Source organism: Sparus aurata, chromosome 10 (genome assembly GCF_900880675.1).
Source record: "Sparus aurata chromosome 10, fSpaAur1.1, whole genome shotgun sequence".
In the NCBI taxonomy this organism is placed as follows: Eukaryota; Metazoa; Chordata; class Actinopteri; order Spariformes; family Sparidae; genus Sparus; species Sparus aurata.
In genome coordinates, this window is record NC_044196.1 from 17595385 (window position 1) to 17697995 (window position 102611).

General features: G+C 42.0%; 7 protein-coding genes and 1 long non-coding RNA gene across 12 annotated transcripts in view; 7 read left to right on the top strand and 1 right to left on the bottom strand.

Annotated features, from left to right (window-relative positions):
• LOC115589500 (uncharacterized) overlaps window positions 1–2561 on the top strand; it is a 14717-nt gene extending 12156 nt beyond the window's left edge. For 3 of the 4 annotated variants that reach the window (XM_030430415.1, XM_030430418.1, XM_030430416.1), the window contains 3 exons: window positions 1–1618; window positions 1717–2364; window positions 2457–2561. The exon at window positions 1–1618 is cut by the window's left edge and continues 6091 nt beyond it. In XM_030430415.1, coding sequence (XP_030286275.1) covers window positions 1–833 — 833 coding nt within the window. In that variant the 3' untranslated portion in view covers window positions 834–1618; window positions 1717–2364; window positions 2457–2561. The remainder of the gene's footprint in view (window positions 1619–1716; window positions 2365–2456) is intronic. The other variant, XM_030430417.1, reaches the window with a different exon arrangement.
• A 9946-nt stretch (window positions 2562–12507) lies between these two features.
• Window positions 12508–18443, top strand: LOC115589416 (uncharacterized). The gene is made up of 11 exons (XM_030430256.1): window positions 12508–12711; window positions 12836–12960; window positions 13217–14728; window positions 14817–15053; window positions 15886–16110; window positions 16203–16257; window positions 16366–16512; window positions 17201–17263; window positions 17342–17518; window positions 17615–17797; window positions 17932–18443. The coding sequence occupies exons 1-11, from the start codon at window positions 12540–12542 to the stop codon at window positions 18441–18443; spliced, it is 3408 nt and encodes a 1135-aa protein (XP_030286116.1). The 5' UTR covers window positions 12508–12539.
• A 1201-nt stretch (window positions 18444–19644) lies between these two features.
• Window positions 19645–22927, top strand: LOC115589417 (protein mono-ADP-ribosyltransferase PARP15-like). Its single transcript, XM_030430257.1, has 3 exons — window positions 19645–19723; window positions 19864–20173; window positions 22918–22927. The coding sequence occupies exons 1-3, from the start codon at window positions 19684–19686 to the stop codon at window positions 22925–22927; spliced, it is 360 nt and encodes a 119-aa protein (XP_030286117.1). The 5' UTR covers window positions 19645–19683.
• A 3654-nt stretch (window positions 22928–26581) lies between these two features.
• Window positions 26582–27119, top strand: LOC115589505 (uncharacterized). The gene is made up of 3 exons (XR_003985535.1): window positions 26582–26615; window positions 26702–26756; window positions 27023–27119. It is a non-coding gene; the product is annotated as an uncharacterized LOC115589505 (long non-coding RNA).
• Window positions 27120–27968: 849 nt separating this feature from the next.
• LOC115589504 (protein mono-ADP-ribosyltransferase PARP15-like) lies at window positions 27969–30409 on the top strand. The gene is made up of 6 exons (XM_030430422.1): window positions 27969–28139; window positions 28221–28403; window positions 28523–29149; window positions 29378–29514; window positions 29773–29953; window positions 30095–30409. The coding sequence occupies exons 2-6, from the start codon at window positions 28370–28372 to the stop codon at window positions 30379–30381; spliced, it is 1266 nt and encodes a 421-aa protein (XP_030286282.1). The 5' UTR covers window positions 27969–28139; window positions 28221–28369; the 3' UTR covers window positions 30382–30409.
• Window positions 30410–33818: 3409 nt separating this feature from the next.
• LOC115589501 (uncharacterized) lies at window positions 33819–50187 on the top strand. Its single transcript, XM_030430419.1, has 22 exons — window positions 33819–34029; window positions 34121–34245; window positions 37849–38001; window positions 38179–39123; window positions 39207–39443; window positions 40344–40568; window positions 40964–41018; window positions 42288–42902; window positions 43434–43568; window positions 43644–43768; window positions 43953–44906; window positions 44997–45233; window positions 45622–45846; window positions 45933–45987; window positions 46271–46417; window positions 46599–46661; window positions 46742–46912; window positions 46993–47175; window positions 47308–47937; window positions 48166–48302; window positions 48543–48723; window positions 48876–50187. Exons 1-22 carry the CDS (start codon window positions 33858–33860, stop codon window positions 49160–49162), a joined length of 6057 nt encoding a protein of 2018 aa, XP_030286279.1. The 5' UTR covers window positions 33819–33857; the 3' UTR covers window positions 49163–50187.
• Window positions 50188–50328: 141 nt separating this feature from the next.
• On the bottom strand, window positions 50329–62367 carry LOC115589503 (coagulation factor XIII A chain-like). The gene is made up of 15 exons (XM_030430421.1): window positions 62254–62367; window positions 58420–58643; window positions 57087–57275; window positions 56480–56728; window positions 56267–56385; window positions 56082–56189; window positions 55543–55717; window positions 55161–55299; window positions 54737–54840; window positions 54468–54556; window positions 54160–54313; window positions 52960–53235; window positions 52648–52808; window positions 52274–52410; window positions 50329–52001 (listed from the first exon to the last, which is right to left on the bottom strand). Exons 2-15 carry the CDS (start codon window positions 58604–58606, stop codon window positions 51860–51862), a joined length of 2229 nt encoding a protein of 742 aa, XP_030286281.1. The 5' UTR covers window positions 58607–58643; window positions 62254–62367; the 3' UTR covers window positions 50329–51859.
• A 4522-nt stretch (window positions 62368–66889) lies between these two features.
• On the top strand, window positions 66890–76992 carry LOC115590321 (trichohyalin). 2 transcript variants are annotated; one of them, XM_030431660.1, is made up of 3 exons: window positions 66890–67085; window positions 67345–68169; window positions 70552–76992. In XM_030431660.1, exons 1-3 carry the CDS (start codon window positions 67025–67027, stop codon window positions 76839–76841), a joined length of 7176 nt encoding a protein of 2391 aa, XP_030287520.1. In that variant the 5' UTR covers window positions 66890–67024; the 3' UTR covers window positions 76842–76992. The 2 variants fall into 2 exon arrangements, with proteins under 2 accessions (XP_030287520.1, XP_030287521.1); XM_030431661.1 differs by having other exon boundaries at window positions 67393–68169.
• Window positions 76993–102611: the final 25619 nt, after the last annotated feature.

The window sequence follows — 102611 nt, forward strand, 5'->3', positions numbered from 1 at the left end:
GCCGCACAACCTCGCTTCAAGGTCTCACCATCCTTGACTTTGATGAGAAAAAAATTTACGCAAACCCCAAGATCAAGACAGCTCTGGAAAGTATGCCTCATGCGTCTTTCCAGAGCTGTAGACCATTGTTAACGCTTTTAAAATCTGTACAACAAACTCCAAAGGTTTTGACAATTGTCCACCACAACACGCAGGGTCTGCCATGTCACATGGTGGACCTCAAAGCACATCACGAGCTCCAACAAGCAGATGTGCTTTGCCTTACAGAGACACATTTGTCGGGGTCCTCTGTAGCTGAAATGTTTCAATTGGAGGGGTACACCATGTTCACACGTAGCAGACAGCTGTCTTACAACAGCTGTGTGAACATGGCCAAAAAAGAGGGAGGTGGAGTTGCCATGTACTGTAGAGACACTGTTCAAGCAGAGCCTCGCAGGTACATGCAACAGGTCACTGATTTGGAGTTTGTTGTCCTTAAAATTGAGGCTCCAGTCAAAGTGCTAATAGCGACTGTGTACAAACCGCCAAGTTTTCAACTGGGAGTCTTTCTCCAAAACTTGAAAAACCTCTTGGACTCGTTGGACATGTTAAATCACCAGCCCATCATTGTTTGTGGCGATTTTAATGAGGACCTCCTTTCAAAAGGAAAAAAAAGTATCAAAGATTTGTTTCAGTCCAGAGGTTACACTCAATTAGTAGCAAATTCGACAACAGAAAAGAACACACTGATTGACCACATTTACATTTCACATCCTGATAAATGTCTTCAATCAGGTGTTCTCCAAACGTATTACAGTTACCACAGTCCAGTTTATTGTATTTTGACTGACTAATGGGCTCTCAATTTTTTTCAGGATTTAGTCTTGTTTAGTCTTTTAGTGTGTAGTCTTAATGTAATTGTTTTTCATATGTATGTTGTTAAAGTGGCATGTCTTGGCTGGAAATGGTTTAATCTTGTGTAAATGTCTTTATCTGTATTTATATATTTGTGTATTTATTTTAAAATGGAGTCAGCAATTTTTTTTCATGTCCTTCTTATCATCTCTCGAGATGATGAGAACAACTGGGCCAGTGTGTTAAATGTATTGTAATTAATCATTTTATAAATACCTTTCAACATTTTTTTTATATATATTCATTTGTATGTATTTATTGACATTGTTTGTGATATCTTAACTCATGTTCTTCTCATCTATTTAGATGAGAATGGCATGTGTAAGATATAATGTAAGCTGCAATGTAATAGCTAAGCTAATATAAGTTATTACATTAACTAAGCTAAGCTTACATAAGTTATCATGTAATTTAAGGATGTATGTTTAATGAATCATTTATTTTGTATGTATTTTTATTTTGTTTTTTAATTCTTTATCTTGTAATGTAATTGTATTTTTTATTGTATGGTTTTTTTTTTTCCTTTTTCTTTTTTTCTGCTGGGTTGTTGTCACTAAATTAGCTAAGATAATCCCTTACATTAGCTAAGATTATTTTAGCTAATGTAAGAGCTACATTGGCTAAGATTATCTTAGTTAATGTAGTGCAGGAGTTGCAGGGAGGAAGCTGAACGTCCAGCTGAGATGCAGACCAAGCTGCATGTCAAACCCAGGTCCATCACAAAGTAAGTATGTTTTTTTTTTTTTGTTTTTTTAAAGTGATTCACTTGCATTGAGTGATTTAACTCAATGACTATGTCATTGTCTTTCTTGGATGATCCAGTGAGAAGGACCCCCAGAGGACTGCAGCAGATCTCTCTCCAACGAAGACAACAACCCAGAAGAAAATAAGGGAAGTAATATTTCATTAAATTCTCAACTTTCAATTTAAATATTTACATCAGTCTTTGAACTCTGTAACTAATTTATGTCTTTTAAATCTGGCAACATTTATACAGACTACAGGAAGAAGACCTCAGAGGACTGCAGCAACAATAAGGGAAGTAATATTTCATTAAATTCTCAACTTTCACTTCAAATGTTTACATCAGTCTTTGAAATCTGTAACTAATTTATGTCTTAAATCTGGCAACATTTATACAGACTACAGGAAGAAGACCTCCAGAAGACTGCAGCAACAATAAGGGAAGTAATATTTTTGTAAAATGTATACATTTTCTTGTCAAATGTTTACATCAATCTTTGGAACCTGTAACTAATTAATGTCCTTTAAATCTACCAACAGTGATCCAGGAAGAAGACCTCCAGAGGACTGCAGCAAAATAAGGGAAGTAATATTGTTTTCTCTTCAAATGTTTATGCGATGATTTTAAACTAATTCATGTTTCTTTTTAAATTCAGCAACAGTGATCCAGGAAGAAGACTGCAGCAGCTCACTCTCCACTGAAGACGTCAACCCAGCAGCAGAGAAGTAAGGGACATTTAACATTGTATCTTCATTGATCAAGTGCTTAGAGAACACTTCCAACCTACCTGACTAAATGAATGTGTTTAATATTTTAGGAAGAACAACAACTCACAGACTCAGGATGAAGACCTCCAGGGAGAAGGCCTCTGCTTTTTCTTTTTTTTTTTGGGGAGAAAATAAATTTTATCTCTGTTACAAGATGTCAGTGTATGCCTGTTGAATTATTATTAATTATGTTCCAAGTTTAGTTTTCCTTTGTAACAAGGACCATAGATGAAGATGCTGAGAATGAATGGTAGGTGGTGAAATGAATACAATGTAGCATTGCATTGTAGTATCATGGTATCATATCAAAGCATTGGCAATCCTCATTTCCCGTTGACAATGGAGCTGAGGGAAAAAAATGAATCTTTGTTTTTCAAAGGTCGACATCTCTGGCATACTTTGACGAGACACACCATTGAAACTTTAAAATGTAGATAAAAGTCCAAATTATCAACGTGGGATTCAACTTTTGCTGTAGCTTTCATAGTTTTTTCGTCACGGGGCAAAGCGCACAGCCCACTCTCGCGATTTCCCGGCGGGGAATTGTCTAGTATTATTATTCTTCCTCCCGCTACTTTTTGGCACTTTTCACGCCTCGCACCGTTGAGCAAATACCAACAAAAAATATATCAAAACGTGCGGCTCGGGCGGACTCGGTATGCTATTATTTTTCTCAGGAAAATATGAATTTTTCGCGACGTGAGTCGCGAAAAACTGCGACAAATTTCCCATAAGGAATGAATGGGGCGAGGTCAAAAAAGTCGCAAATCTGCGACGTTTTTCAAACATCTCCTGCTCGGGCATACGTTCACGTAGAAACACCATTCCAGCTTTAAAATGTAGGCACAAGTCCTGAGTATTTAAGTTGTATTTGAACCTTTTTCCTATGTTGTGTAGTTTTTGAACTGTGATCCTTGAATGAAGGTGAGTGATTTTGGAATAATTCAGGGTTTTCAATGATTGTGTATGGCGGAATGTTCGTGCAGCAGAGCAGAGAGGGCCAACTGACAGAGTGAGAGAGATTCAAAAATTCGCTCCGAGATTTTCTCTTTCCGTGACGATCCTGGCCACAAATTAGGCTCAAAAACAGTGATATTTTCCAGAGTTGTAGCCACACTTGTCTTCTTTCTCCCAATGTGTCCACTTTATCGGTAGGATTTACGGTTTTTGAATTATCGACCGCTAACCGACAAGAGTAGCTCTGAAATGCTCCATTTACTCCAATGTAAATCGGGAGAAGGATTTCCAAAACTGCAACCCTTTTTTAACTCGCTGCCATTTCCACATTTCTGAAGCTAGGACCACAAAACTTAATGAGTGTGTTCTTTAAGGCCTTTCTGGCTCGATCGTGAAAAAAAATTGTCGATATCATGTATGATTTTGACCAAATAGCACTAGTTTGACGTCCGAGATGTGAGGCAGAAATTGCTCTCAAATCACCTCCCTCACAGGCCGTTGCTACGGCCCTTGCCAACGGTCACCTAGCAACCAAAAACAGCTGGGCCAAGAGAGAGAGTGACAGACAGACAGACACGAGACACACATCAGACAGACAGACAGACAGACAGACAGGAGACACACATCAGACAGACAGACAGACAGGAGACACACATCAGACAGACAGACGGACAGACAGACAGAGCGACATGTAGACACACACACAGAGCTGCTTAAGCGTGCTCTCACATGCACACAGACGCACACACACAGTATATTTCCCAGACAGGAGACATACATCAGACAGACAGACAGACAGACAGACGGACAGGAGACACACATGAGACAGACAGACAGACAGACAGACAGACAGGAGACACACATGAGACAGACAGACAGACAGAGAGACATGTACACACACACACACACACACACACACACACACACACACACACACACACGCACACACAGCAATGCTTAAGCGTGCACTCACATGCCCACAAACGCACACACACAGTATATTTCCCAACATTTAAACTACATTTAATGATTATTTTTTTCGCTCATTCAATGTGCGGCTCGATCGTACTCGGGTTGCTATTATTCAGCTTTACGAAATATTTATTTTACGCGACGTAAGTCACGAAAAACTGCAATAAATTTCCCATAAGGAATGAATGGGGCGAGGTCAAAACAGTCGCAAATCTGCGTATGTGTATGGCGGAATGTTCGTGCAGCAGAGTGGAGAGGGCCAACTGACAGAGTGAGAGGGATCCAAAAATTTGCTCAGAAATGTTCTCTTTCCATGACGATCCTGGCCACAAATTAGGCTCAAAAACAGTGATATTTTCCAGAGTTCTAGCCACACTTGTCTTCTTTCTCCCAATGTGTCTACTTTATCGGTAGGATTTACGGTTTTTGAATTATCGACCGCTAACCGACAAGAGTAGCTCTCAAATGCTCCATTTACTCCAATGTAAATCGGGAGGAGAAATTTCAAAACTGCACCCTTTTTTAACTCGCTGCCATTTCCACATTTCTGAAGCTAGGACCACAAAACGTGATGTGTGTGTTCCTTAAGGCCTTTCCCGCTTGATGGTGAGGAAACTTTGCTGATGCCATGTTTGCTTTTTCGTCACGGGGCAAAGCGCACAGCCCACTCTCGCGATTTCCCGGCGGGGAATTGTCTAGTTAGTGGGCTGTGCTCGCCAGCCCACTATGGACACCTCTATAGCAGAGCTATAGGTGTCCATAGTGGGCTGTGCGGAGCACAGCCCACTATTGTTATTGCTCGCGCCTCTTTTTATTATTTTTCTTCTACCGTCCTTTTTTTGGTACTTTTCACGCCCCGCACCGTTGAGCGAATACCAACAAAAAATACATCAAAACGTGCGGCTCGGGCGGACTCGGTATGCTATTATTTTTCTCAGGAAAATATGAATTTTTCGCGACGTACATCGCGAAAAACTGCGACGAATGTCCCATAAGGAATGAATGGGACGAGGTCAAAAAACTCGCAAATCTGCGATGTTTTTCAAACATCTCCTGCTCGGGCATACGTTCACGTGGAAACACCATTCCAGCTTTAAAATGTAGGCACAAGTCCTGAGTATTTTTGTTGTATTTGAACTTTTTCCTACGATGTGTAGTTTTTGAACTGTGACCCTTGAATGGCGGTGAGTGATTTTGGAGAAATTCAGGGTTTTCAATGAGTGTGTATGGCGGAATGTTCGTGCAGCACAGTGGAGAGGACCAACTGACAGAGTGAGGGAGATTCAAAAATTCGCTCCGAGATTTTCTCTTTCCGTGACGATCCTGGCCACAAATTAGGCTCAAAAACAGTGATACTTTCCAGAGTTGTAGCCACACTTGTCTTCTTTCTCCCAATGTGTCCACTTTATCGGTAGGATTTACGGTTTTTGAATTATCGACCGCTAACCGACAAGAGTAGCTCTGAAATGCTCCATTTACTCCAATGTAAATCGGGAGAAGGATTTCCAAAACTGCACTCTTTTTTAACTCGCTGCCATTTCCACATTTCTGAAGCTAGGACCACAAAACTTAATGAGTGTGTTCTTTAAGGCCTTTCTGGCTCGATCGTGAAAAAAAATTGTTGATATCATGTAAGATTTTGACCAAATAGCACTAGTTTGACGTCCTAGATGTGAGGCAGAAATTGCTCTCAAATCAGCTCCCTCACAGGCCGTTGCTACGGCCCTTGCCAACGGTCACCTAGCAACCAAAAACAGCTGGGCCAAGAGAGAGAGTGACAGACAGACAGACACTAGACACACATCAGACAGACAGACAGACAGACAGACACACAGGAGACACACATCAGACAGACAGAAGACAGACAGGAGACACACATCAGACAGACAGACGGACAGACAGACAGAGCGACATGTAGACACACACACAGAGCTGCTTAAGCGTGCTCTCACATGCACACAGACGCACACACACAGTATATTTCCCAGCATTTAAACGACATTAAACGATCATTTTTTCACTCATTCAATGTGCGGCTTGATCGGACTCTGTATGCTATAATTCAGTTTCTCTAGAATATTAATCTTTCGCGTCGTAAGACGCGAACAGCTGCGAGACACTTCCCATAAGGAATGAATGGGATGAGGTCAAAAAACTCGCAAATCTGCGATGTTTTTCAAACATCTCCTGCTCTGGCATACATTCAGCTAGAAACACCATTCCAGCTTTAAAATGTAGGCACAGGTCTTGAGTATTTTTGTTTATTTGAACTTTTTTCCTATGATGTGTAGTTTTTGAACTGTGATCCTTGAACGATGGTGAGTGATTTTGGAGAAATTCTGGGTTTTCAATGATTGTGTATGGGGAATGTTCGTGCAGCAGAGTGGAGAGGGCCAACTGACTCCCTCACAGTCCGTTGCTACGGCCCCTGCCAACTGTCACCTAGCAACCGAAATCAGCTGGGCAAAGAGAGAGAGTGACAGACATACAGACAGGAGACATACATCAGACAGACGGACAGACAGGAGACACACATCGGACAGACAGACAGACAGACAGACAGGAGACACACATGAGACAGACAGACAGACAGAGAGACATGTACACACACACACACACACACACACAGCAATGCTTAAAGCGTGCACTCACATCCACACAAACGCACACACAGTATATTTCCCAACATTTAAACTACATTTAATGATTATTTTTTTGTTCATTCAATGTGCAGCTCGATCGGACTCGGGTTGCTATTATTCAGCTTTACGAAATGTTAATTTTTCGCGACATAAGTCGCGAAAACTGCGATAAAATTTCCCATAAGGAATGAATGGGGGGAGGTCAAAAAAGTTGCAAATCTGCAACGTTTTTCAAACATCTCCTGCTCTGGCATACGTTCACGTAGAAACACCATTTCAGCTTTAAAATGTAGGCACAAGTCCTGAGTATTTAAGTTGTATTTGAACCTTTTTCCTATGATGTGTAGTTTTTGAACTGTGATCCTTGAATGACGGTGAGTGATTTTGGAAAAATTCAGGGTTTTCAATGATTGTGTATGGCGGAATGTTCGTGCAGCAGAGTGGAGAGGGCCAACTGACAGAGTGAGCGAGATTCAAAAATTCGCTCCGAGATTTACTCTTTCCGTGACGATCCTGGCCACAAATTAGGCTCAAAAACAGTGATACTTTCCAGAGTTGTAGCCACACTTGTCTTCTTTCTCCCAATGTGTCTACTTTATCGGTAGGATTTATGGTTTTGGATTGATCTGCCTCTAACCGACAAGAGTAGTTCTCAACTGCTCCATTCACTCCAATGTAAATCGGGAAGAGGATTTGCAAAACTGCGCCTTTTTTAACTCGCTCCTATTACCACATTTCTGAAACTAGGACCACAAAACTTAATGTGTGTGTTCCTTAAGGCCTTTCCCGCTTGATGGTGAGGAAACTTTGCTGATGCCATGTTTGCTTTTTCTTCACGGGGCAAAGCGCACAGCCCACTCTCGCGATTTCCCGGCGGGGAATTGTCTAGTTATTTTTCTTCTTCCGTCCTTTTTTTGGCACTTTTCACGCCCCGCACCGTTGAGCGAATACCAACAAAAAATACATCAAAACGTGCGGCTCGGGCGGACTCGGTATGCTATTATTTTTCTCAGGAAAATATGAATTTTTCGCGACGTACGTCGCGAAAAACTGCGACAAATTTCCCATAAGGAATGAATGGGACGAGGTCAAAAAACTCGCAAATCTGCGATGTTTTTCAAACATCTCCTGCTCGGGCATACGTTCACGTGGAAACACCATTCCAGCTTTAAAATGTAGGCACAAGTCCTGAGTATTTTTGTTGTATTTGAACTTTTTTCCTACGATGTGTAGTTTTTGAACTGTGACCCTTGAATGGCGGTGAGTGATTTTGGAGAAATTCAGGGTTTTCAATGAGTGTGTATGGCGGAATGTTCGTGCAGCACAGTGGAGAGGACCAACTGACAGAGTGAGCGAGATTCAAAAATTCGCTCAGAGATTTTCTCTTTCCGTGACGATCCTGGCCACAAATTAGGCTCAAAAACAGTGATACTTTCCAGAGTTGTAGCCACACTTGTCTTCTTTCTCCCAATGTGTCCACTTTATCGGTAGGATTTACGGTTTTTGAATTATCGACCGCTAACCGACAAGAGTAGCTCTGAAATGCTCCATTTACTCCAATGTAAATCGGGAGAAGGATTTCCAAAACTGCACTCTTTTTTAACTCGCTGCCATTTCCACATTTCTGAAGCTAGGACCACAAAACTTAATGAGTGTGTTCTTTAAGGCCTTTCTGGCTCGATCGTGAAAAAAAATTGTCGATATCATGTATGATTTTGACCAAATAGCACTAGTTTGACGTCCTAGATGTGAGGCAGAAATTGCTCTCAAATCAGCTCCCTCACAGGCCGTTGCTACGGCCCTTGCCAACGGTCACCTAGCAACCAAAAACAGCTGGGCCAAGAGAGAGAGTGACAGACAGACAGACACTAGACACACATCAGACAGACAGACAGACAGACACACAGGAGACGCACATCAGACAGACAGACAGACACACAGGAGACGCACATCAGACAGACAGAAAGACAGACAGGAGACACACATCAGACAGACAGACGGACAGACAGACAGAGCGACATGTAGACACACACACAGAGCTGCTTAAGCGTGCTCTCACATGCACACAGACGCACACACACAGTATATTTCCCAACATTTAAACTACATTAAACGATTATTTTTTCACTCATTCAATGTGCGGCTTGATCGGACTCTGTATGCTATAATTCAGTTTTCTAGAATATTAATCTTTCGCGTCGTAAGACGCGAACAGCTGCGAGACACTTCCCATAAGGAATGAATGGGGCGAGGTCAAAAAAGTCGCAAATCTGCAACGTTTTTCAAACATCTGCTGCTCTGGCATACGTTCACGTAGAAACACCATTCCAGCTTTAAAATGTAGGCACAGGTCTTGAGTAGTTTTGTTGTATTTGAACTTTTTCCCTATGATGTGTAGTTTTTGAACTGTGATCCTTGAACGATGGTGAGTGATTTTGGAGAAATTCAGGGTTTTCAATGATTGTGTATGGCGGAATGTTCGTGCAGCAGCGTGGAGAGGGCCAACTGACAGAGTGAGAGAGACTCAAAAATTTGCTCCGAAATTTTCTCTTTCCGTGACGATCCTGACCACAAATTGGGCTCAAAAACAGTGATATTTCCCAGAGTTGTAGCCACACTTGTCTTCTTTCTCCCAATGTGTCTACTTTATCGGTAGGATTTACGGTTTTTAAATTATCGACCGCTAACCGACAAGAGTAGCTCTGAAATGCTCCATTTACTCCAATGTAAATCGGGAGAAGGATTTCCAAAACTGCACGCTTTTTTAACTCGCTGCCATTTCCACATTTCTGAAGCTAGGACCACAAAACTTAATGAGTGTGTTCTTTAAGGCCTTTCTGGCTCGATCGTGAAAAAAAATTGTTGATATCATGTAAGATTTTGACCAAATAGCACTAGTTTGACGTCCTAGATGTGAGGCAGAAATTGCTCTCAAATCAGCTCCCTCACAGGCCGTTGCTACGGCCCTTGCCAACGGTCACCTAGCAACCAAAAACAGCTGGGCCAAGAGAGAGAGTGACAGACAGACAGACACTAGACACACATCAGACAGACAGACAGACAGACAGACACACAGGAGACACACATCAGACAGACAGAAAGACAGACAGGAGACACACATCAGACAGACAGACGGACAGACAGACAGAGCGACATGTAGACACACACACAGAGCTGCTTAAGCGTGCTCTCACATGCACACAGACGCACACACACAGTATATTTCCCAGCATTTAAACGACATTAAACGATCATTTTTTCACTCATTCAATGTGCGGCTTGATCGGACTCTGTATGCTATAATTCAGTTCTCTAGAATATTAATCTTTCGCGTCGTAAGACGCGAACAGCTGCGAGACACTTCCCATAAGGAATGAATGGGATGAGGTCAAAAAACTCGCAAGTCTGCGATGTTTTTCAAACATCTCCTGCTCTGGCATACATTCAGCTAGAAACACCATTCCAGCTTTAAAATGTAGGCACAGGTCTTGAGTATTTTTGTTGTATTTGAACTTTTTTCCTATGATGTGTAGTTTTTGAACTGTGATCCTTGAACGATGGTGAGTGATTTTGGAGAAATTCTGGGTTTTCAATGATTGTGTATGGGGGAATGTTCGTGCAGCAGAGTGGAGAGGGCCAACTGACTCCGTCACAGTCCGTTGCTACGGCCCCTGCCAACTGTCACCTAGCAACCGAAATCAGCTGGGCAAAGAGAGAGAGTGACAGACAGACAGACAGACAGGAGACAGACAGACAGGAGACATACATCAGACAGACAGACAGACAGACAGGAGACACACATCGGACAGACAGACAGACAGACAGACAGGAGACACACATGAGACAGACAGACAGACAGAGAGACATGTACACACACACACACACACACACACACACACACACAGCAATGCTTAAGCGTGCACTCACATGCCCACAAACGCACACACAGTATATTTCCCAATATTTAAACTACATTTAATGATTATTTTTTTGCTCATTCAATGTGCGGCTCGATCGGACTCGGGTTGCTATTATTCAGCTTTACGAAATGTTAATTTTTCACGACATAAGTCGCGAAAACTGCGATAAAGTTTCCCATAAGGAATGAATGGGGGGAGGCCAAAAAAGTCGCAAATCTGCAACGTTTTTCAAACATCTCCTGCTCTGGCATACGTTCACGTAGAAACACCATTTCAGCTTTAAAATGTAGGCACAAGTACTGAGTATTTAAATTGTATTTGAACTTTTTTCCTATGATGTGTAGTTTTTGAACTGTGATCCTTGAATGACGGTGAGTGATTTTGGAAAAATTCTGGGTTTTCAATGATTGTGTATGGCGGAATGTTCGTGCAGCAGAGTGGAGAGGGCCAACTGACAGAGTGAGAGAACCGTGATTCCGTGATGATCCTGGCCACAAATTAGGCTCAAAAACAGTGATATTTTCCAGAGTTTTAGCCACACGTGTCTTCTTTCTCTCAAGTAGCTCTCAACTGCTCCATTCACTCCAATGTAAATCGGGAAGAGGATTTGCAAAACTGCGGCCTTTTTTAACTCGCTCCTATTACCACATTTCTGAAACTAGGACCACAAAACTTAATGTGTGTGTTCCTTAAGGCCTTTCCCGCTTGATGGTGAGGAAACTTTGCTGATGCCATGTTTGCTTTTTCGTCACGGGGCAAAGCGCACAGCCCACTCTCGCGATTTCCCGGCGGGGAATTGTCTAGTTTATTCTGTTATTCATTCATTTATTTATTTACATATACATTTATTTCAGTATTTTATACATTCATTTATTTATGCATTTATGTATTTATTTATATATTTATTCATGCATTTATTTATTTATTCATTCATTTATTTCAGCATTTATTTATTTATTTCTTTATGTATGTATTTATTTATTTATTTATTTCAGCATTTATTAATACATCTATTTATTTATTTATTCATACTTAAGTCAGGTTTAGTCCTCCGTACAAAACACATAAACTTGAGAAACTGTCAGAAACAACTGACGCCTGGCACAACCACCCCTGACACAGGCAAAAATATTGCAGAATGCAAACTAAATGATAAGTCAAACTAAAGGCGACAATGCGGGCAAAACACAAAACTAAACTAAAGGGAAAAATGTGGGCTAAACAGCAGTGGTCAATAATCTGATCATTGCAGCCTCACAAGACCAACTAGGGCAGACATGTCCAAACTATTCCAAAAAGGGCTGTGTGACACAGTTTGCCCAATGAACTTTCTGAAGACTGAGATCAGTTAATTAAATGAGTCAGGTCTGGTGTGCTGCTGCTTGGTTGAAAAGAAAACCTGCAGCCACATCGGCCCTTTGTGGAATAGTTTGGACATGGCTGAACAAGGGGAATGACTTCTTAAGACTAAAAATAAACACTCCATTTGCTTGGGTGTGTTCATTTACAGGTAGGTATGACAGCATTTCCAGTAAGTGAAAGTGAAACGAAATAAGTCAGTTCACAGCAGACGACGCGCTCAGGAGGCATCCAGGCACAGTTAGTAGTGCTCTGCTTTTTTAGGTGTAGAATTGTAGGTAAAATGGATGAATACCAATATCCGTTGTTCTTTGAAGCCAGAGATTTGACAGAAAGAGAGAAGGGGAAGGTCACGAGACACTTTCAGAAAAGAAAGGATTCTGGGGGAGGTGAATGTTTGACCATTGCAAAGGCTGGAGCAAAAACATACAAAGTATGTTTCAAGGAAAAAGAAGGTAAGGAATCACATTTGTTCAATATGAGTTAAAGGCAGTCTATACTTACTGAAAAACACAATATTATATGTAGTTCTGGCTTAAATCCAGTGTCTTGTTTGGACGTTGGCCTTGTTTGTTACAGACCAGGAAAGGGTTTTGCAGAGGAAGTTTCACACCATCCCCCTTCCTGACGGAGAACTGCGTCTGACTGTGAGTCGAACCGATTCGCCACAGACCTTTGATCAGCCCTCAACCAGTCAATCCCAGGTGAGCTGCCCAGAAACGTCGATTGACACTTTATGATTGTGGTAAACAAAAGTGTCAGAACTAAATCTGGCTCGACCAGTTTGAGGGGGATTTCTGGGCAGAGTCAACATCTGATGATTCAAATGTTGTAAATGCCATTGTGCTGGCTGTAGTGGTAACACATTTTTATGCTATCTGTTTAGAATTTTTAGATGAACAGATGTAGTTTCTTACAAATAAACTCATACATTTGTTTGATATTGCTTTTCTCCTTTAGACATTCACAAAACCAAACACAAAAACCCTTGAGAAGATTTTCAAGCCAGATATTTTCCTCCTGTTCTACCTGAGAGACAACCTAAAAGCAAATAAGCTTTTACAGAAACAACTCTCTGCTATCGGCTGCACAGTGGAGTTTGATCTAGATGAAGAGTGGGCAGTGGTTAGGGGGGATGTGGATAAAGGGTCTGGAGGTGCCTTTGTCAGTGCTGCTGAGAACTGGGAGATACAGGTGGATAGGGTCTTCATCAGTCTAACTGAGAGCTACCTCTGCTATCATGTGGTTGAGCCAAAACAAGCCAAAATCCTCATGCAGGACCTCACCTTTGTGACTGATGATATCAAAGTGTACACAGAGAGTGGTTATCCTGTGGTTGTGGGAGACAATGACGCCGTGAAGGACAGGATAGCGATACTGGAAAAGAGCCTGCCCACTCGGAAGGAATTACCAATTGCGGAGAGGCAGTTCAAAGTGGTGGAAGAAGAGTTTAGTCGAGAAATTTGTACACATTGCCCAGAGGTTAAAATCCACAGAGGCAATGCCACAATCACCCTGGAGGGCCCTGACAAGGAGGTGAAGTTAGGAGCTACAAAACTTGATGAACTGATCAGAAAGGTAAAAGAAAAGAGAGTCAAACTTCCTTCAGCAATACTTACCTTCTTGACATCCAGCGGTGCCATCTCCAAGTACCAAGCCCGCTTCCAGCAGAGCCTCAGAAATCCTGTTTTGATAGAGGTTGGGTCAGACCTGGCTCTGTCCAGTTTGTCCGCAGATGCCCTGGATGAAGCTGAGGCTGCACTACAGAGAGACCTGAGTCTGGACAATGTTCAGCTGCAGGGAGCTGCAGCTGTGCCTCCAGATATTGACAGAGTGGAAGAAATCCTGATAAAAGCCAAGAATGAGGCAAACCTTCGAGAGCTCAGAGTGGATGTCAGCTTCATCCCAGGACCCAGTGGAGCTGCAGTCACTAAAGTACGACTGGTGGGCTACAGTGACAATGTGAACAAACTCAAAGAAGTTCTGCACAACTACCAGATGAACCAAGTTGGGACACAAGAACTGCTGAGTCTACCGCATCCTGAACTGGTTGACTGCTTTCCAGACGTCTTAAAAATGATTGGCATGAAGCAGAACAAGGTGACCTTAGAAGCCTCACATTTTCCGTACCCTTCTGTTCTTGTGTCTGGCCCCCGCTGTCTGGTCAAGGATGTCCAAACACAATTAAATGCAAGTCTAGCCAGTCTGACAAAAGACACATTGGTTCTAGATGGACCAGCAGCACAGCGGTACTTCCAAGAAGAGGGCAAAATCAACAAGGAGCTAGTGGAGAGCTCCTGTCAGGTTATTATCAGGGAACAGCAAGGTGTGTCAGGAACCACCAGCAGCCCTGGCACCACCACCGTGACGCCCAGACTGTCCTTCACCAGACTAAGCTACAACACTGCTGGGAGCACTGCGGTTAACAAGACGAGCCTCGAGATCAAGCTTGGCAATTTGGTGGATGAGCAGGTTCAACAATTTCCGTTCTGTTTTTCCAAGAAGTAGTACAGCAGCAATGAAACACTCCCATTTATATTATTCCATGTTATTTTCACAGGTGAATGTGTTGGTGGCCCCTATGATCAACGGGCAGCTTGCTTCTACAAATATTGGCTCATGTCTCATAAAGAAAGCAGGGAATGCAATCAACTCAAAGTTTGACTCGGCAGCAGCGAATCGCACCTTCGCCCCTGGTGACGTTCTGCAGGTTGATGCGCCTCCATCCTTGGGCTGCTCCAAGCTGTTCTTCATTGAATGCTTTCCATGGGACGGAGTCAGAGGACAGAGCATGCAGGTAAAGTAGTCAGTCTTGAATCTCCATCTCATCGAACCTTCACGTAAGTTAACTGACTGGCAGATCCGCTCTGTGTGAACAAACAGTAGATGCAATAGAGTGATGTAGCCAACTAGATAGTGATGCTGATTGGTGAAATCCCTTCATCTAGCTCTTTCTTGGGTGACTTATTGCAAATAATGCAACACAAGTTAAAGTTTAAAAATGATGTATGAGGAGCTCGTGCTAGAAAAGAAGAGAATATTACTGAAATATTGTGTTTTAATGGTGCGAATAAAAAAATTCATAGGCTTTTTCAAGTCTAGCTATAGTTGACAGCATAAAACTCAATTACAATTCAGATCAGGGATCTGGATTGCAATTAAATGGATCATGGAGTTTTTATTAGGCCAGTTGCCCACTTATCAATGCACAAATCTTGATGGCTGTCTTTGAGGATGTGACTGTATAAATATATATAACAGTTTATTGTCTATTGTCTTATTGTCCAGTTTAAGATTCTACCTGGTAATAGCAAGCAGAATCAAAATGATATCCAATGGCAAGAGCCCTCCTTGCTCTTATGCTTGGTTAGGTTTCTCTCTTAAGTTTCTCCTCAAAGATATTTGTGGTGCAATGGTTATTTGCATTTATGAAAATAAGAAATACTAATGCTGCATTCAGTGTAGTTTTGAGCCCTAAGACAGCAGTTATACAGTCTTGTTTCAAGAGGCTTCAGTCAAAATATGTCTTAATTAGAAAAACTCTGGTTAATCCATCTAAAATTTAAATCTGCTTCATGCTGTATGCTTACAAAAACACTATCGATATGTCTTCTTTTTTATTTTTTCAGGCCCTCGGCAAAGGCCTGAAGACGTGTTTGGACCTATGTGTGCAGCAGAGGGTGTGCTCAGTGGCCTTTCCAATTATCGGACCTGGAATTCTGTTAAAATACCCGCTGAGAGTAGCCATTGAAGTGCTAACTGAGAATATTCGACTTTTTGGATTATCTGCCTCCACTGGTTCTCTCTCGAGCATTCACATTGTCATCAAACCAGGATATCCTGACTCTGAGGAGGTGAATATTAGCACTCAAACAACTGGTTTTTAAGATGAGTGTGTGTAGGATTCATTGATGAGAGGGTTTAATGCTGGCGTTTTTATTTGCAGTGCTACCATGATGTGTACAAACACCTCAGCTCAAATATAAACCAGGGAGGCCAAGGTAAACCAAACACAATATGAATATGCAGCATTTAAAGAAAAACCTTCAAGGAATCACGGATTAACAGTTCAATATCTGTATAAAACATGTTGGTGTTCTCCTTCTCAGCAATCTTCAAGTCCCTCACTAGTGACCTTGATGACATCACAATGACAGTGGGAGGCGGGGTTAAACTACAGCTGGTGTTTGGTGACATCACCAATGAGATTACAGACGTCGTGGTGAACACGACCGACTTCGCAAATTTCCAGAACGGTGGGTGAGAGCTGCTGTACACGACCGAAAGGCCACGTTATGACATTTTTGGCCACTTTAGCGGCTTTAGACTCATGACTTTGTTCTAGACTAAAATGACAATCAGATGGATTGTCATCAAATTAGGCGCATATATTCATGGTGCCCAGAGTTTTTCTTTGGTCAGAATTTCAATGTGTACAATACTTTGGTACGACCTAATCTAAAACTGAATGCACCCCCCCCCCCCCCCCCCCCCCCCCCCCAGCCTCAGGTTTGCTTATTAGAATATGTGTACATCCCAATCTAAGAACATGGTAAACAAGGTAAACAAGGTAAACATCAGCTACACATCCGCCAGCATTGTCTCTGTGAGCATGTTAGCATACTGATGTTAGCATTCAGCTGTTTTTTTTTTTTTGGGCTGTGAATTATCGCAGAAATTCTTTAAGGATATTACTGAAGATATTGTTTTGGTCCAATACTTTAACAACATTCTTATGAGCCTCAGCTGTAGGATACTAAGTACATACTGTTTTGTTCTAATTAGTTTATGTTAGCAAGCTGAGGCCATAGACTAAGATGGTAAACATGGCCTCTGCTCTGTCACTCGTATTTAGCTCGAAGCAGTCTAATTACAGCCTCACAGATCTGCTAGAATGGCTGTAAACTGTTGTTGTGTTCTGTCAATCTAATCTCTTCTCTGCAGATGGTGTGTGCAAAGACATCTTGACTGTAGCTGGACCAGAGGTGGAGGCTGAACTTAGAGCAGGTGAGAAAGAAGAACAAGCGAGACATTTTGAAGCCACACAGGTTGAACAGCTTCTTACTTATGTTGTCTTGTGTGTAGCAAACGTGAAAAAAGGAGAGATTTTTGTGTCCGAGTCTGGATCGTTCCCTTGTGACGCCCTCTTACATGTGTGTGGAGAAAAGGACGCAGGTATCGTCGAACAACTGGTGTGTGACATCATCAGACATTGTGAAAACTATGGATTCATGTCTGTAGCCATTCCTGCCATCTGTGCTGGTACGTATTTTGTGAGACTTTCTAGACGTGCAATTGATAAAAACAAACAAACATCGGTTTTGATTCTGGCAGTAAACTTTCAAACTGTTCATGCAGGAGCTGGAGGGTTGGACCCTGGTGTTGTGGCAGGTGCAATCCTCCGAGGGGTGAAGGCTGCCACGTCATCTACTTCTCTTTACTCTCTCACCAACATCCGCCTTGTCCTGATTAAGATCAATGTCTTCTTGGCGTTTAAAGAGGAAGCAACTCAAATGTTTCCTACCGCTGTAATCAACCGAGGTAACAGGAAGTTTCACAAGCAGGCTTCTTCTACTTTTGTGTTTGCTTGTAAATATCTTTTTCAAAAAAGAGATATTTTTTTTTGTTCCATTGTAATTTTTCACTTATTGTTACCTTTGGATCGTTCTTTGCAGTGTCAGTGGCCTCAGAGGCTCATGTACAACAACAACAGCAACAACCGCCCTCGTTGTCAGTGAGCACAGACCTAAGCATCCTCCATTCCACCTCCACAAGTCAGAAGTCTGTCTTCGTCTTCCTGGGTCTCTCCAGACAGGATGTTGACAATGCCATGACAAAGCTGAAGGATACGTATCAGGCTCAGTGCTCCACTCAAACCTTCAGAAAGGAGGATCTGGTAGGCCTCACTCAGGACGATTTGGAGGATCTGAGGCAGCTGGTGGAGTCGCATGGTCTAAACATACAGAGGGATCAGTCCGGGCAGGGAAGCTTAACAGTGAGTGGGTTAAAAGATGGAGTCAACCAGGTGACAAAAAAAATCAATGACTCTCTGCAAGAGAATCTCAGAAGAGAGGTGAGAGCCAGGGAGGAGGAGGAGCTGTTCAGCCGTGTGGTTTGGTGCATCCTGGGAAATAACGGCAAACTGGGAGAGACTCCCAAAACAGCCAATTACAACTGGAAAATATGATATAGCTGGAGGGGTTGTTGATGCACAGGGCACCGAGTGGAGTGTGGATGCACAGAGGTCGGGTGCTTCAAGACCAATAAGTGGCCAAACGACGAAGCTGAAGCGACTTGTGAATCTTCCAGGTGAGAAGATTGTTGTTGATCAGCATTTACGTTAAAATCTCAATGGTGGTACTTGGAACAAATGCAAAACTTAAAACTTAGAGCTTCTCATTCCTTGCCTACAGATTATTTGGTAGCTGTTCTGGAGTATTGATAATATAACATGTTCACTTTTAAGACTTTTTTTGGCATCAAATTGAGTTTCAAAATAAAAATGTTTACTACAGTTGATAGAAATCATTTGCTAGTAAAACACTGATTTCTTCTGCAGTATGCTGCTTGCAATTATATTTGCACATTTGTCCATCTGCAAAAACTCTTACGATGACTTTGGAGTGGACACCTACAGAACACGTCAACTATTAATTAGTTAAACATGAATGGTAAACTGTAATTCAGTGTAGTACAAATGTATTCATTTTCCTTAAATTACATAGTTGTGTTTACAGTGACATTGGGAGGGGACTAATCATATTTTTCTAGGGATGCAGGGGTTCTGTCCAACATAAACTTAGGGGTTCCATTTCAGGTTTTGTGTAATTTATAAAAAAGTCACAGTGCAGAAGCAAATTTTGTATTTTGTTGGTTTTGGAAACAAAACACATTTACATTGATTATCTGACATTTTCTATGTTGTCCGCGCCTCACTTTTTCAGACTTCACCCTCCCTCGTCGAATGGGACAACATGGCTGCTGGTGAATCTTTCAAGGTGGTTGCACTGCAGCCTTCTTCTGCCGAGTACAGTCGGTGAAGGAGGGCTTCAAACGGACTTGTCGCCAAGACTGTGATGAAGGTGGGGAGACATTTCATTGCCTGTAGACATTTCTCGTGTTAAATTGTAAGGGTTTCCCTTACAATTTAAGTCTCTATTTAGTTAATTGAACAATATCTGTGTTGTTAACACACATTTGAAAAGAGTCAACATACTGTATTTACATCCTTCCGAGCTGCATTTGGAAGCTCAATATATTTTGTTGTTTTGGTGCATTTCCTGACAGATCGAGCGCCTGCAGAACGTTCATCTGCGGCGCGCCTATGAAGCGCAGAAGAAGCAGATTTCTGATAACAGAAGACAGGAGGGTGGAGCATTTGAAAGCTTCTGTACCACGGGACGACCCAGGAAAACTGTGACTCCATCATGAAAACTGGGTTCAACAGGCGCTTTGCAGGACAGAACGGTAAAGATCGTCCTCCTCTGTTTTTACCTGCCCATTTATATCCTTTAACTAGTGAAGTGTAACGATCACATGAATGACTTTTGAAGGTGTTGCTTAGATTTGAGCCTTCTTTTTAAATTCCCCATTTCCTCTATTCTCAGCTACTGTGTACGGTCACGGAACCTACTTTGCTGTGAACGCCAGCTACTCAGCCCACCCCACCTACTCGAAGCCAGCGGCTGATGGTTCTCAGTTAATGTTTGTGGCCCGAGTCCTGACTGGCGTCTACACTCTGGGAAGCGGCGACATGAAGGTTCCTCCTCCTCGCAGTAACAGTCAGCCCCACGACCGCTGTGACAGTGGTGGTGGACAAAATAGACAACCCATCGATGTATGTTGTGTTCCACGACAACCAAGCGTACCCAGACTACCTCATCACCTTCAAGTGAGGATGTTAAGGATGGAGGACGGGTGCAGAAGGATTGTTTATGATGGACTATTTTGGCAACAAATTAATTGCACATTACACACACCCGCACAGAGGGCCTTACATCCAACCAATGGGAGAAATTAAATGAAACCAGGAGCTGCTTAAGCAAAAATGAGAGCGGCACAATTTTTGGCACAAAAACATCTCTGAAGGGTAGAAGTACTCTCATTAAATGAAATGAATGAATGAATGACCTCGATTATCTTAGCATTTAGCATGTATGATGGTTACTGATTCGGGGTCACTTTCGGGGTAGATGCAACCTTTCTTTTCCTTTATCACCGCTGAGGTACAATCATGTTAACCTCAACCCATAACGACGCCGTTCTGTATCCTATTGCATTAATGTACTGCGAACAGACTGCCAGCTGCCACTGCCACTTTCACACCTCCTCACACTCCTGTGATGATGGCTGTAATATTTGAACTAATACAGAGCACAAAAAGTTGTCCAGCTTTGGAGTTACATCCCGGCTATGGGACGCACTGACCTACCCCCTGCTCGGCCATAGATTACAAAATCGCTTCTCAGGGCTTTTACGAACATGAAACCTCAGTGGTTAAAAAAATTCAGATTCCGCAGGGGAATTTTTGTTGCAATATGTGAGACGCCCCTGGGCAGAATTGGAAGCGAGGCCAAGCACTGCCGACATGACAGATTCACGGTTATTACGGCTCCTTGAAGGGAAGTTGTAAATGCTACGTCGCTTCCAAGAGCTGTTCAAAAGAACGGCTCATCTTCAAGTTTGAGGGAAATAATCACGAGGATAATGATATAAGAATTATATCAGATTCAGACTTAGACATTTCTCCAATATAATTTCATTTTTTTCAAATGTAGGCCAGGTTTAGCACCACTAAAATACTGATCTGCTTTGTAAACATTACACAAGGTAACGCCACATCCCTATGCTTTGTTTGAACTTACTACTTTGAATTCACCCACCACATGACAATTATATGCAAATCAAGCGGCCCTGTTTTGAGTGCAACACTTAATATTGTTGCTGTTCATGTGAAGGAAACTGGATTTAGGCAGGCACTTGTTCATACCACAGAGCCGTTTAAAAGAACCAGCACACCGTGACACTTGGTTAGTGAACGTACACATTTAAACATGTGTGTTCAGGTCAGCAGCTTCTTTTTTTTATGCTGCAGCTGCTTATTTGGACCTTTTCTGTTGTTTGATTCTCACACAGTTTGTCATAACTTTTTTTATGTGAATTTGTTTTCAATCTGTGAGGAATGTGACTTGAAATGTAGCATGAATTGCAATAATTGAGATAAACAAACAAAAAAGACTCAAAAGTACAAGTAGCGAGAGTAAACAGTTTTGTTTAGTAATTTCTTGAACTAAAAATGCTATTTTTTTTCTGTTTTTTCAAGAATTATGTCTGATTGTGTGTTTGCTTGGGAATTCATGGCTTAATTACCAATCTGATTATTAAAAAAAACTGCCAAATCATTGATGGTGTTACATTGAAGTTTTGGACTTTCACAACATACATAAACACACACCAACAGTACAGACAGTATTTTATTTGGTTGACGTATGGATCCAGCCCTGTTTCTAAATCCAGCTCTGATAAATTCTCTAAACTACATACAAAGCAGCAGACAGACAAAGTTTGCAACGAGCTGGTGAATACAATTGAACATTTGTCAAATCATGACCATTATCATTATGTTTCTCCAAACTTGGTGAAGACTGAAATACGAGTCAAGGGGATTGATTGGACTACTTGAGTGGGGCCGTAAGAAGAGTCAGCTAACTGGACCACTAGCTGCATGGTTAACTAAACTAACTAGCTCAATGGCAGCTATAGTTACCCATAGTTGGTGGTTAATTTAGCAACAAGTAAAGCTTCATGAATCACAGGAGGCAGAGCAGCCGGAGGACGTCACAGGGAAAACCAGACTATATTTTCTCCAATACTGATGCCAAGATGCAAAAAAAAAAGAGTATAAATTCACGATATTTGCAATCAATATAATGTTGCTTGAAGTCTAGACGAAAAATCTTAATTTCTCACATACAGTCATACAATGTAAAACGTTCTTCATTTAAACCATGGTGGAGGGGCAGTGGTCAGCCAACGAACGGACGTCACCCAGAGACCAGAGAATTAACCTTATACGCATGTTTGAACATGGAGAAAACCTGGAGGAAACCCACACAATCACAGGGAGAACATGCACACTGCATCCCCAGCTTCTGCACATCCAACATGTCCACCACTAGATGGCCATGAAACACTACCAACAGCACATCAAATATGACCATTGGCCAAGTCAACAACACACCCCCGGAGGTCAAGCCTCTGCCACCTTTACTAAACTGCTCAATAAAGGAAAGGGAATGTAGAGCAACTTTGACATGGTGAGCCTCTTCACTGGCGATGTTTGAGGTGTTTGGGTAGATGAAGGAATTGAGGCTGTTTTAAGACTCAGCCTCATATTTTACATTACAGGATCATTCATTTGAAAATAAATGTTAAAATTAAATTACAGTAAATGACAGTATTGTGATACATTTTCCTCATTAATCAAATCTGATGAATTTGTTTGAATGGCCTCTAAACCAACAAAGCAGTAATTAAAGTTCTTAAAGTCAAGGATGTAAAATGATAACCAATTATCACGTCAAATACATAATCAGTGTTGTCAAATAATTATACAGTTTTCAACTTTTTGTTTGCTTAAAATTTGTATTTTCCTCAAATAGTGAATACTGATCTCACTAAGAAAAACACAAGACAAGAGGAATATCAAAATCTGCAGCTCTATGGACATTTTTAATTCATTTGAAACTGTGGTAAATGGTGTCATCATCTCAACTGCTGTAAGGATTCTTATTATGTAAACATATTTTTTTTTTATAAATTATGTAAACATCATTCATAAAAAAATAATGATTTATTGTTTTTTCATCATCCTGACATTACACTAACCAGAGAAATGCTAAACCGAAAGCTAAAAATACAAGAAACTGTGACACGCCCAAACTATGTGTTTGGGTGTGTCAGTTTCGAGAATATGTATCATTTCAAATGAAGAAGTAATTAGGGACAAAAGGCAACTTACAGTAAATGAAAGGGAAACTAAATAGAAACACTTCAGTGCACACTCTTCACTCAAGAGGGATGGAGGTACACTGAGAAGCGTCACACTTGCTGAAAGTTTTACTGTCAGTTAAGACTTGTAGGTAAAATGGATGAATACCAACATCCTTTGTACTTTGAAGCCAGAGATTTGACAGACAAAGAGGAACAAAAGGTGCGGAGACACTTCCATAAAAGACGAGTTTCTGGGGGAGGTGACTGTGGAATGATTGAAAAGGATGGAGCCAACACATATAAAATCTGTTTCAAGGAAAAAGAAGGTAAGGAATCCCAATGGGTTGAAATGAGTTTAAGGCAAAATATACTTAAGGAGGATTTTGTTGGAAACTTGGACATTGTTGTTTCTTCCAGACCAGGAAAGGGTTAGTCAAAGGAAGTTTCACACCATCTCTCTTCCTGCAAGAAAACTTCGCCTGACTGTAACGAGAATAAGTCAGCCACAGAACTCAGATCAGCCCTCTTCTAACCAATCACAGGTGAGAAATTTTGCCCTTTGGTACCCTCAGCTGACAGTAAACACAAACAAGCCAGGGCTGGTCCTTGGACTTTGGTTGCCAGAGACGCTCCAAGCCTGATCAAATCAGACACAGTGCTCATAACTGAATCAGCACACGCACACAATAGAGATCAATTAATGAATAACAAATGATGATCCTGGTGCAACAGAGGTTGCTCCAAAATATGATATGATTGCTTTCATGGCCTGCCCTTATTTTTGGACATAAGCTTGGTTATTAAAGCTTGCTTATGGTGTCTGTGAGCTACCTGTCTTTTGTGTCTGCATTTGGGTCCTGACCTTTCTTCAAACCTTAAGAGCGTCTTCTGATGAAAAACAGCTAAAATTGATAATGTATTTTTTCCTTTCTAGTCAGCTTTTCAGGATAAAACTGTTCTGTTTGTATCAATCAAAAGCAACTTTTTTGCAGGAAAAAATGACTGCAAAATGAATTACTCAATTTGAAAACAAACATTTACATTCAGGACCTTCAACCTATTTTATCCTACCCTTGAGTGTCAGTCCTAGAGTTTCTGTTTGAGCCATTTGTGTAACACAACGAACTAACTACAAACACTAACTAACACAAACTATTATTTCTTTTATTTGTCATCCAACCATTGATCTTTTCAAGGTCCCAGACAAGGAGGTAAAGTCAGGAGCTACACAACTTCATACTAAACTGAAGTTCCACACAATCTCTCTTCCATCTGGAAATCAGGTCTGACCTCAAGTCGAACCAGTTTGCCACAGAAACCCAATTCAGCCTCCATGAAGTCAATCACAGGTTGAGAAAATATTTCCCTTTAGAAGTTACTAGATAGAGACATCAGAGTCAATGATCTGGACCGAACACTTGTGAGGATCTCTGAGCAGGGTCAACGTATGCTTATGGAAAACATTGACAATTGTCATGAGATTATTTTATATTTTCTCTATAATCAAACCATATGTCATCTTGAAGGGCCCAGACCAGGAGGGTTGAAGTCAGGAGCAACACAACTGATGAAACTGTTCAAACTGAAAAGAGAGTTAAACTTCCTACAGCGTTACTTACCTTCATAACATCCAGCGATGCCATCTCCAGTACCAAGTTTCACTTCCAGCAAGGCCTCCGTTTTCCTGTTTCCATAGAGGGTGGGGTCAGACCCTGGTTATGTCCAGTGTGTCCATAGATGCCCTGGATGAAGCTGAGGCAACAATAAAGAGAGACCTGAGTCTGGACAATGTGAGGCTGCAGGGAGCTGCAGCTATACCTCCAGATCTCGACAGAGTGAAAGCGATCCTGCTGAAAGCCAAAAACGAGGCAAACCCTTCGAGAGCTCAGAGTGGATGTCAGCTTCATCCCAGGACCACAGCGGAAGCTGCAGTCACCAAAGTAAGACTGGTGGGCTACAGTGAGAATGTGAACAAGCTCAAAGAAATTCTGCTCAACTACCAGATGAACCAATTCCGGACAAAAGAACTGCTCAAACTACCACATCCTGAACTGGTCCGCCTGTTTGATCAAAATTTTAGATCTGATTGGCATGAAGCAGAACAAGGTGGACCTTTAAAGCCCTTGCGTTTTCGGTCCCCTTCTGTGCTTGTTGCTGGCCCCCGCTGTCTGGTCCCGAGGTTCAGGCAACTTGAGAGCAACTCTTGCCAGTCTGACGATAGACACACTGGTTCTAGATTGGTCCAGGTGCTCAGCGGTACTTCCAAGCAGAGGGTAAAGTCAGCAAGGAACTGGTGGAGAGCTCCTGTAGGATAATTATCAGGGAACAACAAGGTGTGTTCTCCCCAAAGGTGAAAAGCTCCAGCAACAGCAGTGTCAGAACCAAGGCTGCCACCAGACAGCACTGCAACACTCCTTTCAGCAATTTGTTCCACAAGACGAGCCTGGAGATCAAACTTGGGAGCTTGGTGGATGAGCAGGTTGGACACTAGCTGATCTATTTGACAAAAAAAGGAGCACGGTACCCAAGTTACACTCACATTGATGTTTATTGAAATTATTTCCACAGGTGAATGTTTTGGTGGCCCCCATGATCAACAGACAGCTAAATTCTACACAAATTGGTAAATGTCTGTTGAAGAAAACAGGGAATGCAATCAACTCAAAATTTTACTTGAAAAACAGCAAATCGCAACCTTCGCTCCTGGTGATGTTCTTCAGGTTGATGCGCCTCCGTCTCTGGGCTGCTCCAAGCTCTTCTTCATTGAATGCTCGCCATGGGATGGGGTCAGCGGATGGAGTGTGCAGGTATTGAGTGTGCACTTGAAGTTTCCTCTTAAAGGCTTTGATGGGCACGACATCTGTTTGAATGCAAATACACAGACTAAGGTAGTACTTTTCCAGAAGACTATCAAAATAAGTTTAAGAGAAAAGTTGTGATCCTGCCTATCCTGGCGAATAGTATTTATAGTATAAGCTTCAGATTATCAGTTATATGGTCTTATGCCCTTTCCCAGGGCTTCAGTTCTCGATCAGAATAACTGTGGTATTTTTAATCTATAGCCCCACACCATGTTAGATTAGCTCACATTGTCAATGGGGAGGTGAAAACACTGAGGAAATGTTTGATTTTTGTTTTGTAGGCTCTTAGAAAAGGCCTGAAGAGGTGTTTGAACCTTGTGCACAGCAGCATTTGTGCTCAGTGGCCTTTCCAGTTATCGGACCGGGAAAGGTTTTAAAATACCCGCTGAGTGAAGCCATTCAGGTGCTGACCGAGACCCTTCGCCAGTTTGGATTATCGCACTCCTCTGGTTGTCTCTCCCACCATCCACATCGTCATTCAACCAGGCTATCCAGAATCTGAGGAGGTGACTATCAACACAACTGGTATGTAAGATGAATGCTTGTAGGATTTATCAATGAGATTTTTAAAAACTGTTGTTTTTACTTGCAGTGCTATCATGACGTCTCCAGGCACCTCAGTTTAAATATGAACCAAGGAGGCCAAGGTAAGCTGTACATATGCTCAGAATAAATGTAGAAATATACCTACATATATACAACCTACCCTATTCCAAAAAACGCTGGGTAAAACATGAATAAAATGAATCATCTGCAAATGATCTCTGTTAATCAAAACCTGTAAGAATATTGTTTTATTCAACCATGTGTGTCAGAAAAAATGGTGACCCGCATCCCATCCTTATATATTCACAAAAACCAAAGTTGCTGATGAGGTAGAACATTAAATCAAACACGTGGTTCTTCATCTCAGCAATCTTCAGATCACTCACCAGTGACCTCGATGACATCACAATGACAGTGGGAGGCGGGGCTAAACTACAGCTGGTGTTCGGTGACATCACTAATGAGACTACAGATATTTGTTGTGAACACAACCAACTTTGTTGATTTTCACAGTGGTGAGTTCGGAATCAGTTTGGTCTCAGTATTTTGAATGTGCAAAGGAGGATAGTCTCTTACAAACTTATTTTTTCAGTGTGCACAAAATATGTATTGCCGTGAATATAGACACAAATACATATCTAATCTTTTCCATGTTTTGTATGTAAATAGTCAGAGCACTCTGGTGCGCACATGCTTGGATAGGAATCAAAGACGCTATTTTGCTTCTCTAAAGAAAGCTCAAGATCTTTGTTGTCGATGTGTTGTGTTAAATTTAGCTAACGTTAGATTAGAACTGCAGACACATTCAGTGGCTAACAATAAAACAAAGCGCACAGGCCCTGAGCCAAAGAACAGTGTTGCCGCAGCAACAGATTTGTTCAGCTACTGATCCAGTTAGCACAAAGCACACACCCACAGCAGACTAACTGTCCTGCCTGATTGCGAAACTACAAGTAGTGTTTGAGGACATCACTAATAAGACAACAGATGTCTTATTAGTGATGTCAACTTGGTGATTTTCACATAGAAATGTTATGAATATGACCTTTAAAATCTAAACCTGACATTGATGACATTATGAGTATGTTAGCACGCTGACATTAGCATTAAGCTCATGACTGAAGACCCTTGTAGTTTTGTTCTAACATAAACTTTTCTCTGCAGATGGTGTGTGCAAAGACATCTTAGCCTTAGCTGGACCAGAAGTGGAGGCTAAAACTTAGAGCAGGTGAGAAAAGATGTTGACATTTTCAAGCAACATACATTTTAGCTTCTTCATTCATGTTGGTCTTGTCTCTTGTGTATAGCAAACATCAAGCGAAGGAGCAGTTTTGTATCCCGGTCTGGATGGCTGCCCTGTAAAGCCATTTGGCATGTGTCTGGAAGAGGGGATGCAGGTACCATCGAACAACTGGTGTGCGACATCGTTAGATATTGTGAAAACTATGGATATAAGTCTGTAGCCATTCCTGCCATCTGTGCTGGTAGGTATTCTGTATGAGGTATAAAACTTTCTAGATGTGCAATTTTAATTCTACCAGTAAACATTCAAACTGTTCATGCAGGAGCTGGAGGGTTGGACCCTGGTGTTGTGGCAAGTGCAATCCTCCGAGGGGTGAAGATTGCAACGTCATATACTTCTTTTCACTATATCACCAACATCCGCCTTGTCCTGATTAAGATCAATGTCTTCTTGGCGTTTAAAGAGGAAGCAATGCAAATCTTTTCCACTGCTGTAATCAACAGAGGTAACAGGAAGTTTCACAAACATTCTCATGTTTGCTTGTCTTGTTTTCTTGGGTTTTTTGCAAATCAGAATTCTCTTGTACCATTGTAAATTTTCACTGATTGTTATCTTTTGATCCAGTGTCAGTGCCTCAGATGCCTCATGTACAACAACAAGACCCCTCTTTGACAGTGAGCACAGACCTAAGCATCCTCCCTTCCACCTCCACAAGTCAGAAGTCCGAATTCCTCTTCCTGGGTCTCTCCAGACAGGATGTTGACGATGCCATGACAAAGCTAAAGTTTTCTTATCAGTCTCAGTGTTCCACTCAAACCCTCAGAAATGAGGAACTGGTTTGTCTCACCCAGGACGACGTGGAGGATCTGAGGCAGCTGGTGGAGTCGCATGGTCTGAACATAGAGAGGGATCAGTCCAAGCCGGAAAGCTTAACAGTGAGTGGGTTAAAAGATGGAGTCAACCAGGTGACAAAAAAGATCAATAACTCTCTGCAAAAGTGTCTCAGAAGAGAGGTGAGAGTCAGAGAGGAGGAGGAGCTGTTCAGCCATGTGGTTTGGTGCATCCTGGCACACAACGGCAACTGGGAGAGACTCCCCAAAACAGCCAATTACAACCTTGAAAATAACGATATAGCAGGAGGGATAGTGGACGCACAGGGCGTCCTGTGGAGTGTGGATGCACAGAGGTTGGAGGCTTCAACACGAGTATCTGGACAGACGACAAAGCTCAAACGACTTGTGAATCTTCCAGGTGAAGAGATTGTTGTTGCTGAACATTTATGTTTTAAAGGAACCTGAATGATACCGTAGTTTGAGACCAACAGCAATATTGATACTTGATTTTGTATTTAATGACAATAGAAACAACTAAGTATAATTCTGCTTTACCCTTTAAATAGAAAACATTTGTTTTGGATATAACACACATTTAGTCTGAATTTCTGGCATTTTTCTCTTTTGTCCTACAACCTTTTTTCAGACTTCACCCTCCCTCTCTACTGGGACAGCATGACTCATGGTGAAGCTTTCAAGGTGGTTGCACTGCAGCCGTCTTCTGCTGAGTACAAGTCAGTGAAGGAGGGCTTCAAACGGACTGTCAGCAAGACTGTAATGAAGGTGGGGAGACATTTCATTGCCTCTAGTCATGGAACAAAAGTAGTTAATAGGTTAGATTAATGGCTTTTATTCACATTAATGAAACCACTTTATATCAGGGTATCTCTTACATATGTTTCCATATTGAGTTACTGTACAATATCTGTGTTCTTAGCGTGTAAACAACACAGTACAGTTGAAAGGAGTGAAGATATTTCCGTCCATTGGAAGTAATATTGGTAGCTCGTTACTTATTGTGTTTTGTTATTTTCCTGACAGATCGAATGCCTGCAGAACGTTCATCTGCGCAAGTCCTATGAGGTACAAAAGAAGCACATTTGTGATAACAGAAGACAGGAGGGTGGAGCACGTGAAAAGCTTCTGTACCACGGGACGACCCTGGACAACTGCGACTCCATCATGAAAACTGGGTTCAACAGACGCTTTGCAGGACAGAACGGTACAAATCTTCCCTTTTCTCGTCTCCCATTTCAATTTAATTTCCGTGAACTATTGAAGTGTAACAATCACATGGATGATTCTGAAAGACGTGTAGATTTGAGGACTTATTTTTAAATTCCCCATTTCCACTCACTCTCAGGAACCTCATACGGTCGTGGAACCTACTTTGCTGTAAGCGCCAGCTACTCAGCCCACCCCACCTACTCGAAGCCAGCGGCTGATGGTTCTCAGTTACTGTTTGTGGCCCGAGTCCTGACTGGCGTCTCCACTCTGGGAAGCAGCGACATGAAGGTTCCTCCTCCTCGCAGTAACAGTCAGCCCCACGACCGCTATGACAGTGTGGTGGACAGAATAGACAACCCCAGGATGTATGTTGTGTTCCACGACAACCAAGCGTACCCAGACTACCTCATCACCTTCAAGTGAGGGAGGCTGCAGTAAAGATTGTTTATGATGATGGACTATTTTTGCAACAAAATAAATTGCACATATACACACCACACCACAGAGGTCTTACGTCCAAACCAATGAGAGAAATTAAATGAACCAGGAGCTGTTTGGCACAAAAACCTTACTGAGGGACGAAGTTTCTCATTGAATGAATGAATGATCGACCCTGATTATCTTAGCATTTAGCATGCATGATGTGTCTGATTTGGGGTCACTTTCGGTGCATTAAATCACTGCCTATTTAAAGTAGATGCAACCTTTCTTTTCTCATATCAACGCCGAGGTACAATCATGTTAACCTCAACCCATAACGTCACAGTACTATATTGTATTGCATTTCGATATTGCACTGACTTACTTACTGCTCGGCCCATAGACTTTACATTGTGATGACGTCACAGATTACAAAATCGCTTCTCAGGGCTCAAGCTAAGTTTTATGAATGTGAAACCTTAAAAATTTCAGAATGCTAAGAGTCATAATCTACCTTGTTTGTTATTTGATGTGTTCTGCCGTTTTATAGATGTCTCTTTTGTTGCAATAATATGAGCAGAATTGGAAGCAAGGCCAAGCGCTGCTAACATAACAGAGTCACAGTTATTACGGCTCTTTGAAGGGAAGTTGTAAATGCTACGTTGCTTCCAAGAGCTGTTCAAAAGAACGGCTCATCTTCAAGTTTGAGGGAAATAATCACGAGGATAATTTCATTTTTTCAAATGTAGGCCAGGTTTAGCACCACTAAAATACTGATCTACATTGTAGACATTACACAAGGTAACGCCACATCTCTATGCTTTGTTTGAACTTACCACTTTGAATTCACCCACCACATGACAATTATATGTAAATCAAGGCCCTGCCTTGAGTGCAACACTTGCCATTGTAGCTGTTCATGTGAAGGAAACTGGATTTAGGCAGGCACTTTAGTTCATACCACAGAGCCGTTTAAAAAGAACCAGCACACCGTGACACTTGGTTAGTGAACGTACACATTTAAACATGTGTGTTCAGGTCAGCAACTTCTTTTTTATGCTGCAGCTGCTTATTTTGACCTTTTCTGTTGTTTGATTCTCACACAGTTTGTCATAACTTTTTTTTTATGTGAATTTGTTTCAATCTGTGAGGAATGTGACTTGAAATGTAACATGAATTGCAATAATTGAGATAAAAAAAACCAAAAAAGACTCCAAAAGTACAAGTAGTGGGAGTAAACATAGTTTTGTTGATAGTAATTTGTTGAACTAAAATGCTATTTTTTCATTTTTTTTCAAGAATTATGTCTGATTGTGTGTTTGCTTGGGAATTCATGGTTTAATTACCAATCTGATTATTAATAAAAAATTGCCAAATCACTCATGGTGTCACAATGAAGTTTTGGACTTTCACCACTGACATACACCAACAGCGCAGACAGTATTTTATTTAGTTGACGTATGTTATTATTACTATGCTTTGTAGCCCTTTTTAGCATAGTGTTTTGGGTACTGTTTTGATTAGATTTACTGCCCTAATCAGCCGTGTTTCTAAATCCAGCTCTGATAAATTCTCTAAACTACATACAAAGCAGCAGACAGACAAAGTTAGCAACTAGCTGGTGAATATAATTGAACATTTGTCAAATCATGAACATTATCATTATGTTTCTTCGAACTTGGTGAAGACTGAAATACGAGTCAAGGGAACTGAATATTAGACTACTTGAGTGGGGCCGTAAGAAGAGTCAGCTAACTGTACCACTAGCTGCATGGTTAACTAAACTAACTAGCTCAATGGCAGCTATAGTTACCCATAGTTAGTGGTTAATTTAGCAACAAGTAAAGCTTCATGAATCACAGGAGGCAGAGCAGCCGGAGGACGTCACAGGGAAAACCAGACTATATTTTCTCCAATACTGATGCCAAGATGCAAAAAAAAAGAGTATAAATTCACGATATTTGCAATCAATATAATGTTGCTTTAAAAGTCTTGAAGTCTAGAAGAAAAATCTTAATTTCTCACATACAATCATACAATGTAAAACATACTGAGACTCTTCATTTATACCATGGTGGAGGGGCAGTGGGCAGCCAACGAATGGACGTCACCCAGGGACCAGAGAATTAACCTTATACGCATGTTTGAACATGGAGAAAACCGGAGCACCTGGAGGAAACCCACACAATCACAGGGAGAACTTGCACACTCCACACAGAAAAGCACTTACTCAGCCCAGAGTCAAACCCTTCTTACTGATAGGCAATAGTGCTAACACTCAAATTTTGCCAGCTTGGAATCAGACAGTTCGGTTCTATGTAGACGGACCAGGAGGCAGAGAAGACTACAAGATGTTGGTAAGGAGTTACTATGAGGAGGTCCTAACCCTCCAACATATAGAGTCTCAAATCTAAAGAAAATTATACAAAACAGCAGCATCCCCAGCTTCTGCACATCCAACATGTCCACCACTAGATGGCCATGAAACACTACCAACAGCACATCAAATATGACGATTGGCCAAGTCAACAACACACCCCTGGAGGTCAAGCCTCTGCCACCTCGACTAAACTGCTCAATGAAGGAAAGGGAATGTAGAGCAACTTTGACATGGTGAGCCTCTTCACTGGTGATGTTTGAGCTGTTCGGGTAGTTGAAGGAATTGAGGCCATTTTAAGACTCAGCCTTATATTTTACATTACAGGATCATTCATTTGAAAATAAATGTTAAAATTAAATTACAGGAAATGACAGTATCGTGATAAATCTTCCTTCCTGATTAATCACATCTAATGAATTTGTTTGAATGGCCTCTAAACCAACAAAGCAGTAATTAAAGTTATTAAAGTCAAGGATGTAAAATGATAACCAATTATCACTACATATTCAGTGTTGTCAAATGACTATGCAGTTTTCAACTTTATGTTTGGTTAAAATTTGTATTTTCCTCAAATAGGTTAGATTTTGTATGTTATGTAGAGGCCAACTGTATGAATGCGCATTTTAGTGTGATTAAAATAAACACTGATCTCACTAAGAAAAACATAAAAAAAGATGAATATCAAAATCTGCAGCCCTATGGAAATGTTTAATTCATTTGAAACTGTGGCAAATGGAGTCATCATCTCAACTGCTGTAAGGATTCTTATTATGTAAACATCATTCATAAAAAATATGATGATTAATTGTTTTTTCATCATCATTACATCACACTGATCAATGTATCTGCACAAGACTAACTAGAGAAATGCTCCACTGAAAGCTGAAAATACAAGAAACTTTATGTTTGGGTGTCAATTGGAAAAATATGCATCATTTGAAATGAGGAAGCAAGTAGGGCCAAAAGTAACTTCCAGTAAATGAAAGTGAAACTAAATAAAACACTTAAGTGCACGCTCTTCACTCAAGAGGGATGGAGGTACACTGAGAAGCGTCACACTTGCTGAAAGTTTTACTGTCAGTTAAGACTTGTAGGTAAAATGGATGAATACCAACATCCTTTGTACTTTGAAGCCAAAGATTTGACAGACAAAGAGGAACAAAAGGTGCGGGGACACTTTCAGAAAAGACGAGTTTCTGGGGGAGGTGACTGTGGAATGATTCAAAAGGATGGAGCCAACACATATAAAATCTGTTTCAAGGAAAAAGAAGGTAAGGAATCCCTATGGGTTGAAATGAGTTTAAGGCAGAATATGCTTAAGGAGGATTTTGTTGGAAACTTGGACATTGTTGTTTCTTCCAGACCAGGAAAGGGTTATTCACAGGAAGTTTCACACCATCTCCCTTCCTGCCAAAAAACTATGCCTGACTGTGAGTAGAATTAGTCAGCCACAGAACTCGGATCAGCCCTCTTCTAACCAATCACAGGTGAGAAATATTGCCTTTTAGTAACCTCAGCTGACACTAAACACAAACAAGCCAGGGCTGGTCCTCTGACTAGATGATCCTGGTGCAACAGATGTTGCAACAAAATGGACCGCGCCACCAGGTGTGACGTAGGTGAAAGCTTTTGATAAGTTTTGTCCGCAGATGCTACTTACAAATTTTGTTGCAAATCAATCAAATGGCCGAGGAGGATTTCGAAAAAGTAAGTTTATCATTTCTTCACAGATCCTTAGGGGCTCATGGGGAAAAAGTCACCTGATTTTCATGTCATTCAGACAGATCAATGTGGAGATATGCAACAGTTCATGTTTTGAACAAAATGTACAGGAATTTGTTATTTAATAACTTGAGTATTATTTGGAATATCAAAATTCTTTTGTTTCAAACATGTTTATTGGGAAACCAATCACTTAACAGAGAAATTAACAGTCGACAGTTATTTTCCTTTGTTTTTTACAGAAGGTGAGAAAAAGTAATCCCTGACAAAAAGGACTAATGGCAAAAATGAATAGCAAGTAAACAAGCAGAGCCCTGCACCAACAAAGCAACAAAGCAGGTGAAACAAAAAGGACAGGACAAGAAAAAAAAAAAAAAAGGGGGGAATATCAAAATTCTTTCAGCAACTTTTTGTCAGGAGGGTCCACAGATGCTGTGTGCAAAGTTTTGTGCAAATAGGTTTGCAACATTTCACGAATTTTAGGAAAAAAAATTGGTAGGCGGAAATGGGCGTGGCCTATATGAAGAGATTCAGCACAACACGTGGATATAAGGCTTTTGAATGTGCAACAAAGTATATGTGAGTTGTAAGCTACAACACACTTTCCTTGATTATAGCGCCACCTAGTGGTGGAAATTGAGGACGACAATAGATTAGAATAGGCAGGTGTGACGTATATTCCAAGTTTGGTGAGTTTTGAGGTATGTTGAGGCAGTAAAAAATGCCATAATTTGAGATGAAAAAGGTCGTCATTCGAAATACAACAGGGACCTCGCAGGTCGAGACCTGCTCGGGCCCTAATAATGAAAATGCCTGACTTCCTGTTGGAGTTACAGTTTGGTATGGTGGATGTTTTTTTTGTATCTGGTGATGATACATATGCGTATCGAATTTTGTTCATGTATGTGCATTGAGGAGGCGGGGCTTGGCTTGTTAATATTCCAGGGGGCGCTATAGAGTCCCCTGGTAATGCCTTTCATCAGCTATCGTCAGGGGGGCATTGTCAATGATTCTACCAAGTTTCGTCTTAATCCGACCCACCGATGTGGAGATATAAAATACTTCAATTTAAACAGCGCCAACTGGTGGTCATCTGCCAAAATTTTGCACAGAGCCTCAGGGGCTCATGGGGAAGTAGTCATTTGAGTTTCATGTCATTCGCACGGACCAATGTGGAGATATGCAACACTTTGTGATTTGAGCAAAATGTTGTTATTTTATATCTTGAGTATTGTTTGGAATAACAAAATTATTTTAATAATTTTTTGTCAGGAGGGTCCACAGATGCTGTGTGCAAAGTTTTGTGCAAATAGGTTTGCAACATTTCACGAATTTTAGGAAAAAAAATTGGTAGGCGGAAATGGGCGTGGCCTATATGAAGAGATTCAGCACAACACGTGGATATAAGGCTTTTGAATGTGCAACAAAGTATATGTGAGTTGTAAGCTACAACACACTTTCCTTGATTATAGCGCCACCTAGTGGTGGAAATTGAGGACGACAATAGATTAGAATAGGCAGGTGTGACGTATATTCCAAGTTTGGTGAGTTTTGAGGTATGTTGAGGCAGTAAAAAATGCCATAATTTGAGATGAAAAAGGTCGTCATTCGAAATACAACAGGGACCTCGCAGGTCGAGACCTGCTCGGGCCCTAATAATGAAAATGCCTGACTTCCTGTTGGAGTTACAGTTTGGTATGGTGGATGTTTTTTTTGTATCTGGTGATGATACATATGCGTATCGAATTTTGTTCATGTATGTGCATTGAGGAGGCGGGGCTTGGCTTGTTAATATTCCAGGGGGCGCTATAGAGTCCCCTGGTAATGCCTTTCATCAGCTATCGTCAGGGGGGCATTGTCAATGATTCTACCAAGTTTCGTCTTAATCCGACCCACCGATGTGGAGATATAAAATACTTCAATTTAAACAGCGCCAACTGGTGGTCATCTGCCAAAATTTTGCACAGAGCCTCAGGGGCTCATGGGGAAGTAGTCATTTGAGTTTCATGTCATTCGCACGGACCAATGTGGAGATATGCAACACTTTGTGATTTGAGCAAAATGTTGTTATTTTATATCTTGAGTATTGTTTGGAATAACAAAATTATTTTAATAATTTTTTGTCAGGAGGGTCCACAGATGCTGTGTGCAAAGTTTCATGCAAATTGGTGAAATCACCTGGGAGGAGTTTGAAAAAGTAGGTTTGCGACATTTTGCGAATTTGCGGAAGAAAATGCTAGACGGAAATGGGCGTGGCCTATATGACAAGATTTGGCACAATTCAGTGAATGCGTGGATATAAGGTTTTTGAATGTGCGACAAAGTGAGCTATACGCCAGAATGTTGAGGTGTGAAAAATGCGATCATTTGGGACAAAAAAGTCTTCATTCGAAAAATAATAGGGACCACGCAGGTAAAAACCTCCTCGGGCCCTAATTACACGTTTGATACATTTTATTGAATGCGTGTATCTATTAGCCCCACAACATATGCAATTTTGCAAATGATCCAGTTGTGTAAATATGTCCAGATTTGATCTACAAAAACACATTTTAACAGTGCTAGAGAGTAAATGGTCACCCTGAAACTATGAGGTTATGTATTTATATAATAAATCAAAAGAAATATAAGAAAACATGCCAGTTAATTAACAAGCCAAGTTAGCCTTTATAAATTATAAATTATGTTTGCAATCCTTTCCTTGGTTAGTAAGCAAATAGTTAGAAATGAAGCTTGTGTCTTGTGTGTTTTGGGTTTTTAGTTCAGTTATTTCCTGTTTAATTTTGTAGGTTTCATCCTCTTGTGTCATATTTTATGCTTCCTGTCTTTGTGTGTTTTCTGCCTTTTCTGATTGCCTTTATTTGGTACACCTGTCCCTCAATAGTCCTTCCTCCTTAATGTATTTACGTCTTGGTTTTTCCCTCACTTTTTGTCAGTTCATCTGTTTTCAACCTCATGTAACTTTGACGTTCTTCACACGTCCCCCAGTCCTGTCTCGCTCCCCCTGTCATACATATGTTTCACATCTGTGTACCTCGTGTTATCCTGTTTTGTACTTTTAGTTTTTTTCACCCTATTTCCTGCTAATATGGCCTGCCTTTGTTTGTGGACTTATGCTTGGTTATTAAAGCTCACTTTTTGTCTCTGTGAGCTCCCTGTCTGTTGTATCTGCATCTGCATTGGGTCCTCACCTTTCCTCAAACCACATAGTATGTTTATGCCAGAGGCCAGTCTCATGGTAGGCAGAGCCACTATATGTTAGTCAAAACGTTGTGTGCATCATTGTGCTAGCTGTTGTGACAACATAGAAGTTGACAATTGTTATATCATTTCTTTGTATTTGTCATCCAACCATTGATCTTTTCAAGGTCCCAGACAAGGAGGTGAAGTCAGGAGCTACACAACTTGATACTGAACTGAAGTTCCACACCATCTCTCTTCCATCTGGAGAACCAGATCTGACCTCAAGTCGAACCAGTTTGCCACAGAACCCCAATCAGCCCTCCATGAGTCAATCACAGGTGAGAAAATGTTGCCCTTTAGAAGTTACTAGATAGAGACATCAGAGTCAAATGATCTGGACAGAACACTTGTGAGGATCTCTGAGCAGGGTCAGCGTCTGCTAATGGAAAACATTGACAATTGTCATGATATTATTTTATATTTTCTCTATAATCAAACCATATGTCATCTTGAAGGGCCCAGACCAGGAGGTGAAGTCAGGAGCTACACAACTTGATGAACTGTTCAAAACTGTTAAAGAAAAGAGAGTTAAACTTCCTACAGCGTTACTTACCTTCATAACATCCAGCGATGCCATCTCCAAGTACCAAGCTCACTTCCAACAGAGTTTTCCTGTTTCCATAGAGGTGGGGTCAGACCTGGTTCTGTCCAGTGTGTCCATAGATGCCCTGGATGAAGCTGAGGCAACAATAAAGAGAGACCTGAGTCTGGACAATGTGAGGCTGCAGGGAGCTGCAGCTATACCTCCAGATCTCGACAGAGTGAAAGAAATCCTGATGAAAGCCAAGAACGAGGCAAACCTTCGAGAGCTCAGAGTGGACGTCAGCTTCATCCCAGGACCCAGCCGAGCTGCAGTCACCAATGTTAGACTGGTGGGCTACAGTGAGAATGTGAACAAGCTCAAAGAAGCTCTGCACAACTACCAGATGAACCAAATCCGGACAAAAGAACTGCTCAAACTACCACATCCTGAACTGGTCGACTGCTTTGATCAATTCTTAGACCTGATTGGCATGAAGCAGAACAAGATGACCTTCAAAGCCTTGCATTTTCCGTCCCCTTCTGTGCTTGTTGCTGGCCCCCGCTGTCTGGTCCCCGAGGTTCAGGCAAACTTGAAAGCAACTCTTGCCAGTCTGACGATAGACACACTGGTTCTAGATGGACCAGGTGCTCAGCGGTACTTCCAAGCAGAGGGTAAAGTCAGCAAGGAGCTGGTGGAGAGCTCCTGTCAGGTAATTATCAGGGAACAACATGGTGTGTTCTCCCCAAAGGTGAAAAGCTCCAGCACCAGCAGGGTCAGACCCAGGCCTGCCCCCAGACAGCGCCGCAACACTCCTTCCAGCATTGTGTTTGGCAAGAGGAGCCTGGAGATCAAACTTGGCAGTTTGGTGGATGAGAAGGTTCGACAATTTCTGTTTTATTTTACATAAAATAGTACAATTATAATACTCACATTGATGTTATAACACATTATTTTTTACAGATGAAAGTGTTGGTGGCCCCCATGATCAACAGGCAGCTAAATTCTACACATATTGGTGAATGTCTGTTGCAAAGAGCAGGAGTCACACTCAAGTCAAAGTTTTACTTGGCGGCAGCGAATTGCACCCTCGCCCCTGGTGACATTGTGCAGGTTGATGCACCTCCATCTCTGGGCTGCTCCAAGCTCTTCTTCATTGAATGCTTGCCATGGGATGGGGTCGGAGGACAGAGCGTGCAGGTACAGTGAAATACTTGGTGGATTCAAAAGTGTTAGAGAGAACGCACTATGGGTGATTGCAAATGGACAAGATCAAATTCAAGGTCCACTGACTCACATAAAACCAAACGTAGAGGACTGTTAGAATACTGGTTTTGCATTTAAGTGCCAGAATTTGTGAACACAAAAATACTATGGCATTCTAATGACAAACAAAATCAGAAAGGCAGAAATTTTGAGTAATCACTTTGAGCTGTAACATAAGTAATATTAATGAATTACTGAAAGTATTGTGGGGAAATTAGTACATTTACTATGTCAAGAAATGTGTTACTGTCGTTTACATTGTCATACACAACATAAAAATATGTCATGTGCTAAGAATATCATGCATGTCATAGATTTACTGTTCTGCCCATACCATCGTGCCAGTGAGGGCACTGTAACCCCTTCGGCAGCTTTGTAACGCAGCCTTGGACTGTAGGTCTTTTTGGAGACTTTGCAAAATGAATCGATAGTTATGAACTAAGCATTGAATTACTTCTGTGATTATTTAACCATTTTCTGTGTTGAAAACAGTTGTTAGCATGATTTGTAGCCGTCCACTGGCAGCCCCGCATGTGTAGACCAATCAGTAGCTGTGCTTCTGACTGAGAGCCTTCAGTTTCACCTACCACTGGACTTTTGATGCATTGCAAAAGACTTGAGCCTCACTGGTTTGATTTCTCGTTATGTCTTATAATGCTGGTTGTACTTGTGAGAGATGTTACCTTTCGTGGGAGTTAACAAGTCTCGTGATTGCATTTGTTGCAATTGGTTACACTCAGTTCCTTGTTTGCCAAGAACAAGAATGTATTCATTGAATGTGCTCATATAAAAGCCCTGCCCTATGTTAGATGACTTCTTTTTAATGTTTTGTAGGCGCTTGGGAAAGGCTTGAAGAGGTGTTTGGACCTATGTGCACAGCAGAACTTGTGCTCAGTGGCCTTTCCAGTTATTGGACCTGGAACTGTCTTAGAATACCCACTGAGAGAAGCCATTCAAGTGCTCACTGAGAACATTTGCCAGTTTGGATTATCTGCATCCTCTCAGTCTCTCTCAGCCATCCACATCGTCATTGAACCAGGATATCCTGACTCCAAGGAGGTGACTAATAACTCATTTGCTCAGCTGCTGTAAATGGTTTGTAAGACGCATGCATGCAGGATTTTGAGAATGTGTTTAACTGTTCAAACCCCAAGGTCCCCCAATTGGGGGACTTTAAAATATGCAGAACAACCACAGAGCCACTACTGCACTAATTATGAAAGAATATAGTTATATTTTATATCACATTAAACAGCAGAAGCTGGGCTACAATGTGTAAAAAACATGTTTATATGACCCAAACACAGCCCAAACACTACTCAAATAAACAACTAAACATCAACCTTATGGTTGCAGAGATATACTAATTTTATTATGGATATGCAACTTTCGAGCAGAGGCCTAGAAAATTGGCTTGGGGCTTAGAGGGTTAATGATGGTGTTTCTGATTACAGTGCTACCGTGACGTCTATAGGCACCTCAGTTTGAATATGAACCAGGGAGGCAAAGGTAAGCAGAACTTGTGTATTGGGCGTGTATGTTTTTTTCTTATTTTATTTCCTATATTTTAATATTGGTTTGAGCTCAAGTGATTATTTTCAACCCAGGTTCCCTTAAGTTTTGATTAATTTAAGTTCTCATTTTATCTCAGTCAGGCATATTTTAGAGTTTGGTTACTTGTTTCGTCATTAGTTACTTGTTTCGTGACCTTCAAGTAAAGTTAAACATGATAATGATTAGTTAACAAGTAGGGACTTTAGGTACTGATTACCAGTGTTGCCAAAGTTACCTTGAAAAAGTAATCTGATTACTGATTACTGACTACTCCTTTAAACGGTAACTAAGTTACTTTACTGATTACTTGTTTCTTAAAAGTAACTAAGTTAGATTACAAGTTACTTTATTAATTACATTCAGCAGCTGCCGACAACACCCCCACCGCCTCAACATAAAAATGACAACCGTTTTGCCAATACTCACTTTCTTGGAAGTGCATTTTTAACAGTAACACCAAGCACAGCATTGATAGTAGTAGGGATCTTGTTTATTATGGCACCAAATGAGGGTGAATCAACTGTGTTTAAGTGCAGCATTTCCTCTACAACATACCACCTGACCAACTTCTTCAATTATCCCCCACTTACTTGTTTTGCACCAAAGTCCAGCTTTTGTTGTTTGGGTGGTGGGGGACCTCCTGCAGAAGTCGAGGCTGTGGGTTTGCTCGCAGCTCTCTGCTTAACACCACCTGGTGGGACTTGCTCTGTAATCTTAACTGTGCTGCGATTCCGATTGTTTCTTCAAATTTTACGTAATATTTTTGAAGCTTGATAGTACCTTGACGCCAGCCGAGCGTACAACGAACCTTAATATCCTCATCTTTAGCTGACACAAACTCAAAATAATTAATGGCTTCCAGCTAGAAAACGCGCATCTCTCTCCTCCCTCCATTGTTGTTTGTGTTTGTGTCACTGCGTAGTGTTAAACGTGAGTTGTCCTCATGCTGAAAAATAATAGTAAATAACTAATAACTCATTACTGAGTCTACTTAGTAACTATCCAGTATTGTCTCATTTTACTTTACCAGGCACAAAATGAGTAACAAATAATTCAGTAATTAGTGGTAAATTAGTCATCATTAGTTTCTGGCTTTTTAAAGCAAGCAACACGTTTTCCAGTTCAACAGGGCTGATTGGAAGTTTCACAAACAGGTCTCTTTTATTTACGATTCTGCAATTTCATTGGCAACGTTCACTGATTGTCTTTTGATTTACCTTGCAGTGCCTCAGTCAACTCAAGGACAACAACAACAACAACCATCTTTATCTGTGAGCACAGACCTCCATACCACATTAACAAGTCAGAAGTCCATCTTCTTGTTTCTGGGTCTCTCTAGAAAGGATGTTGACGATGCCATGACAAAGCTGAAGGATCTGTATCAGGCTCAGTGCTCTACACAAACTTTGAAAAAAGAGGAGCTGACAGGCCTCATTCCACACCAAAAGGAGAATGTTAAGCAGTCAGTGGAGAAGCGGGATCTTGTCAAACAGAAGGACCAGCCCGGCCACAACAGCCTAACAGCGAGTGGTTTAAAAGGCAAGGTCAACCAGGTGACGCAGAAAATCAATCCCTCTCTGCATGGCTCCCTCAGAAGAGAGGTGAGAGTCAGGGAGGAGGAAGAGTTGTACACCCGTGTGGCTTGGTACATCCTGGGAGATTACGGCAAGTGGGAGAGACTCCCTAAAACAGCCAATTATAACCTGGAAAATAATAATGCAGCTGGAGGGGTTGTGGACGCACAGGGCACTGAGTGGAGTGTGGATGTACAGAGGTTGGAAGCCACAAGACGAATAACTGGGCACATTGCAAAGCTGAAACGACTTGTGAATCCTCAAGGTGAGTAATATTGCTCTAGATTCATAAATTAAGTCGTGAATGTTTTATTAACATCAGATCCCAGCAACACTGATCAAGGCACCTACAAGTCTCCAGTATGGTGAGGACTGCGTAGTCTGAACCCTGCACACATTCTTGTCCATTCTCTTTTCCACTCTATTGCGCTATTCTCACCCTGGAAGCTCAGCCCTGCCTAACCCAGCTTGGTTGACTTCCTGTATGATGAGGACTGCGGAGTCTAAATTCTGTGCTGAGCTGGCACCATGTAATTGCATCCTCTTACTTATTTATTATCATTTGCACTAAATTGTCCCCTGTTTTTTGTTGTACTTGAGTGCTTTGAAAGGCGCCTTCAAATAAAATGCATTATTATTATTATTATTATCATTATTTTTAAGACTAACTAGGGACATGCCCCAACTGAAATAAAAATACTGTTTATATAATTGGAGGTTCATTTGCAAATACCTAGGCTAATCATGAGTAAGTAGTCAGTAGTGGATGAATATTAACATCTGTTTTTCTCTGAAGGCAAAGATTCGGCAGACAGAGTGAAGAAGATCAGGAGAAACTCTCAGAACAGACGAGATTTTGGGGGAGCTGATTGTAGAGCAATTGAAAAGGCTGGAGCCAAAACACATCAAATCTGTGTCAAGGATAAAAAAGGTAAGACACTCAAGTGGGTTAAGTAGTTAAAATGTAGGATCTTGTTGGCAACTTGGATTTTGTAATTTTTTATAGAGCAGGTGAGCATTTTGCAGAGAAAGTTCCATACCATCTCTCTTCAATCTGGGGAACCAGGTCTGACATCGATTCAAACCAGTTTGCCACAGAACCCCGATCAGCCCTCCATAAGTCAATCAAAGGTGAGAAAAAAGTGCCTATAAGAAAATGTTGCTGACACTAACCACAGTTGTTAGAGTCAAATGATCTTGAAACACTTTTGAAGGATATCTGAGCAGGGTCAACGTCTGCTAATGCAAAAAGTTGACAACTGTCATGATATTATTTTATATTTTCTCTATTATCAAACCATCTGTCATCTTGAAGGGCCCAGACCAGGAGATGAAGTCAGGAGCTACAAAACTTGATGAACTGATCAAAAGTGTGAAAGAAAAGAGAGTTAAACTTCCTACAGCATTACTTACCTTCATAAAATCCACTGGTGCCATGTCCAAGTACCAGGCTCACTTCCAGCAGAACCTCAGAAATCCTGTTTCCATAGAGGTGGGGTCAGACCTGGTTCTGTCCAGTTTGTCCGCAGATGCCCTGGATGAAGCTGAGGAAACAATAAAGAGAGACCTGAGTCTGGACAATGTGAGGCTGCAGGGAGCTGCAGCTGTACCTCCAGATCTCGACAGAGTGAAAGAGATCCTGATAAAAGCCAAGAACGAGGCAAACCTTCGAGAGCTCAGAGTGGATGTCAGCTTCATCCCAGGACACAGCCGAGCTACAGTCACCAAAGTACGACTTGTGGGCTACAATGAGAATGTGAACAAGCTCAAAGAAGTTCTGCACAACTACCAGATGAAGGAAGGACAAAGGATAAAAGAACTGCTGAAACTACCACATCCTGAATTGGTCGACTGCTTTGATCAATTCTTAGATATGATTGGCATGAAGCAGAACAAGGTGACCTTCAAAGCCTTGCGTTTTCCGTCCCCTTCTGTGCTTGTGACTGGCCCCCGCTGTCTGGTTTTGGAGGTTCAGGTGAACTTGAAAGCAACTCTAGCCAGTCTGACGATAGACACACTGGCTCTAGATGGTCCAGGTGCTCAGCAGCACTTCCAAGCAGAGGGTAAAGTCAGCAAGGAGCTGGTGGAGAGCTCCTGTAGGGTAATTATCAGGGAACAACAAGGTTTGTTCTTCCCAAAGGTGAAAAGCTCTAGCAACAGCAGTGTCAGAACCAAGGCTGCCACCAGACAGCGCCGCAACACTCCTTCCAGCATTTTGTTCCACAAGACGAGCCTGGAGATCAAACTTGGCAGTTTGGTGGATGAGCAGGTTGGACACTTTCTGTTCTATTTGACAAAAAGTAGCACATACCGTGCTACCAAGTTACAGTCACATTGATATTTCAAATCATTTCCACAGGTGAATGCTTTGGTGGCCCCCATGATCAACAGACAGCTAAATTCTACGAAAATTGGTAAATGTCTGTTGAAGAAAGCAGGCAATGCTATCGACTCAAAGTTTAACTCTGCGGCAGCGAATCGTACCTTCGCTCCTGGTGATGTTCTTCAGGTTGATGCGCCTCCGTCTCTGGGCTGCTCCAAGCTCTTCTTCATTGAATGCTCACCATGGGATGGGGTCAGCGGGTTCAGTGTGCAGGTAAAAATAAAAAGCCTATATTGAGAGTCGTCCAAAGCAAAAGTGAATTTGCACAGCTGGCCACATTTGAAGTTTCCTCTTAAAGGCATTGATGGGCCTACATCTGTTTGAATGAAAATACACAGACCAACGTAGTAGTTTCGAGAAGACTATCAAAATAAGTTTGAGAGAAAAGTTGTGATCCTGCCTCTCCTGGCTAAATAGTATTTTCAAGAGTTTTAAGCTTCAGAATATCAGTTATATGGTTGTATGCCTTTCCCAGGGCTTCAGTTCTTGATCAGAATAACTGTGGTATTTTTAATTTATAGCCCCACACCATGTTAGATTAGCTCACAATGTCAATGCGGAGGTGAAAACATTGAGGAAATGTTTGATTTTTGTTTTGTAGGCTCTTTGGAAAGGCCTGAAGAGGTGTTTGAACCTGTGTGCACAACAGTATTTGTGCTCAGTGGCCTTTCCAGTTATCGGACCGGGAAGGGTTTTAAAATACCCGCTGAGTGAAGCCATTCAAGTGCTGACTGAGACTCTTCGCCAGTTTGGATTATCTGCATTCTCTGGTTGTCTCTCCACCATCCACATCATCATTCAACCAGGCTATCCAGAATCTGAGGAGGTGACTATCAACACAACTGGTATGTAAGGTGAATGCTTGTAGGATTTACTGATGAGAGTTTTTAAAGCTGTTGTTTTTACTTACAGTGCTATCATGACGTCTCCAGGCACCTCAGTTTAAATCTGTACCAAGAAGGCCAAGGTAAGCTGTACATATGCTCAGACTACATGGAAAAATACATTTAGAAATATACCTACATATATACAACCTATCCTATTCCAAAAAAGTAGGATGCTGGGTAAAACATAAATAAAATGAAATCATATGCAAATGAACTCTGTTTATCAAACCTGTGAGAACATCGTTTTATTCCACCATGTGTGTCAGAAAAATGGTGACCCGCGTCCCATCCTCATATATTCACAAAAACCAAAGTTGCTGATGAGGTCGAACATTAAATCAAACACATGGTTCTTCATCTCAGCAATCTTCAGATCACTCACCAGTGACCTCGATGACATCACAATGACAGTGGGAGGCGGGGCTAAACTACAGCTGGTGTTCGGTGACATCACTAATGAGACTACAGATATTGTTGTGAACACAACCAACTTTGTTGATTTTCACATAGGTGAGTTTGGATTTTTGAATGTGCAAAGAAGGATTGACATGGATTAATATTTTGTGATTTATATTTGAATGACTCTCTCTTTCAAACTTATAGCCTTAAAGCCTTCTCCATGATTTCAATGGGTGTGTAAATAGTCAGAGCACTCTTGTAGTTTTGTTCTAACATAATGTTTTCTCTGCAGATGGTGTGTGCAAAGACATCTTAGCAGTAGCTGGACCAGAGGTGGAGGCTGAACTTCGAGGAGGTGAGAAAAGATGTTCGACATTTTCAAGCAACACACACTTTAGCTTCTTCACTCATGTTGGTCTTGTCTCTTGTGTGTAGCAAACGTCAACCGAAGAAGCGTTTTTGTATCCCGGTCTGGATGGTTCCCCTGTAAAGCCATTTGCCATGTGTCTGGAAGAAGGGATACCATCGAACAACTGGTGTGCAACATCATTAGTTATTGTGAAAACTATGGATATAAGTCTGTAGCCATTCCTGCCATCTGTGCTGGTAGGTATTCTGTATAAGGTATAAAACTTTCCAGATGTGCAATTTTAATTCTACCAGTAACGTTCAAACTGTTTGCGCAGGAGCTGGAGGGTTGGACCCTGGTGTTGTGGCAAGTGCAATCCTCCGAGGGGTGAAGGCTGCCACGTCATCTACTTCTTTTCACTATATCACCAACATCCGCCTTGTCCTGATTAAGATTAATGTCTTCTTGGCATTTAAGGAGGAAGCAATGCAAATGTTTTCCACTGCTGTAATCAACAGAGGTAACAGGAAGTTTCACAAACTTGCTCGTGTTTGCTTGTCTTGTTTTCTTGGGGTTTTTTCAAATCATAATTCTCTTGTTCTATTTTACATTTTCACTGATTGTTATCTTTTGACCCTCCTTGCATTGTCAGTGCCTCAGAGGCCTCATGTACAACAACAACAACAACAACCGCCCTCTTTGTCAGTGAGCACAGACCTAAGCATCCTCCATTCCACCTCCACAAGTCAGAAGTCCGTCTTCGTCTTCCTGGGTCTCTCTAGAAAGGATGTTGACGATGCAAGGACAAAGCTGAAGTGTCTGTATCAGGCTCAGTGCTCCACTCAAACCTTCAAAAAGGAGGAACTGGTAGGCCTCACCCAGGACGACATGGAGGATCTGAAGCAGGCGGTGGAGACACAGGGTCTGTTTATACAGAGGGATCAGTCTGGGCCAGGAAGCTTAACAGTGAGTGGGTTAAAAGATGGAGTCAACCAGGTGATGCAGAAGATCAATGCCTCTCTGCAAGGCTCGCTCAGAAGAGAGGTGAGAGTCAGAGAGGAGCAGGAATTCTACACCCTTGTAGCTTGGTATATCCTGGCACATGACGGCAACTGGGAGAGACTCCCCAAAACAGCCAATTACAGCCTTGAAAATAACGATATAGCAGGAGGGATAGTGGACGCACAGGGCGTCCTGTGGAGTGTGGATGCACAGAGGTTGGAGGCTTCAACACGAGTATCTGGACAGACGACAAAGCTCAAACGACTTGAGAATCTTCCAGGTGAAGAGATTGTTGTTGCTGAACATTTATGTTTCAAAGGAACCTGATTGATACTGTAGTTTGAGACCGACAGCAATATTGATACTTTATTTTGTATTTAATGACAATAGAAATAACTAAGTATAATTCTGCTTTACCATTTAAATAGAAAACATTTGTTTTGGATATAACACACATTTAGTCTGAATTTCTGATATTTTTCTATTTTGTCCTACAACCTTTTTTCAGACTTCACCCTCCCTCTCTACTGGGACAGCATGACTCATGGTGAAGCTTTCAAGGTGGTTGCTCTGCAGCCTTCTTCTGCTGAGTACAAGTCAGTGAAGGAGGGCTTCAAACGGACTGTCAGCAAGACTGTAATGAAGGTGGGCAGCTTTCACTCGAAAAGGCATTTCATTGCCTCTAGACATGGAAGACTTGAAGTTAATTAATATGTTAATGAAACCACTTTATATCTCTTACACATGTCTCCATATTGAGTTTCGCACAATATCTATGTTCTAAACGTGTAATAATCACAGTACAGACGAAAGGAGTGAAGATACTTCCATCCATCAGAGGTAATATTGGTAGCTCATTTTTTACTTTGTTTTATCTCCTGACAGATCGAACGCCTGCAGAACGTTCATCTGCGCAAGTCCTATGAGGTACAGAAGAAGCAGATTTCTGATAACAGAAGACACAAGGGTGGAGCACGTGAAAAGCTTCTGTACCACGGGACGACCCGGAACAACTGCGACTCTATCATGAAAACTGGGTTCAACAGGAGCTTTGCAGGACAGAACGGTAAAGATCTTCCTTCTTCTCGTCTCCCATTTCCATTTAATTCCTTTAACTTGTTAAAGTTTAACTAGTGAAGTGTAACAATCACTTGGATGATTTTTAAAGACGTTGTGTAGATTTGAGGACTTAAATTTCCCATTTCCTCTTATTCTCAGGAACCTCATGCGGTCATGGAACCTACTTTGCTGTACACGCCAGCTACTCAGCCCAACCCACCTTCTCGAAGCCAGCTGCTGATGGTTCTCAGTTACTGTTTGTGGCCCGAGTCCTGACTGGGGTCTCCACTCGGGGAAGCAGCGACATGAAGGTTCCTCTTCCTCGCGGTAGACGTCAGTCCCACGACCGCTGTGACAGTGTGGTGGACAGAATAGACAACCCATCGATGTATGTTGTGTTCCACGACAACCAAGCGTACCCAGACTACCTCATCACCTTCAAGTGAAGATGATAGGGATGGAGGACGGGTGCAGAAAAGATTTTTTATGATGATGGAGTTTTGTTAGATGAAAGACCACATTGAGGCTTAAAAAATAAACTCATGTAGGTGTATACCTATCACACCACAGAGCTGTTTAGTCCAACAAAACAACATATTAAATTCAAATCGTTAGTCAGATTACTGTTCCTCGTCAGTGCACAAGTTAGCCCAGGCTGAAGAACCTCTCAGGTCAGGTGACTGTTATGCACCATGCATTAAAAGGCACCTTTAATAATTTTTTCATCAACCCATGATGCAGATAATTGACAAATGACAAATTGACACAAGTGACAATGTAATTGTCTGATTAGTAACTGTATTATGATCAGGGAATTTAGGATGTTACAGACAGATGTGTTACAGACAAATGTAGAGTGATTATAGTTATCAGCACTGCTTTACGGGTATTTTTTTTTGTATGCAACCATATTTGTGAGGGTTAGCTATCATAGTATAATGAAGAGAAACATACAATAATATTTTTTTAATCAGCAGGCACTATGTAGTTTTAGAGAAGAAATTCAAACTCAGAATTGTATTATTTCTATATCAATGAGGTAATAATACAAACACTTTTTTTTTCCATAACTGAATAGACAAGCTGTTTGAAGCTAGAAAGGTGGCAGGGTCTGCCAAATATAAACAAACTGAAACAGTTTGAATCTGTGTTGTCTGTTAAGGTCAGTTTGTTCATTCTGTAGATGCAGTCATGAAAACAAAGACAGTTTGTTTAGACATCAACAACAACAACAACAAAAATCAGGCAATGAAGATCTCCTTCCACTTCTGATTAAAATTTCTTCCCCAAAACTAAAACTGTGTTCCATTAATTGGATCCAGACAGTTTTCCGCTCGGCTGCTTTGGCAGTTCCTCGAGGGATGATGTTGTTGTTCTGCTGATGTAGTGTGTGATCATTAGATGATTCATAGTCATCAGTGTTGAATTTTGTTTGATTTTGTGTTTGTAAGAAATAAAATTTGCCAAATCACTGATGGTGTCACTGGGAAGTTTTCAGACTTTTGGACACTCACATACACACACACACACACGTCAATATTGCCAACAGGGCACTTAATTTCTGCACATCTGAACTGGGACCTCTGTTTCTGGTCATTTCGAAAAACAAAAGTATAGGGAATTTTTTATTTGGTTGATATTTGCATTTGCATCTTGTACAATGAAAACAGCGTAGAAACAGTTTTTATAGACTGATAAAGAGGTGGAAAGACCTCTTTTATACTTCAGCTGTAGCTGTAGTTGCATAGTTGGAGTACATATAAAAAATCCAAGTTCAAGCTGCATTTATCAATATTTTGTATATCAAATGAAACACAGCATGACAGAACATTATCAACCAAGGCAACTATTCTACTAAGCTTTGTAGCTCTCTAGCTCAATGTTTTGGTTACAGTCTCACTGCCCTAATCAACCCTGTTTCTAAAAGCTGCAGGAAGCCATTCTGAAGAAATTCAGCTCTAATGAATCCACTTAACTACCTGCCAAGCAGCAGACAGAGAAAGACAGCCACTAGCTGGTGAATACAATTGAATGTTCATAACAAATAATGACCTAGATATTCTTTTCAGGAGTTGGGTTGCTTAAAGTTAAAATGACTGAGTATTTTACTTAAGTGCATCAAATCACCAGAAAACCACCTGGTGGTTTGATCATTTTGCTCTGCCTCTGTTGGAGTTGTAAGGGAATGGACGTATTTCTGCCTCCTGGTGGTAATAAATTGATCAACATAAAATAAACATTGTGTCTGTAATACCTACATTTTTCACTCGATATAGCCCTGTCTTTACGCTCTGCTGTTTTGAGAGTCAAAAACTCCAAAGAAGCAATAAAAGTGTTATCCATGCCAGGTTCACTGCCATGTGCCAACAACCCCACAATGCAGGGCATCATACTTCAGACATGTGTAAGTTAACAGTGGGGGGATGGGATTATGAAATAATGAGTAATTAAACTAGTTGGAGAATTTGGAAAACATCCATGGTTTTGAGTTAAAATGAAGAAGCACGCTATAGATTTTTTTCTCCAAAATATACTTTCTTAAAATCGGTTAACATTTTTTCAGTACTTGGACCAACTTTGACTTGTAATTATTGACTTATATGGAGGACAAGAAATGCCTTAATCAATAAAAGATAGAGAAATAAATACATGGTTTTAAAATACTATTAAATGCATTAAATATACTGTACTATAAAAATAAATGTAGGCACTAACGCATGTATAAAATGTGACACAAACTGATATTTCTGATTTAATTTGCCTTTGTATTCATTTATTTTTGTATTGATCCTCCTATTTATTTGCTTTCACAGGTAATTCCCATTTTTAAAAAAGGGAATTAATAAAGGTTAAAAAAATACAAAAATTATTTAAAAAAGAAATATCAATGTATGTCACATTTACTGCCTACATTTCTTATATTGTGTTTAGTGCATTTAATGGAATATTCATTTCTTCAGTCATTTATTCATTTAGTAATTTTTTTCAGGGTTGGTCCTCCACAGCCTAAAACTATAACTTTAGTAATCATAAATGCTGAAGCTACAGATGCTAAACTGTTGTAAGCATACAGATTTGTAACCATGTTATAGGTTTATATCTGAGCTGAATGTCGTTGGCTGTCAGTGATCCTGCCGTGGTCCTCAGGGCTGGATGGTGACAGAAGCCTGGCCTCGGACCTGCCTCAGAGCAGGACAGTCCAGCGTAACCATCACTCTGGTGCTGCCAGCCCTCAGCGGGCTGAAATACTCGGTCCAGGTCAGGGTGGAGCCTGCTGGGATCAGACTGAAACCAGCAAGGGCAAAGTCAGATGTCAGAAGGATTTGGCACATTTTTGGTGTAATTTCAAAGAAAGTCAAAGACACAAGAAATATTGAATCAGTAGCAGTTTATTATCAGGGTGCAAATCTCACGCTTAAACCTGTCGTAACTGCTTTTTAAGATATAAACAGATGAATAAAAGCTGTAACATATTGAAAACTTGGTTTACTTAATTTTTACGAAAAAGATGAAGATGAGACCCACACACATGCCTATTTTATCTGTATAGAGCTCACCTGTAATATTTGGACTTGGGCATCATGAGTCCAGGCCCTTCCATGCGAATGTAGACGCCCTCCAGGCCGAAAGTGAAAGGGTTTGTAAATTCGACAGTTGCCATCATCTCTTCACTCACTCTGGCACCACCGGACAACTGATGTACACAAACGACATACATCGTTGAAAAGAAATAGACAAATCCAATGAATAAAGGCTCTTTTCGTTAACTGAACAGTGATCGTGATAATCGAATTAAAAGAATTGTAATAACATTGCTGAAAAAAGGTTTGGAGTGGAAATAAGTTTTTGCATCTTATGTACCAAAAAGCTGTTATCAACACATTTTATATTCACTGTGTGGGATAGAATAAAAGCAAGCATGATGTCAGACCTCGACGGAGAGTTTGGGATTGTGCAGGGTGACGACTTTCATGGCGGTGACGATCTGGCCGGTCTCCTTGACCTTCCCAGTGGCAATAAAATTGAGGTTGGCCTGTTCCACTAGATGCTTCATGTAGTTCTTTGACTCGACCACCACCACCTCCTTCACACCTGGAGAACACAAAGGTACAACACTGCTCTCTCTGACCTTTTTCAATTATTCTTTTTTTTTTCATGATTCAAAGCACATTTTCGAAAAGGGAATGTTTGAACATTGTTGGTTGTTGAATTAATCTGGTCAATGGAAAAACATCTTCCTCACTTTTGTTTGGGCCGATTGTCACTGTGGGATCACTGAACAGAAACTCGGTGCTGGTGACTCCGGTGTAATACACCACGCTCCCGCTGATGTAGATGTCCACAACGCGGCGCTGATCGCTGCGGTTTATGAACTCCAGGCTCAGCTCAAAGTCGTTGCCCACGGTGACCTCCAGGGTGGGCAGGACCAAGTCTACGTCAGCATCAGGAGGGTTGGACTTCTCACGTTGACAGCCGAACTCTTCTGCTTTTTCCAGAACAGTCCGCTCCTCCTTGCTGCCTGGATTGGATGATTGATATGTATTGTTTTAGTGTTCTGTGTTTAGCTAATTTAGCTTAAATTTAACGACCATCTTTACTTGCCCATTATAGCAAGCTAGCTAGCCATTGATAAGTTGAGTGAGATAGCGATTGCCATGGATACAGGCAGTCTTGTGTACATTCTAAACACAGATACAAGTATGACAGGGTGCATGTTGAATTAGATAAGATACGATAAGATAAGAAAAGGGCTCTGAGGTAAGATGGGCTGCAGCCATGAGTTTATAAAAATCCTTCTGTAATCAGAGGAAAGAATTTTTCCGAAATGAGGCCCATAACCTGTCTGCATGCCAAGTTTGCGGTTATCAAAGCCCCACAATTGGCTCAAGTACCCTGGTCCTTTTCCATGTGCCAACTTTGACCCAAACCAAGTCAAAATGATGCCAATTGGATCTGATTTACAAACCAAAAGGACCCAAGTCCCCACCCCTAAAACCTTGCCAAATCTGGCAGACACATCGAGGCACATGGCTCGTCCTCTGGTGCCAGAACGCATCCAGCTGGGCCAAACTCAGCCATCGTCATGCCAAATTAACTCTGAACCTGGCATTGTTGTATGTGAGTATGAAAAACAAATGTGCTTTGCACTGTTTTAGGGACTGCTTGTACAAGATAATCCATCACAGTAAAAATGAAGCCTTATAATGTGTCCCTGCTTGTGTGTGTTTTAGTTTTTCTGTTTTTATACAACACTGTTGCACCAACATGAGAATGTCAGTGAGCATTTCTATTCTCTCAGAATTTTTGGGCTGATTTATTGACAGTTCTTAAAAAATAAAGTTAGGGAATATCATGCAACACTGGATAAACTGAGGCTGCAGCAGAGAAAATGGTTCTGCCCAATATTAAAACACTATGATTTGTGACCGATGCATTCACTGACCCTCAGGAAACTTGTACTGATCAGTGATGTCTCGGCGAGTCACGTCTCCTGGAGCTTTGGTCAAAACCATGCGGCCCACATGAGTCTGGTTCACCTTGACCGGCTCCATGGTCCCTTCTTTACTCCGGGAGTAAAACACCACATCGCTGTTGACCTGTGGAGAGAAAGACAGAGATAATCCAGAAACACCAGTGAGGAAATAACCTAAGATGATCTTTGCATAGGAGCCCTAACAGAGAAAATGAAATACTGCTTGAATATTATATTGTCCTGTTAGAGAAACACTGAAATAACTCTTAAAGACTCACCTCAGCAAACACAAAGGCGGCATCAAATGGGTAGCACATCTGTCCATGTTTGATGGCCTGGACTGACGCAGGACCACATCTGTACATGCCTTGATGGATAAAGAGAGGAAGTATGGAGATAAATGTCAGTCCAGTGTATTTACTTTTATCCACACTCAAAACACAAAAACAGTGGTCCATTAACTGCATTGCATTTTTTAAATATAATATAAAGCAGTCTTGAAGTGTTGTTAAGAAAGCTACACCTATTTCATAACATTATTATTTACCATCACTGGTCTCCTGCGGTGTTGCATCCACAACTTGCCAGCCTCCAAAGCCAGCTGGGAGGTCTGGTCTGGACATGTAGCACTCATTCCAGCAGTGATAGTTCCTGGCAATGACAGACATTATTTTATATATCATTAGAGAAATTAGTCTAGTAAAACTCCTGTTTGTGCCTAATCAAACTTATGCGTGGCTAATCGAGGCCTTAAAATGGTCTCTCCTCCAAATTGATAACCATAGTACTGACTAACTGCTGCAGCCTATAGTGGATCTGAACCTCATAGCTTTACTAAGATTACTGGATCACTGGTTCTGTGTAAAAAACAACAACAATGGGGTCAGTTAAATCAAAAAGGTTACTTAACATGTCCAGCAAATGTGATTTGTTTATGAGATATCTGCACGTTTGGTCTGAAAATGTGTTACCAGATAGAATCTTTGGTCCGATTGCGGTCGATCCTGCCGTTGTCATGCAGGATGATGTCCGTTTTCAGGTTTCCATCATTGTCATGAGCAGAGTAGTAGTTGGTGACAACTCGCGATGGGATGCCCAAACAACGCAGGACTAGATGGACAAGCAATGGCAGAGATCATGAGTGAATAGACTGGAATAGAAGGTTCTCCACTTAATCAACAGAGCCAAATGAATGAAGAATCAACCATGGTAAGTGATTAAAAACAAGAAAAGGTGCCTCAATACTTCCATTCATATCTCTTTGAGCAAAGGAATGAAAGGAAATTGGGCATTACAACATATTTAGAAGGGTTTTTTTTTTAAAGTGCAACTGGTATTTGATCAACATCTCACAGGTGTTGAACACGGCGGCGTAGACCCAGCACTGAGCGTAGCAGACAGGCATCTTGCTGGTGGCGTAGCTGAGCAGGATTTCAGTGCTACCAGTCCAGGAAGTTGGAGCCACCCCGTATGTGTAGTCGCCGGTCCAGTTCCCCACCAGCACGCCTTCATCATCGTGGGAGTTCAGCTGAATGTGACAAAGAGCAGATTTTTTTTAAAATATTTTTTTGGCCTTTTATGGCTTTATTGATAGAACAGCTGAAGATATGACAGGAAATAGGGAGAGAGAGGGGGGGAGTGACACGCAGCGAAGGGATCCAGGCTGGGAGTCGTACCCGGGTCCACTGCAGAGCCTAAGCACATGGGATGCGCGCTCTACCCACCCAGATTTTGACACGCATTCTTATGAAGCACTGAGGTGCAACTTGGGTTCACTTGACAACCACTATGTTTCAGCTTTTGAAATGTGCTGTAGCTGTTGTATCTCATGGAAGCGTCATGCGAAAACCAACTGTGTTTTAGAGGATAACAATCCGTAAAAACTCTCTCACCATAGCAGAGGCCTTTCTGGTCACCTTGATGGGGTCTCCTCTGTTAGTGATGGGCATGGCTGCCTTGTCCATGATATACAGACAGGCATCCAGGACTCCATAGTTAAACTAGGCGGGGAAAAACTCAAGTAAAAAAAAAATCTTTGAAACTCTATCTTGATGTCTACGATCGGTCATTCTACTACCTGTCCGTAGTTCCAGTCTCTTTCAGCGATGTCATCATATGCACCATGGTAGATGATCCCCATCTCATTCATCACACACTCCTGCCTCTCAGTCTCATCATCCAAAAAGACTGCATCAGCTGAGGAACGACAGCAAGACTTGGAGATTATGAGGATGAAAGTGAGATAAAATGTTACAAAGAAGCTGTCTCTTATCAAGGAGCCTAAACCGACCTGATGCCCAGGGGTTGAAGAGGATGTAGAGGTTTCGGCTGTCGTCCTTTCTGGTCCTACGGATGCCAAAGGGTGTCACCACTGCAACATACATGTAGTACTTCCCCACAATACAGTCTGGCGTAGGAGTGATGCCCATGGTGACAGTATTCTCAGAGGTGTTTGTGATGCGGCCCGCCCAGGAGCTCTGACGCTCCTGGGTGGGGAAGACAGGAATGTAGGTGCCTTTGCTGTACTGAGGGGTGGAGCCTGGGTGAACAAGGAGAATTGGCAGATTGACACTTAGCTATGTATGGCTATGTGAACCTGCAGTTTAAAACTTTGGAGCTTATATTTTTAAAAATATTATCTCCAGGAAGCCAATTTCAACAACAACTCAATATGATATGAGAAGGAAATGTTTCTCTTAATTTTCAGATGAAAAGCTACATTTATTTAGACATAATTAAATGTTTTATTCAGTCTTGGGATCAACTAGCTTCCATACATGAAGAATACGGTCTCTAGACAAAGGTGTGAATTTGATTGACCACTTTATCCAGAATCAAGTGAATTTATGACAACTGCAAGGTGGCAAGTATCCCTTTTTAAGACCATTTAAGCTTACCGATGACAAACTCCACAGCAAACTTGTCGCTAGCAGGTTTGTAGGGACGATTGAAGGTGATCTTGACCTGGAACTCTTGTCCTCGACGGACGATGAGAGAGTCAGAGTTGTAAAACGTGGTGTGGTGTTGGGTCTTGTTGATCTCATTCGGCATCCGCATCATGTCCACATCCACGATGTCAAGAAACTCTGAATGGACAGAAAGACAGCAGGATGTGTTCAAAAACATGTGGATGGATATCTATGAGATTTTGATGGACAGGCTGCCTATTAAAAAAATGTATTGCATTATTGAAATTTCTGTCATATATTGATATCTACCACTGTGCAGCTCTTTGACAACATTACAGGGTGGACTGTGGCGACAAACTGCAGGAAGTCAGCAGAATTTATCCTGTCTGGACGTCATTCATGTGTCAGTTATGTGCAAGAACCTACTGGAAATTGTGTCACTGTCGGGAACGAGACTTTATCTTTTAACAAAGACACACTCTGAGATCTGTCTCCCCCGCTTCAATTCTGCCGTCATGAGAAACAAACTTTATATACTACTTTGTATAAATAGGAGCATAAATGGAGTAGATTTAGATTTAGATCTTCTACATCCACAATTTTTTAAGATGTTGAGTTAGGAGAAACGTAAACTTCGTATAATGCTTGTCCATTCAGCTTCATGGTTATAGAAAGTTTCATTTATCATGTGGACAATCAATTGAAATGTCTTACAATGCCTTCATGAGGGTCCATGAGGGTACATAGCGACTGAATTAAGCCACTTTAATTATTTTTGTTACTATATGAAGAAACAACCAAACAATTATTTTAACAAGTATGAAAAAAAATTACAGTGAGTAGGTTTTTTAAGAACTTTCAAACAATGCATTTTGGGAAGTGTCTTTAAAACCTAATGTAAATGTCACATATTATGCTCATTTCCAGGTTCAAACTTTTATTTTGGAAGTCCACTCGAAAATGTTTACATGCTTTAATGTTCAAAAAACACATTTATTATTCACATATGGTCCATAACTGCAGCAGTTTTATTCCCCCTCCGTTTCAGTCTCCTTAAGCCCCGCCCCTCCCAAAAAGCCTAGTATGCCCTGATTGGTCAGCTCTGACAGGCCTGAGCAGGCACCACCCACTGTGTTTCCGCACGAGCTCTGTTGGTTTGCAACTAGACTTAAGTCAGAGAAACTCATAGTTGGAAGTTCTGACATGGTCTAAAAATACAAACATAATATTAAGTTGATTAAACTTGAAACTAGAAACAGATAACAGATTTTCTGACTCCATTACGGTTTCTTTATGATGTTTATACAGTGTGATCTCTCACCAGTCAGAGGTGGAAATCCTCTCGGGCCCGGTGCACCAAAGGGCTCAAACTCAGGTACCTCTGTGGTGTCAGAGTTGGCGCTGGCGATGGGAACTGCGGTGCGGCCACGGTTCGTCACCTTTGGAGGGGGTCCGGAGGGAACAGGGGGGGCAGGAGAGGGAGTCGGGGTGCCGCTTGAATCAGACATGACGGTGATAGTTCAGGGTGGATGTTCTGTCGCAGGACTGGAGGAGGAGAGTGGAGGGAAAAGAAAACGCATTATTCCTGCAATAGACTGAAAAAATCTGAATTAACTTAATGACTTCAGATTTCAGAAAATATGCTCATTAAAGTTTGTCAACCATGCAGTGTCTAGAGCTGAATTCCCATCATGCCGGGCGAGCTGTTCTCAAACCCATCTGCTTTACATCTGTGGAAGGACTGGAAGCATGCTTGAGTATGTGTGTGTGTGTTCTGCGTGTGAAAGACAGAGTGTCTGTCCTTGTCCCTTTTATGAAAGAAGGGGAAGATTTTTAACGCAAATCACGGGCAAATAGCCTGCAAGTGATGAAACACACATGGAAGTGGTCTCCATGTGTCGTTGTGGGTTGGGTGAAGGGAGTTTCAGTCACTCCTCTCCCTGAAAGTTTCTGGTAAAGACAGACACTTTTAGGGTTTGATGATTTATTTTCATTTCACAAATATTTTGTGTTTTTGTGGTCACAGAGAAAGAAACAAGATTTAAACAGAGCATTAATCATGGCTGTTAAAAAACAAATTTACTGCAGTGAGTAATTGAGTCACCCGTGGTCATGCAGCAAAACCAAAGTTATTCTTACTGCGGTCTTCTTTAATGTTATTATTACATCATTTCACTGGTATGAATTTATTTTGAAATGCACTAACTTTAAGAAATCTTACTGTCTATCATCCTGTTCCTTATAGACCTTAATTGGCCCTTTTATATCTCAGGAGGTTGGTAATAAAACTTTTATGCAATGGGCTCCTTCTGATTATTTTAAGTTACCCTCAAATGTCTGTTCTCTGTCATCGTTTAGCTTATTTAAAAATGCTTTATTTTATCAATCTAAAACAAATTGCTGATGTGCACAATAATTCTATCACTGTGTATTTCTTTATTTATTCAGATTATTTTGTCTGAGTTTAATTGCAATCAAGCCCCAAACCTTAAAGCACTGTAGGCATCATTATGTAAGTTGTTGTGATAACTAACAGCCAAAAGGCAACAAATTATGGATTTTGGAGCACTAATGTTAATAGTAGTTGTAATTTAATGTGTGTGCAGTAATGATAGCAGCATAAAAAGAAAATACACTTCTTCTATTGGCTGCTTTTGCAGGTTGTGGACACGGTGTTGTGGTTTTAAATGAATATTTGCTGATTTTCTTCATCTCATTATGTCAGTGAATCAGATATATTTTGGTGTTGGACTGTTGACCGGACAAAGCAAGTAATCTTAAGACTTCGCCTTGATTTTCACTATTTCTTTGACACTTTATGGACCAAAAACGTAACTGAACAGCTGTGGGAAAAACTGATTAAAATAGGAGCTGTACTCCATGGTTAACCGAGTAAATAAACGCCCGACTGACCACGAGCAAGTTGAAACATATCCCTGGGTGTGAACACATCAAATTGATGTAAACAAAGTCCGTCAGTGTTGTTTCAGAATGACTCATAAAATCCATAACACATGAAACAGAACTAAAATTACATCACCCCCTCGGTCCACATGGGGTCTACCTGAAACCTGCTTCCAGACCCCGAGTAGACGCGAAGTTACTTGCATGACGATTACGTAAGCATGCGGTCAGGCTGATTTAACCATTAAACACACAACAGCTGTTTACATACGATGCTGGCAGGCTGCACGGAGTGTCAGGTTTGAGGTAAAAAACACCTGGACGAGAATAAAGCTGCTCACTGTTGCATAATGTGGGCGCGTGGCCAGGCAGGATCTGTAAGTTTGGGACGATGTTTGGCTGCATGAGTCATCGTTTAACACAGTGAGAGCTCTGTTTTCACTGTAACCACCATCAGCACAGATAGACAGGCTCATAAGTGCTGCAGACAGACAGACAGACAGACGGCAGCTAAGAAACTATAACCAGTTTCCTCAACAGTACTTAAAGCAACATTATGTAATTATTTCACCTTAAATTAACAGCTTCAAGATCTCTTTGATGGTAAAATGTCTTGTAACAGGGTGAATGGTGTCTCTGTCTCAGCCCCCCCCCCACAACCACTTGTTTCTGCACAATGTAACTTTATTGAGAGGGTAGGATCACAGTGTTGCATGTATTTGTATTTAAGTTTACCTCATTTTGGTCATAAATATCGCAGTTTTTACCCTACTGCATTTATTTGTCTCACTTTTGAGATTGATATTTTACATATTTTTACACAAGTCAGCAGTTCCACCAAAGAGTCATTTTTCCTCTGAGATTGGTAAATCTCTTGAATATTTTGCAAAGCAAATCGTAGAGAAAAGTCCAGAATATATATAAATTTAGATTTTCTGTAACACACATACTCTTATTCTTATGCTTAACAAACATTTTGATCCCTACTTCTGTACTTTGGCTGAAGTTGGAGTTTAAATGCAAGACCTTGACTTCTTATTGAGTATTTTTTGCATGACAAAGCGCCAGATCTTGTTTTAGCACGGTGACAGCACTTGATAAATCCCATAAATCATACGTCATATGTTTAATGATTAGTACATTTCAGAGTAACTTGCAAGATTCATGTCAGATCATCATTAATGTATGTGTAAGGTGGTGGAACAAGTATTTAGATAATTTACTCGGTCTGTCTACAGTTCTGTTTAAAAACGGTAAAAGGTACAAGATGTTGTAATACACAAGGGTCCTTTTCACAGAATCATGCAATAAATATTGGGAAATAAACAGTAACAAATAAAGTGGTATAGAAGCAGTATATTAATATAATGGTTGCAGTTAACTTAATGCAGTTAAATCTTTGACAGATTATATTCTGTCAAAGATTTAACTGCATTCAGTTAAGTAGCTCTAACATAATTATAGTGGACTTGCACAATACAGAGTATGATGTTTCCATTTGTAAACTTGAGGATAGAAGTGTAAACTGTAGTCCAGGATTTGACTGAATCTTCATTTACTTGCTTCACAGGTCACACCAAGTTATAACAGTGACCTAAATCACTCCCATGGCTGCGACACTTTGTGCACGCTCACACACACACGTGTTTAACACAACTTTGGCAAATGCTGACACAGGAGGAAAAAACCTCTACACAAGTTTAACAACATAACTGAGCCTCACCATAAAACTCCTGTGGAGCACACAACTCCAATTAAGAGGACAAAGATCTGCATGCATTATATAAAATACATGTATTTGAACAGTTGAAGAAGAAGGAGAGGAGTTAGATATTTCTCTGGATATTTTGTTTGTGTTTTTGTAATAATTCTACTACTACAACTACTACTAGTCTTACTACTGTATAAAAAAATGTGAGAGTAATAAGCTGGATGACAAGGAGGAGTGGACATTAATCACTCAAGAATCATCAATCACTCAAGAATGACATTTTAGACGACAGAGTGTCAACAATGTAATCATTCAGTCAAACTCCTCAAAGTTGCATGCCATAAAGTGAAGTACAACAGGCTTTGTTCCAAGTTATTTAGAGTTTGTTTAACCAAATGATCTCAGGATTACTCAACAACTGCAGAATGTTTTAAATTCTTTCAGACGTGTCATTAAAATCACTACCATCTTCACATCTGGAAGGTATAAACAAAACTAGGTTACCAAGGAATTTTTTGTAGCCATAAACCTGGGTCATACCTGTAAACTCAGTCTGAATGCAGAGTGGTGGCACCTCAGAGGATGTTGGAGTGAAGCTGCTGTCTGTTGGAGTCGGTCTGCTGCTGCTGCTGCTGCTGCTGCTGCTGCTCCGACTTATGAGACTTCTGCTCCTGCTTAAATACCCTCAGGAGGTAGGAAGAGCTGTGTGTGTGTGTGTGTGTGTGTGTGTGTGTGTGGGTGAGAGACCTTTGAGGGAAACAGTGTTGTGTAAGTGGTCAGTCCAACTTGGGAGCAGGATGTGGAATGTACCGTCTCCGTACAACCCACAGCTGGATGGAGCTCAGAGAGATAAACTGATGTTTGAGCCCGGCAGCTGTCAGATGTTTGATCTACATGCAGCTTTGATGTAACCAGGGAAACATTTATTCATTTTATTATTTTTGTATTTTCTACTGTAATCTTACAAGCCATGCAAGGGATCCACCACTTTGGTCCAGACTGAAGTATCTCCACAGGTATTTGAACAGACATTCACAGTCCCCCAGAATCAGATCATGTGATCTTGTGAATCCATCTCACCAGTTAGGGGTGCAGTTCATGTGTGACGACCAGCCAGAGAACCAACTGTTAATCTGAAAATAACAATGGCGACGGCTGAAGAGGTTGGCGCAGATGCTGCTGAAAGAAGAGCAAAGAAATTCAAGGTTTTTCCGGTTGGAAAAGATGTTTTCGCTCTTCTCTCACCTAGAGATTGGCTGGTTGAATGTAGCCTGGGATAGACAAAGATAGACAGACCGTCCATCCAATCTGCTGCATTGGATCTTTTTGAAAGTTCCTGCCTCTTTCAGTTTCCAAGAACGATTTCCAAGATGCTTCTATACAACAGACCATCTCGCACATCCATCAGCTCAAAATTGTAACTTTCTTATTTGTGCAGCACCAACCTCATATTGATTATTCTCAGTTGTACTTTATGATGCTAATATGCTAAACTAAGCTGGTGATCATGGTAAACAGTATACCTGCTTCACATGTTAGCATGTTATTGTACGCTATTGTAAAAACAGGGCTCGCCATGACTTGTAGTGTGTGTGTCACTTGGTATGAGTTACGTAACATATTAATTTAGCATTGCTTGTAACTCATGTTTGTCGTGTACCAAAGTTGTAACAGTGCGTTGTTTGCTCCCAAGAAAAGCTCTGACTGATGTCTATTTTAAAACTGTTTCTTTTATTCTATTTCAGGGTTGATTAGAGTACGTTTTAATTCTGTCTCTCCTGTTTCTAGCTGTCACACGTGTGGTCGGCGTGCCGGGAGTCCACTCACTCGGCTGTGGTTTGTGGCATGTTTACCAGTGAGATGCTTTTTAATTTGAGGTGTTGGTTTTGGTTCATGTTATCTTTACACAGGTAGGACACTCCCACTGCTCCACCGCTGGCTTCCCAGCTGTGGTGTGTTCTGTCCTATTCCTCTCCTCTTGGGTTCTGTTATAAATAAAGCGGCAGTTCTGGAGGTTAGCCACACCGACTGTTGTGGTCACTTCATTGCAGCCCGTGTGTCTCGGTTCATTTGGTAATTCCCGGCAGGTTATTTACAATTGGAGTTTCATTAATAAGCGATTGTTTGCTGGATTCTTGATGAAAGACTGGAACAGACCAGAATAGTGCCCTGGTCTGATTTAGGATGGCCTAAAGTTGGCCTGTGGTAAACTGGAGCTGATTCTCAACTGAAATAGCTTGTTTGCACATGATGTAACTACATATCTGTTGTTTTGGTGCAGAGTGCAAATGGAGGACAGAATGTGATTTATGATACATATTGATATCTGTAGTGGAACACAGGAAGCAATATCAGAAACTGCACATGATCCCTTTAACTAATCTAGCAAAAAGGCTATATTTTGGGATTGTTGGCTCACAGCTTCTGGTGCCAGAACAGAGCCAGATGTGCCAACAATGAGACGCAATCAGCTTAAATTTGGTTGTAGAATTTCAACAACAACTACTGCTTCCTGTTCTGTAATACTTCAACACATCTATATCACTTTTAACTGTGAGCACTGTTACACCATCCGCTACAGTACTCTACTGTTCTCTCACTCCTCAAGTACTTCCTCTGATACTACTTTTTCACTCATAACACCTCTCTCTGCTTTCACTCTAGCATGTTCGTACACAGTCTTATTTTCCACACTGGCACCGACACTGTGTTGAAGGGTATTAAAGAGCATGAAATGACTCCAGCGACTGTTGAAGTGTGGCTCGAGACACCACACTGCTTATGCACAATATGTTTTCCATCCATTCGTTCAACCATCTGCTGCCACCGTGAGAGGGACTTTCCATCAGCGCTTCCCAAAAACATGGGCACAGAAAACAGTTTGATTTCAAATTTATGTTTCGAGAAACTTCATCGGCTGCCCGTTTGCTTTGAAACTGATTGCAAGTCAGTGACAGATGTGAAAGCAAAGCTAAAAATATCAGCAGCAGAATCAAATAACAGAGGGAGCACTGTGCTGTATGTTCCTGGGTTTTCCTATTTCCACCACAAGCACTTATCTTCTTGATTGACCAGTTAATTTCAGGGGCATACTAATCAGCAAATGCCATTGCAAATTTATATGTTGCATTAAAAACTGGGGGCTTCGGCGTTGATGGTGGCATTTTCTGGGCTGTTTTTTATTCATGATATGGAGTCTTTTAGATGGCAGGCAGCCTCATGTTTGGAGGGAAGTGCCGCTGCTGCTGCTGCTGCTACAGCAGGGAGTCCAATAAAAAGTAATTCATTTGACATTTACAAAAAGCAGCACACATGTGAAAAGGCATCCATCATGGTAATATCCACCGAACACTTAACAGACCTCAAAACAACTCTGCTCGGGTTAATGGCGCCAAATCAATACGGCTGATTCAGTCCTTTCCATAAACATGGTTTGTTTTTATTAACCCTGATGGGTGCTGAAGGAAAAGGTGAATCATAAAGGACATGATCTAATGCGTGTGTGAGTGTGTGTTTTCATGTGACTGGACTGGACATGAGAACATGTACCATGTATGCAGCCAGGGACGTCACACAGCCAGGGCGCAGTGACAGCAGGCATGATGAAAGGATACTGGCTCTTCACACAATAAGACGACTGTTATGGAGGGATGAAAAATAGCTAATGTTTGCATAAAAACACAAATTGCGAGGGAGATTCAGAACAGAAAACAAGAGATCATGGGTAGAATTTTGCCTCAACCCCTCTTATTTACCATTTATGAACATTCATTATGGTTTATAACACACTTTATGTTAAGGTTATCACAAAAAGGGGCCTAAATGCGAGACACGATGAGGAAGGCTGGTACAAGAACAAAAGGTGAGCTTTAATAACAAAGTCCAAAACACATAATAAATAAGTATATATGGAAGTCGGAAAAGAGGTTGACAACTAAAGTAAGACAAAAACAGAGGAAGCAGGAAAATCCAAGGATTAAAAAGTGAAAAATTTACAAAAGCTATAGAAAAAAGGTAAAAACCAAGGAAGCACTGGGAACACACGGAACATGACTGACATGTAGCGATACAGAACACAGGCTCAATTTGACAGGGACTAGTTAAGAAATGAAACACAGGTAAACAGGAAAAAGGCGGGAAAAGGACATGGGGAGGAAGTGAAAAGCAAAACATGACACATCCTTAAAGGTTTAATTTTCAAAGTCAATTCCTGACCTTTACAATCACATCACGCAATAAACTGTCGCAGCGTCTGACAGCACCGAGCTCTTCTCTACACATCATCTGCCCATTTCCAGCCTGCCTCACCTGCAGCCACCCCTCACTGTGTCGCTGCCAATCCCAGTCACCTGCTCCTCTTTCTCCAATTATCCTCTCAGAATAAATAACAGCCCATTTCCACCCAGCGGCCCTGCCAGATTGTCTATTGTGCCACCACAGCTGTAGCTTCCAGCTCCCAGCCTTTTGTCTGGATCCCTGCCCACCGTTTGGACTGTTGCCCCGATCTGTGTGCCAGATCCGACTGCTTACCTGTTGCCCGCCTGATCTATCCTCTGGTTTTGACCTTGTTCTCAGTGTCTGGGAGTCATGCTTATTTAGTTTAATGAAGATCATGTTTGAATGCTCCAGAACAATGGCAAAATGGACCTCCGGGTTGGATGATTTTGCTATTTCCCGATTCCAAAGCCAAGAATAAACCTTTAAACTTAGTATTTTTGTCACTGAGGGATCATGAAAGGAGAGTTATTACTTGCTTTATTTCACATGAACATTATTTATGAACTTCCTGTGCTGTATGCTCACTTCAGCCCCTGAAGGCATTTGACAACATGAATCGAGGCAGGAAATTGTTACCACAGGGGCGAGTGTGCTCCTTTTTGCTTGTGGGTGAAGGAAACATAAGTGCCACACATTCACCACAGGACAGCGTCTGCAGCTCTCATCGTGAATCCTGCATGTGTGCTTTAGCATGCACATACATGCTCTACAAAATGTTCATACAGGAAGGAATCCATAGAAATGTGTGCAGCATGCATACGTGAAATAATGAGTCTTTTGCAGCGTGTCACAGAAGCTCGCCGTGCCATCCCCTTCACTTCCTGTCGTGTTGAATAAGAGCACGTTAGAAAACCACAGGTCACGTGACACGGCAAGTCCTCCACCGCCTGTCTGTGCTCGGTTTGCACAGCGCAGAGCCTCATTTTGGATACAACGACCAAAGTCAAAGTATTTCGGTTCTTTCACAATGGTGCTGAAGAAGGACTTCCTGTAAAAGTCGCGCAGGAAGCGAAAAGAGGAAGAGGAAGGACAAATGGACAGAGAAGTGATGGACACGTCAGATAAGAGCAGTCCAGACATCGTCACGAATGGTGGTGAGTTTACTGTGGAGGTCTTTTATTGTTTGTTCGAGTATTATACTGTAAATCTGAAATAAGCTTGTACAGAGGCATGTTGGTGTGAAAGTGAAGTGAATTCTGAGAGCAAATGTGGTTTAATCTTTAAGCATTACATGATATTTAAATTGCAAACAACAATCTATTAAGTCTTCTGAGGTCAAACAATGAAAAATAAGTTTAAAAATGCAGCTTTATAACTGATTGCTGTCACACTTCTGTGTTTCGTGTCATTCAGATTATCCGGTTCGGTGCACTGAGGAAGTACTTCTCCCTTTCTTCACAGATGACAGTCTGCAGGTCGCCATGGCCTCGCAGCACCCTCCTCCCTCCCACGGAGACCCTCCTGCTCTACCAGAACTCAGACTGGTCCTTCTGGGCAGAAAGGGAGCAGGAAAGAGCGCGGCAGGCAACACTATTCTAGGAGGTGTGGGAGGCTTCGAGAGTGGGAAGCCCACGGAGGAGTGTGTGAAAAGACGAGCTGATGTTGCGGGGAGAAAAGTCACGGTGGTGGACACCCCGGGGTGGGAGTGGTACTACCCCCTCAATAGCACCCCCAACTGGGTGAGGAGAGAGACTTTGCGGAGCGTGTCCCTTTGTCCTTCTGGTCCCCACGCTGTGCTCCTGGTGGTGCGATCCTGCGCCTCAGTAACGGAGGACTACGTCAGCGAGATAGAGGAGCACCTGCAGCCGCTTGGAAAAGAAGTGTGGAAGCATACCATGCTGCTGTTCACCAGAGGAGATGAGCTAGGCCTGGTGTCAATGGAGCAACGGATCCTGACGGGCGGCCCGGCGCTCCAGAGACTCCTCCAGATGTGCGGGAACAGATACCATGTCGTGGATAACCGCAGCAAAGGAGATGGGACGCAGGTCAAAGAGCTGATAAGGAAGCTGGAGGAGATGGTGGCGGGGAAGAGGGATGAAGGCAGTTATCTAGAGATGGAAAACTCGGTTCTGATGGGTCTGGAGGCAGACGGGAAGAGGAGAGCGAGGGAGAGGAGGAAGAAGCAGAGGCAGATGGAGGAGCAGATGCAGAGAGGGACCATCAAAGCTGCTCTCATGAGTGAGTCATTCATAAACCCTCTTAAACACATCAAATCACATCAGAATCAGGCACAGAAAACCTGTTGAATGTAATCTTATAAAAAAAAAATGTATGCGCTTGAGGGTCTTTTAAAGGTACAATATGTAAGAATTTTTGTTTCCAACATTCAAAAATCAACAAAATGTATCAACAGAATGTGTAGAAATGGATGTCTGAAGGTAGCATGCTAACCAGCTAGCCCCTAGCCACTTTATAGTGATAGTCCAATCAACACCAACACTGCCCCAGCGCTCCCAGGATATGAGTCCAGGCACAGTCAGCTAATATGGCCGACAGCTGTACAGTTAGCTTACTAGCTAACAGCAGCTACAGCTAGCAGCAGTTGTAAGCACTCTGCTGATGTGCTGCCCCGTATTTGTTTGGATTTTGACAGGTGGGAAATTCGTACAGTCTGCAACTGTCCAGAAGAAATAGACAGTCAGACACTCTAATAAACCTTCTTTACACTTCCTGTCCACCAACAAATGATAGTCAGGCAATGCTAACACCTAGCTGCTAAAAACTATGGAGCATTTAGCAGCTAAAGAGCCTGGTTTTACTTCATAAGTTGGTTGAGACCAAAACGGAGATAAAAGGAGAGTGAATATCGGACTTCAATTGATTGGGAAGCCAGAAAAATAACTCAAAGCTATATCAAACAAACAAAAAATATGAACAGGCTACTGTTTTCTAACACATTGGCCTCATGATACAACTTCCTAAAGTGAAAATGAATTAACAAACGTTTTCTGCTTGTTCTTCTGCCCCCAAGTGATGCTAATATTTTACGCACTGAATAGATATATAAACTTCACATATTTGTTTTTGGTCCAATTTTTCATGAGTTGAAGTAAAACCTTTGCCAAGCTATTCCATCCACCTGACAGGTGTTGCATATCAAGGTGCTGATTCAACAGCATGAGTAATGCACAGGTGTGCCTTGGGCTGGTTACAATAAAAAGCCACTCTAAAATGCCACAGATGTCACAAGTTTTGTCAGAGCATGCATCAAAGCTTTTGCCCAAATTCATGGCCAACAAACCTTTTGTGTTCACAGAGAAGTTTTGAACTCGTGAAAAACAGGAACAAAAACAGTATAGAGTATAAAAGGGTTACTCATGGTGCCATATTGCACAACTGACAGAGGTTTTCAGCCTCTTCAACTGTTTTGGTGTTGGATTTACTGGATGTTTGTCTCATCATTTCCAACGAGGCAAAAAGCTTTTATAAACCCACTGAACGCTACGAAGAAGAAACGTTATTCTGGTGAAGAGATTAAAAAAAATAGTTACTCAAAGACATTATATTTGACATTTCTGCAATATAATGTCCAAACAAGACTTGACCTTTCTTAGAAATTTTGTTGTGTTGTGTACTGGTGAGGCAGAGAGGAGGGAGGGGTCTGCTGACTGCAAAACTGACAGGAAGTTAGCTAAACAACAACAATGCTTAGAGCAGCTTTAACACATGACCTCACCTGTGAAAACGCAGATGAACATTCAACAGTGAAGACAACAACTCCCATAAACCAACACTACTTATGCCTTCTGTCTTAATTGAGAGACCCCCAATGGCAGAAATTCTACACTGAGCGTTTCAAGACAAATAAATTTTTAACTAAGCGCTGATAGAAACAAGAACACAACTCAAACTGAATGTTAATGTTAACTAACTAATGTTGGGTTGTGGCTTTTTATATGTTTGATTTTTTTTTTTCTTCGATCCCTGACAAATAACATCCAACTCTGCAGAACTATTGATGCTTTTAAGCCCCTTTTAATGCAACATTTTTGGTCGTATGAAACATTTCCTGCTGAGTTTATGTATGTAGTGTGTGTATGCGATCAAAAAGTGGTCACTTCTGTATCTTTTGCCAGAAGGCGGCCACAGTCCGTTTACCCTGCTGCCGTCTGCTGCAGACTACAGAACAGCTTCTTTCCTCAGACAGTGAGGCTCCTGAACTCTAGTTTTCTGACTTTATTATTAATTATTATTTAGTCTGTATAGTTTGTGTTTACTGTGTGCCTCTTTTGTTGCATAATGACAATTCAATTCATCTTGAATCTTGAACAATGTGCAGTTTAAGACAGATAATTGTATCAAAAGCTAAAAGCAAAGTGAATATTGGAGTTGAATCCATCACGTCTTCATGAAAATTACGTTGTAATGAATGTCAGGTAGCTTGCTTGCCAACACATCAGCAATAACAATGTAGAAAGACAATGAGTTAACAGTGGCCATGTGTCTGTTGGCTTGTTGTGATGGTTTTTCGGGCCCCTGGTAGCCACTTTTTGCAGTTTGAACATCAACATTCCTTCATATTATAAGAACTTAGCTCATGTCTACCTCTCCCCTATTCAGGTGATGGTCTTCAGGGTTCGGAGCTGGACGCCCACCAGTCGTTCTCCAAGGCTCCCCGACGTTTAACCGAGGTCAGGCTGGTTCTCCTGGGAGAGCGTGAAACAGGAAAGAGCTCTGCTGGGAACACCATCCTGGGGAAAACGGACTTCTTCCAGGCTGGAGCTGTAACGGAGGAGTGCGTGAGGCAGCAAGCGGAGGTGGCCATGCGGCTGGTGACGGTGGTGGACACTCCAGGCTGGGAGGCAGGCGTAGCAGGAGCCACACCTGAGAGGGTGAAGAGGGAGATCGCCAGTAGCGTGGCGTTGTGTCCACCAGGGCCCCACGCCTTCCTGCTGACTCTGAGGGTGGATACACTGGTGATGACGGGACATGTGAAGGAACATCTCGAGCTTCTGGGCGAGGGTGTTTGGAGACACACGATGTTGCTGTTCACCCATGGGGATCAGCTTCGTGAGGGGGTGGATATCGAGCAGCACATCCAGGGCGGAGGCAGGGACCTCCAGTGGCTGCTGGAGAAGTGCAGGGGCAGGTACCATGTTATCAGCAGCGTAGATGGAGGAAGAGGAAACGGAGGCTCAAATAAGGTGACAGAGCTCCTGCAGAAGGTGGAGAAGATGGCCGCGGTGAACAGGTGTGAGGCTTTCTCCAACCTGGTTCACGAGGTCAGGGATCTGAGCCGGCAACGGAACGAGAAGTTCAACCAGCGGCTGAAGGACATGGGAGACAAACTGCTTCGTCAAGAAGCGGAGTTGAAAAACCTGAGAGAGAGAGAGATGAAAAGCATCAGGTGGTTCTTCGACAGGAGGAAAAAGGTGAAATCACCCGGAAAGGCCGATGTTCAACGCGATGAAGAAGACGACGAGGACAGGAGGATTGGCGAAAGGAAGACCGACATGGGCGAGCTAGAGGAGAGGATACGATGGCTGACGGAGGATAAAGAGAGAGAAAATCAGGATCTGAGTATAGAAAAAGAGAGACTCCGTGTAGCGTTAGGCAAAAGTAGAGGAGAAAGAGATGAAGCGATGTATAACCTGGAGCTAAAAGAGAGAGAGATCGAGGAGCTGCAGGAAAGAGTCGACGAGCAGCAACTGAAGCTGCTCGACCTGGAACGTGCCGGTGTGGAAAATGAACACGAGAGGAAACAGAGGGAGACTAACATTAAAGTGGAGAAACAAGAGTGGATGAGTGTGGTGAAGAAACTGGAAGAAAACATAGAGCTGCAAAAGAAAGTCACGGCGGAGTGGCTGGAAAAAGTGGAATCCTTGAAGAAGGAAAATAACGAGACCAAAAGACACTATGATGACGCTCTCAAGAGGAAAGAAGAGGAGAAAGCCAGGGAGATGGCAGAGATGAAGGAAAAACTCAAATCAGAGATGGAAATAAAAGACAAACAGCAGGAAGAACTGAGAAAGACAGCCGCGGAGGAAAAGCAGATTGCTCTTGAAAACATAAAACACATGGAGAGGAAAGTTAACGAGATGGAATCACAACATCAGAAAGCGTTAGAGAGAAAAACCCATGAGACGGAGACAGAGATACGAAGCTTAAAACTGCAGCATGAGGAAGAAACAGCTCGCAAAATCAGCGAAGTAGAAAAAAGGATGGAGAAAATGAAAATCCAGCACCAAAAAGAAATTGATCAGAAGCTCAAAGACAATGAAAAAGACAAAGAAAGGATCAAACAGCAGCATGACGGCGAAATCAGGGACGTGCGGCAAGAAAAGCAGAGAGAGATTGAAGAGCTGAAAGTGCAGTTTGCAAAAGAAAGAAAGGAACAAATGCGAGCAAAAGAGAGAGCGGTCGCCGAGGTAGAACAGAGGTACCATGTCCAAATGGAGGGGAAAATTCTCGACAATAAAGCGGAGAGGGAAAAGATTCACCTCAATCTCAAAAAAGACCTGGCCAAAATGATGCAAGAGAAAGAAAAACAGGTCGAATTGTTAAAACTGCAGCACCAGGAGGAACTGGAAGAAATGGAAAAAGCAATGGAAGCGAGGAGAGCCGAGCACCAGGAGGAGATCGACAGAAAGGTGAAAGAAAAGGAGAGAGATGTGGAGAGGGTTCATCGGGAGTACAGCGATAAAATAAGAGACATGGAGCAAGAAAGACAAAGAGAGATTGAAGAGCTGAAACGACAGTTTGCAGAAGACATTCAGAGACAATTGCAGGAAAGACAAAAGGAGGTAAGAGAGTTAGAGCAAGCGCACGAGGCTCGAGTGCAAGAAGCGCTGCTGGAAAATGAGAAACAGAGGGAACTGATGAATCAGAGTCATCAAAACTACGTACGCGAGAGGGATCGAATAATAGAGGAGTTAAAACATCAGCACGTCAGCGAAATCAAAGAAAAACTGCAGGAAGGTGACAAGGAGAGGGAAATGATTGTCACGACTCTCAAGAAAGAGGCTGAGCAAAGACTGGAGGAAAAAGAAAGAGAGATGGGGGAGATCAAACTGAATGTCAAAGAGATGAAGGAGAAGCTGCAACGGGCCGAAGAGAAGGAAATCGGTCATTTAAATGACAAGAAAGAGATGGAGCGAAGGCTGGAGGAAAGAGAAAGAGAGATAGAAGTGATGAGAGAGCATTTGAAAGAACTTGAGGAACAACTGCAACAGGTCGAGGAAGAAAGACAAAGAGACTGTTTAAAACACAAGAAGCAGATGGATCAAACGCTGGAGGAAAAAGAAAAAGAGATGGAGGAGATAAAACAGGATGTCAAAGAAGTGAAGGAGAAGCTGCGACAGAAGGAAGAGAAAGAAGAAGACAATCTAAAGAACAAGAAAGAGATGGAGCAACAGCTTGAGGAAAAGGAAAAGGAAATTGTGACGATGAAATTAGACGTCAAGGAAATGCAGGAAACGCTGCAACAGAAGGAAGAGAGAGAAAAGGACTATTTGAATGAGATGGAGGGAAGACTGGAGGAAAGAGAAAGACAAATAGATGAGATGAGAGAAAATTTGAAGGGACTTGAGAAACGACTGCAACAGACAGAAGAAGAAAGAGAAAAAGAACATTTAAATCACAAGAAACAGATGGAGGACAAAGAAAAAGAGATGGAGGAGATAAAGCTGGATGTCAAAGAAACGAGGGAGAAGCTGCAACAGAAGGAAGAGAAAGAAAAAGACAATCTAAAGAACAAGAAAGAGATGGAGGAACAGCTGGAAGACAAAGAAAAAGCAATCGAGGAAATGAAACTAAACATCAGAGACATGCAGGAAACGCTGCGACAGAAAGAAGAGAGCGAAACGGAACATTTAAATGACAAGAAAGAGATGGAGGGAAGACTGGAGAAAAGAAAGAGAGAAATAGAAGAGATGAAAGAGAATGTAAAAGAACTTGAGAAACAACTGCAACAGAAAGAAGAAGAAAGAGAAAGGGAACATTTAAATCACAAGAAGCAGATGGATAGCAAACAAAAAGAAATGGAGGAGATAAAACTGGACGTTAATGAGACGAAGGAGAAGCTGCGACAGAAGGAAGAAAAAGAAAAAGACAATCTAAAGAACAAGAAAGAGATGGAGCAACAGCTGGAGGAAAAGGAAAAAGAAATTGCGGCGATGAAATCAGACATCAAGGAAATGCAGGAAACCCTGCGACAGAAGGAAGAGAGAGAAACGGAACATTTGAATGACAAGAAAGACCTGGAGCGAAGACTGGAGGAAAGAGAAAAAGAATACATCAATCACGAGAAGCAGACGGAGCAAAAACTACTAGAACAAGACAGACTGATAGAAAAACTGAACCAGCACATAAAGGATGTCGACGAGATCCTGCAACGGAACGAAGAGGAGCGGGGAGAGATCATCCTGAATCAGAAGAACGAGGCAGAGCGACGACTGCGAGACAGAGAGCGAGAGATGGAGGAGATGAAGCGGCAGCTGCTAGACGACACGGAGAGAAAAGTCAAAGAAAAGGAAGCCGACATCGAAAGCCTGAAACAACAGGCCGACTCCAGGGAGACGAGGTGGAGGGAAGAGCAGAGGAGGAAGGACGAGAGAGGCGAAAACGAGATGAACCGACTGATAGAAGTCATCGATCAGAAAACAAAAGAAGTCGCCGCAGCGCAGTGTCTCCTGGCTGAGAGGGACGGTGAGCTCGACGAGGCAAGAAAGACGTGCGCAAACCACTTGACAGAAATGGAAGCGCTGAAAGAAAGCTATAACAACCAAAGCTCGAGTGTCGTCGAGATACGGCAGCTCCACGTGGAGCAGGAGAGGAAAAAGGACGCTGAGGTGATGGAGAAACTTGAGGAGAAGGAGGAAGAACTCCGACGCCTGAGACAGAGAGAAGGCGAAAACGAGAAGGAGCTCGTCCAACTGAGGCTGACGATCGAGCAGACGAAGTCGGAGCTGAAGGAGCTCACCGGCAAGATGGAGAAGGAGATGACGAGTATGATTCAGGGATATGAGAAGGAGATCGCGAGACTGAACGAGAGCGTGGAATCGATCACGAAGGAGAAGGATCGCTTGGAGGACGAGAGCCGGCAGAGCATTTTGGACGTCACAGAGAAATACGAGGAGAGCCGGAGGAGAGTTGAGGAGCTGCAGGAGCAGAATGAGAAAGTGGGGAAAGAGGCGGACAATCTTAAAATCAAGTGCGAGGACATGAAGAAGGAGAGCGAAGTAGACGTTCGAAGACATCTAGAGAGTCGTGACGAAGAAGAAACCCAAAGCATTCTTAAAGAGAGAGATGAAGAGATCAGGGTGTTAAAGGAGGCGAGAGACAAACTGCAGGTAGAGATAGAAAGCATGAAAGAGAGAGAACTTGAGGCAGACAGGAAGATGGATGAAGTGAGAGAGCAATTCCAGGCTCAGCTGAAGGACAAACAAACAGAGTCTAGAGAGATCGAAGAGGAAGAAGAAGTAGAGGAAAGGGCGCGGGTTCTGAGCAGACACGAAGAAGAGCTGAGCAAAAGAGGTCACGAACTGGACGTTAAAGAGGGGAAGTTGGAAAGTAAGGAACAAGAACTTCGTGAATGGGAAGCAAGGCTTGTAAAAGAGCAAAACGAGAAAGAGAAAAAGGCGAAACACGTGCGGGATGTGAGCGAGAGGGCGCAAAATATTGAGAAAATGGAAAGGGAGCTGGAGAGCTTGCTCGGAGCTCTGGAGGGGAAACAGAAGGAGCTGAACTGTCACGGCCAGGATCTTCAGAAGAAGGTGAGAGGGCTGAAGGATCAGGGGAAAGAGCTGAAAGACAAGGAGTACCATCTGAAAAACGAGGAGCAGGAGTTGCTCAGCCTGATATCAGAGTTGCAGTCGCGCAACGAGCACGTGAGCTCGACGACGCAGCAGCTGGACGAGATGGGGAGAGGCTTGGCTTTGCTGAAGGACGAACTTCACAACAAGGAGAAAAACCTAAAGGTGTCGCTTAAGAAACTGAGCACATGGGAGCAGAATCTCAGAGAACGGGAGGAAGAGTTGCTCAGACGAGAGGGAGGACAACATGAGGTCGAGGGCAAGAGGAACGTCGATGATAGGGATCCTTTTGATCTGACAGAAGTTGAAGACGAGTTGGACTTGATGTATGAAGAGGCGCACAGGAAAGGGGAAAGGGGAAGAGGAATACACGCGAAGGATAAGGAGGATCAGAGGAAGAAGACAGCATCGTCAGCTGCAGGGAGCAACAGCTGTCATCCTGAAACACTAAAAGAGATAGAGACGAAGAAGGAAAGGGCAGAGGTCGTCCGAGGTTTCCAGTTTTTATCTGCAAGTCAACGAAGCTCAAACAACAGAGAGTCCTCCGGTTCGGACTTGAAGGTGGTGGTGCTGGGGGAGTCCTGGTCTTCGCGTTCCCCAGCTGGAGTCACCATCCTCAGTGGAGAGACATCTGAACACGACGGCTCTACCTTCAGACACTGGAGAGGCCAGATATCAGGTCGACACCTCACCATGGCAGAACCGCTCGGCCTGAGGTGGCGAGACGGACCGGATCCTTCCAACACGGCGCAAAGGAAAAGCATCCTCGACAGCATCGCCTGGTGCCACCCCGGGCCTCACGTCGTCCTCCTGCTCATGCCCGCCTTCCTGACTTGCACTCAGAAGTACAGGAGAGCAGTGGAGGAGCACGTGAGCTTGATCGGGGAAGATATTTGGCAGCGCACACTGGTGCTGTTCACATGGGGGGACATTTTGGGGGAGAGTGCAGAGCAGCACATCCTGAGGAACAGCGAGCTAACGGGGCTGGTAGAGAGGTGCGGGGGCAGGTATCATGTAGTGAGCAGGAAGAAAAACAACTCTATAATTGAGGGATTGTTTGAGAAGATGGAGGATATGTTGGCTTCGGACAATGTGTAGAACTGTTATGGGAATTTATGAAGTTGTCGTGTGAAAAGGGTTTTTTAAAATCTTGTTATGTGAATATTTTTAGAAGACGTAGATCCCTTATTCATATTATTTAAAGATGTAATATGTAACGTTTCTGCATTAAAATGTCTGAACACGACGAGACCTTTGTTATCTTGTTGACTGGTATTCATACTATATTCTAAATGTTTCAGAGAATGTTCAAACCAAGAGAGATAGATAATTCTATTTAAGGTAATTTGTGATTCATTTGGTCACCTTAAGCTTTAACTTCCAGACGAGGATGTAGGCAAGTGTGAATAAAAGTATTAAATATCACCATGTCGTCAACAATTCAGCTTTGAGTCACGTAGCTTGCTTTTCATTGGCAAGTGGAGGGTGTTTAACAATAAAGACAACAACTCCCATGATCCCGCGTTACTTCCCATCTTTTGTTTTGACTGAGGGACCCATAGAGGCAGAAATTACATACTGTCCATTCTAGTCCAAGTACCTTGCATTGTAAAAGTACACAAAAGTCGGATATCATGTTAAAATGCTGCTCCGGTAAAAGTTAAAGTGACTCATGGGATTCAAGTTCATATTTCAAAGAGTTGGTTAACAGCTGATTTATTTTACCCACATATTGTTTGTCCCTCGATTTTGTTGGGGAAGGATCCTGTTATATCCTGATATTTGGTCAGAATATTGACAATCATTCTGGGGGAAAAACCTTAACTCTTTCTAATTTTATTTAACCTAATGTCTTTCTTTTTCCTGAAGGCATTTTTTCATCAGAAGTCATAGATATGTTTGGTCTTAGTGTGTTTCTCCATGCCTCTCCCATAGACTTCAACACAACCAGCACCACAGTCTGGCCCCAGAGCAAGGTGGTGTGACATAAAGAACCCTTCTTTTTTCTTAGGGTTCTTGCATTCTGCTGACATTTAAAGTACGAGAATGATAAAATCACAAGTGAAATGCAACAGCATCATCATAACAAATCATTTTCTCAGACAATTTTCTCTAGCACAAACTTGCACAGATGTATGTCTTTTATCCTTTTGATGGAGATTCCTTTAAAACTTCACCTAAGGAAATCTCTCTTAAGAATTCGTCTCACCAGGGAGTCTGAAATGTGTTGAAATACTCTTTCCCCTCTCCATTTCTATGTCCGTCTCTCACTCAACAGTAGAGCAGATTACATGTAGCAGCAAGAAACAGGTTATGATAAATAAAAGGGGAAAAAGTCTAAAAATTGCTATGGAGTGGGAGAAATACAGGAGAACCAGGCGATGAAAAATGCGAGTCTTGCATGAATTGATTTCAAAATGTTTTTTTATCCAAGCCTTTATGTCCACACTGCTTTTGCCACTGCCACAAGTAACAAAAGGCTCCAACTAGAAAAACCTTTTTTTTGTAAAACGTCAAAAGCCAAAAAGAACTTTGGAACTTACCGTAATCTTAAATACAGTCCTGCATTTTATAAACGTAACACATTTTTTTTCGAATGTGACATCTTGATATGAAAAGTAACCATTCACTACAGCTGTCAATTAAATGCTGAGTGCAAAGTACATTTCAAATGGAAATACTCTGGTAAAATTAATTCAAAGACTTCAACATCTTGCTTACTGAATGATATATATAAATACTCAATCGTTATTCATTTAAAAACAAAAAAAAATCATATAACATTCTGAATGAGCTGCAAATCTGACATGATTTTCCAGCCGAGCCTCAGCTGACCTGCGCCGTGAGAGCCTTTCATGCTCTCTCCACAAGATGGGGACCTTGTGTCAGTGTAGAGATTACTCTCTGAGCACCAAAGTAATCAGTGTTGAAAGTCGCTGATGACAAGGAGTTGATGGTGAAAGTATAGTGAAGCTAGTCAAATACCTTTTTTTAAACCGTGTTTTACAATTTTCTGTGTAAATGGCTACTTTTAAAAGGAAGAGTACACAAAGGCTGACTAGCAGGCCTGTGCTCCATCTTGACTGGAGGCATTTTTAGGAGGACCAAACTGTCTCGCAATTATAACCCCAGGAGGCCTCCCTCACGCTGAGAGGACTCCTGCTTTGACAAGTAAATTATGACTCTTGATGAGAGGAGTGCGGCTTTCTCAGAATGCAATTTTTGACAGCCGGGAAAATACGGGTGGATACATACAACAACTTCCATCATCTGTGGAGCCAGATGCAACAGCCAAAAACACTTGTGTGCAATCATCAGGCTAAAAATTATGGAGTGTGAGTGCTGGTCCGTATCTAACATGGCAGCAATGTTTTTTAATCTGTCCATTCAATGTGAGCAGCCTTTAGAGGCGAGATGAGAGGGTGTTGTGTCAAGATGGATCCCTGCTTCTTTGATCATCTCTGCAGGGTGTGACTGTTTTCAAAGCGTCTGGGGAGAAATTAAGGGCACAAAAAAGGGAGAAGGAGGAGGAGGAGGAGGAGAAAAAAAAGTCGTCAAATTGCAGTTGATGCAGACATAATTTTCACACATTTCAGCATAATGTTTTCAAGATATCAGGTGTCCACCGAAAACTCAGCCATAATATGTCATAAGCGGCGCCCTTTTTCATTTTTAAATCCTTAGATTTGTCATCGCACGGCTCATTTATCGTACCACACTTGATTTATTGGTTAAAAGCTTGGATTGATTACAGAATGCATGATGGTTTTAAGCAAAATTCAAAGACATGGTTATTAGTGGGTTAGTTTAAATGTTTTTTAGGCTGTTTGAAGTTTAAAACTTGTCGAGCCTGCGAGACTAAACTTTTGAGTACATGATTAAATATGCATGTGGCTCAGCCAAACATAGCCTAGATAGATAGATAGATAGATAGATAGATAGATAGATAGATAGATAGATAGATAGATAGATAGATGGATAGATAGATGTCTTGCGGAGAGTTAGATGATAAAATCAATACCACTCTCATATCTGTACGGTGCTTAAATATAAATCTACGGCCATCAGGTTAGCCATCAGGTTAGCTTACCCTCCTTAAAACTACAAATTGTTCATTTTATGCTAAAGATTTTGAACACATTAAACTGCCAAGACATAGATGTTAGCAAGTGAGCTTTAGTGTTGCTAGTAGGCAGATTTTGATAGCTTTGGACCGAGCCAAGCTAGCTGTTTCCCTGGTGACCATCTTTTATGTTAAGCTTAGCTTACTGGTCTGCTGGCTGTAGCTTATTTTGCACAAACACAGACATTAGAGCGGTGTCAAACATCATTCAGGAACTCAAAAGACTGTAAATAAGAATAGTTTGAGATTTTATGATATGTTTATTTGTTTTTTTGCTGTGCACTCTTATATTTTTGCTAAATACAACACTATGCAGCCAGTTAGCTATACGCTTAGCATTACTACTGGGAAACAGGGACACCGCTAACTATGTGGAAAGTAGCAAATGCAAACCTAAACATTTTTGATTTTCTGCATGAAATATGAGCAAAAACACCATAATGTAATTTTACGGGGTTTTTATGGGTTGCTACTCTAGGCTAACTGGCTGTAGCTTCATAGCCTATTTAGCGAATGGCAAACACACAGACATAAAAGGGGTATCCAACCTCATTTAGTAACTTGAATAGGAATAGTTCAACATTTCGGAATACATTTATAAGCATTTTAGTGCACTCTTTCTACACCTTTTCTATATATTATGTAGCTGTGTAGCCGGTTAACTAAGCCTAGCATGGATACTGAAAAAGGGGGAAAAAGTTAACTGTGTGTAAATTAACAAAAATCCACCAACAAATCTATTCTAGATTACATCTCATTTTTCGGCACAGATAAAAACAAAGAGTAAAAATATTTATATACATACAATCATGATAGTTGTATCAGAGTTATCATCTAGCCTAACTCTCTGCCCTCTGTTTGATATTTACCAAAATGTCAAACTATCGCTTTAAATGTCTATCTTTTCATCAGGTCTAAGTGGCCCGAAAATACAAGGTGTCTTAATGTTTGAATGTTGGTCTCAATTTGGGTATTTTCTAGCTCAAGGAAGAGTTGGAACAAGAGGTTACAGGATATGTGGGTGTTATAATCAGTTGTTTGCCAAGTTACTTAACCTTGGCAAAATAAATAACCTTGGCAACACCGATGTCAGAGAGGCTTCGGGATGAGCGTTTAAAAAAGTAGAAACATGTAAAATGTGATTTTTTTAAAGCAAACTTTGATCTCAACAGCCATTATGTTTCTTACTTCTTTCCATTCAAGGCCATTCAGGAAGCAAAAATCACCACTATATCTGTGAGTTCAAAGGTGAGTCCTTGCTCCGTATCAGCGTCGTCACACTGAATGGTGCAAACAGTGAATGATGAAACCACTCCTGGGCACTCATTTCTGTTTTAACTGGCATTAGTTCAGATTAAGGCAACATGGTAACCCTAATTTATCTTTATTTGGAGCCTTTTAAGGGCCTGAATGAGGCTTTTTGGGAAATATGCGCCAGGCCACATTTACATGCTCGACAATAGACAGGAACAGCACCGTCAATCATGTCCGCAAATGCTGGAAACAAAATTACTGGTCTGTGTTAAAACAGAAGTTAATGGCTGGGCTGATTTCTATTAAGGTCTGTGCACTCTCATTTGAATAATGGTCTTTCAAACAATGTTTTTTCTTTTCGGTACTTGACCCAGGAGGGAAATAAATGTGATTCCGCTTTAACACCTCCATTAATATTCAAGTGGCTTTAATACTCCAGGTTTATTTCTGACTCACCATAATTAGCATGGCTGTCTGGCGCTAGTTTATGATAAATCATGTTGTGATTGTGCGTTCGGATGGTGGTGGAAACAACGATGGGTTTCATTATAGGGGGGGGGGAAAATACATAGCTATTGTGAGGAAAGAATACATAGAAGAAGGTATTTTCGTCAAAAACAAAATGATTTGTTCACTGAATACATCATTCCTTTCTTCAGTGTGTTTAAGGGCGACTCATCGTAGCACAGAATCAGATTTTTCTTGCAACTGAATATAAATACAGAAAGAAACCGTTTAATTTAGTCCCAATGGTAATCTGAATTGAAATTATATTCCTATTCTTTTATTGAAATAAGACAACCTGCTCTCTCAATTTTGCCTTAAACTATTTGAATCCCTTTGTTGTGACCTCTTTCTAATACAGCACCATTTATAGCAGGTTTATAAGACAATGAAAAAGTCAGGCGAGGTTTTGTAGTCAGCCACATTTCTGTTGAGATGAGGACTTGTTTAAAAACACAGAATATGAACATAAGGTGCAATATGCAAGTTTAAATTCATACTCCAAACAAACAGGGGGCAGCACATCACCAGACTAACCACTAACTGCTACACACCGTAGCTGCAGTCACTTAGTGGTGTGGACTAAGGACAGGCCAGGGCTAGCTGGTTAGCGTGCTAACTTCAGTAGACATCTCTGCAACACAATGCGTACATGTACCAGCCTGTGACAAAACGTCAGCACTCTCATTTCTTCACCTTCTTCCCTGTAATTTTATTTTTGACATTTAGAAGAAAACAGACCTTTTTTTCTCTCTGTACATTTTATCCAAAGCACCCAAATTTTTTTTTTTTGGGGGGGGGGGGGGGGGGATATTGACTTTATTCATTCCTTTTCTAGCAGATGCTTCATCTTAAGGAGACGCTGGCAAAGGCCAAAGTGGTGTCCCATGTGGTGGACAGGTAAATATCTGCATGATCGAGGGTGGAAAGGTCAGTATCGGTCCGCTGAGGGCAAGGATTCATATCGAATCTGATGGACCATGAGGAGTTCCAGATCTGCCCCCTCCCCTGCTCCCCTCGCTCTCGCTCTCCCTCTCCCGCTCGTCTGCCTCCCGTAGTGTACATTTAGATAACGTTAGCCTTTCAGAATGAGATAGCCCCAGTCAGACCAGTTACATAAACCACCCATGATCCCTCACAGGCCCTCTGGAGTCTGTACCCAAAATAGTTGTAGCGCAGAGGAGGGAAGTACAAAATGTTCCTGCTGGGGAGAAGAGTTGGGTAGGCATCTGCGAGAACCAAAACCTCAGCTGATCTTGAGAGATCGTTGACGTTTGATTTCTTTAATTGTGGATGTGAATAGCGGGGCTGGGTTCATTACAGACATACACATCCATTCTCAGGTAAAAAAAAAATACTGATCAAGTCTTCCACCGAAAAGCACACCAAGAGCCCTAGGGCGGACCCGAAAAATAAAGCACAAAATGTTCCTGCAGGGAATAAGGAAATGAAAGTTTTCAACCACAGCTAATAAAAAAAAAAAATAAGATCTGTTGCCTTTTTCAGTTTTAGTTTTGTGTTCCTTTTTGTGTGTTTCACTTTCTCGCCTCCGCTGCCCTCTCGATTCCTGAAGAGGGAGCAGAGAGAGACAGAGGAAGAGGAGACGATGCCGCAGATGATGAATCCCCCTCTGGACTGCATCCTTTCCGGCTGAGTGCGTCCAGTGGGCCAGAGCCAGGTCCTGGAATCTAGCTAATGAGACACACCCCCCCGAGGGCCCCGTGCCGTCCCATTGGCTGAGGGGCTGGCGGCGGCGGAGACGATTGGCTGACGGAGGGCTGTGCAAAGCAGCTGTCAGAGCGCGTTGCGAATCAAACTCCCGGTATTCATATCCAGCATGGCACAGAGTAAAGAAGCTAAATGAGCGGAGTGAAATGAGTACTCAGGCTTACATTTAAAAGACGCTACAAACTGCTGGTTGAATCCAGAAGTCGCTATAATTTAATCTTTTTATCACATATTTGATGTGCAGATGATGAAAGATATTTTAAGATATTTAAGACGATATATCCGATGAAATGGGACTCAGTCTTTTACATTTTAATTGATGACAAGCAATTTCATACACCACATTTAACTCTTTATCTACAGCAGGCTCACTGTATTGGATATTATGGGTCTTTTGCTACAGAGAATACATTTTCAGGCTGCTTTTTCCACTAGCTGTAATAAAATGTACACATATAGGTTTTATTTATTCAGTGCAATATCTGACGAGGGCATCTGACAATGAAAGCGACATGCTTTGTATCTTGCATCATGAATAAAATATTGTATTTTTCTGTGCGCAAAAGGCAGAACCTCTCATCCGGAACGTCCTACAAATAATTTTAGTTGCACTCGGAGTGAGACGAGCTGGCCTAAACGCCAGCAGGACATTTGATGCAGAGCCTTGATGTAGAGGATGTATACGCAATAAGGGAATTAAATCGTAAATGCTGAAACACATTTTTGTGTCCCGAAGGAGAGCAAGAACAAGAGGCGCGAGACTATTTCAAGATGTTGGAAAAAGTACAGCAGTCCTGCAAAAGATATGAAAAAGACAAACCTGCTGCTGCTTTTTTTTTTTCACCACGTCTTTGACATTTCGCTTCTCTGTCTCTGTGGCCTCCTCCGAGCTGTGAGGCGAGTTCAGCTGGAGGTCAGGATGCAAATAGAGGGGATGATGAACATTTCCGGTTACAAGTGAGCGCCCTCGCATCAGCTCATGGTGGCAGATGCCTGAAGGCTGAAGAACGGGAGGAAAAAAAAGAGAGCAGCAGGAGGAAGAAGACTGTTCAGATACAACCGAGAGGGGGAAAGAGGGAAAAGGGGAAACTGAAGATGTGACTTCTGCCTGGCAGGGGAAAATACCAACTGGAGCGCCAGGTTGTATTATTCTTTCAAAATTCTGTTTCTCCCTCTGCTGTAGGTGCTTAGGTTTTTGGACCTTTAAATTCTGGCTGACTTTCTGTCAAACCCCAATATAGAGGCCTTTTTTTACTTCTCTAGGGTTCCAGCTTGCAGACGCCACAGAGCGTTTCCCTCCCTCTTTGTTGTGCCACACCAAACAAATTAATCTCTCCAGCCTTTGATAAAAAAATGTCATTCTGTTATCGACTTTCTGTCTTTGACGACAGTTTGTGTGTTACTCTGGACATGTTGTGTCTCGTTGCGGTTGTTTTGTTTGTCTGTTGTCATGTTGCATCTCTTTGAAGTCGCTTCAGGTTTATTTGTGATTTTGTGTGTCTTTGTTGTTGTTTGACGTCTGCTTGTATTTTTTGCACTTCTTTGGTGTCTCTTTTTTGATGTTTTGCATCTTCTCATAGTTGTTTTGCATCACGTTGTACTCGTTTTACATCTCTTTGTTGTTGTTTTGTATCTCTATAGTTGTTTTGCATTGCTTTATTGTTGTTTCGCATCCCTCTGAACTCATTTTGCAACTCTTTGTCGTTGTTCCGCACCTCTCTGTAGTTGTTATGTACTTCTTTGTGGTCGTTTTGCACCTCTTTGAAGTTACTTTGAGTTTCTTTGGGGTTTTGTATCACTCTGTAGTCATTTCACATCTCTCTGTTGTCGTTTTGTTACTCTCTGTAGTCATTTCACATCTCTCTGTTGTCGTTTTGTTACTCTCTGTAGTCATTTAGCATCTCTTTGTTGCTTTGTATCTCTCTTTAGTCATTTTCCGTCTCTTTGTTGCAGTTTTGTATCTCTCTGTAGTCGTTTTGTGTCTCTCAGAGGTCATGTTACCCACTTTAATTACTTCAAACGCCAGCCAGTTAGGCCATTCAGTAATCCATCCATGGTAGGAAGGGATAAAAGGCTAAAAGATTGATGCTGCACGGGACAGGATGAATGAACAGATCTGGGGTCAGCTGTGAGAGACAGAAAGCTTCTGCGTATTTTAATCCAGTCAGAGCAACATGTCTTTGACTGTCGAACTGCATCAAGCAAAACATTTGCATCTATGACCAGTCCTGTCAGCTCCTCTCTTCCTTCTCCTCCCACGTTCATGAGTCTCTCTTTTCACTCTTTCTCCTCCGTTTCATAGTTTGTCAGTATGCATCGCTTCACGCTTGCTGTTTGCTTTGCCTCTTGAATCGTCCTGCATTGGATTTATCCTCATTTGTAGATCCACAGAGTCAGTGTGTACCGCCATATCCGCCTAATTAATCAAAGCGAGATCACGTAATAACAGATGTGATGTTGTCTGAATGCCTAGCGGTGGGGTTAAAAGTTCACAGAAGATAAGCGCAACCTAGTGGTGAACACAGTCTGTATACTACTGTACACTCCGTTGTGCTTTTTGTGTAATGCACATGGATGTATACACTGTACACATACATGAAAGCATGAATGTACACCCTTGAGCAATGTGTATTTCGGTGTATTTAAATCATGCTGTGATGTTTTCTCCGTGTTTTTTCTTCCCTGCTCTTTTTTACTGTCTCGCCCTGTGTACCACCGCGTACACACACACACACACACACACACACACACACACACACACACACACACACACACACACACAGAAGTACACACATAAAACACACAGGGTGCCTAATCCAGCAGATCCTTGAATGACCTGTTCACCTTATCTGAGCTACATTATATAAGACTGAGAAAAAAAGATTTGTATGACTGACTAGCAGGGAATTACATGGCTGTTCAAACCTATTAGGCACACACACGCACACACACACACGCACACACACGCACGCACGCAAACACAAATTAGATCGGTCTGAAGAACAAGAGATTTTTTTTTTTTTTTTTTTTACCTCGTGTACTGCTTACTTACTTAATCTCCTGATAGACGAACAATTTCAAATTGGTTTAGTACAAAATGTCCAAAGGAAACATACATTAACACAACACAACACACGCACGCACGCACACACACACGTACACAAACACACACACACACACACACACCTACACACACACACGCACACACACACACACACACATACACATACACACACTCACAGTGGGTCCCTCAGGCACCCGTAGAATATTCTATTGGAAAACACTTCCACTCCGTACTGCTCAATGGCGACACATTTGGGTGTAAAGCTCATTCAGCGAGCCGTCTGGCACCTCGCAACACCTTGAAAACGTTTTCTTTCACCTTTCCTCCGGGATTATACAGAAGGAGCGGTTATTCCATTTCGGGTTTATCTCGATTACCCTCATGAAAGTTTGATGTGCCGGCAGAGAGCGGGAGTCACAGCTCTGGATGGGGGTGAAGAGCAGATTAAAGATTAATCGTGTCTGTATAATGAAGTCAATCTTGGGAGGACTATTATTCTTCTGCTTAGATCAAGTGTGTGTATGGGTCTACGTGTTGGAAAGGCGATGTGTGCAACCTGTAGGCTGTGTGATATGAATACATGCTATATGGGTGGCCAAAATAACCAGAACTCCATATGACAGGAGACTTCAGGGCTGTGCTTTGCCCATTGTTAGCTTTAAAAAGAGGCCTTTCATCGAGTTTTGAAAATTCAATTACACAACTAGTAGACAAAGCGGCAAAAAAGAAAGGAATGAGGGAAGTAAAGAAGGAAGGAAGGAGAGAACACACTAAATGAAGGAAGGAAGGATAGAAAGTAGAGAGAAGGAAGGTAGTCATGAAGGAAGAAAAGAAGTAATGAAGGAAAAAGGATCATAGTAGGAAAGAAAGAAAGAAAAAAAGGAAGAAAGGACGGCATGAAGGAAGGAAAGAAAGAATGAAGAAAAGTAAGGGGGAAGGAAGGAAACAAGGGAGTAATGAAAGAAGGAAGGAATGAAAGAAGATATGAAGGAAATAAGGAAATAAACATGACAAGAATGAAGGTAGAAAAGAAAGAAAGAAGAGAAAGAAAGAAAGAAAGGCTGACCACACTGCAAATTCTCCATCTTATCAGGTAATTTTGGTAATTATTGAATGCTGAAAGTCTTATTTTCTTAAAACAACTAAAAACCTGCTGCAACCTTTATTTCTTCTTGTTTCAAGCTAACTGGCGAATCTTTCCAAAAAAAACATTTTAATACAGAGGCTTTGTCCTCGCTGCAGTGGCCCAGGGTTCACACCCGAACTTTGGTCCTCTACAGCAGTGGTTCCCAACCTGGGGGGCAGGGGCGCCAGAGATCGCAGGGGGGACGCACAACTTTGTCTGTTCTGAGGTTGTGAGGTTAAAGTTATATCTGTGCAACCCTCTGAGGTCGATTGACGCACTGGTACGTCAAAATCACGTGACCTATTTATGATGACGTAGCAGCAAGACGGAGCCTCAGTGAGTCTCGGTCCGACTTATGTGTTGGAGCAGCCTTCAAGCTGTGTACCAGTTTTTAAATTGTGTTGATAGGCCAAGTAAAACCGGACTTATGATAAATAATGTACGGCACGCTTTTTCGTTAACATTACCGTCACGTTTGCTGCGCATTTGGTGCAGGAAGAGACGCGGCCTTTCTCTCATGAAAGTGTCGGCAAGCAGGAAAAGTTTGCGAGCGGAAAAAAAACGTGCCTAATGGTGGAAAAAGGCACCACACCAGCCAATCACAAAATTACATGGCAAGACACGTGATTTGGTTGCTGGGGGACAGGAGGAAGTTGTGGAGGGACCGACAGTGACGACGAGAGAGTTGAGAGATGTGTGTCAAAATGAAAAAATAACTGTACAGTCACACATGTGAAGTTGTGGTGAAAATAATGACACCAAACAAGGCAAGGTAAATAGTTTTTAAGGTGAAATATAATGGTAAAATCAAAAATAGTCAATTATACCCTGGACTGCATTAAATCCCAGTAACACACCCAATCAAAACTCTCTAAAATCCAAATTGAAACATATTTCTTGGTCAACATTTAAATTCATTAAGCTATTTATTACCAACACCCCTATGAGGTAGGCCTATTCTGCTCTCTGGTAGGCCTATTCTGGTCGTGTGTGTGATACAAAACACAAAAAGACACAAAAAGGAAGAAATGTATCTATATACATTATAAAACGAGGAGAATATAGCTGTTGTTTATTTTTGCAAATAAAGGTTTGTAATTAACCACTTTATTCTATTAGTGTATGCGGGTTGGGGGGGCCTGGCTTGTCTTGGACACAGGCAAGGGGGGCTTCAAGGAAAAAAGGTTGGGAACCACTGCTCTACAGCACATCAAAGAACTAAAGTGAAAATGTTGAAATAACCATACTGATCTTTTCCTCATGTTGTTGCTACAGTCAGAGATTATCAGGCTGTAATAAATGCTGCCACACATACAGTTAAATGTCTTCCGTCGACATTAGTTCTCTTTATTCCTGAAACACCAGGAGGCTTTTCTTACAGGAGAAAGGGGCCACGTTCATGACTTATAGTCTTCCAAGTAGAACCGAAGCTGTTCTGTGGGCAAAACAGTGAACTTAGACTTTATCAGGTGGCTCATTGTTCATTTAATGTTTGGTTGTTTCTATTACTCTTTTGATCCTCTCATTATGTTGTAGAAAACATACAATGCATGGCTCACTTTGTACTCAAACTGTTGTGCTTTTTCAAATGTTTCGGTAACACCTCGGTTCTGGTTCCAAGGGAGATGAGCTGATAATGAAAGGCGTCCTGAGAACCTGTCACCTTTTCGTCTGCACTCTTCTGAAAGTGGTTCTGAAAAGTGAAGACAATGCAGAGGCGCTTTAAAAATGCATTCTTAATACTGGCCAGCAGGGGGCTTCCTTACTGGTTTCAAAAAGACATCTGATTGTATATAAAGGCCCCCACACACCGCCCAGACGTCCAATCCGACCATACTCCGACCACTCCGTTGCCTCTTGTCTGACCCGTTCGGCAGAAAAGTTGCATCGAACACACCGCTTCGACGTGCTGCCTACTCCACAGTAGCGTGTACGTTCTGCGCTTGCGCGAGATGCAATAAGCGGGTGGCGCTTGTGTTGTGAGTTCTAAACGAGAGGCTTATGCACGCAACTCTCTTTACTTTCGATAAAAATGAAACTTAACTATTTCAGATAAAAACAGCTGCATACTAAACATGCAGCGAGGCATTACCAAACGAACACAAATTAATTCGTCCTGAACGGACATAACAACTAGTCTCGTGCCAGTACTGCAAAACATGAAAACGGAGAATGACGGAATGGAGTGCGTAGAAAAACAAAGTGCACACAGTATTCCGCACCTCCCACACACCGCGCTGATTCGCTAGCACACCGCCAATCAGAACGGCCATTCAGCTGGCACACAGCCAATCAGAGAATCCAATGGCTCAGACGTCCGACAGCCCTCCTCCTCAGGCTTCGCATGCTCAATCGGAACCGACCATGTCCGCACGGCTCCGAAAGCTTCCGACGCAGCTGAACACACCAAACACATTTGTTCCCGACTTCGTCCGAGTCTCTCCAAACGCTTCAGACGTCCAACGATTGGGCCGGTGTGTTCCTGCCTTAAGCTTATAAGAAACTACGCCTTCTTCTCACTTGATTTATTACCTCTCTAAATGGTTTCCTGGTGAGTTTATGGTCTCAATCTTTAGTTTAAAGCCTTTTCCACCACAGCATGATATGTATTTAGTACATTCTGGTCCTATTTAGAGTAAAATAGACAATCGTAAAAGACATACTACAGAATGTGCCTACCTTGAGCTCTCAGACAGATCCAATCAGGATATTCTCCCCAGTTCCCCCCCTCTTGTCCACTTCTGGCTCCAAAAACCAAGATAGCGAGGACCGTAATACCAAACCAGAGGCTTCAAATGAATGGTTGACCTAATGGTGGGTTTACTCTGAGCTCTCTGAGACAAAGTGTTTCTCCTTGTTGTGACAAAAAGCCACGTACCGAGAAGGATCAATAAACCGGCAAGTTTTTTTATTGCTATTAAACGGCCACAAAGTAGAGACACAATTCCCTCCATTAGATACATGTTGAGCTCTTCGATGACAAAAGTACATGTAACATCATTTTAATGCTCTAATAACTGTATTTCTTTGTCTTGTGTGATTTAAGTGTCTCTTCCTTCTTTTACTCTTCATGGATAATTATAATCATTAAAATTATGCTGCTCATTTGGAGGTCAACATTAATAGACCATTTTGGCTAGAGTTAACAAAATCTTAACTAGTTTTCTTAAAATCAGATGTGTATTCCTTATGTGCAGCCTGAGGCCAGTTTCAACAATACTTCTGAAAGATTCTGGGCTCCCTCAAGTCCTACATGACAGATTACAAAGGTTGTTCTGCAGCAGAAACAGTGACATATGTGCTAAACAATAAGAGACAGTCGTGCAAGAACCGCCGGTCAAGTGTGTCTCTGCATATGTAAAGCATTGGAGCCTGCAGCCTGCATGCTGTAGCCTGTGGATAGAATGCAGAAGTGGGCCCTTGTGGTCATTGTAGCAGTGCTGTGACTCACTCTGTGCCCGGAGACAATAATGCATACATGCTTCCTAGTCTGTCAGATTAGGTCAACAGTTGGTTCAGCTGTTTGTGTGAGTCACAGAACTCACTCGAGCTGCAGAATATTCCTTTTGATATACTTAAATTACTTTTAATCCTTGAGATTTGTCTTGGTTGTAGAGCCTGTTGCTCATTAGAAGCTTCCTGTATCATCCCTTTCACATACAGTTTATGCTCTAAAATTTCAACATACAGTATATGTGTGTGTACTGCCTCAAAGCCCCAGAGCCTGTGTGCAAAGTAAATTGCTCAACCCCTGCAAGTAAGTCGGTCATAAAAAATGCATACAGTGGCATATGGTGTGCCAAGCTGCGTTAGAGGCAATGTAGCTGTGGCACATACACTCATAAATCCATATCCATTACTGCCATTTCTGTTTTTTCAAAGGCCGAGGTCAATAGTTCACATCCCATCACACAGGAGAAGCCCCTCAACATCTGCTTCTGTTGCCATGGCAACTGGCTGCTGCTGCCGCCGCGGCGTTTGCCTGGCGCTGGAGCGAGAGGGGAAACGAGGGAGAGGAAGAAAGAAAGCGAGAGTTTTATTCTATTGCTGCAGGTGCATTTTAATGTGTTTTGACGCAAACTGGAGGGCGGTGACGACCGCTTTGCAGGAGCACTGCGGGTCTCGGACCTCAATCCTCTCACGGGCCCGGACTATTACGAGTGTTTTTCCAGCACATCGGAGCACATCTTATTCACCTGTTCCTGAGGGAAAGGGTCGTCCAGAGGTGGCCTCGGACTGATGTGCAGCACCGTACGTCAAAGAACCACAGCAACACAGACCGATAGATTCAGAGTGGTTGTATAAGCCAAAGCTCAAATTATGTGTTTAGTGAATCTGGTTGTATTGTGAAAATACTTTAGAATATAACCGATTCATCACAGAGATTCTATCTATACTCTGGAAACTGAAAATCTTGAGGTGGATAGGCTGGAGGTTTGAACATTTTATATTCATAGCAATTTTACTTTAGAATGTTTTTACAGAGTATTCTACTAGAGTACAACAAACTGAAGATTAAACAATACCACTCCAGTATACTCCAGTTCTAGAGTTCTATTCTAAAATACTCAGAAGACTGGATAACACTATTCTCTCCAAAATACTCTAGAATAGATAAGATAGATAATCTAACATAGAAAACTCTGAACACACATCTCAGAAAGAGGATTAGCATCATGTTAGCATGCATGGAAAGCACTGGTTCCGGGTGAAGTGATGCACTGGTAGTCGTGCCCATAATGTATGTAAGGTAGCAAAGTTCATAGGAATAAAGTGGATATTCTGGAGATTTAACTTTTATTCTATTCTAGATTGACCCTAACCCTAGAATTGAACGATTTTACCGTAGAACACTCTAAGGAATGTTCTAGTGTAGAATCACATGCCCAGTTCTGTTCTTGAATAAACAATTTAACTCTTGAAAGCTCTCCAGATTATTAAATAGTTAATAATTATCATAGCCAATAACTATTGTTGAATTTTGGACAATTCTATTCCAGATAACTCTCTCTTGAATAGAGGAATTCTCTTGTACGCTACTCCAAAAAACTTCCGGAATATTCCAGAATACAACAGAATACTCTACAACCACAGACAGTTCTATTTCGGGATAGTTCAGAGAATGAAAAATCCACTGTAGAATACTATATTACTATCCTTTTGAATTTTGGACATTTAGATTCTAGATTGCTCTTTAATTAATCTAGAATTCCAGGCAGCTCTATTCGAGGATACTCCAGAGATTTTCAAATACTCTCCAAGAGTACTCTATAGAATAGAGTCTATAGAAAATTCTCTAGACAATTCTACTCTAGGATACTTTTTGGAGAGATTTGACACCTCATATAGTAAACTGCTAACGATTTGCTGCAGTTTCAAAGCTACAAAAGCAGGCGGCCCTTTGAGTTTACGTCACTGAGTCACACATGGAATACCAGATGTTTGATATCTCATAACTTTCAAATGTGTATTTAGATGATGTGACCACGACACACGACCATTTACTTATTCATCGTAAAAAATCTTGGCAGCATTAATGAAACATAAGAAACTCATCGCATACCTGTAACACACTAAGAGATTCATGCAGCCAGCGTGTAGCTCACCTGTGCGTGCAGAGCGAGAAGGTAGTAAACCAGCGGGCCTTTAGCATGATGTAGAAAAGTGTGCTTGTTGCATCAATTTTAAATGTCACTTCCAAGTGCATTTTTTATTTCGACACAACCCTTGGCCTCCATTCAAACCTTGTGCACCAATTTCTCTCTCCAAGCAGGGAGAAGTACATTTAGGAAATATATTTACTAGGTCATGAATTTAACGCGACCTAATTATGTTTGTATTCCGCCTCAACACGTGTTAACCTCCGTTTAACCGCTTCACTGTGAGGCACACACTCACCTTCTGGCTGTTTTAAAGGGACAGGGTCACACACACACACACACACACACACACACACACACACACATAAATATACACACACACACACACACACTCCGCTGTAAGGGCTTGTGTTGTGCATGTACCACTGGAACGTGATTTTTTTTTAAGAAATAATCACTGGAACTTACATCTAAAAAGTGCTACAGAGAGGATTAAATAACAACTCTGCTACAAGTCTGATGTGACAAATGTGGAAAAATGGCTTCACACATAAAATCATGCATGATTGGAATTTGTGTTTGGTTTGAATTATGTTGTATTCCAACCAAATCTTCTCCTCTCGACTAGTATGAAAAGAAATATTACCATATCTCCACTGGCAACAAATTGAGCCATTACCCAAATTAATACTTAAATTAGCTTTTTTTTTTTTCTTCCCCTCACAGACTGTGTTCATATTTAAAATTAATTTCCCTGAATCTGTTTTCAAATTAACAAGAGGGTTAATGCAGGGCTATTAGAAAAATATTTCTCCCAGCACCACATTAATTTAATTTCATGTTTAATCGAACGCACCCCGAGATGGGAATAATAACAATAATAATGATGATGATGATAATAAAAAAGGCGCCAATTAGCGTGCTCATTTGCGGTTCTGATTGTGCGATGAATTATTCATGAAATCAGAGTTAACAAGAAGGAGAACGGAGGGATCAGCTTGCCCACTGAGGAGGGATTTGGTATAAAGACAGGACACACTGCTGCCTTTTCTTAGAGGACACACAGCCAGACTGCTGCTGCTGCTGCTGCTGCTGCACACACCAGGTACCCTTTACTCTTACAAATACAGTCATTCATTAAGATATATTACAACTGTGTGTAATTTTTTTTAATTAGAAAAAATACATTTTAAAAAACATCCTATTTTTTCAGATGTTTAGTGCTAAATGGCATTTTAAAAAAAAATACCTTATATTCATAAATACTGATTGTTTTGCCAATCAAACAGTAGAAAAGATCAAATTATTCTAATTAATGTATTTCATTGCATGCTACAGTTTGTTAATATTTTATCAATTGCTAAAAGATTTAAAGCTTTTTCATGGGCTATTAAATCAAGGGGGATTTCAAAGATGATTGCTTTAAATTTGTCCCCATATGCACGCCAGGAAGAGAGAAATTAAAGTTTTTATGTCAGCATCTTTTTTTTTTATTTCTACTCTTCATTCAGCTGCCTCATCACACAGGAAACCTTAGAAATTATTAAGAAGTCCCTCAACCTGAACCCGACAGACTCTAGGACCCAGAGAGCTCAGCATGGCCAAGTCCCCGCGCGCAGTGCATTCACAGTTCACAGGCATCTCGACCTAAATGCGATGTGACGGGAGAACCTTTACTGAAACAAACGGGAATATAGTATCAGGGAAGGCTGACCGCGCTGTGAACCGGGGCCCTAACACGGAGCAAATTAACATCAGCAAAAATAGCTCTACGTTTTCAGATCGCTTATGTGCCAGGCAGCAAATGCATCAAACCCTGTCAGGTCATTTTAGCCCGAAGATGTCTCATAAAACAGGCTGATGTGAGGGGGGGGGGGGGCACCTTCGGCCGGGGGCCATCGTCCTCGAACTCTGACCACTGAGCTGGACCGGCTTCTGAGGCTCTGCTGTTTCGTGTCCTGCGGGCAAACGTTCCAGGGCCTGAGCTTTCAGTCCCACTATCATCCATCATGAGATCTCTTTCGTGATGTCTTCGGCTGAGCTGAGTAGTCTAATGATGCTATCTTTGCCACTCTGCCTAGCCAGCTGAAAGCACACAGAAGAGGGGAGGGAGCTTTTTGTAAATGCAGCCTGATTTTACAGCCTCTAACGGGGCTTCTCCCTGCATCCACGCATCCCGGATCCTGCGCCACGGTTTATGGATTCAGGTCGTGAAAGGTGGACTCTTCAAACCCATGACAGTGATGCACAGCTGTCATAAAGCTTCTATTTCTGACTCACACGCAGTCCATCATCCAGCACCAGAGTGGACTGGTTTAGGTCAGATGCCAGGAGTGGGTTATGAGTAATCTGAAGCTGCATGACATGTACTGGGTTAAAATCACTTTTTAAAGGCCGGGTTGAGAGGACATTTTAAGGTTAAACAAAGAGTCACGATCGGGATCAAAACAGGTTATCATCAGCGTGTGGATCACTGGGGGAGGTAGAGACGCACACCTGTTCTGCGCTTTATGAGTCTTCTTAATAAATCCTGATAATGAGTACGCAAAAAAAAAAAACAGCAAATCATTGCCAAGAAGTGGCAAATCAAGCTTTCCCGGCCGACTGTCTGCGCGTCTTTTTTGCGGCTTAGAAAAAAGACAGTGTGTCTGACATTGACATGTTGGTGTTGTTCCTGGAACATCAGGATTATTGTTGCTCCAGGACCATCATTTTAACTTCTGAGAAAGTGTCAAAATCCCCTCCTGGAGCAATCTGTCATGGCTGAACGAGCTGAGTACAGCACTCTCACTCTCGGGGGACAGGGATTGATTTTCGGTTTGAAGACATTGTTATACTGTTTGCTTATCATTTTCACATTTAGCTCACTTAATAGCTTCTTTTTTAGTTTCCTATCGCTGTTAAAGGGAACAACAACACTTGGGTCAAAGCAGGCACTTTCGCAACGACAAACACGTGTTCATGAGGACAACTTCTCCCATGTGGGTGGGTTCTTTTTTTTTCGGCCTTTGTCCGTGAATCGCAAAGCGGTGAGATTGCAAAGACATCAGCCGGTTACAATGATGTGACCAACACGGCGATATCAAGACAAGTCGTGAGATCTCAACCCGCACAACCTCCCGAAATCAAAATCCACGCTACAGGCAAGTCCTGCTTTTTAATGCATGTTACAGCATGTTACTACCAGTGGTGGAGAGAGTACTGCAAATCATGTTCCAGTAGTTTAGTAGCTGTAATTAGTTACTTCCACCCCTGACGGCTACACCCACGAATTCACAATCACAAAGGCAAATTCCTTTCACACTGTTGGATCCAGAGTTGTTGGTTTTGCATTTGTCAGTCGCAAAAAGTGATGTCGTGAGATCGCGCATCTTTCACAGTTCACACCCCAAAACCAGCGCAACACCAGCGTGCAGGAAGTCGTGCTGTATCTACAGTCGACAGCGGGCACTTCGCCATGTTGTATCTTCCATGGGGGCATCCAGGGCAACACACACCAAAACAATCTAGATGGATAAAGAGCACTGCGGTTAATCTCGGGGTGAACCTTCCCTCCTGCCGATCAGCAGAAGGAGATGTAGATTAAACTGCAGCTGTGGCTGATGAGGCCAACATCACCTGTACGGTTAGAGAAACATTTCATAGTTTCATCCTTTACTCCTGCTTTCATTCTCTCTCACAGCTCCCTCCCAGCATCACCATGCGGACATGAACCGTCACTCCTGTGTCTGTCCGTGCGTGTTTGAATATCGCATTTGAATGAAACTGCCTGCAGCACAGCAACCCAGATATCAAAACTGAACCTTTCGAACTTTTTTTGCCACTCTCCATAAACTGTCAGGGAGGATGCAGCCCTCAAAATGCGGACTCAGTTTCCAGATTCTGTATTCAGGCCCTGAAAATTCAGCGCCACAAATACTGCAGCGGGGGTGAAGCCACATCTCAGCTGAAGGGGGGGACTACACATTCGCTGTTTTCAGACCACAGAGTACAAAAATCTAACCAAAAATAGGGAAAGGCAGACATGCAGAGGAGGGAAAAGGCAGATAAAGGTGAGAGATATTCGGCCCCCTCTCTCCCTCCCTCCCTCCCTCCCTCCCTCCCCTCGCTGCTTCACAGCCCATTAGGTCAGAGCGGAGCAGGGAGCGCTGCTCTTAGGCTGCCGGTGTAATGTTGGCGAGGACAGTGCTGAGGGAAGGAGCGGGGAGGTTTTTAAAAGCCTGTGTTGTCGGCTGTGCGGGTGAGGTGAGGTGTCATTTCCTGTCACTGCCTGAGAGCACCAACGCAGTGATATAAAAGCGTGCAGCTTCTCAGCAGCTGTTGGAGGGTGGAGGCACCTGGAGGGTGGGGGGGGGACAGGTAGACCACGAGGAGGATGAACACCACAAACAACCAGAGTGGAACAACAGATTATCCTCATGTGTGCAAATAGAGCTGCTACTGATTGGAAAATGGCAACTCTTAAGAGATTTTGTCCACTTCTCTTCATGTACTTCGAGATTGCAATGAGTTGAATATGTCCAGGCATTATGACCATGTCCAAGAGTTTTCTTAGCCTCGTTTCATTTGAAAAAGAAAAAATTAAAGGAGGTTTTTGAGAATAAAGTGTAATTTTGTGTGTAATAAATGATTTTTTTCTGCTTTTACCATGTTGTACGTAATCTAATGAAGGATGAGAGTTTGAGAATTTGCTTCCTCTTGCCTCAAAGCACAGTGAGGTCTGAAAACAGGTCTGAAGATATGAGCTGTGTGTAATATTCGTGCGGATGGTGATGTTCAAAGCTGCAAAACATCCACCTAAAGAAATCTCAAGAGCAAATATTTCAGAAACATTATACAATAAGTCAGATGAATAGGAGGTAGAAAATGGTTCTCAGCGAGCGCGTTCAAGCTTTTACCTCCCACCACTTGACTTGCGGGGCATTCGAAGGGCTGCAAGTTCTTTAAGGCTACACAGACACAAACATGTAATATATGTATTGATAGGTAAGACTCTTTTCTTTTTGGTAATTGTGGTACATTTCAAAAACATAGAATGGCACCCAGTGGAGCGCATACCTCCGCCAAGGCCCAACAGCCCCCTTTTGTACTCACTCACAGATATCAGCCGCTTAAATATCCGTTTAGATTAAAGAAAAAGATATAAAGAAATTCCTGGAACCCGTCCATTTATCTGGATCCGCACTAGAAAATGAAACCAAACTATTTTGGTCACTTTTCTTCTTTTGCATCATCCTCCACGACTCACACTAAGACCCTAAACGTTCCTTTTCATGTATGTACTCATTTTTGCATCTGTGGAGATGTGGCCCACCGTACCTCTGAATGTCTCCAGGGGAAATTTTTGACATCTCCTTTAAAACTCTTTGGGATGATCGAGGAGAGAAAGAGAGAAAGAGAGAGAGAGAACAATGGCACCCTTTCACACCCTCTCTTTGTCCTTCGCCTTCATGAAAAACAGCCTCTCAGCATCCTTTCAAATCTCTTCTCTCCTCCGCACATCAGCTTTATCTGAGGTGAGAGGACACCTGAGAAGCAAAGGAGCCAGACTCCGGGTCCGGGGTGTGATTGAACCCTGATTTCTCATGCCCCAGACTTCTTTTTTCACACTTCGATCACAATTGTGAGGGCGACCCCGGGTCAAGCATCTGCAGATACCCTCACCCGATGGGCAGAGGCGACACTGAGCATGCTCACGGCCTGGCTTTATGGGTCACGTCTTCTTTCCCCGAGGGCGTACGAACACATATTAAACCTACACGCTCGATGAAGACGGACAGATGTGAACGCCTGAAAAGCATCCGCACGTTTTCAGACACGATTAAATACGATCGCATAAGGGTGTGCATTAAATATAACACACACACACACACACACAGGGTGATAAACAGTATGTGACAGAGTATCTGAGCCATATGTCCTCACACCACATGCTTGCAACTGATCCCAACGTATATACAGGAATTGTGAGACAACAGATGTGTATAAAAGAAACACATCTGGCGTCGTCACAGACACAAGTACTCACACATAAGAGCATAACACACACAGCGCAGTGGGTGTCTGCATGCAGGCCTGACTGGAAATGCAGAGGGAGCCCAAACATGCCAGAGGGGATCAAAATCCGCTGCTCCGCGCCCTGCCGATGTCGCGACCCCTGGTAAGAGGAGCTGGACGGGAAGGGTGGCAGACCTTAGTGTTGGCACTGCGGGGCGATGCCAGGGGAGGTGAGGATCACACACACACACACATAGCCGGCAAACACACACACACAAACTCACGGACTTATAGGATGTTTGGAGGCGGACATAACCAATGAAACCCTGGGAAAGGAGTTTTCCTTTTACTTATATCTCTTATTTAAACAACGGGTCAGTTGTGTAATCTGAGAGGTGTCATAGACCAGCGTTGAGAGGCTTACTTTAAAAACGTATTCTGATACAGTTACCTACAGATACACAAAAAAATAAAATAAAAATGGAATCAGTAACATAATCCATGTTAGGCAATATTAAAGAAATGTAACTTGATGACTTTCCGTTACTTTTGGATTACTTCATCACCAAAAATATGCAAATAAAGATGTTTATCATTCACATATATCATTCTACACTTTAAAATAGTAATCATCTTTTTTCACTGAATGTAACCCTAATCTAATTATATCTTCTGTTCTGTAACTTTACTGAAATGTTGTGCCCAAAAAAACGTAATTTAGTTACATATAGTTGGGAACAAGCAGTTCCCCTCATCTCCATCTCTTTCATCACCTTTAACAGCAAAAAAAATCTCAAAAACCCATTTTACACTACTCTGTTCAGCACCAAATGACAGACAACTTTTTGTTTGCGGAGAGCTGTTGTACAAGGGGAAGCATTTATCAGTCACGCGGGAGAGGGAGGAGACCAAAACAGAGCTAAAAGGTGAGTAAATATTAAATTTAGTCCATTTTGTTGTCGAAAAATGCTGCAGAAAGGACCTTCTGGACACTATGTGAGGCGCCCTTTCTTAACTATGAATGCATTACGACTTTTCTCCGTATATTATAACATTCATCAGCTACTCAACACAGGGCTGTTATCCTTCAGTTGACATTTTAATGCAGAAATGCTACATAACATACCTTTAAGGTATGTATCACTGTGACTGTAAAATCACACAAAAACAGCAAAGATTGATTTCAGGGATATTTTCAGTGCTCTATTAATCTTTTGTGGTGTAAACATTTGACTGCAACATTAGCAATCACAAATAAACCTTTTAACTGCAGCAAATTGAGTCAAATAGAGCACTCATGTCTGTATTTACGGCCAGGAGATGGACCATTTAAATTTCCCCACGCTTTATGTTCTCTGTCGTGGAGTTTTCTTTTTAAAGTTTGTTCTGAACTCGGTGTCCTTGTTGTTGTGCAGCTTGAACTTTAAAAGCATTTTGACTCCAACACTGGGGATTTTTGCTGAGAGGGGAACTCTTCTCCAACCTCTTCTTGAACTTATGAAGCCTTCTTTTCATAATCAGCCTGATAATGTCAAAAATGCTCTCTGTCAAGCCAAAAAAAAACACAAAGCTATATTATTTCTTTCTCCCACGAAAGTAAACATTTCAATGACCTTATGTTTTTACCTGACATTTACAAGTAAGAATAAAGTACTTTTTAAAAATACTCTGAACATATATTCTTTTCTTTTACTTTAACACCACCATCTCATAGACAAATCAAGGAATTAACTCTTAATTAATTATCCCTATCATTAAAATATGATCTTGTTTTCTGACGTGAATAATGAAATGTAAAGTCTTCGGGGTAGGTCTGTTTCAGTGTCAGACGAGCTTGATAAAACACTCGACGCATCAATAATACAGCGATCAACATGTCGTACACAGGGTATGAGGCTCCATCCCTTTAGTCTTGTCGGTCCGAATGAATTTCAATGTTTCTTCATGTTACATGGCTGCATGCTGCTCCATTATTTAAGGTGGTAATTAGGTGATTGTGGCTGCTGTACGTCCCTGGAGAGTAAAGTCAGAACAATTAGTTTTTCACGCAGGCAGATCATCAGATCAGCTGTCTGTCCCTCCATCTGACTGAAAGACAAATCTCCCTCCAACCCCCTCTGACACTCATTGTGTTGATTTCAGCCTAATTCCACCCCGATGGCTTTGCAAAACGGGCAAAATACAAGCACTTTAATAGAATAGACGAAAACCTCAGGCAAAAAACACCATTTACACTGTGTGCGAGGCCTGTGTGTGTGTGTGTTTCACTTCCTGTCGCGTCATGTTTGTCCACACACATTATAAAGTGGCTGACTGTCCCCGAGGTGTTGTGGTATCGCTGTCCCAGCGGCATTTGCATTTTTGTATCGTGTTATCTCTACCAACACAACAGTTTCTGAGCACAATCAGTATGCATGTCACGGGAACAATGGGTTTTGTGCAGCGCTGGCCTAATGATGAACCGGGAAGAGCCAATGCTCCGTGACCTGGATAGAAGGGGAGAGGCGGCCATGTTAGAAAGGGTCATGGTGTCTGTGGCAAGGGGGACGCAATCACATGCGATGCGTAGAAGTCGTACATTTTAGCACACGCACATGCAGCGTTTGTAGCGTGTGTCAAGACGGTCGCGTTTGAGATCATCCCTAAGCTTTATGTTCATGTGCAGGTTAATAGTGCCAAAGCAATCTCCTGGCAGAAGAGGATGAAGAACACGTCAATTTGACCTTGTTAATGGTGCTGCCAAGCAGTTGATCTTCGCGGCTTAACACACAACCAGAGTGTGAGTTTACACGGCGGCTGAACGGGGAAACTCTGAGGTCACGGCGAAGTCCACAAGTTCACAAGGGAAAAGATGAAGTCCCTCTCCTGTGTCACTGAGGCACTAAAGCTATTTATAAGAAATTTCTTTATATGATTCTTACATGGAAATGGGTCTATAGGTGAATGTTGCAGTCATACGTGCGTCCGGGTTATTAAAGGGCGTCCTGGGCCCATATTTAAAAGGGTAACTCCACCATTAAAGAGTGTTTACAGGTCTTGGGGAGTACTTCTGCATATGTGAAAACAAAGTAGTTCCGTTCCGTTTTCTTTTCCGCTTATCCATTAGGGTCGCGGTATGTTGCCGCTTTTTCTCCTCTAAGGGGTTACGGGGCTTCCTGGGGCCAAATCCAGTTTCACTCTATGGGCGTAGGCCAGGGTTCACCTTGGATGAGTCGCCAGTTCATCGCAGGACCCTTACTGATGGCAGAGGCTGCCTTCACACAAGGTGCCAACTGCACATCAGGAGCAACTTTGGGGTTCAGTATCTTGCTCAAGGATACTTCGACATGTAGCTCAGTTCCGCCCTGGGGAGCCGGGATCCAAACCAGTGATCTTCTGATCACCAGTCAACCAGCTCTACCCACTGAGCTACAGCCGCCCCAAAAAAAAAAAAAACAAAGTAGTATAAAGCCTTTTGTGGCTCCAGAGGAAG

What these genes read in the sequence shown, in the direction of transcription:
- LOC115589501 (XM_030430419.1), top strand. Translation starts at nt 33,858, where the DNA reads ATGGATGAATACCAACATCCTTTGTACTTTGAAGCCAAAGATTTGACA. An exon ending in GCAGTTTGGTGGATGAGCAG is followed by an intron (nt 44,907 to 44,996) that starts GTTGGACACTTT and finishes TCATTTCCACAG; the next exon opens with GTGAATGCTTTGGTGGCCCC. An exon ending in ACGACTTGAGAATCTTCCAG is followed by an intron (nt 47,938 to 48,165) that starts GTGAAGAGATTG and finishes ACCTTTTTTCAG; the next exon opens with ACTTCACCCTCCCTCTCTAC.
- LOC115589417 (XM_030430257.1), top strand. Translation starts at nt 19,684, where the DNA reads ATGAAAACTGGGTTCAACAGGCGCTTTGCAGGACAGAACG. An exon ending in GCGCTTTGCAGGACAGAACG is followed by an intron (nt 19,724 to 19,863) that starts GTAAAGATCGTC and finishes CTCTATTCTCAG; the next exon opens with CTACTGTGTACGGTCACGGA.
- LOC115589504 (XM_030430422.1), top strand. Translation starts at nt 28,370, where the DNA reads ATGCAAATCTTTTCCACTGCTGTAATCAACAGAG. An exon ending in CACTGCTGTAATCAACAGAG is followed by an intron (nt 28,404 to 28,522) that starts GTAACAGGAAGT and finishes CTTTTGATCCAG; the next exon opens with TGTCAGTGCCTCAGATGCCT. An exon ending in TCAGCAAGACTGTAATGAAG is followed by an intron (nt 29,515 to 29,772) that starts GTGGGGAGACAT and finishes TTTTCCTGACAG; the next exon opens with ATCGAATGCCTGCAGAACGT.
- LOC115589503 (XM_030430421.1), bottom strand. Translation starts at nt 58,606, where the DNA reads ATGTCTGATTCAAGCGGCACCCCGACTCCCTCTCCTGCCCCCCCTGTT. An exon ending in CGGACCAAAGATTCTATCTG is followed by an intron (nt 54,841 to 55,160) that starts GTAACACATTTT and finishes TGTCATTGCCAG; the next exon opens with GAACTATCACTGCTGGAATG. An exon ending in ATCCCAAACTCTCCGTCGAG is followed by an intron (nt 52,411 to 52,647) that starts GTCTGACATCAT and finishes TGTGTACATCAG; the next exon opens with TTGTCCGGTGGTGCCAGAGT.
- LOC115590321 (XM_030431660.1), top strand. Translation starts at nt 67,025, where the DNA reads ATGGACAGAGAAGTGATGGACACGTCAGATAAGAGCAGTCCAGACATC. An exon ending in AGACATCGTCACGAATGGTG is followed by an intron (nt 67,086 to 67,344) that starts GTGAGTTTACTG and finishes CGTGTCATTCAG; the next exon opens with ATTATCCGGTTCGGTGCACT. An exon ending in CATCAAAGCTGCTCTCATGA is followed by an intron (nt 68,170 to 70,551) that starts GTGAGTCATTCA and finishes TCCCCTATTCAG; the next exon opens with GTGATGGTCTTCAGGGTTCG.
- LOC115589416 (XM_030430256.1), top strand. Translation starts at nt 12,540, where the DNA reads ATGGATGAATACCAATATCCGTTGTTCTTTGAAGCCAGAGATTTGACA. An exon ending in GCAATTTGGTGGATGAGCAG is followed by an intron (nt 14,729 to 14,816) that starts GTTCAACAATTT and finishes TTATTTTCACAG; the next exon opens with GTGAATGTGTTGGTGGCCCC. An exon ending in TACCGCTGTAATCAACCGAG is followed by an intron (nt 17,798 to 17,931) that starts GTAACAGGAAGT and finishes CGTTCTTTGCAG; the next exon opens with TGTCAGTGGCCTCAGAGGCT.